This window comes from Ranitomeya variabilis, chromosome 4 (assembly GCF_051348905.1).
Source record: "Ranitomeya variabilis isolate aRanVar5 chromosome 4, aRanVar5.hap1, whole genome shotgun sequence".
NCBI classification, from domain to species: domain Eukaryota; kingdom Metazoa; phylum Chordata; class Amphibia; order Anura; family Dendrobatidae; genus Ranitomeya; species Ranitomeya variabilis.
This window is the reverse complement of record NC_135235.1, coordinates 690785582-690917983: the sequence shown is the minus strand read 5'-3', so window position 1 is coordinate 690917983 and position 132402 is coordinate 690785582. Positions and strand designations below refer to the sequence as shown.

Here is a 132402-nt window from a genome sequence, read left to right as displayed (position 1 = left end):
CTAAATGACGTGACCTGTGACTCCTACTAGCTGACGTGACGTGTGCCTCATTCCTAAATGACATGACCTGTGACTCCTACTAGCTGACATGACGTGTGCCTCATTCGTAAATGACATGACCTGTGACTCCTACTGGCTGACATGACTTGTGCCTCATTCCTAAATGACATGCATGACCTGTGACTCCTACTAGCTGACATGACGTGTGCCTCATTCCTAAATGACATGTCCTGTGACTCCTACAAGCTGATGTGACGTGTGCCTCATTCCTAAATGACATGACCTGTGACTCCTACTAGCTGACGTGACATGTGCCTCATTCCTAAATGACATGACCTGTGACTTCTACTAGCTGACGTGATGTGTGCCTCATTCCTAAATGACATAACCTGTGACTCCTACTAGCTGACGTGACGTGTGCCTCATTCCTAAATGACATGACCTGTAACTCCTACTAGCTGACATGACGCGTGCCTCATTGCTAAATGATGTGACCTGTGACTCCTACTAGCTGACATGACGTGTGCCTCATTGCTAAATGACGTGACCTGTGACTCCTACTAGCTGACATGACGTGTGCCTCATTCCTAAATGACATGACCTGTGACCCTACTAGCTGACATGACGTGTGCCTCATTCCTAAATGACATGACCTGTGACTCCTACTAGCTGACATGACGTGTGCCTCAATGCTAAATGACGTGACCTGTGACTCCTACTAGCTGACATAACGTGTGCCTCATTCGTAAATGACATGACCTGTGACTCCTACTAGCTGACATGACATGTGCCTCATTGCTAAATGACATGACCTGTGACTCCTACTAGCTGACATGACGTGTGCCTCATTCCTAAATGACATAACCTGGGACTCCTACTAGCTGACATGACGTGTGCCTCATTCGTAAATGACATGACCTGTGACTCCTACTGGCTGACATGACTTGTGCCTCATTCCTAAATGACATGCATGACCTGTGACTCCTACTAGCTGACGTGACATGTGCCTCATTCCTAAATGACATGACATGTGACTCCTACTAGCTGACATGACGTGTGCCTCATTCCTAAATGACATGACGTGTGACTCCTACTAGCTGACATGACGTGTGCCTCGTTCCTAAATGACATGACCTGTGACTCCTACTAGCTGACATGACGTGTACCTCATTCCTAAATGACATGACCTGTGACCCTACTAGCTGACATGACGTGTGCCTCATTGCTAAATGACATGACCTGTGACTCCTACTAGCTGACATGACATGTGCCTCATTGCTAAATGACATGACCTGACTCCTACTAGCTGACATGACGTGTGCCTCATTCCTAAATGACATGACCTGTGACTCCTACTAGCTGACGTGATGTGTGCCTCATTCCTAAATGACATGACATGTGACTCCTACTAGCTAACATGACGTGTGCCTCAATGCTAAATGACGTGACCTGTGACTCCTACTAGCTGACATGACATGTGCCTCATTGCTAAATGACATGACCTGACTCCTACTAGCTGACATGACGTGTGCCTCATTCCTAAATGACATAACCTGTGACTCCTACTAGCTGACGTGACGTGTGCCTCATTCCTAAATGACATGACCTGTGACTCCTACTAGCTGACATGATGTGTGCCTCATTGCTAAATGACATGACCTGTGACCCTACTAGCTGACATGACGTGTGCCTCATTGCTAAATTACGTGACCTGTGACCCTACTAGCTGACATGACGTGTGCCTCAATGCTAAATGACGTGACCTGTGACTCCTACTAGCTGACATGATGTGTGCCTAATTTGTAAATTACATGACCTGTGACTCCTACTAGCTGACGTGACATGTGCCTCATTCGTAAACGACATGACCTGTGACTCCTACTAGCTGACATGACATGTGCCTCATTCCTAAATGACATGACCTGTGACTCCTACTAGCTGATGTGACGTGCGCCTCATTCCTAAACGACATGACCTGTGACTCCTACTAGCTGACATGACATGTGCCTCATTCCTAAATGACATGACCTGTGACTCCTACTAGCTGACATGACGTGTGCCTCATTCCTAAATGACATGACCTGTGACTCCTACTAGCTGACATTACGTGTGCCTCGTTCCTAAATGACATGACCTGTGACTCCTACTAGCTGACATGATGTGTGTCTCTCTCCTAAATTACATGACCTGTAATTCCTACTAGCTGACATGACGTGTGCCTCATTCTTAGCTGACACAACGGTTGGTTCCCTCCTCTTTATTGTTGAATACACCACTGTTGTACATGTGTTTTTGGACAGACCCATCTTGAATGAGAAAGATGTATGGACAGCAAGAAAAAGGAACAGTATAATTTGTTGAGTTTTTTGTATTAGCACAGAAAAGGTGAAAAAACATCAAACAACATTTATATTTATTAACATGGCTGAACATAGAAAATTACAGAAATAAATTACAAAGGTTACTACATAGAAATGTATTGTGTTTTGATCTAAGGAATATAATTTCTGGCAATGCAAGATCAACTATGGTTTCTGTCTCTGGTACAAATTGACATCACGAGTATAAAATACTGCCTCTTGCTCCATTACATAAGATAAAGTGATTTTGCTCACAACTTGTGTGCAATTTCCTTTTTCTCCAAGCGAGCTTGTCAATTAAGGGCGTGACCTCCTGACTTTGCCTCACTGGTGATCTGGCATGTCTGACATTGGGTCAGAATGCAAACAGCTACGACAGTACGACAAGGCTCTATATAATCCGATATGTAAGGGACAGTGCTGTATATAACAATAGAAGGCACTATGTAATAAGGGACAGTAATATACATAATAATGGAAACTATGTAATACATATACATGTATGTATGTGTGGCTGTATATACCGTATTTTCCGGCGTATAAGACGACTGGGCGTATAAGACGACCCCCCAACTTTACCAGTTAAAATATAAAATCCTCTTAAAAGTCGGGGGTCTTCTTATACACCGTATGTCGTCTTATAGGGCCGGAGAATATGTGCCTTTTGGGGGGGGGGGAGTTATCCTGATGACAACGAGGGGGCGTCTCACAGGAAAGTGAGTATCCCCCATCACCTTATTGTAGCGCTGCAGCGTGGGGGTCTCTGTGCTGGGAGCGGCGGCTGCTGTGCTGTGGTGCGGCGGCTCCTCTTCTGCAGTGTGGGGTGGCGGCGGCGTATCTTTATGCAGTCGGGGCTCCTCCGGCATCTCCTTAAAGCCTGGAGGCCCCGCCGGCAACTCCATCGGTGCAATGCAGCGGCCATTTTCCCTGAGGCAGCTCAATAGGTGCGATGCGGTGGCCTCTGGGAAAATGGCCGCTGGGGGCTGCGCATGCTCAGATTCGGATCTCGTCCCGAAATCTCGGGACACGAGATCTGAATCTGAGCAGCGGCCATTTTCCCGGAGGCCACCGCATTGTACCGATGGAGTTGCCGGCGGGGCCTCCAGGCTTTAAGGAGATGCCGGAGGAGCCCCGACTGCATGAAGATACGCCGCCGCCCCACAGCACCAGAGGCCCCACACTGCAGAAGAGGAGCCGCCGCCGCCCCACAGCACAGCAGCCGCCGCTCCCAGCACAGAGACCCCACGCTGCAGCGCTACGATAAGGTAATGGGGGATACTCACTTTCCTGTGAGACGCCCCCTCGTCGTCATCAGGACCACTCCCCCCCCCCCACCATATACACCCGATTCCCGGCGTATAAGACGACCCCCGACTTTTAAGAAGATTTTCAGGGGTTAAAAAGTCGTCTTATACGCCGGAAAATACGGTATATATATATATATATATATATATATATATATATATACACACATATAAACTGTAGCTTTGTTGCCATAAAAGTAGGGGGGCACTGACACATTTCTTACACAGGGGCCCCAAGCTGTCTGTGTCCTCCCCTGCTGGCATCGATAAGGTCCTGGTTACCAATAGGGCTGGTGACTGGAAAAAGATCTGGTCACAGTCAGAAACGAATTGGATCTGGCAATGAGATACCTTACGACCAAATGGTGTAAATGAAGTTCTCAGTTTCTCCCCTTTCCTATAAGGTGTTTGGTAGAATTTGATCTCTACACTCTTTTTAAAATAAAACAGTTTTATCTGATTTCAATGTGTCTTAGGCTATGTTCACATGCTGCGGTTTTTGCTGAGGATCCGCAGCGGATTTGCAGCTGCGGATCCGCAGACGTTTTCCATGCAGGGTACAGTACAATGTTACCCTATGGAAAACAAAAACCGCTGTGCCCACGATCCTTTTTTCCGCTCGAAAATCCGCGCTGATTTTCTGCGGGAAAAAAAGAAGTAGCATGTCAATTCTTTCTGCGGATTCCGCACCGGGTTTCCACCTGCACCAATAGGAAAGTGCAGTTGGAAACCCGCAGTGGAATCCGCAGGAGAAACCGCACAAAATACCGCAGAGGAAAACCACCGCGGATTTGCACTGCGGGTTCTCCAAATCAGGACCTGAAAAATCCACAGCAAAAAAAGGATAGTGTGAACAAGCCCTTAGGCTAGTTTCACATTAGCGTTTAAATCCGCAGCGTTTAAAACGCATCCGCAAGTGGTGGAAAAAAACGCATATAAACGCGTACAAACGCGGCATTTTTTAGACGCATGCGTTGTCGTTTAGCGTAACAACACCATAAAAAGAATAGATTGTAATGTTTTTTGTGTGTGTTTTTCTTCCAGATTTCTGGCAACCGGAGAGAGTTTATCATCCCTCCACTTCCAATACCGGCTTGGAATATCCACCCTGTCCGAAATAGTTGTGGACACCTGCTGGGCTTTGTGGAATGTACTCCGGGATGAGTTTATACCCCTACCCACCTTGGACATGTGGCTTGAAATTGCGGAACAATTTTGGAGTGTGTGTGATTTCCCCAACTGTTTAGGAGCGGTGGTTGGAAAGCACATTCGCATTATCAAACCAGCCAGAACAGGATCGGAGTACTTCAATTACAAAAAATATTTTTCTGTTGTGCTCATGGCAATAGCCGATGTGAAGTGTCGCTTCATCGCTGTGGACATTGGAGCTTTTGGCCGTGGCAACGATTCCCAGACTTTCAAGAACTCGGATATGGGCCGTCGTGTGTATGGCAACAATTTCAATTTTCCCCCGCCACAACCTTTCCCCAACACTCAAGGTCCACCGATGCCATTTGTTATGACACTTATCAGTGTCTACACATGTTTTTCTCAATTGAAACACATGCGTTCAAAAACGCAACAAAACGCATGTGCTTTAAAATGCATGCGTTTACATTGACAGCAATGCGTTTTTTTGTCGCAATCCTTGCGCAATCGAACGCATGTGTTTCCTGGCGGGAAATAGATGCCTCTAGAAATTACTACATGTTGCATTTCCGCGCCAAGCCGCAAACGACGAGATGACGCATGTGTCGTCAAACCCGGCAAAACGCGAACAAAAAAAACCGCATGCGTTTTTAATGTTAAATATAGGAAAACACAACACATGCGTTTATATGTGGTACAAACGCAAATGTGAAACCAGCCTTGTTTTTTTATTTCCCTTTTTTTTTAAAGGTTTCCTCATAATACAATGGCCACTTTTCTCTCCTATGGTGAAATCCTGTAGATATCCGGATAGTCAGAACATTGGATGCCCTCTACGTTTACTCACTATTCTAACAATGGACGGTCTCTCTGCAATCATTTCCTCCTCTATACGTTTATTACAGGGAATGACACTATGATGACTTTTTTTCTGGGAGACACACAGATCAAATGTGACTAATATTGCAGTTTGAATATAAACTTATATTTTTTCTGTACTTTTTCTGACTTTACATTATGGGTTGTTAGTTGTTTGGTGCTTGTTTTTGTGTTCTGCCCTTTTTCCTTAGTTTTTATCTTTCCAGTTGGTTATAAGGGATTCTAATATAAGCCCATATATACCGAGGAGTAGATTTCATTATATTTTTTAATAACAATTTCATTCATGATTATTCACTAACTTTATTGTTCATTACATTTTCTTAATCAAATAACATATTTCTCTTTTTTACACATCCTAATACTGATTTATTTATATTTCTATATTTTAAAGAAAACATTTTTATGAGTGTATACACTTCCCAACAAACACTTTTCCATATATTTTATACTGTTTTTTAAGCTGCTTTTATCTTTATTAGTGATGAGCGAGTATGCTTGTTGCTCGGGTTTTCCAGAGCACGCTTGGGTGACCTCCGAGTATTTATGACTGCTCAGAGATTTAGTTTTCATTGCAGCAGCTAAATGATTTACAGCTACTAGCCTGCTGGATTACATGTAGGGATTCCCTAACAACCAGGCAACTCCCACATGTACTCAGCCTGGCTACTAGCTGTAAATCATTTAGCTGCCGCGATGAAAACTAAATCTCCAAGCAGTCATAAATACTCGGAGGTCACCCGAGCGTGCTCGGGAAAACCCAAGCAACGAGTATATTCGCTCATCACTAATCTTTATAACTTTAGCATATCACTTTTTATTATGCATTTCTTATCCGTTGCACTTTCACTGATCACTTGGTGGTGTCACATTTGGCACTTTTCACATGCATTGTTTTGTTTCCTGACACCCCTCACTATCACTTTACCTGACTGATCGCTACCAGATGGTTCTATGCAGCATTATTCATCTTGGTCTTACCAACAGGTTTTCATCCTGAACCTCCTGCTTGCTTGGGATGCTGAATGCTCGCGGGGTGTGGGCCCGTCCTGTCTCCATAAGTCCATCCAGCGTCATTCTGGTCACTCCCCTTCGGTAACGCCATCCAATCGGTAGTGCTCGGAGGCGGAGTTACTCAGGATGGCGTGTGACACTGTTTCCTGGATCCCGCACATGACACACCACCCGGGGGCATCACAGATGCATTTACCCATGTTGGGTACTCTCACTTCCTGGGAGCTCTGATTGACATTTGCCCCAGGTCGCTCGGTTTACACCAATAAGCCATCAGGGGTATCTCCCAACCACTATTAGGTGTCACGCCAATAACATGAACCTGAATAGGAAAGGGTGTTATAAACAATAACCACCAATGTGATTGACTTACATCGGCAGACTCATTCATGTGTTCCATAGATGTGACCGGGGGAACAGCCCCAATTCCTTTAGAAACACTCCCACTTTATCCTATAGTTACTATCCTTGCCTGGATTAGTGCAGGACCTTGGTTTGTTGGAAATACTTATCCATACCCTCTGAGGAAGCTGACATGGCGAAACACGCATAAGAGGAAATAGTGGTAAATATTTCCTCTTTATCTGTATACTACTGGCATGTCGTCTATAGGATTTGTAATCTCCATCTCTTGTTAGGATGTTTACTCCTTTACACTATATGGGCTGTACTATATTCCTGGAATATTCCATAGAGCACTTGCTGCACTTTATAACTCCTATTTTCATTCCAGGAATGTAATGCACTGTTAGCGCTTTATTTTCTTACTATATATACCCTTTGCTCTGTGTCCTCTCATTATACAGTCATGGCCAAAAGTATTCACACCCCTGCAATTCTGTCAGATAATACTCAGTTTATTCCTGAAAATGATTGCAAACACAAATTCTTTATTATTATTATCATTCAATTTGTCTTAAATGAAAAAACACAAAAGAGAATGAAGCAAAAAGCAAAACATTGATCATTTCACACAAAACTCCAAAAATGGGCCAGACAAAAGTATTGGCACCCTCAGCCTAATACTTGGTTGCACATCCTTTAGCCAAAATAACTGCGACCAACCGCTCCCGGTAACCATCAATGAGTTTCTTACAATGCTCTGCTGGAGTTTTAGACCATTCTTCTTTGGCAAACTGCTCCAGGTTCCTGTTATTTGAAGGGTGCCTTCTCCAAACTGCCATTTTTAGATCTCTCCACAGATGTTCTATGAAATTATATGGGCATATTGACAGGCTGTACTAATTGTTTGTGTATATCTAAATATGTATATCATGTATCCAGGTGGTCCGTAGTGGCATAGTGATTTTAAGTGTTTTTATTGTTTTTGCCAATAAAGTGTGTTTTTGCATTGTTGTTTACATATTGGGTGGTGTGCATTCTTGTAGCAGTGTCTCCTTTTCTTCCCCTTGTTCATGCTATTATGCTGCTACTTGCACCCCCTATCAATACATGATTATTATGGCTGTGCGACAGTGTTTTTTGGTATTCGTGGGATTCAGGTCTGGACTCATTGCTGGCCACCTTAGAAGTCTCCAGTGCTTTCTCTCAAACCATTTTCTAGTGCTTTTTTGAAGTGTGTTTTGGGTCATTGTCCTGCTGGAAGACCCATGACCTCTGAGGGAGACCAAGCTTTCTCACACTGGGCCCTACATTATGCTGCAAAATTTGTTGGTAGTCTTCAGACTTCATAATGCCATGCACACGGTCAAGCAGTCCAGTGCCAGAGGCAGCAAAGCCACCCCAAAACATCAGGGAACCTCCACCATGTTTGACTGTAGGGACTGTGTTCTTTTCTTTGAATGCCTCTTTTTTTCTCCTGTAAACTCTATGTTGATGCCTTTGCCCAAAAAGCTCTAATTTTGTCTCATCTGACCAGAGAACATTCTTCCAAAACGTTTTAGGCTTTTTCAGGTAAATTTTGGCAAACTCCAGCCTGGCTGTTTTATGTCTCGGGTAAGAAGTGGGTCTTCCTGGGTCTCCTACCATACAGTCCCTTTTCATTCAGACGCCGACGGATAGTACGGGTTGACACTGTTGTACCCTCGGACTGCAGGGCAGCTTGAACTTTTTTGGATGTTAGTCGAGGTTCTTTATCCAACATCCGCACAATCTTGCGTTGAAATCTCTTGTCAATTTTTCTTTTCCGTCCACATCTAGGAAGGTTAGCCACAGTGCCATGGGCTTTAAACGTCTGGATGACACTGCGCACGGTAGACACAGGAACATTCAGGTCTTTGGAGATGGACTTGTAGCCTTGAGATTGCTCATGCTTCCTCACAATTTGGTTTCTTAAGTCCTCAGACATTTCTTTGGTCTTCTTTCTTTTCTCCATGCTCAATGTGGTACACACAAGGACACAGGACAGAGGTTGAGTCAACTTTAATCCATGTCAACTGGCTGCAAGTGTGATTTAGTTATTGCCAACACCTGTTAGGTGCCACAGGTAAGTTACAGGTGCTGTTAATTACACAAATTAGAGAAGCATCACATGATTTTTCAAACAGTGCCAATACTTTTGTCCACCCCCTTTTTTATGTTTGGTGTGGAATTATATCCAATTTGGCTTTAGAACAATTCTTTTTGTGTTTTTTCATTTACGACAAATTAAATCAAGATAATAATAACCAAGAATTTGTGTTTGCAATCATTTTCAGGAAGAAACTGAGTATTATCTGACAGAATTGCTGGGGTGTGAATACTTTTGGTCATGACTGAATAAGCTATTCATTTATAAGTGCACAGTTTCTATTGACCTTATAAACTGTTATCAAGTGATATATCTACAATTCGTTTACATATATATGTATGTATTTGTCTTATACTCAATAAATACAGTTGTCCTTAAAGGTTTACATACCCCTGCAAAATGTTTGCTTTCTTGGCCTTTTTTTTTAGAGAATATGAATGATAACGCCAAAACTTTTTCTCCACTCATGGCTAGTGGTTGGGTGATGCCATTTATTGTCAAACTGTGTTTTCTCTTTTTAAATCATAATAACAACCCAAAACATCAAATGATCCTGATCAAAAGTTCACATACCCTGCTGATTTTGGCCTGATAACATGCACAGAGGTTGACACAAATGGGTGTGAATGGCTACTAAAGGCGACATCCTCACCTGTGACCTGTTTGCTTGTGTGTGTGCATAAAAGCTGAGTGTGTTTCTGGGATCCAGACAGACTCTTGCATCTTTCATCCAGCCACTGACTTTTCTGGATTGTGAATCATGGGGAAAGCAAAAAAATTGTCAAAGGATCTACGGGAAGAGGTAGTTGAATTGAATAAAACAGGAAAGGGATATAAAAAGATTTCCAATGAATTGATAATGTCAGTCAGCAGTGTTCAAACTGATTTACAAATGGAAAATCAGGGGCTCTGCAAAAACAAAACCATGGTCAGGTAGACCAACAAAAATGTCATCCACAACGGTCAGGAAAATTCTTTGGGATGCAAAGAAAAACTCACAAATAACATCAGCTGAAATACAGGACTCTCTGAAAACTAGCGGTGTAGCTGTTTCAAGATGCACAATAAGGAGGCACTTGAAGAAAAATGGGCTGCATGGTTAAGTCGTCAGAAGAAAGCCATTACTGCCACAAAGTATCTCACCTACAATGCACAAAACAGCACAGAGACAAGCCTCAAAACTTCTGGAACAAGGTAATTTGGAGTGATGAGACCAAAATTGAACTTTTTGGCTGCAACCAAAAATGTTACATTTGGAGGGAGGTCAACAAGGCCAATGATGAAATGAACATCATTCCTACTGTAAAGCACGGAGTTGGATCGCTGATGTTTTAGGGATGTGTGAGCTACAAAGGCACATGAAACTTGGTCAAAGTTGAAAGAAAGATGAATGCAGCCCGTTATCAGAAAATACTGGAGGCAAATGTGCAATCATCAGCACGGAAGCTGCGCATGGGACGTACTTGGATGTTCTAACATGACAACGATCCAAAACACAAGACCAAGTCACCCTGTCATTGGCTACAGCACAACAAAGTGAAGGTTCTGGAGTGGCCATCTCAGTCTCTTGACCTCAGTATCATTGAGCCACTCTGGGAAGATCTGAAGCATGCAGCTCATGCTAGACAGCCCAGGAATAAATTTACAGGAAGTGGAGGCTTTATGCCTAGAAAAGTGGGCAGCTTTACCTTCAGAGAAAATGAATAACCTCATCCACAACTGCCACAAAAGACTTCAAGCTGTCATTGATGTTACAAGTGGCAATACACGGCAATAAGAAATGGGGTATGTGAACTTTTGATCAAGGTCATTTGTACTGCAGAGCTCTCTTCCCTCCCTTTGATGTGGGCTCCGGTGCTGAGCCACTTCTTTCCTGGGACATGTCAGTTGTTTTGAACAGCTGACATGTGCCCTGAATAGTCGCAGGTGGAATTATGATCCATAGCAAGTAATTCCATAGCATCATAGCATGTAATTCTACTGCATAGAGGCGATCTGATCATCACCTCTATATATAGCAGAGCTGATCGGGCTATGGCAGCTTCTATTCTCCCATGGAGTCTATTAAAGCATGCCAAAAGTAAAAAAATGTTAAAAATATAAAAAAATATAAAAGTTTAAATCACCACCTTTCGACTCAATCAAAATAAAAAAATAAATAAAATCAAACACATATTTGGTATCACCGAATGCAGAATCGCCCGATCTATAAAAAAAGGATTAAGCTGATCGCTAAACAGCGTAGTGAGAAAAAAGTAAAAACGCGAGAATTACCTTTTTTCGTTGCCGCGACATTGCATTAAAATGCAATAACGACCGATCAACACATTGTATCTGCACCAAAATGGTATTAACAAAAACGTCATCTCGGCAGACAAAAAATAAGCCCTCATTCAACCCAAGATCATGAAAAATTGAGACATTAGAGGTCTCGGAAAATGGCGCAATTTTTATATTTTTAGCAAACTTTGGATTTTTTTTACTACTTAAATAAAAAATGAACCTAGACATGTTTGGTGTCTATGAACTCGTAATGACCTGGAGAATCATAATGGTAGCTCAGTTTTAGCATTTGGTAAACATAGTAAAAACAAAATAAAAAAAACCATTGTGGAATTGCACTTTTTTGCAATTTCACCGCACTTGGAATTTTTTCACCGTTCTAGTACATAACATGGTAAAAACCAATGATGTCATTCAAAAGTAGAAAAGGTCCCGCAAAAAAACAAGCCCTCAAATGGCCGTATTGACGGAAAAATATAAAAATTATGGCTCTGGGAAGAAGCGGAGCAAAAACAAACGCAAAACCTAAAAAGGGCAGGGTCTTGAAGGGGTTAAAAAGAGAAAACAATAGTTTGACAATAAATGGCTTCACCCATCCACTAACCAAGAGTGAAAAAAAGGATTGGTGTTATTCATATTCTCTGAAAAAAGGCCAAGAAAGCAAAAATTCTGCCGGGGTATGTAAACTTTTGAGCACAACTGTATGGTGCACTTAATCTCATTTCAACCTTGATAGTGACACTCTCATAGGATACATTTTACTCTATGGTGGCACTTTTGCGCATAGCCACTAGATGGAGTTACATTTGCAGGAATTTTTATATCTACACATGGTTTACCCAGATTATATTTTACTAGATTGTAGCCCAATTCTAACGCATCGGGTATTCTAGAATATGTATGAAGCTTATTTATGAAGATTTTAGAATAATACATTGAATACACAGAATTCGGCCAACTGCGACCAATTAGGGAAGCGTGGTTCAAATCCCGCACCAATTCGCAGCCGGACTGCGCCTGTCGCTGATTGTTCGCAGCCGGCCATGTAGTATATAACCGCCTACGTAGTAAATATCACAGCGATGTAGTATATAGCACAGCCCACGTAGTATATAGCACAGCGATGTAGTATATAACACAGCCCACGTAGTATATAGCAATGTGGGCACCATATCCCTGTTAAAAAAGAATTAAAATAAAAAATAGCTATATACTCACCTTCCGGCGGCCCCCGGATCCAAGCGAGGCGTTTAGCGATGCTCCTCGCGACGCTCCGGTCTCAAGAATGCATTGTGGTCTCGCGAGACCGCTACGTCATCATCTCACGAGACCGCAATGCATGGAGTGGTCACCGGAGTGTCGCGAGGAGTGGGATAGGCCGGTTCTGGATCCGAGGGGCCGACGGATGGTGAGTATATAACGATTTTTTTTTTTTTTTAATCATTTTTAACATTAGATCTTTTAACTATTGATGCCGCATAGGCAGCATCAATAGTAAAAAGTTGGTCACACAGGGTTAATAGCAGCAGTAATGGAGTGTGTTACGCGCGGCATAACGCGGTCCATTACTGCTGCCGTTAACCCTGTGTGAGCGCTGACTGGAGGGGAGTATGGAGTGGGCACTGACTGCGGGGAGGAAGGAGCGGCCATTTTGCTGCCGGACTGTGCCCATCGCTGATTGGTCGCGGCAAAAAGGCCACGACCAATCAGCGACTTGGATTTCCATGAGACAGAGGCCGCAACCAATGAATATCCATACATTAAGTGTGACCTATAAAGTAAATCGATCTCCACTCTGGTACTTATGTTAAAACAATCAGCTTTATTAGGACAAAAAAACACATTTAAAATGAAGTTACTACATGTTAAGGAAGGTACAAATCCACCAGAGGGACTATCTGCCTGAGGAAAATGCTTAAATATTAAGTATAGGCTATTGGCTTGTTAACAAATACCTATCACTGCTATGATACAGGAAGCCCAGTTCAAAAGGCACCCCTAGTGGGGAAAACATATATACCCAATAAATACTTCAAAATCAGACTCCCAACGTATTTAGCACTTATATATATAATGTAACAAGTAAGGTATATGAAGGTATATTACCTCAGTATCAGCCTATAGCAAAGACCATAATTGGATTCGCTTCATAGATGACATTATGTTCATCTGGGAGGGGCCAAAAGACAAACTTGAGGCCTTAATGACGAGATTAAATCAAAATAACAGAAATATCAGGCTAACGTATAAGTTAGGACGAATAATTGATTTTTTGGATCTTTGCATTACAGCATTGCCAGATGGTCAGTTATCCACTACAGTATTCCGTAAGCCTACGGCAACTAATTCTTTGCTACATGCATCATCATTGCATCCTAAATTGACAACTAACAATATACCGATTGGCCAATATCTCCGAATTAGGAGAATTTGCTCGGAGGATGAACAATTTGAAATCCAAGCAAAATTACTGAGAAATAGATTTCAAAATAGAGGATATAATCGACGAGCCATACAGAAAGGGTATTGAAGGGCAAAAAATACTCCGAGACAACAACTTCTACATAAGAACCAAGTGATTCCAGTAAAAGCTACACAGGACAATCAGGTAAGATTTATCACCAACTTCAGCAATGAATGGCATGGTCTTCGTGAAATAATACAAAAACATTGGAAGATTTTATTCACGGATCCCATCCTTAAAAAGATTTTGCCTGAACGGCCCTCCCTAGTAGCAAAAAGGGCCCCAAGCTTACGGGATATTCTGGTACATAGTACATATGACCCCAAAAGAACAACTAAGACTAACATGGTTAAAACTAGAGGGGGATTTTTTCCGTGTGGTATATGCAAGGGCTGTGCTAACATGAGAAGAAGCACCACTTTTAATAATCATGATAATTCTAGGATATTCAACATCCGGCCACACACTACTTGTTCATCTAAAGGCATTATTTACCATGCCAAATGCCCATGTGGTAAAATCTATATCGGAATGACAAGCCGCGAACTTAAAATCAGGGTACGCGAGCATTGCCTAGATATAGACAAGGCAAAAATAGCCACAGATGATACCACATTGAAAACCCTCCCCAAACATTTTAAACGTTACCATCAATGCAATTCGGGACTACTCGTAGTCACTGGCATAGATATGTTGGACTTGGGACCTAGGGGTGGAGACATGGGCAAAAGAATGGCCAAAAAAGAATGCCAGTGGATATATCGACTGGGAACTCTGGTACCCCAAGGTTTAAACGAGAGTTTTGGTTTTGGTGCATTTTTGTAGGGAACACAGGAAGTAGGGGGGCGGGGGGTTTAGTCTTTAGCAATCACATGGATGATTGCTTATTTTTATAGTTTTTATTCTTGTTGTTTGTTGGTCTTTTATTCATTTTATCTATATTTGTCTTACTACAGTTAACCATCTATATCATTTAAGTTTGGGTGAAAAATTGTTACCTTCAGTCGTGGTGGAGGAGAGATGAATAACCGTGCTTCTGAAAGGACTCTGAAAGGAGAGGAATATTGAAGAAACTATCATCATACAGTGGGATCCAGCGGAAAACTTTTAAATATATAGTTTGCATTTGTTTATAACATATAGCTTCTAAAGAGCTTACTATGTAATATTTATACTACATTATATCTATATTTGTACCAATGGTGATATATTTTAGTATGATTATCTTTATAATCAACGGTGTTGATCCCCTATTCTTTGACTAAGGTTAGGCCCTGTGCATACTGCTATCATATGGGTATATGTTTATCTCTGTGGTTTGGTTTTGTGCATGCGTAGGGCTAGTCACTTATATATGTTAATGTCAGTATGCACAGTGGAGTACTTAATATATTTAGGATAGGCCACCTTAATGTGGCAGATATCCATATATGCGGCACTTTAATTATACACTTTTGCACCTTTTTTTAGTCATGTATATTTAGGAATATTCCTATTTTGTAGTAGAGTGGTTTTAGTTTATTTAATTAGGATTGGAATTGGCCACCCTAGAGTGGCGGACACTGATATAACTGGCACTGGCACACTAAATTAGGTACTATAGCACTTATTTTATGGTTTAATGTTTTAACTATGGGAGCTATTTAAGAGTAGTAGGCACTATGGGTAGTTTCAATACAGTCACTAATTGTATTAGTATTTTAATACATTTAGGAAGGGACACTTTGATATGATAGGCTTTAGAACATTTGGCATTTTTCTAATAGGGCACAGTAGTACTTTTTATATATTCTAGTGGTCCTATTATCTTTTGAAACACTAGTATTTTTAAGCACAGTAGTCACTTTTGGTCTATTTTTAATATCATCACCGCCCACATATTAGCCAGGCTACTAGAGACATGTTAATTTGCTCTACTAATGCACATACGGCACCTTATTTAATATTAATTAGATGTTCTTTTCAGTTTCTTCTCTTTCCCCTTCTCCCTTTTCTGTAAGTCGCTCCAGGAGTGCGCATGGTTGGATTGCAGGCCGGAGGGGAGGGCAGCAAGCGGTCAATTGGGAACGGAGCATCAGAGTCGTACTTACGAACGACTTGATTCTCACAATCCCGGGACCGCGATCTGGCTCCCCATTGGATGCCGGCCTTAGTGAATCTGGGCATGCGCCAGAGGATCCTGGAGCGACATCATTCCGTACGATATGCCGGATAGGAAGTCTTCGCGTGCAGCTTCCTGGTTCCGTACGGGGGCGGTACTTACCTATCAATGTAGTATAGACAGGATATGTACGGGTATATCAGAGAGACATTTTCGGACGCATGCGCGGCTCTGCTTCCACTCGGCTGGTGGCAAATTAATAGTATAATTGTCCAATGAATGACGGGGCTTAACATATTTAAACCGGCTAATCCCCTGCCCTGACACGCCTCCAGAAGAAGTGAACGCGCGTCGGGGCAGAGGGACGCCGAGGTCTTTGCTATAGGCTGATACTGAGGTAATATACCTTCATATACCTTACTTGTTACATTATATATATAAGTGCTAAATACGTTGGGAGTCTGATTTTGAAGTATTTATTGGGTATATATGTTTTCCCCACTAGGGGTGCCTTTTGAACTGGGCTTCCTATATCATAGCAGTGATAGGTATTTGTTAACAAGCCAATAGCCTATACTTAATATTTAAGCATTTTCCTCAGGCAGATAGTCCCTCTGGTGGATTTGTACCTTCCTTAACATGTAGTAACTTCATTTTAAATGTTTTTTTGTCTTAATAAAGCTGATTGTTTTAACATAAGTACCAGAGTGGAGATCGATTTACTTTATAGGTCACACTTAATGTGTAGGTTCTAACGTAGTGGTACATATACCCCTCGTTTGTGAGGGAGTTGTTTTTTTTGAAATATTGAGCAAGTTAATGTGAATATAACAATGAATATCCATGACAGACAGAAGTGAATCTTAGACAATTCTATACATAGATTGTCTTAACTATATACTATTTATCGTTATAAGCTGTGCTTTTGTAATTATTTGTATGTATTCATGATTGATTACCACTTATGTCGCTGCTAAAACAATTCCCTGTAATACCTTTCTGATATAGGGCGTAAATGTATGCCGATGTCGCACTCCCTCCCTTTGATGTGGGGTCCGGCGCTGAGACACATCTTTTCCTGCATGGGTCAGCGATGGGCTGGTATGACAACCAGTGGTCTCCAGCAGACCTCTGTGGCTGTCACTGCTGGATTGCTATTATATTATATAGTGGTTGGAGCTCATAGAAAGTGATCAAGTCTGCTACATACAGGCAATTAGATCATCGCCTGTATGTAGCAGAGCCAATCAGGTTATGACAGCCTCTACTATTGAAGCATGCCTGTAAACACACGGGTGGTGTCGGGGGCCTAGCCGAAACTGCATGGACCAGGGATCATCCCGCCACATACCTGCTATCCTTTTAATATGGGGAAAATGCTACTCAGACAACACAGGGTGAGGGTAAAACAGTGCAGCAATGATTTATTGAACAGTCCCAGTAAAATACCTAAGATGGTGCACATTACAGAGTCCCGCCCTTCCGCTGACTCGCTGAGATAATGACAGCTGTGACTTCAGATCTTCCAGGGTCGCTACACCACCTGTGGCACACACAGAGAGGAGGTAACGACAAGTGTAGGAAGATGACAGTCCATTGAGTCCATACAAGGTACAAGGCCAGTTGACCTGAGAATCACAACCTGGCTTCTCCAAACGTATCCATGGTTCAGCGATGGTCAATGAAGCAGATCTGTATTCTTCCAACCGAGGCTGAAAACCCCTAGGTTGTTTCCTATAGAATGAAAGATTCGCGTCCCTCGTAATGGTGCCATGATGTAAAATGACTGCTGTCCTGTCTCTGGTCCTTTGGATGTATGGATGTCTTGGCAGAATCTCTCTGGCTGTTTCTCTTTCTCATTTTCTTTATATAGAGGCATGTAACCTATTTTTAGACTTAACAAGTGTCCATCATTCAGTATTTACATAAAGGGTAAGAATGGAGATTAGATCAAGTAGCATTACTTGATTTAAACTATTTGCATAGTTTTCCTCTCTGCTTTATAAGTCAACAAACTGGCTCAATAAAGCCCCCGTCTCACTTAGCGAGGTTGCTAGCGAGATCGCTGCTGAGTCACAAGTTTTGTGACGCAACAGCGACCTCAGTAGCGATCTCGCTATGTTTGACACGTAGCAGCGACCAGGCCCCTGCTGTAAGATCGCTGGTCGTGTCGGAATGGCCTGGACCTTTTTTTGATCGTTGAGGTCCCGCTGGGTAGCACACATCGCTGTGTTTGACACCTTACCAACGACCTCGTTGACGACACCGACACCGGCATTTACGTTGCTCCGATTGGTGGTCGCTTCGTTGTACAGGTCGCTACAGGTCGCCGCATCGCTGCTGCGTCATTGGGAAGATCTCACTGTTTGACATCTCACCAGCGACCACATAGCAACGCAGCAACGATCCCTGACAGGTCGTATCGTTGTCGGGATCGCTTTAGCGTTGCTAAGTGTGACGGGGCCTTAACGCAATGCATAATTAGCAGTTCAGCAAACATCATTAGTGATCAAGGATAAGCGCACAATAAAAGTCAATATTACCGGCTTACACAAACAAAAGTCTGTTTTCTTGACCATCCAGAAGGCAAATTTGGTAGCCAACATACAGGTAATATTCTATTATTCTTCACTTGCTAAAAATATTCGTCTGGATAATTAAGATACAATGCTGTATGTCTTCACAATACTAAAGGTAAAAAAAAATGTTTTTAAAAATATAAAAAAATAAAAGTTCAACTTACCCCCTTTCGCCACATTCAAAATAAACCAATAAAAAAAATCAAATATACACATATTTGGTATCGCCGCGTTCAGAATCGCTTGATGTATCAATATAAAAAAAGAATTAACACGATCGCTAAACAGCATAACGATTAAAAGTCAAAACACCGGAATTACATTTTTTTGGTCGCCGTAAGATTGCATTAAAATGCAATAACGGCCGATCATAAATGGTATTCATTAAAAATGTCAGTTTGGCACACAAAAAATAAGCCTGCTCTCAACCTGAGATCATGAAAAATGGATACGTGACAGGTAAAATGGCGCAATTCTTTTATACTTTACCTAATAAAGATGAGCTATGTTTACTGGAAAATGTTTATTTTGGGTCATTTATTTTCTGATGGTATCTGGATTATCCTATAAAACGCCCATATAATATTCCATTCTTGAACGCACGCCGTGCGCATCATGTTTTTGTACAATTTGTCAATAATATATATAGGTTCTCCCCGTCTGAGTTATTTTTGAAGGTCAACAAAATACGATTTTTCTGTAATTCATTTCTCACCCTCTAGGTATAATAATGGGTTTTCCCGGTGTGGGATTTTTGATGTTTGTAAAGCTTGACAACTAGTTGGACAAGCCCTTCTCGTTCCTCATGTTTGGTCCTGTTAAAATAAAAATCCTCATACAAACCTCCATGGTGGCGCCCTTTCAGTGGTGTTGGCGCTTGTGCCTCTTTTGAGGTTTTTACATCATGTGAGCCCTGTGCCAAATCAGCGCTGACATCACTGTCCCCACCTTCGGACAAATTGAGCATCATGAGGCAGTCAGAGAGCAGAAGCAGCCCTGGCTTCCTGTTCATGTTCAAAACATCCAAAGGAAGAAACATTGAAGCTGCCGCTGATCGGGTGCAAGGCTCGTGTGATGTAACAACCTCACATAAGCCCCAGGACAGTGAGTCTCGACACCGCTGAAGTGGAGCCGGCATGCCAACGGAGTATGAGTGTTTTTATTTTAATGAGGCCAAACATGAGGAATGAGTTCACTGAGAAAAAAATATATATATACCGTATTTTTTGGATGATAAGACGCACCTAGGTTTTAGAAAAGGAAATTAGAAAAAAAATTGAAGCACAAAATGTGGAAAATTCTGTACTTAATATCCCCTATCCTGGTATATGTGGTCCCCTCACCCCCATCCTGATACACATGGCCCCATCATCCCTACCCTGGTATGTATGACCTCCTCATCCCTATCCTGGTATGCATGGATCCCTCATCCCTATCCTGGCAGGAATGATCGCTGTCATCCCTATACTAGTATGCAGGGCCCCCATTTTATCCTGGTATGCAGTGCCCTATCTCATCCTAGTATGCAGGGCCTCATCCCTATTCTGGTATGACTGGCCCCCATCCCGGTCCTGGTATGCATGGCCCAATCCTTATAACTGCCCCCTACCCCTCCTGGTATGCATGGCCCCAATCAGAAAACATTAAAATAAAAAACCATTACCATTACCTACCCAGCGCTCCCTCACAGCGTTCTGCTCCGCTGCCAGCAGCTGCTTAATGCTTGTAAGCAGCACATGGAAGGGACGTCACAAGCAGAGCACAGCTGCCGGAGTACTTGCCGGGACTGTCACAGTTCAGTATATAGCATGGATTATTATTATTATGAGGTGACGTATACACACTCACTCAAACTAGCCACATATTGGCAGACCCCAGACTTCAAACTATATACTTTGTAAGTTTATAAACCACTCCAGTGTCAGGAATAGATAGTATGTGAAAATACAGTATATACCGCTCAGGGAACACAACTTTCACGGATAATTTCCATATTCATACTAAATAATGGCACAAATCTTCCAGACATTATGATTGCACACATCCCTAGTCTTGATAACGATATTGGGGCAGCACGATGGCTCAGTGGTTAGCACTGCAGCCTTGCAGTGCTGGAGTCCTGGGTTCAAATCCCACCAAGGACAATATCTGCAAGGAGTTTGTATGGTCTCCCCGTGATTGCGTGGGTTCCTCCCACATTCCAAAGGCACACTGATAGGGAATTTAGATTGTGAGCCATTGGGGACAGCGATAAGAATGTGTGCAAACTGTAAAGCGCTGCAGAATATGTCAGCGCTATATAAAAATAAAGATTATTATTATTATTCGTTGACAGACCGCAGCATGGCTATTCATTACAAGCTGCTATTGATCTTTGGAGCATGTAAAGGTAGCTTCACACTAAGCGACGCTGCAGCGATACAGACGATGCCGATCGCTGCAGCGTCGCTGTTTGGTCGCTGGAGAGCTGTTACACAGACCGCTCTCCAGCGACCAACGATGCTGAGGTCCCCGGGTAACCAGGGTAAACATCGGGTTGCTAAGCGCAGGGCCGCGCTTAGTAACCCGATGTTTACCTTGGTTACCATCGTAAAAGTAAAAAAAAAAAAAACAGTACATACTTACATTCGCATCCCTCGCCGTCCGCTTCCCTGCACTGACTGAGCGCCGGCCCTAACAGCAGAGCGGTGACGTCACCGCTGTGCTTTCACTTTACGGCCGGCGCTCAGTCAGTGCAGGAAGCGGACGCTGGGGGACGCGAAGGTGAGTATGTACTGTTTTTTTTTTTTTACTTTTATGATGGTAACCAGGGTAAACATCGGGTTACTAAGCACGGCCCTGTGCTTAGTAACCAGATATTTACCCTGGTTACCATTGTAAAACATCGCTGGTATCGTTGCTTTTGCTGTCAAACACAACGATACACGGCGATCTGACGACCAAATAAAGTTCTGAACTTTAACCAACGACCAGCGATATCACAGCAGGATCCTGATCGCTGCTGCCTGTCAAACTCAACGATATCGCTAGCCAGGACGCTGCAACGTCACGGATCACTAGCGATATCGTTTAGTGTGAAGGTACCTTAAGTTTTCCCTGAGTGGTATATATTGGGCCGTCTGAAAGCTGAGTTTGGTCTAGGACAATTTGTCTGCACTACTAATTAACAGCTGTTACAATACCAAATTAGGGCAGTCCCTATAGGTGGAAAAACACAAGAATGATACTGTATTTTCACCTACTATCTATTCCTGACACTGGAGTGGCTTACAAAGTATATAGTTTGAGGTCTGGGATCTGCCAATATGTGGCTAGTTTTTTGTTTCAGATAACATGATACATGATTTTAGGTTTTTTTTGTCTAGTTTCGCTTGAATATAGGTCAATATTAAATAAGTCTACTGATGAATCACCTTTGGTGAGGACGATGAAACCCGTAGAAATGGAGAGTGAGTGTATACATCACCTCACCCTATATCCTGAACTGTGGGGTACATGTTATTTCTATTAGTCACCTACTGACTAACCTTCAGGGGGTGAATTATGGGTATAGTTTTACATTTGGAATTAATAAAGTTTAGTTTTATCCTTTTGTCAGTGAATTTTATAATCAATGGATCATTTTATATATAATTATATCTTATTAGATTTTTTTTCTCAGTGAACTAATTCCTCATGTTTGGCCTCATTAAGATAAAAACACTCAAACAAATTTAAGAAGATTCAATTTTGGTTAAAACTATTCCAACATTATGAACATAAAAAAGGCGTCTCCCCTATGTGACGTCTCTGATGTTTATCAACAGGTGATTTGCAAGTAAAATATTTCCCACATTAAGAAAATGAAAAAGGCTTCTCCTCTGTGTGACTGCTCTGATGTCTAACAAGAAGCACTTTCCATTTAAAACATTTCCCACATTCTGAACAGGAAAAAGGCTTATCCCCTTTTTTGGTTCTCTGATGACTAACCAAAAGTGATTTATGGATAAAACATTTCCCACATTCTGAACAGGAAAAAGGCTTCTCCCCTGTGTGAGTTCTATGGTGATTAACCAAACCTGATTTCTCCTTAAAGGGAGGGTGCCGTGATTTTAGTTTTTATATTAATAATTATTGATTATACAATCAATTATTTTTAATACAAAAGTAAATGTACCTCTTTCATACTTTTTTATTTATTCACTTTTACATTCACCACTGGAGGCCGCCATTTTCATTAGTGTGGGTGTAAGTGTCTGGGCACGACACTTGCACACCTCACTTACGGCAGCCATGTACATAGGAGCCAACGGTCGGGCTCCGACCCCATCTCCTGCCTCTCAGCTGTGACTTGGCCACGCCCACTGAGCTGCCACGTCACAGCTGTGAGAGGAGATCGCGGCCATTTTGTTTATTTCCCTCTGCCATCGCACACACAGCTCAGTGCGTGCGATGGCAGAAGCTGCTGCCGAGGGTCCAGGGTAAATATCTGCAGCGAGGAGCTGTGATTGCAGCCTGTACTTAGTATTACAGTACAGGCTGCAATCACTGCTCACTACCGACCTGTTCAGAGCAGAGCAGGGAGATCGTCGCACTGCTCTGCCCTGAACATGACTCAGCACTTCCTGGTAGAGGAAAGAAGGTAAGTACAGCATTTTTATTTTCTTATGCATCTACCACTGCTACCAGCCCCTATATACCACCTAGCACTGCCTGCCTGCCTCTGTATACCACTGCCTGCCTGCCTCTGTATACCACTGCCTGCCTCTGTATACCACTGCCTGCCTGCCTCTGTATACCACTGCTACCTGCCTGCCTCTGTATACCACTGTCTGCCTGCCTCTGTATACCACTGCCTGCCTCTGTATACCACTGCCTGCCTGCCTCTGTATACCACTGCTACCTGCCTGCCTCTGTATACCACTGCCTGCCTCTGTATACCACTGCCTGCCTCTGTATACCACTGTCTGCCTGCCTCTGTATACCACTGCCTGCCTCTGTATACCACTGCCTGCCTCTGTATACCACTGCTACCTGCCTGCCTCTGTATACCACTGTCTGCCTGCCTCTGTATACCACTGCCTGCCTCTGTATACCACTGTCTGCCTGCCTCTGTATACCACTGCTACCTGCCTCTGTATACCACTGCCTGCCTGCCTCTGTATACCACTGCCTGCCTCTGTATACCACTGCCTGCCTGCCTCTGTATACCACTGCTACCTGCCTCTGTATACCACTGCCTGCCTGCCTCTGTATACCACTGCTACCTGCCTGCCTCTGTATACCACTGCCTGCCTCTGTACACCACTGCCTGCCTCTGTATACCACTGCCTGCCTCTGTATACCACTGTCTGCCTGCCTCTGTATACCCCTGCCTGCCTGCCTCTGTATACCACTGCCTGCCTCTGTATATCACTGCCTGCCTGCCTCTGTATACCACTGTCTGCCTGCCTCTGTATACCACTGCCTGCCTCTGTATACCACTGCCTGCCTGCCTCTGTATACCCCTGCCTGCCTGCCTCTGTATACCCCTGCCTGCCTGCCTCTGTATACCCCTGCCTGCCTGCCTCTGTATACCACTGCCTGCCTGCCTCTGTATACCACTATCTGCCTCTATATACCACTGCTACCTGCCTCTATATACACCTACCACTGCTACCTCTGTCCTGGGTAGCTAATCCTGTCCCGTGTACTGTGTCCTCAGCAGTCAGTATCACACAGGACAGGATTAGATACACGGCTCAGCAGTCGGTATCACATAGGACAGGATTAGATACACGGCTCAGCAGTCGGTATCACACATGACAGGATTAGATACACGGCTCAGCAGTCGGTATCACACAGGACAGGATTAGATACACGGCTCAGCAGTCGGTATCACACAGGACAGGATTAGATACACGGCTCAGTAGTCGGTATCACAGGACAGGATTAGATACACGGCTCAGCAGTATCTAATCCTCTCCTATGCACTCCTCTCCCCCCTGCGTGTCTTTCCTCAATGTGGTTTATTATTTTTGTTGTGGGAGATGAGGGAGTCGAGGATTATGCGTTCGGTATGGTTTAAAAAAAGATTAATAAAGGACTTTATTCTGGCCGAGTCTTTATTTACAATACAACTATAGGATTAGTAATGGATGGGTGCCTTATAGACGCCTCTCCATTACTAAGCCGTGGGCTTGATGTCACCGGACAATATGGAGGTGACATTAACCCCACAAATATGAACACCACTTGCTACCGCTACAGGGTAAGTGGAAATTGCCAGGCAAAGCACCAGAAAAGGCGCATGTAAAAGGCGGCTGAGAGCTGATGTTTTTAGCCTGGGGGGGGGGGGGACAGTATCCATGGCCCCTTCCTAGGCTATTAATGTCAGCCCGCAGCTGTCTGCATAATATTTGATGGTTATTAATTATAAGGGGGCCCCACGTCTTTTTTTGGGGGGTGTCCCCCATTTTAATAGCCAGTAAAGGCTATAAGTATACAGTTGCGAGCGTGAGTGTGAGCACACCCTCCCACCCACAGACCAGTACACTGCTCTCCTGAAATACTGTGCTCCTGTCACCCTGCTCCTTCCACCATACGTCTCTCACCTCCCTAGAGCAGCACAATACCATATGGATCACGTATAATGCCGATATATATATCACATATACTCCCATAAAGACCACACATTATGCCGGGATATTATAATATATATATATCATCACACATTATGCCGCCAAGTATTGTGTGATCTATGTGACGGTATTATATGTGATCTATATGGCAATATTATGTTTGCTCAGTGTTGTGGAATGATGTAAAAACTATATGACGGTGGTATATGAGAACTATATTGTGGGATTATGTGTGATCTATGTGGAAGTACTAGGTGAGAATTATATGGCGGTATTATGTGTGATCTATATGGTGGTATGTGAGAACTGTATGACAGTATTGTGTGATCTATTTGATAGTATTGTGTGTGATGTATATGGCGGTATTATGTGTGATCTATATGGTGGCATTATGTGAGAACACTATGGCAGTATTATCTTCAGAAAGCGGACCCATTCTATAGTGGTTCTGGCTGAGCACCTGCACACGGATCTGGGGTAATAGAGGGGGCAGCATGACCTTCAGTTAGGTGCAGTCAGGGCTAGTGAGGCAGCTGAAGAGAGGGGTCTCATTTTTATCGTTACTATATGGCTACATTTCCTTCCCAGCGTCACCCCGTACTTCGCCTGTCGTCTCACTTTCACACATCGCCAGGACAGGATGGAGAAGACAGGATCTGAGGAGAGGATTGGGGTCTTTGCATGCAGAGTCTGGATCAGAACAGGCCATTAATCCGCAGAAATGTTTCCTGGATTTCTGTGGAGCAGACGGTCCATCCATGTGTATAAAAGACAGCGTTCTATGTACAATCCCTGGCTGCTCCGCGCACTGAACATGGTGCCCCCTCCATAGACCAGCACACTGCTCTCCTGAAATACTCTGCGCTGCTGTCACCCTGCTCCCTCCACCACATATCTCCCAGAATCCTTGCTGCCTGCCATCCTCGGTGACTGTCTACTTGTCAGTACAAGGCTGCCGTCACACATTCAGTATTTGGTCAGTATTTTACCTCAGGTATTTGTAAGCCAAAACCAGGAGTGGGTGATAAATGCAGAAGTGGTGAATATGTTTCTATTATACTTTTCCTCTATTTGTTCCACTCCTGGTTTTGGCTTACAAACACTGATGTAAAATACTGACCAAATACTGCTAGTGTGACGGCAGCCTTACTCTGCAGTCACCAACAAAATGGCTGCTCACTGGGTTCCTGAATATCATCCTCTTATCCCTTAGCAAACACCTAGAAGGGAAGGAGAGGAGACATCACACACGTCAGCAGACTCCGCCCATAATTACTGCAGTGCAGTAATGTGAGCTAGTTGTACACTAGGTTTTTCTGAAATTTCAGCAGCTGCTCCCCCTAGTGTTTAAAAGTGGAAATTCCAAAACTTTTCAAATTATTTTTCATATTTTACGAAATTATAAACAAATGAAAATATTTTTTAAGAAAATTTAAACATTAATTCTTTACATTTTTACAATTGCTGTAAAAATTTTTTTTTTTATGGCACCTTCCCTTTAAAACATTTCCCACATTCTGAACAGGAAAACGGCTTCTCCCGTGTGAGTTCTCTGGTGATTAACAAGATGCCATTTGTGGTTAAAACATTTCCCACATTCTGAACAGGAAAAAAGCTTCTCCCCTGTGAGAGTTCTCTGGTGATTAACAAGATATCATTTCTGGTTAAAACATTTACCACATTCTGAACAGGAAAAAGGCATCTCCCCTGTGTGAGTTCTCTGGTGATTAACAAGATGCCATTTGTGGTTAAAACATTTCCCACATTCAGAACAGGAAAAAAGCTTCTCCCCTGTGTGAGTTCTCTGGTGATTAACAAGATATCATTTATGGTTAAAACATTTACCACATTCTGAACAGGAAAAAGGCTTCTCCCCTGTGTGGTTTCTTTGATGGCTATCAAGATTTATTTTCCATTTAAAACATTTCCCACATTCTGAACATGAAAAAGGCTTCTCCCCTTTGTGAGTTCTATGGTGTGTAACAAGCATTGATTTACGTGTAAAACATTTCCCACATTCTGAACATGAAAATGGCGTCTCTGCTGTATGAGTTCTCTCATGTGTAACAAGACGTGAATTCTGAGTAAAACATTTCCCACATTCTGAACATGAAAAAAGCTTCTCTCCTGTATGGATTCTTCGGTGTTCATCAAGATGCCCTTTCTGATTAAAAGATTTCCCACATTCTGAACAAGAAAAAGGCTTCTCCCCTTTTTTGGTTCTCTGATGACTAACCAAAAGTGATTTATGGATAAAACATTTCCCACATTCTGAACAGGAAAAAGGCTTCTCCCCTGTGTGAGTTCTATGGTGATTAACCAAATCTGATTTCTCCTTAAAACATTTCCCACATTCTGAACAGGAAAAAGGCTTCTCCCCTGTGTGAGTTCTCTGGTGATTAACAAGATGCCATTTGTGGTTAAAACATTTCCCACATTCTGAACAGGAAAAAAGCTTCTCCCCTGTGTGAGTTCTCTGGTGATTAACAAGATATCATTTCTGGTTAAAACATTTACCACATTCTGAACAGGAAAAAGGCATCTCCCCTGTGTGAGTTCTCTGGTGATTAACAAGATGCCATTTGTGGTTAAAACATTTCCCACATTCAGAACAGGAAAAAAGCTTCTCCCCTGTGTGAGTTCTCTGGTGATTAACAAGATACCATTTCTGGTTAAAACATTTACCACATTCTGAACAGGAAAAAGGCTTCTCCCCTGTGTGGGTTCTTTGATGGCTAATCAAGATTTATTTTCCATTTAAAACATTTCCCACATTCTAAACATGAAAATGGCTTCTCTGCTGTGTGAGTTCTATGGTGCCAAGCCAAATCTGATTTCTGAATAAAACATTTCCCACATTTTGAACAGGAAAAAGGCTTCTTCCCTGCGTGAGTTCTATGGTGATTACCAAATCTGATTTTTCCTTAAAACATTTCCCACATTTTGAACAGGAAAAAGGCTTCTCCCCTGTGTGAGTTCTCTGGTGATTAACAAGATACCATTTCTGGTTAAAACATTTCCCACATTTTGAACAGGAAAAAGGCTTCTCCCCTGTGTGGGATCATTGATGGCTATCAAGATTTATTTTCCATTTAAAACAATTCCCACATTCTGAAAATGAAAATGGCTTCTCTCCTGTGTGGATTTTTCGGTGTTCATTAAGATTCCCTTTCTGGTTAAAAGATTTCTGACATTCTGAACAAGAAAAAGGCTTCTCCCTTGAGTGAGTTCTTTGGTGCGTAACAAAATGTGATTTCTTGTTAAAACATTTCCCACATTCTAAACAGGAAAAAGGCTTCTCCCCCGTGTGAGTTCTATGGTGATGAATCAAATCTGATTTCTGGCTAAAACATTTCCCACATTCTGAACATGAAAAAGGCTTCTCCCCTGTGTGAGTTCTATGGTGTGTAACAAGCATTGATTTACGTGTAAAACATTTCCCACATTCTGAACATGAAAATGGCTTCTCTGCTGTATGAGTTCTCTCATGTGTAACAAGACGTGAATTCTGAGTAAAACATTTCCCACATTCTGAACAAGAAAAAAGCTTCTCTCCTGTATGGATTCTTCGGTGTTCATCAAGATGCCCTTTCTGATTAAAAGATTTCCCACATTCTGAACAAGAAAAAGGCTTCTCCCCTGTGTGAGTTCTTTGGTGTGTAACAAAATGTGATTTCTTGTTAAAACATTTCCCACATTCTAAACAGGAAAAAGGCTTCTCCCCCGTGTGAGTTCTATGGTGATGAACCAAATCTGATTTCTGGCTAAAACATTTCCCACATTCTGAACATGAAAAAGGCTTCTCCCCTGTGTGAGTTCTATGGTGTGTAACAAGCATTGATTTACGTGCAAAACATTTCCCACATTCTGAACAGGAAAAAGGCTTCTCCCCTGTGTGAGTTCTATGGTGATTAACCAAATCTGCTTTATGGTTAAAACATTTCCCACATTCTGAACATGAAAATGACTTCTTTGCTTTAGGAGCAGTTTGTTTTTTAATGCCTGTTTTGTGACTTTGATTTTCCTTAGTAGTCAGTAATGAATCAGAAGATGGGACCTGTTTCATAGGATCATATGATAGATCTTTGCTGTGAATGGATGATGATATATCTGGAGTAACAGCAATCACTTCAGTTGTATCTTGTAAGATCTCAAGATGATCAGATTTAAAAATTGAAGATGTCAGCTGTCCCTCTGATCTCCTGGTACAGTCATCTGCTAAGATAAACATTATTTTTAATAAAATGTCCTTGAGTTTTATATTATTTAACATTTCTACTTAAACTGTGCATAGAAATGGCAATCTATGTAAAAAAATATTTAAATTAATTAATTATTTACCAAGACAATGACAGTTCACAGTCTAATAGAAAACCTTGTTGGATGAACCAGTAGTGTGTGGTGTTCATCTGTTCACTCTGACTCCCAAATAGCAAATAAAAAGAAACCAATCAATGTTATATAGGCGAAAATAATACCAATTCTTATCTCAAAAAAACAAATCCCCACTCAGGTCCATCATCTGTCAATGGAAAAAGAGGTTCCCACACTATTAGTGGCTCAAAGGCTGTTGAAAAGCAACAGCGTTTCTATAAACCAATCCAGAAAAATACGCTACCACTTCAGAGTCTTGCAGTGAGTGCTCAAACAACATTTAGGATCCCTGTATTTAGCAAAATTATAGTGAGAAGAAACCACTTAATTTGCGGTGTGTGTCTCCTGGAGCACAATCTGGGCACTATGTCCTGGGTAATAAAATGGCAAATGTGTAATTTTCACTCTCTAAGGCTACGTTCACATTTGCGTTGTGCGGTGCAGCGTCGGCGACGCAACGCACAACGCAAATGTGAACGCATGCACAACGCAGCGTTTTGTGACGCATGCATCCACTTTTTCATGGTTTTTGGCGCAGAAAAAACTGCATCATGCAGCGTCCTCTGCGACCTGATGCATGCACCACAGTGACGCATGCGTCACAAAACGCAAGTGCAACGCATGTCCATGCGCCCCCCATGTTAAATATAGGGGCGCATGACGCATGCGTCGCCGCGGCTGCGCCTGACAACGCTAATGTGAACGTAGCCTAACATCCACTGCGTGTTAATTTTCAGAAAGTGGCTGTGGAGTAAAAATAATCATTCCTCCTACACACGTAGTCTAAATTGTTGTTACCCCTCGTTTAATGACAGAAAAACCCACAATGGTCACAGAAATAACTTGAATCTGACAAAAGTAATAATAAGGCCGGCGTCACACTCAGCGTATGAAAATACGGTCCGTTTTTTACGGCCGTAATACGCAGAACTGTTCCCAAAATAGTGGTCCGTATGTCAACCGTAGGCAGGGTGTGGCAGCGTATTTTACGCATGTCATCCTCCGTATGTAATCCGTATGGCATCCGTACTGCGAGATTCTCTCGCAGGCTTGCAAAACCGACATCTAATGGATTTATGGGCTCAAATGTTCGTTAAAACATATATACAGTTATATATATATATACACTGTATTTACCGTATTTTTCGCTTTGTAAGACGCTCCGGATTATAAGACGCACCCCAAATTTTGAGGAGAAAAATAGGAAAAAACTTTTTTTAATAAATTGGTGGGGCGTCTTATAATCCATGCGTCTTATTACTTACCAGGGGTTGTGGCTGCAGTGGATCAGGGTCCCAGGGTCGTTGCTGGAGGCAGGAGTGGATCATTGCTGCAGGCTGGGATGAGGAGGTCTGCAGGGGGGCTCCTATGCAGCAGGCTGGGATGAGGGGGTCTGCAGGGGGGCTCCTGTGCAGCAGGGGGGCTCCTGTGCTGCAGGCTGGGATGAGGCAGTCTGCAGGGGGGCTCCTGTGCTGCAGGCTGGGATGAGGCGGTCTGCGGGGGAGCTCCTGTGCTGCAGGGGGGCTTCGGGGCTGCAGGGCTGTTTCCGGTGCTGCGGGGGCTCTGCCGACATATTGTGAAAGGCCAGAGCCCCCTGGCAGTTCGTCCATGTATTCCTGTATGACTGACTCCGGGAAAATGGCCGCCGGAATCTCGAGAGATGAGATCTCAGCGCTGAAATCTCATCTCCCGAGATTTCGGCGGCCATTTTTTTTGAGTCAGTCATACAGGAAGGAACGCATGGACGAACTGCCGGGGGGCTCTGGTCTTTCACAAAATGTCGCCAGAGCCCCCGCAGCACCGGAGTAGCAGCGGACAACCGCGGTGGCGGGCGACAGCGGTGGCGGGCGGCAGCAGCAGCGGTGGTGGGTGGCAGCAGCAGCGGTGGTGGGCGGCAGCAGCAGCGGGCGGCAGCGGACACCCCTTCATCCCAGCCTGTAATGGTAAGCAGTATATCTGCTTTGTAAGACGCACCCCCATTTCCCCCCCAAATTTGGGGGAAATAAAGTGCGTCTTACAAAGCGGAAAATACGGTATATTTAATTGAGCGCGAGATAACAGAAAAGCCGGTAATTCAATTGCCGGCTTTGCCTATCTCCTTCACAAATCCGACAGGATATGAGACATGGTTTACATACAGTAAACCATCTCATATCCCTTTTTTTTTTACATATTCCACACTACTAATGTTAGTAGTGTGTATGTGCAAAATTTGGGCGCTCTAGCTATTAAATTAAAGGGTTAAATCGTGGAAAAAATTGGTGTGGGCTCCCGCACAATTTTCTCCGCCAGAGTGGTAAAGCCAGTGACTGAGGGCAGATATTAATAGCCTAGAGAGGGACCATGGTTATAGGACCCCTCTGGCTAAAAACAACGGCCCCCAGCAACCCCAGAAAAGGCACCTATTCTGGCACTTGGCCACTCTCTTCCCACTCCCGTGTAGCGGTGGGATATGGGGTAATGAAGGGTTAATGTCACCTTGCTATTGTAAGGTGACATTAAGCCAGATTAATAATGGAGAGGCGTCAATTATGACACCTATCCATAATTAATCCAATAGTACGAAATGGTTAATAAAACACACCCACATTATTAAAAAGTATTTTAATGAAATAAAGACACAGGGTGTTTTAATATTTTATTATACTCTTAATACACCTGAAGACCCTCGTTCTGTAAAAAAGGAAAAATAAAAAAATCAACAATATCCCATACCTTCCGTCCGTTCAGTCACGTCCCACGATGTAAATCCATCTGAAGGGGTTAAATCATTTTCCACCCAGGAGCTCTGCTAATGCAGCTTTGCTCATGGCTGTAAAAATCCGGGGAATGAATGGAATGCAGGGGAATGTACTGTAGTTACCTCGAGTCGCGGTGATGCGCCCTCTGCTGGATGTCCTCATATGAACTCGAGCCTTGGAATTTTGCATTCCATTCATTCCCCAGATTTGTGCAGCGCCGACATTTGTCTACGGTTTTGTGCTCATTGGGACCCCCACGTACCTTATAACAAGGAGATTCCGGCGCACAACACTTCCTGTGACCCATACCCTCATCGAGACCTGATTGGTTCAGGTCCTGATGACTTCAGTTTCACACCAGCCAATGAGACAAATTACTAGGAAAGATTGTTGTTGCAACGAACCTTCCCGGGCAATCTGCCTCATAAAAACGCCATTTATCCTCAGATCTCTTGTCAGTGAGAGATTAGAGGAGAAACTGTTACAAGTGCTGCTGGCAACAGCTGTCAGTCAGTGATTTTGCTATAAAGTAAAAAAACAAAAAACAGATAAGGCAGGTTAGGGTTAGTGTCATAGTTTGGGTTAACGTTGGGGCTAAAGTTAGGGTTACTGTTAAGCTAAAGTTAGGGTTACTGTTAAGCTAAAGGTAGGGTTACTGTTAAGCTAAAAAGTTAAGAATACTAGGCTAAAGTTAGAGTTAGGGTTTATTCTAAAGTTAGGGTTAGGCTAAAGAATAAGGCTTTTCTCAATTGTCTCACCAATATTTTGGTCACCTCAGACACGTCACGTCAGTTTTCTATTTCCGGAAAAAATAAAATAAAAACGAGTAAAATGGCCGGTCAGTGTTATAGTGCAGAGGAGGCTTATGCACTTTTATGTTCTGACAGCTAAGAAAGTGCAGTGCCAGATGGCGATGTGGATTTCGAGGGCTTTAGTAGCAGCGACAGTGATAGCTCAGAAATGAGCAGTGATTCTGGTCCATCCTCACACACAAGGACCAGTACAATAAGATGGACAAATAGCACTTCTGGAGAAATGTCTCCAACTCAGGGAACAATGCCCAGTTCTAGCGCTGTCCCTAGTGCTCGTGAATTGGCGCACACCAATGTCCAAGGGGCTTTTCCTCTTGATGTAGCATTTCCCAGATGGGAGGCTTCAGTTTTGGCTACTCCATTCATCCCTAATTTTGACCCCTTCATGACTTTGGGATTTTCTGTGTTTGTTTTTCGCTCCCCTCCTTCCCAGAGCCATAACTTTTTTTATTTTTCTGTCAATATGGCCATGTGAGGGCTTATTTTTTGCGAAACGAGTTGCACTTTTGAACGACATTATTGGTTTCACCATGTCATGTACTAGAAAACGGGAAAATAATTCCAAGTGCGGTGAAATTGCAAACAAAGTGCAATCCCACACTTGTTTTTTGTTTGGCTTTTTTACTAGGTTCAATAAATGCTAAAACTGACCAGTCATTATAATTCTCCAGGTCATTACGAGTGCACAGACACCAAACATGTCTAGGTTCTCTTTTATATAAGTGGTGAAAAAAATTCCAAACTTTGATGATAAAAAATTGCGCCATTTTCCGATACCCATAGGGTTTCCATTTTTCGTGATCTGGGTTTGGTTAAGGGCTTATTTTTTGCGATCCAAGCTGATGTTTTTAATTATACCATTTTGGTGCAGATACGTTCTTTTAATCGCCTGTTATTGCATTTTAATGCAATGTCACGGCGACCAAAAAACGTAATTCTGGCATTTCGAATTATTTTCTCGCTACGCCATTTAGCGATCAGGTTAAACCTTTTTTCTATTGATAGATTGCCGATACTAAATAAGTGTAGGCTTGATTTTTTTTTATTGTTTTATTTTGAATGGGGCGAAAGGGGGGTGATTTAAACTTTTATATATTTTTTTTCTCATTTTTTAAACTTTTTTTTTTTTTACTTATGCTATGCTTCAATAACCTCCATGGGAGGCTAGAAGCTGGCACAACTCGATCGGCTCAGCTACATAGCAGCGATCATCAGATCGCTGCTATGTAGCTGAATTACAGGCTTGCTACCAGCGCCGACCACAGGGTGGCGCTCACAGCAAACCGGCATCAATAACCATAGAGGTCTCAAGGACCTCTATGGTTACTATGCAGATGCATCGCTGACCCCCGATCATGTGACGGGGGTCGGCGATGCGCTCATTTCCGGCCCGATGGCCGGAAGTGCCGGTAAAATGCCGCTGTCAGCGATTGACAGCGGCATTTAAATAGTTAATAGCGGCGGGTGGATAGCGATTCCACCTGTGGCTATTGCGGGCATATGTCAGCTGTTCAAAACAGCTGACATGTCCCGGCTTTGATGCGGGCTCACCGCCGGAGCCCGCACCAAAGCGGGGGTTCTGACCTCGGACGTACTATCCCATCCGAGGTCAGAAAGGGGTTAATGCCATTCCTGGTATCAATGTGGAGGTGGAAAATTTTGGACCAGTTAATGGTTTTTAATTTGTTTCTGACAGATAGCTTACTAGAGCATATTGTCCTTCAAATTTATATGCGTCCCAATTCATCAGCCAGAATTCCTGATCCTATTATGCTAAATCAAATTTATGAACACCAACTTATGTCCTAGAAATGAAAAAACATTTAGGACTTAAATTCGCTATGGTGCTTGTTAAAAAAACGAGCATTAGTTCCTATTGGTCCAACCGCCCTGTTCAAGCCACCCCTATGTTTTCTGCCATTCTTCCTAGGACCTGTTATGAAATGCTCATGATATTTTGGTATTTTAATGACAATAGTCAATGTCTGCCCAGAAATGCCCCAGAACATGACAGACTATTCAAAATCAGACCCATCATCGAAGACTTGACAGAAAAGTACTTAAAGCTCTACACCCCAACAGAAGACATTTCCATTGATGAGTCCCTTGTAAAATTGAAAGGAAGACTGCAGCTCAAGCAATTTATTCCTTCTAAGAGGGCAAGGTTCGGAATAAAGCTCTATAAAATGTGAGACAGTTCAATTTATGAGGGGAAAGATTGCCAACTAAACTCACCAGGATGCCCTACTTATCTGGGGACATCTGGAAAAATCGTTTAGGAGCAGACAACTCCATTTTTACAAAAAGGCTACAATCTGTATGTTGACAAGTACTACACCAGCATACCCCCATTTAGAAGTTTGGTTGAACGTAACATGGGGGCTTGATACTTTCCTTGATTATCAGGAAAAGGTAATTGAAAATCTTGTTTTTGAAAATGTTGTCCCCGCCAATCCTTTAGAATCTGAAGATCTTCGAAAACTCACTGAGCAACATTTTATTGCACTCATTCAAGCAACTGAAACAAGAAAGAACCCCCAGAGAAGATGTCGTGTATGTTCCAAGAGAGGAATTAAGCATGATACCCGCTATTATTGCCCACAATGCCAAATCAATGCCTTCGTGGCTCAATGCCTCCATGGCTGATTTAAAATCTTCCATACAGAACCAAGTTTTTAAACTGTTTTGACATGCAAGCATTTGGTTTATTTAGTGACAGACACATTTGAGTAGAGCTAACGTAACAATTTCCGGGGGTACGTGGAGGGATGTCTCCAGAGATACATGCTGGGCACAATATATTGGGTACTACAATTACATTTTTGACAGTTCCAAAATGGGGTCCCTTCAGGGGGATTCTGTTGTTCTGGCACTTAGCGACTCTCCAAAGTACCATAACAGCAGTATCCCCACTGAAGTGACCCCATTTTGGAAATGACACCCCTCTGCAAATTCATCTATGGCTGTAGTGACCATTTACATATCTACCTATTTTCCAAAGTAAAATTTTGGGTTAAAGCAACATTTTAATGGTAAAAATGTAATTATTTTTTCTTCACTGCCCAATGGTATAATTTTCTATGGAACAGCTGTGGTGTCAGTATGCTTACTGCACCTCTAGAAGAATTCACTCAGGGAAGTATTTTGTAAAATGCAGTCACTTTTGGGGGCTTATGCAGTTCTGGCACCTCAGGGGCTCTGACAATGTGATATGTCACCCACAAACAATTCCAGCAAAATCTGCTCACCAATATGGCGCTCCTTCCCTTCCGAGCTCTGCCATGCGCCATAACAGTGGTTTACCCCACATATGGGATGTCAGCATACTCAGGACAAATTGCACAACGTTTGGGGTCCAATTTCTCCTGTTACCCTTTTTAAAAAAATTGAGGGCGAAAAGTTCATTTGTTGTGGAAAAAATGATTTTTCATTTTCATGGCTCTACGTAATTAACTTCTGTGAAGCACTTGGGGGTTCAAAGTACCCACCACAGATCTAGATAAGTTCCTTGGTGGGTCTAGTTTTCAAAGTGGTGTCACTTGTGGGGTGTTTCCACTCTTTAGGCACATCAGGGGCTTTCCAAACGCGACATGGCAACCGCTCATTATTCCATCATATTCTACATTCAAAAAGTCAAATGGCATGCATTTCATTCTGAGCCCTGCCGTGCACCCAAACAGTAGAGTTCCCCACATATGGGGCATCGGCATGCTCAGGAGAAATTGCAAAACAAAATTTTCTCCTGTTACCCTTGCGAAAGTAAAAAAAATTAGGACAATTTTTGTGAAAGAAAAGTAAATGTTTATTTTTTCCTTCCACATTCCATTCATTGCTGTGATGCACCTGAAGAGTTAATAAACTTCTTGAATGTGGTTTTGCGCACCTTGAGGGGTGCAGTTTTTAGAATGGTGTCACTTTTGGGCATTTTCTGTCATATTGACCCCTCAAAACTCACTTCAAATGTGATTTGGTCCCTAAAAATAATGGTTTTGTAAATTTTGTTCTAAAACTGAGGAATCACTGGGCAACTTTTAACCCTTATAACTTCCTAACAAAAAAATTTGTTTCCAAAATTGTGCTGATGTAAAGTAGACATGTGAGAAATGTTATTTAGTAACTAGTTTGTGTGATATGCCTCTCTGATTTAAAAGCATAAAAATAAAAATTGCGAAAATTGCGAAATTTTCAAAATTTTCGCCAAATTTCCATTTTTTTAACAAATAAACGCAAGTTATATAAAATACATTTTTATCACTATCATAAAGTACAATATGTCACCAGAAAACAATCTCAATCACCAGGATTCGTTGAAGCATTTTAGAGTTATACCTCATAAAGTGACAGTGGTGAGAATTGAAAAAATTAGGCCAGTCAAGATGGCAAAGACGGGCTCTGGCGCGAAAGGTTTAATATTTTGTTGCTGTCATGCTGGCCTCCACTGACATGCTGGCATCCGCTGCCGCCGCTGCTTCTGCCTCCAGGTCCTCTTCCCTGCTCCCCGCTCACCACTCCAGGCACCGCACTGGTTCCCCGACCTGTCATCCTGCCACCCAGGGGTTCCAGCGTGGTGTCCTCTCTCCTTTCTCCTTCCGGTCTATGTCAGCCCCGTGCATGCATCTTAGGTTGTGGGCGCGCGCTCCTCTTCCCTCTTAACTCTCTCTGTACCTTCCCAGAGGAGTTAGCGCTCCTATCAGTTGTCAGCACAGGGTATATCAGGTGGCTCCTCCAAATTGGAGGCGCCCGACTACCTTGTGCTTACTGTACGCTGTTTTGGCCCTTTTTTGACTACCTGTCCGGTTCTGACTACCTGCCCCCTCCTGACTACCTGACCTCCCCTGACTACCTGTTCAGTCCTACCCCTCTGTTTCTCTGTTACCTAGCCTGTACTTCCATTCTAGTATTCTGTCTTGGTGGTTCCGTCTCTCTAGCTCCGGTCCAGTCCAGAAGAGGACGTCATCGAATGAAGATAGGAGGCGCCGGACCCGGACGCCCCTCGGCCCGGACCACAGCGGGACCGCCCCTGGGTGAGTATAATATAACCTTTATTTCTCATCTTACCTTCTCTCCTTGGTCCGGTCTGTGGTCCTCCTGTCTCCTCTTGAGCTGCCCCTCTTGGTGCCAGCTGTCACGGTACTTGACTCCCTCAGGTCTGCCCCTAATGATCCCGGTATAGGGGTCGGCTCTCCCAGGTCCACTCGCTCATAAGAGCTTCAGTGCTGCGACCCAGAGGGTCCACTCACTCGTAAGAGCTTCAATGCCGCGACCCAGAGGGTCCACTCTCGTAGCACGTCCCTCCTTAGACATCACAGTGTAATCAGGCCATGCACCCCGCTGGTACCTCAGCCGCAACTCAAAAAGAATTGCTCTTTTGTATGAAAATCAGACCCGGATCATGTCCGTTTTGAAATCTATGGACACTCGGCTGACCTCCTTACAGACTTCCGATCCAGGGAATGTGCCTCTGCTGGCAGGGCTCCAGCAGGAGTTCGTGCAGTAAAGAGCATGATACTCAGTCCCATATTCTTAGTTACATGGTGTCTGTTGATGACCTCTCACTTTCTCTTCAGTCCTCTGCCGCTGCTTCTGCCCCTCTTCGTGATCCTTCACCTCATCTGCTGCCTCGTTTGGGAAAGCCTCCTAGATATAGCGGAAATCCCAAATTGTGTCGGGGTTTTCTGAACCAGTGCCGTCTACACTTGGAGCTCTTGCCCCAGCAATACCCTTCTGATCGAGCCACGGTGGCGTTTATCATGTCCCATCTCGAGAGGGAGGCTTAGGTTGCGTGAACCCCCTGCGGGAGTGGGATGACCCGGTTGTCTCTAGTATTCAGAACTTCTTGGACACTTTCCGTAAGGTCATTGATGAGCCGGGGCACCTGGGGACAATACAGGACAATACGCTATCCGCTTCCGAATACGATCGTCAGAGCTGGGGTGGAATAATGAGGCATTGGTAGGGGCCTTTTAGGTAAGATAAAGGATGAGCTCGCCTACCACTTTAGAGGACCTTATATCCCCTGGCCACACGTATTGATTTACGGTTCCAGGAACGCTCTTGTGAGGCGGTTAGGGAAAGGAGGTCCTTTAGGTTTAACCGGGTTCCTAGTCCTTGTCCGACCAGGCTTCCCAGTACTTCTGCTCCAGAGCCTATGCAAGTTGATCATATAAAGTTGTTGTAGCAGCGGCGCAGGGAAAGAATTGCGCAGGGTTTGTGTCTCTATTGCCGCCCTGGTTCCTCGACCTGTCTTCTCGCCGCCTGGGTGTTCCTGTGTGGTGTCCTCTCTCCTTCCGGTCTGTGTCAGCCCCATGCATGCACCTTTGGTCGCGGGCACGCGCTCCCCTACCCTCTTAACCCTCTCTACACATTCCCAGAGGCATAAGCGCTCCTATAAGGTGTCAGCACAGGGTACATCAGGCGGCTCCATATTGGAGGCGCCTGATTACCGTGTGCTTACTGTATGCTGTTTTGGCTCTTTTTCCTGACTACCTGTCCGGTCCTGACTACCTGCCTGCTCCTGACTACCTGTTCCGTCCTACCCCTCTGTTTCTCCCTGTTACCTAACCTGTACTTATGTCAGAGTATTTTGTCTCCGTAGCTCCGGTCCAGTCCAGTTTATCTTTTTTCCTTGGTCCGGTCAGCGGTCCTCTTGTCTCCTCTTGAGCTGCCCCTCTTGGTGCCAGCTGTCGCGGTACTTGACTCCCTCGGGTCTGCCCCTAATGATCCCGGTATAGGGGTTGGCTCTGCCAGGTCCACTCGCTCGTGGGAGCCTCAGTGCCATGACCCAGAGGGTTCACTCTCATAGCACGTCCCTCCTTAGACGTCACAGTTGCACCACCTTTCGAGGCAATCACTGAAATCAAATGATTCCTGTAAGGCCATGTGCACACGTTCAGGATTTTTCGCGTTTCTCGTTTTTTCGCTATAAAAACGCGAAAAAAACGCTTATATATACCTCCTATTATTTACAGTGTATTCTGCATTTTTTGTGCAAATGTTGCGATTTTTTCCGCAAAAAAATCGCATCGTGGAAAAGAAAGCAACATGTTCATTAAAAATGCGGAATTGCGGGGATTCCGCACACCTAGGAGTGCATTGATCTGCTTACTTCCCGCACGGGGCTGTGCACACCATGCGGGAAGTAAGCAGATTATGTGCGGTTGGTACCCAGGGTGGAGGAGAGGAGACTCTCCTCCACGGACTGGGCACCATATAATTGGTAAAAAAAAAAAAAAGAATTAAAATAAAAAATAGTCCTATACTCACCTTCGATGTCCCCCGGAGTGTTCCCGCTTCTCACCGCTGCATGCTGCCGCTTCTGTTCCTTTAGATGGTGTGGTTCAGGACCTGCGATGACGTCACTGTCTTGTGATTGGTCGCGTGACCGCTCATGTGACCGCTCGCGACCAATCACATCCCGTGACGTCATCGAAGGTCCTGAACCACACCGGCATCTATAGGAACAGAGGCTGCAGAGGGTGAGTATAACCATTTTTTTTATTTTTTTTAATTATTTTTAAACATTCTATCTTTTACTATAGATGCTGCATAAGCTGCATCTATAGTAAAAAGTTGGTCACACTTGTCAAACAGTATGTTTGACAAGTGTGACCAACCTGTCAGTCAGTTTTCCAAGCGATGCTACAGATCGCTTGGAAAACTTTAGCATTCTGCAAGCTAATTACGCTTGCAAAATGCTAAAAAGAAAACGGGAAAAAAAACGCAAAAAAAAAATGCGGATTTCTTGCAGAAAATTTCCGGATTTCTTCAGGAAATTTCTGCAAGAAATCCGGACGTGTGCACATACCCTAACTGTCAATGAGACTTCTACACCTCTCAACAGGTATTTTGGCCACTCCTCAAGAGCAAGTTACTCCAGTTGTCTCATGTCTGAAGGTTGCCTTTTCCAGACGGTATGTTTCAGCTCTTTCCAAAGATGCTCAATTGGATTTAGATAAGGGCTTATAGAAGGCCGCTTCACAATAGTTCAATGTTTTCCTCTTAGCCATTCTTGGGTGCTTTTAGCTGTGTTTTGGGGTCATTATCCTGTTGAAAGACCCATGACCTGTGACTGAGACCAAGCTTATTGACACTGGGCAGCACATTACTCTCTAGAATCCCTTAATAGTTTTGAGATTTCATTGTACCCTGTACAGATTCTAGGCATCCTGTGCCAGATGCAGCAAAGCAGCCCCAGAACATAACAGAGCCTCCCTGTCTTGATGGTGGGTGTATCCCCTCTCTCGTTGGGAGCAGTCGTGGCGATAGGAAAAAGTTCAATTTTTGTCTCATCTGTCCGTAGGACATTCTCTCAGAAGCTTTGTGGCTTGTCAACATGTAGTTTGGCAAGTTCCAGTTTGGCATTTTTATGATTTTTTTTCATCAATGGTTTCCTCCTTGATCGTCTCCCATGAAGTCCACTTTGGCTCATACAACGATGGAAGGTGCGATCTGACACTGATGTTCCTTGAGCTTGAAGTTCACCGTTAATCTGTTTAGAAGTTTTTCTGGGCTCTTTTGTTACCATTCGTATTATCCGTCTATTTGATTTGTCATCAATTTTCCTCCTGTGGCTAAGTCTAGAGAGGTTGGCTACAGTCCCATGGATCTTACATTTCTGAATAATATGTGCAACTGTAGTCACAGGAACATCAAGCTGCTTGGAGATTCTCTTATTACTTAAGCTGTAACATGTTTGTCTATAATTTTCTTTCTACTCTCCTGAGACAACTCTTTCCTTTGCTTCCTCTGGTCCATGTTGAGTGCGATACACACCATGGCACCAAACAGCACAGTGAGTATCTGTAGCCCTATATACAGGTCACTCACTGATTCCAAGATTGTAGACACCTGTGATGCTAGTTAGTGGACACACCGCGATTTAACATGTCCCTTTTGTCATATTACTTTCAGGGGTACCATCATTTCTGTTCAGTAATATTTCATGAGTTTTATTTTTTTTTTAATTTTGTGGAAGCATGGTTGAAAAGCAATGTCTGACTTTCATTTGTTCATTTTGATAGATCTTTTATTTCTTATTACATTTGTCAGATTCAAGTTATTTCTGTCACCATTGTGGGTTTTTCTGTCATTAAAAGAGGGATACCAACAATTTTGACCACATACAGTACAGACCAAAAGTTTGGACACACCTTCTCCTTTAAAGATTTTTCTGTATTTTCATGACTCTGAAAATTGCATATTCACACTGAAGGCATCAAAACTATGAATTAACACATGTGGAATTATATACTTAACAAAAAAGTGTGAAACAACTGAAATTATGTCTTATATTCTAGGTTCTTCAAAGTAGCCACCTTTTGCTTTGATGACTGCTTTGCACACTCTTGGCAGTCTCTTGATGAGCTTCAAGAAGTAGTCGCCGGGAATGGTTTTCACTTCACAGGTGTTCCCTGTCAAGTTTAATAAGTGGGATTTCTTGCCTTATAAATGGGGTTGGGACCATCAGTTGTGTTGTCCAGGAAGTCTGGTGGATACACAGCTGATAGTCCTACTGAATAGACTGTTAGCTGCTTTTTACTTGCCATAATACAAATTCTAAGTAAAGAAAAACGAGTGGACATCATTACTTTAAGAAATGAAGGTCAGTCAGTCCTAAAAATTGGTGCTGTGGCAAAAACCATCAAGCGCTACAAAGAAACTGGCTCACATGAGGACTGCCCCAGGAAAGGAAGACCAAGAGTCACCTCTGCTTCTGAGGATAAGTTTATTCAAGTCATCAGCCTCAGAAATCGCAGGTTAACAGCAGCTCAGATTAGAGACCAGGTCAATGCCACACAGAGCTCTAGCAGCAGACTTATCTCTACAACAACTGTTAAGAGGAAACTTTGTGCAGCAGGCCTTCATGGTAAAATAGCTGCTAGGAAACCACTGCTAAGGACAGGCTACAAGCAGAAGACACTTGTTTGGGCTAAAGACCACAAGGAATGGACATTAAACCAGTGGAAATCTGTACTTTGGACTGATGAGTCCAAATTTGAGATCTTTGGTTCCAACCACCATGTCTTTGTGAGACGCAGAAAAGGTGAACGGATGGACTCTATATGCCTGGATCCCACCGTGAAGCATGGAAAAGGAAGTGTGATGGTGTGGGGGTGCTTTGCTGGTGACACTGTTGGGGATTTATTCATAATTGAAGGCACACTGAACAAGCATGGCTACCAAAGCATCTTGCAGCGGCATGCTATTCCATCCAGTTTGCCTTTAGGTGGACCATCATTTCTTTTTCAACAGGACAATGACCCCAAACACACCTCCAGGCTGTGTAAGGGCTATTTGACCAAGAAGGAGAGTGATGGGATGCTACGCCAGATGACCTGGCCTCCACAGTCACCAGACCTGAACCCAATCGAGATGGTTTGGGGTGAGCTGGACCACAGAGAGAGGGCAAAAGGGCCAACAAGTGCTAAGCATCTCTGAGAACTCCTTCAAGATTGTTGGTAGACCATTCCAGGTGACTACCTCTTGAAGCTCATCAAGAGAATGCCAAGAGCGTGCAAAGCACTCATCAAAGCAAAAGGTGGCTACTTTGAAGAACCTAGAATATAAGACATAATTTCAGTTGTTTCTCACTTTTTTGGTACCCCTTAATCCCATATGACGTACTATCCCGTCGAGGTGACCTGGGACTTAATTCCCAGTGACAGGATAGTACGTCATAGTCGATTGGCCGCGCACACGGGGGGGGGGGGGGGGGGGGGCGCGGCCGATCGCCGCCGTTTGTCAGCTGAGTATTACAGCTGACATCTGGCACAATGTGCCAGGAGCGGTCACGGACCCCAGGCACATTAACCCCAGGCAGCGTTCCGGCGGCACAGGGAAGCATCACGCAGGGAGGGGGCTCCCTGCGTGCTTCCCTGAGACCCTTGGAGCAACGCGATGTGATCACGTTGCTCCGAGGGTCTCCTACCTCCTCCTCTCTGCAGGCCCAGGATCCAAAATGGCCGCGGGGGGCCTTCTGGGTCCTGGAGGGAGGTGGCTTTCAAGGGCCTGCTCAGAGTAGGTGCAGGGAAGCCTCCCTGCAGTACCTGTCAGATCGCTGATCTGACACCGTGCACTGCAAAGTGTCAGATCAGCGATCAGTCACTATACAGTGATGTCCCCCCCCGGGGCAATGTAAAGAAGTAAAAAACAAAAAATCCTAAATAAAAAAAAAATATATATATTGTTCCAATAAATACATTTCTTTATCTAAATTAAAAAAAAAACAATAAAAGTACACGTATTTAGTATCACCGTGTCCGTAACGACCCAACCTATAAAACTGTCCCACTAGTTAACCCCTTCAGTGAACACCGTAAAAAAAAGAGGCAAAAAAACAACGCTATATTATCATATCGCCAAACAAAAAGTGGAATAACGCGATCAAAAAGACGGATATAAATAACCATGGTACTGCTGAAAACGTCATCTTGTCCCGCAAAAAACGAGCTGCCAAAGAGCATCATCAGCGAAAAAATAAAAAAAGTTATAGTCCTCAGAATAAAGTGATGCAAAAATAATTATTTTTTATACAAAATAGTTTTTATCGTATAAAAGCGCCAAAACATAAAAAAATGATATAAATGAGGTATTGCTGTAATCGTACTGACCCGAAGAATAAAACTACTTTATCTATTTTACCAAACGTGGAACGGTATAAATGCCACCCCCCCAAAAGAAATTCATGAATAGCTGGTTTTTGGTCATTCTGCCTCACAAAAATCTGAATAAAAAGCTATCAAAAAATGTCACATGACCGAAAATGGTAGAAATAAAAACATCAACTCGTCCCGCAAAAAACAGGACCTCACATGACTCTGTGGACCAAAATATGGAAACATTATAGCTCTCAAAATGTGGAGACGCAAAAAATATTTTTTGCAATAAAAAGCGTTTTTAGTGTGTGACTGCTGCCAATCATAAAAATCAGCTAAAAATCCCTTTATAAAAGTAAATCAAACCCCATTCATCACCCCTAAGAGAGGGAAAAATAATAAAATTTTAAAAAAATGTATTTATTTCCATTTTCCCCATTAAGGTTAGGGTTGTGGCTAAAGTTAGGGTTAGGGCTGGGGCTACAGTTAGGGTTGGGGCTACAGTTAGGCTTGGGGCTACAGTTAGGGTTAAAGTTAGTGTTGGGGCTACAGTTAGGGTTAGGGTTGGGGCTAAAGTTAGGGTTAGGGCTAAAGTTAGGGTTGGGGCTAGGGTTAGGTTTGGGGCTAAAGTTAGGGTTTGGATTACATTTATGGTTGGAATTAGGGTTGGGATTAGGGTTAGGGGTGTGGTTAGGGTTATGGTTGGGAATAGGGTTAGGGGTGTGGTTAAGGTTGGGATTAGGGTTAGGGGTGTGTTGGGATTAGGGGTGTGTTGGGGTTAGGGGTGTGGTTGGGATTAGGGCTAAGGGCATGTTCGGGTTAGGGGTGTGGTTAGGGTTATGGTTAGGGTTGGGATTAGGGTTAGGGGTGTGTTTGGGTTAGAGTTTCAGTTAGAATTTGGGGGTTTCCACTGTTTAGGCACATCAGGGGCTCTCCAAACGCGACATGGCGCCCGATCTAAATTCCAGCCAATTCTGCATTGAAAAAGTAAAACAGTGCTCCTTCCATTTTGAGCTCTCCCGTGCAACCAAACAGGGGTTTACCCCAACATATGGGGTATCAGCGTACTCAGGACAAATTGGACAACAACTTTTGGTGTCCAATTTCTCCTGTTACCCTTGGTAAAATACAAAACTGGAGGCTAAAATATAATTTTTGTGGAAAAAAAAGATTTTTTATTTTCACGGCTCTGCGTTATAAACTGTAGGGGTTTCAAAGTTCTCACAACACATCTAGATAAGTCTAGTTTCCAATATGGGGTCACTTGTGGGGGGTTTCTACTGTTTAGGTACATCAGGGGCTCTGCAAATGCAACGTGACGCCTGCAGATCAATCCATCTAAGTCTGCATTCCAAACGGCGCTCCTTCCCTTCCGAGCTCTGCCATGCGCCCTAACTGTGGTACCCTCCCACATATGGGGTATCAGCGTACTCAGGATGAATTGGAAAACAAATTTTGGGGTCCAATTTCTTCTGGTACCCTTGGGAAAATAAAAAATTGGGGGCGAAAATTTCATTTCTGTGAAAAAATATTATTTTTCATTTTTACGGCTCTACATTATAAATTCTGTTGAATACACAAAAAAGCACAGTAAAACAAAAAACACTGTTGCAAAAAAAATCACAGTAGACAGCAAGTGCTGGTAAAAAGATTAAAAACAGGGTATTTGGTTGATACGTTTTTTTGCAAAAAATGTATATTAAGCCGCTCTACTAAACTTCAAGGTATACCCATATCAGAGCAGTCCTAGCTAATGTATGTAATCCCTATCTGATGTATTTAAAACCTGGTCATATGTACAATACCTGTATGAGCAGGATTCAGAAAAGGAATGTCCATGTGGACACGCTGGACAGAACGGCTCCTGTGCGCACAGCTCAAAAAAGAGGGGTGGAGGAATCCCCAGTCTTGTTCACCGTGCGTGCAGCTCATGTGTTCTGGTTTCACATAATTGTTTTCTTGCGTCCACAAGACTGGGGAGGCCTCCACCCCTCTTTTTTTGAGCTGTGCGCACAGGAGCCGTTCTGTCCAGCGTGTCCACATGGACATTCCTTTTCTGAATCCTGCTCATACAGGTATTGTACATATGACCAGGTTTTAAATACATCAGATAGGGATTACATACATTAGCTAGGACTGCTCTGATATGGGTATACCTTGACTTTTGGTAGAGCGGCTTAATGTACATTTTTTGCAAAAAACGTATCAACCAAATACCCTGTTTTTTCAATCTTTTTACCAGCACTTGCTGTCTACTGTTATTTTTTTGCAACAGAGTGTTTTTGGTTTTACTGTGCTTTTTTGTGTTTTCAAGTCTCTTGGTGGTGTGAACATGTCTCTACGGGCTTGTTCACCGTGCGCGCAGCTCATGTGTTCTGGTTTCACATTATAAATTCTGTGAAGCACTTGGTGGGTCAAAGTGCTCACCACACATCTAGATAAGTTCCTTAAGAGGTCTACTTTCCAAAATGGTGTCACTTTTGGGGGGTTTCAATGTTTAGGCACATCAGGGGCTCTCCAAACACAACATGGCATCCGATCTCAATTACAGTCAATTTTGCATTGAAAAGTCTCTTCCGAGCTCTGCCATGCGCCCAAACAGTGGTTTACCCCCACATATGGGGTATCGGCATACTGAGGACAAATTGTACAACAACTTTTGAGGTCCAATTTCTCCTGTTACCCTTGGTAAAATAAAACAAATTGGAGCGGAAGTAAATTTTTTGTGAAAAAAAGTTACATTTTCATTTTTTTTTTAAATATTTCAAAAATTCCTGTGAAACAACTGAAGGGTTAATAAACTTCTTGAATGTGGTTTTGAGCACCATGAGGGGTGAAGTTTTTAGAATGGTGTCACACTTGGTTATTTTCTATTATATAGACCCCTCAAAATGACTTCAAATGTGATGTGGTCCCTAAAAAAAATGGTGTTGTAAAAATGAGAAATTGCTGGTCAACTTTTAACGCTTATAACTCCCTAACAAAAAAAATGTTGGTTCCAAATTTGGGCTGATGTAAAGTAAACATGTGGAAAATGTTACTTATTAAGTATTTTGTGTGACATATCTCTATGATTTAAGGGCATAAAAATTCAAAGTTGGAAAATTGTGAAATTTTCAACATTTTCGCCAAATTTCCGTTTTTTTTTTCACAAATAAACACAAGTAATATCAAAGAACTTTTACCACTATTCTGAAGTACCATATGTCACAAGAAAACAATGTCAGAATCATCAGGATCCGTTGAAGCGTTCCAGAGTTATAACCTCATAAAGGGACAGTGGTCAGAATTGTAAAAATTCTAACAGTCTATTCAGTAAGACTATCAGCTGTGTATCCACCAGACTTCTGCACAACACAACTGATGGTCCCAACCCCATTTATAAGGCAAGAAATCCCACTTATTAAACCTGACAGGGCACACCTGTGAAGTGAAAACCATTCCCGGCGACTACCTCTTGAAGCTCATCAAGAGAATGCCAAGAGTGTGCAAAGCAGTCATCAAAGCAAAAGGTGGCTACTTTGAAGAACCTAGAATATGACATAATTTCAGTTGTTTCACACTTTTTTGTTAAGTATATAATTCCACATGTGTTAGTTCATAGTTTTGATGTCTTCAGTGTGAATGTACAATTTTCATAGTCATGAAAATACAGAAAAATCTTTAAATGAGAAGGTGTGTCCAAACTTTTGGTCTGTACTGTATGTATAGATTATAAACTTCAGTGATTTAATTTATAAAATGGAATCACTTTATGAGGATTTCGACTATTCTGGTTTTCTATCATTTAGTCATATTAGGGCTTCTGCATATGGAGTGTCCGATCTCATCTTGAATCTGTTCCTGCTGTCCAGCTGGAGTAATCTGCTCCCTACTTCAGCCAATTGGAAAATACCACACCCTACTTAAGCTCAAAGCACATGGCCGGAATCTGCCAGAAACAGCGTGGTTCAGTCCTCTGTGCTCAACTTGCGGCTTGTGTATTTGTTTACTGTTGTGACCGTGGCCCGTTTACAGACTACTTTTGTGTCTTCTGATTCAGTATTCTGTCTTTCTGCTTCTGACCCAGCTAGCTGATAATGTTTCTTGCCATCTAATACCACAGAATAGCAGGTAACACCATGGTCCAAGCCTAGGGGTCCCAGTGTAAGTCCAGATCCATGTAATGGTGTTAAAGGGCGATGAACAAGGCAATCCTTGGGAGATGGAAAGCAGAGAAGATAGTGCCAAGCATGTTCATGGTGGAGATCTTTTGAGCTGCCAGTTGACCACGAACAGTGCTCCCAATACATTGTGTCTGCAAACGATTCCAGCTAGATCTGCATTCAAACACCTAAATGGCGTTCCTTCCCTTCTGAGCACTGCCATGTGCCCAGAGAGTAGTATACAATAATATGTAGGGTATTTAGAGAAGTTGAAAAATGGTTTGTAAGATCCATTTGTTTTCTATTATCCTTTGTGAATAATTCCAAAGTTATCACCACATTAAGTGACCACACCAGATTGTAAAAATGGGGCCTGATTAATAACACAAAACTGGCTGCAGAAGAGGTTATATCAGAGTATTTTGGACACTACTGTAATCAAAAACTGTGACTATAGACAATAACATCTACTGAAATGATCAAACTGAACAGTCTCCATCAGTAATAACTGAGTAGCTAGTGGTGAAACCTCTCTGGAGTAATTAGAGCACGGGGCTCAGTGGCTTCACAATCTAAACTATCGTAAGCTCTAGTATTTTCTGTCAGATGAGTTTCAAGAAGAAATATTACACATTTAAAGAGAACTGTGTATAGTAGTGCAGAGCAGAGATGTCTTAAAGGGAACCTGTCAGCAGGATTGTGCACAGTAACCTACAGACACTGACAGGTCGATGCCATTAGACTGATTACAATGATGCCTGGTGATGAAATCCATCTTGTGGTTGTTCTTTAACCCCTTCCCGACCTTTGACGCCACGTAGGCGTCATGAAAGTCGGTGCCAATCCGACCTGTGACACCTATGTGGCGTCATGGAAAGATCGCGTCCCTGCAGATCGGGTGAAAGGGTTAACTCCAATTTCACCCGATCTGCAGGGACAGGGGGAGTGGTACTTCAGCCCAGGGGGGGTGGCTTCACCCCCCCTGTGGCTACGATCGCTCTGATTGGCTGTTGAAAGTGAAACAGCTAATCAGAGCGATTTGTAATATTTCACCTATGAAAATGGTGAAATATTACAATCCAGCCATGGCCGATGCTGCAATAGCATCTGCCATGGCTGGAGACCCCGATCTTCCCCCCCCCCCACCGCCACCGATCACCCCCCCAGTCGTCCTTTCTGCCCCGATCTCCTGTCCGCTCCCCTCATCCCTCCTGTCCGCTCCCCCGGTCCTCCTGTCCGCTCCCCTGGTCCTCCGATCCACCCCCCCCCCCGTGTTCCGATCCCACCCCCCCATACTTACCTAGCTTCGATGTCCCTCCCGGTGTCCGGCCGTCTTCTCCATGGGCGCCGCCATCTTGGAAAATGGCGGGCGCATGCGCAGTGCGCCCGCCGAATCTGCCAGCCGGCAGATTCGTTCCTGTACATTTTTACATCAATTTTTACATCAAAATAAAAAAAATAGTAAATAACCCCCCCCCCTTTATCACCCCCATAGGTAGGGACAATAATAAAATACAGAAAATATAATTATTTTTGTTTTTCCATTAGGGTTAGGGGTAGGGGTAGGGTTAGGGTTGCACTTAGGGTTAGGGTTGCACTTAGGGTTGCACTTAGGGCTAGGGTTGCACTTAGGGCTAGGGTTGCACTTAGGGCTAGGGTTGCACTTAGGGTTGCACTTAGGGCTAGGGTTGCACTTAGGGCTAGGGTTGCACTTAGGGCTAGGGTTGCACTTAGGGCTAGGGTTGCACTTAGGGCTAGGGTTGCACTTAGGGCTAGGGTTGCACTTAGGGCTAGGGTTGCACTTAGGGTTGCACTTAGGGTTAGGGTTGCACTTAGGGTTAGGGTTGCACTTAGGGTTGCACTTAGGGCTAGGGTTGCACTTAGGGTTGCACTTAGGGCTAGGGTTGCACTTAGGGCTAGGGTTGCACTTAGGGCTAGGGTTGCACTTAGGGCTAGGGTTGCACTTAGGGCTAGGGTTGCACTTAGGGCTAGGGTTGCACTTAGGGCTAGGGTTAGAATTAGGGTTAGAATTAAGGTTAGAATTAGGGTTGCAATTAGGGTTGGAATTAGGGTTAGAATTATGCTATGTGCACACGGTGCGGATTTGGCTGCAGATCCGCAGCGGATTGGTTGCTGCGGATTCGTATCAGTTTTCCATCACGTTTACAGTACCACGTAAACCTATGGAAAACCAAATCCGCTGTGCCCATGGTGCGGAAAATACAGCGCGGAAAAGCTGCATTGTATTTTCCGCAGCATGTCAATTCTTTGTGCGGATTCCGCAGCGTTTTACACCTGCTCCATAATAGGGATCCGCAAGTGAAATACACACAAAAAACACTGGAAATCCGCGGTAAATCCGCAGGTAAAGCGCAGTGCATTTTACCTGCAGATTTTTCAAAAACTGTGCGGAAAAATCCACACACAAATCCGCAACGTGAGCACATAGCCTTAGGGTTGGAATTAGGGTTAAGACTAGGGTTAGGGGTGTGTTGGGGTTAGGGTTGTGGTTGGGATTAGGGTTAGGGGTGTGTTGGCGTTAGTGTTGGAGTTAGAATTGAGGGGTTTCCACTTTTTAGGCACACCAGGGGGTCTCCAAACGCGACACAGCGCCACCATTGATTCCAGCCAATCTTGCGTTGAAAAAGTCAAATGGTGCTCTCTCCCTTCCGAGCCCCGACGTGTGCCCAAACAGTGGTTTAACCCCACATATCGGGTACCAGCGTACTCAGGAGAAACTGAACAACAACTTTTGGGGTCCAATTTCTCCTGTAACCCTTGGGAAAAAAAAAAATTGCGGGCTAAAAAATTATTTTTGAGGAAAGAAAAATTATTTTTTATTTTCACGGCTCTGCGTTATAAACTTCTGTGAAGCACTTGGGGGTTCAAAGTGCTCACCACACATCTAGATAAGTTCCCTTGGGGGTCTAGTTTCCAAAATGGGGTCACTTGTGGGGGGTTTCTACTGTTTAGGCACATCAGGGGCTCTGCAAACGCAACCTGACGCCCGCAGAGCATTCCATCAAAGTCTACATTTCAAAACATCACTACTTCACTTCCAAGCCCCGGCATGTGCCCAAACAGTGGTTTACCCCCACATATAGGGTATCAGCGTACTCAGGAGAAACTGGACAACAACTCTTTGGGTCAAATTTCTCCTGTTACCCTTGGGAAAATAAAAAATTCTGTGCTAAAAAAATATTTTTGAGGAAAGAAAACGTATTTATTATTTTCACGGCTCTGCGTTATAAACTTCTATGAAGCACTTGGGGGTTCAAAGTGCTCACCACACATCTAGATAAGTTCCTTTGGGGGTCTAGTTTCCAAAATGGGGTCACTTGTGGGGGGTTTCTACTGTTTAGGCACATCAGGGGCTCTGCAAACGCAACGTGATGCCCGCAGAGCATTCCATCAAAGTCTGCATTTCAAAACGTCACTACTTCACTTCCGAGCTCCAGCATGTGCCCAAACAGTGGTTTACCCCCACATATGGGGTATCAGCGTACTCAGGAGAAACTGGACAGCAACTCTTGGGGTCAAATATCTCCTGTTACCCTTGGGAAAATAAAAAATTCAGGGCTAAAAAAAATTTTTGAGAAAAGAAAAAATTATTTTTTATTTTCATGGCTCTGCGTTATAAACTTCTGTGAAGCACTTGGGGGTTCAAAGTGCTCACCACACATCTAGATTAGTTCATTGGGAGGTCTAGTTTCCAAAATGGGGTCACTTATGGGGAAGCTCCGATGTTTAGGCACACAGGGGCTCTCCAAACGCGACATGGTGTCCGCTAATGATTGGAGCTAATTTTCCATTCAAAAAGCCAAATGGCGTGCCTTCCCTTCCAAGTCCTGCCGTGCACCCAAACAGTGGTTTACCCCCACATATGGGGTATCATCGTACTCAGGACAAACTGGACAACAACATTTGGGGTCCAATTTCTCCTGTTACCCTTGGGAAAATAAAAAATTCTGGGCTAAAAATAATTTTTGAGGAAAGAAAAATTATTTTTTATTTTCACGGCTCTGCGTTATAAACTTCTGTGAAGCACTTGTTGGTTTAAAGTGCTCACTATGCATCTAGATAAGTTCCTTGGGGGGGTCTAGTTTCCAAAATGGGGTCACTTGTGGGGGAGCTCCAATGTTTAGGCACACAGGGGCTCTCCAAACGCGACATGGTGTCCGCTAACGATGGAGCTAATTTTCCATTCAAAAAGTCAAATGGCACGCCTTCCCTTCCGAGCCTTGCCATGCGCCCAAACAGTGGTTTACCCCCACATATGAGGTATCAGCGTACTCAGGAGAAATTGCCCAACAAATTTTAGGATCCATTTTATCCTGTTGCCCATGTGAAAATTAAAAAATTGAGGCTAAAATAATTTTTTTGTGAAAAAAAGTACTTTTTCATTTTTACGGATCAATTTGTGAAGCACCTGAGGGTTTAAAGTGCTCACTATGCATCTAGATAAGTTCCTTGGGGGGTCTAGTTTCCAAAATGGGGTCACTTGTGGGGGAGCTCCAATGTTTAGGCACACGGGGGCTCTCCAAACGCGACATGGTGTCCGCTAAAGATTGGAGCCAATTTTTCATTCAAAAAGTCAAATGGCGCTCCTTCCCTTCCGAGTTCTGCCGTGCGCCCAAACAGTGGTTTACACCCACATATAAGGTATCAGCGTACTCAGAACAAATTGGACAACAACTTTCGTGGTCCAGTTTCTTCTTTTACCCTTGGGAAAATAAAAAAAATTGTTGCTAAAAGATCATTTTTGTGACTAAAAAGTTAAATGTTCATTTTTTCCTTCCATGTTGCTTCTGCTGCTGTGAAACACCTGAAGGGTTAATAAATTTCTTGAATGTGGTTTTGAGCACCTTGAGGGGTGCAGTTTTTAGAATGGTGTCACTTTTGGGTATTTTCAGCCATATAGAACCCTCAAATTGACTTCAAATGTGAGGTGGTCCCTAAAAAAAATGGTTTTGTAAATTTTGTTGTAAAAATGAGAAATCACTGGTCAAATTTTAACCCTTATAACTTCCTAGCAAAAAAAAATACTGTTTCCAAAATTGTGCTGATGTAAAGTAGACATGTGGAAAATGTTATTTATTAACTATTTTGTGTCACATAACTCTCTGGTTTAACAGAATAAAAATTCAAAATGTGAAAATTGCTAAATTTTCAAAATTTTCGCCAAATTTCCGTTTTTTTCACAAATAAACGCAGAAATTATCGACCTAAATTTACCACTAACATGAAGCCCAATATGTCACGAAAAAACAATCTCAGAATCGCTAGGATCCGTTGAAGCGTTCCTGAGTTATTACCTCATAAAGGGACACTGGTCAGAATTGCAAAAAACGGCAAGGTCATTAAGGCCAAAATAGGCTGGGTCATGAAGGGGTTAATCTGTATTTGTAGCATTCAGTTAATGATATTCTAGTGCTCTGGGGTGGGGCTTTATGTGGTGCTCTCAGGCGGGGCTGTGGGCGGGGCTTTGTGTTGCTCTGGGGCAGGGCTGAGGGTGGGACTGTGGGCAGGGCTTTATGTGGTGCGCTGATTACATATTCATCTGTATTGCCTTATAACCTGTCGCTGATCCCTCACTGACCTGCCCCCCATTTTTACATAATGCATATAATAGTGTTGATAATGCCTATAATATTATGGCTATAGAGAGGCTTAGAAAAAAATTACATCCAGCAAAATGTCACCGGCGATGGAGGAACCTGCACAGTAGCATCTATAAGTAAGAGATAGATGCTATTGGACAGGCGCCACAGGTGTCATTTTGCTGGATGTTATTTAATTTTTTTCTAAGCCTCCCAATAGCTACAATATTATAGGCATTATCAACAATAATATCAACACTATTATATGCATTATGTAGAAATGGGGGGGGGCAGGTCAGTGAGGGATCAGCGACCTGTCAGGAGTCAATACAGATGAATATGTAATCAGCGCACCACATAAAGCCCTGCCCACAGTCCCACCCTCAGCCCTACCCCAGAGCAACACAAAGCCCCACCCACAGCCCCATTCCAGAGCACCACATAGCCACGCCCCAGAGCACCGCATAAAGCCACGCCCCAGAGCACCGCATAAAGCCACGCCCCAGAGCACGAGAATCTCATTAACTGAAAACTACAAATACAGATTAAATAACAGTTTACAGATTGTGCAGTATTCTGAATTTCTTAGGATCAAAAAACAATGTAATTTATGACGTGGAGTGAATCCATGAAACCAGGGCTCCAGCCATGCCAACACATCTCCTGCAGGCATGAATAAATGTATATTACAGCCAACATCCACGCACAGCTTAGAGATATATCATGGCACAGGTGTAATGTCTTATGTAATTTACCACAATACTCCTTGAAGTTAGTCGCTTTTAAAAGAAATTGAAGTCAGGATAAAGAGAAACTCTGTTGTTATTGGACAGAAATTCACACTTGGCCTCACTGCACATTTAATGTTGTCAATCATAAAAGTGAAGTTTGGCCAGAAAGACTGGACCTGGTCTTGTAGGGACCATATGAGCACATTCAGCAGCACAGAAGGGGGAGAAGGGAGATTCGTCCAATAAGATATCAGGGTTCTAGGAAGCCAACAGCATCATTACCCTCCACTTTCTCTTAGAGGCCCAGCATTATATTTTTCTTCAAGTGATTTTCTAACTTGTCAGCACATTCTATGTACGCTGTCATTTGGCTTTGTAGTTTACAGATCTGGGCAGATAACAGCGTCTCCTTTCAATGTCAAAAGTAATTTGTGAAGTTTGGGGTGAAGGAGAATATTGTGGTCTAGAGGCAAAATGGTGATCACACGATTGCGATACGGCCGGACTACACCACCAATAAAGCAGCCACAGCCGGTGTCTGAGAAGAATCTGTGACTTCTCTACATTTAGTGGTCACTACTCACCTGGGTAGTCATATGTAGGAATCTCCTCTTTACACCGCTCATCACCACTCACATATGTCTCTGTAGTATTAATATGGGTAAGATCTTCACTCTGAAACAAATATTGTAAAAGTCACAGACAGATGGAGAAGTCACATCTATGATCAGCTCTAATCCTGCCATCTCCACCGTTCTCATTACACAAGTATAAAACATATAATACTGGGGGATAAAACAAGACTGAGCACAAGACCTTCACAGCCATCTACACATCATAGGGGAGATCTCATGACACCTTCTCTCCATCTACCTGATCATCCTGAGGAACATTGGGTTCTTCTTGTTTACAGTCCCATGGAAGAAGAGGACGGGGACATCTCTCTGGTGTTGTCCTCTTACTGGATAGAACTGGAGGAAACACATACATGGACTGAATTCATTCTTTACACACAGATAATTATAGGCCGTGTGTATTTAGTCCTGTCTATTACCTGGTGATGTGAGGGGCTGGGGACCCTCCATCATGACGTCCTTGTACAGATCTTTGTGTCCTTCTAAATACTCCCACTCCTCCATGGAGAAATAGACAGTGACATCCTGACACCTTATAGGAACCTGACACATACAATGATACCGTCATCCCCCCGATCCCTTCATAGCGTTACTGTATAATGTCCCAGCATTCCCAGCAGTGTCACCTCTCCAGTCAGCAGCTCAATCATCTTGTAGGTGAGTTCTAGGATCTTCTGGTCATTAATGTCCTCATGTATCAGGGGGTGAGGTGGAGGCCCCGTGATTGGGCTCAGGGGTCTTCCCCATTCCTCAGACACAGGGTCCTGACAGCGCTCACTAGAGGTCTTCTTCACTACTGTGTAATCCTGGTTATGGAGAGACACATTAATAAATCTCACTACAGACATTTCCAGAGTCCTCACCTCTCCAGTTCTGTCCATGTGTTATTCCCATAGATAACAATGATGTAATGTGACGTCATCAGAATCTCTCACCTCTCCAGTAAGCCGGAAGAGGATCTCTAGGGTGAGGTGTAATATCCTCTCTGCCATCTTGTCTCTGTCCATATCCATTTTTGATGGGTAAATCAGGAAAAGTCTCTTATATAGAAGATCTTCACTGAGAGGATCCGATATTGTAGAGACCTGACTGAGAAGAAGATGAGCCGATGTAACATCACAAAATCCCGTGTAACAATATAATTACTGGAAATAATAAGGGAAACATATAAGGAGATAGAACGTGTAGATGTTGTATTCTCTAGTCTTGTATGGATTGGAACATAAGCTGAATTACTGACTAATACATTTCCTCCATGCTCCCAGTCACTGGCTATGTTACCCACTGCTTCGGGAGCTGATTAGCTGTGGGAATTACAAGGTCGTTAGGGCTGACTAGGAAATGCAAAGACTGGCGGGGACACAAGCAGCAATGGTATTTTTATTAGAACGCATGAAGAAAATGGAGTTCCATACACAAGAAAATATTTTTCAGTTTAAAAATTAATCTATTTTATTATAAATATGGTTGACATAAATGAATTACAATATAATACAAGGAATCTAACAAAGATGAAAGCCCCAGTTTAGAACTGAGTAAATCCCTGGTAAAAGCAGTGTATTGACCATGGTACTAGTAACATTCCGCTATATATAATATTGACTATCTGACACCCAATCTGTCATGAATCCCCAATGGCTAGGGATAGCACAGGATTAGCAAAGTATAATAAATATCGGACGAGCTCTAGGGTGATGGAACCTGGGCTGACCGCTGCCCTACGTCTGACAAACGCAACTAGAGATAGCCAGGGAGCGTGCCTACGTTGGTTCTAGACGCCACGCACCAGCCTAAGAGCTAACTAGTACTGCAGAGGAAACAAAGACCTCACTTGCCTCCAGAGGAATTAACCCCAAAGATATAGTTGCCCCCCACATGTATTGACGGTGAAATGAGAGGAAGGCACACACATAGAGATGATGTATATAGCTTTAGCAAATAGAGGCCCGCTGAAAACTAGAAAGCAGAATGACACAAAAGGGGACTGAGCGGTCAGCAAAAAACCCTAATCAAAAAAACCATCCTGAGATTACAAGAACCCATGTGCCAACTCATGGCACATGGGGAGAACCTCAGTCCACTAGAGCAACCAGCTAACAAAGAGACATTCTAAGCAAGCTGGACAAAAAACCAAACAACTGAAAATCAGCACTTAGCTTATCCTGAAAGATCTGGGAGCAGGTAGGCAGGAACCAAACAGAGCACATCTGAACACATTGATAGCCGGCAAGGGAAATGACAGAAAGGCCAGGTAAAATAGGAAACACCCAGCCTCTGATGGACAGATGGAAACCAAAGGCCGCAACCCACCAAAGTCACCCAGTACCAGCAGTAACCACCAGAGGGAGCCCGCAAACAGAATCCACAACACCAATCCATATAGTATACACATGTACATACTCATACTCAGTATGAATTTAAAGTATTGGATGCCCGTAACAAAGTACCCAACCTCAGGGCTTGTCAAAATGACTAATGCCCATATAAGGAAAAGGAAACAGTAGCGGTAAATCTAGCAATAGAGTATCTTAACCATGGTGAGTGTAGTCATGTACCAGGGAACCCAATCAACCCCCTTGGTAGTTTTATTGTTTTGCAGCATTCAGCTGTGTCATAATAAGTTGCCATGGTGATGTCAGAATGGTTGCCACAGCAAAGATTGTCATAATGGGTATATGGGCACGGAACTATGGGATGGAGGATGTGTGATGGGTAAATGGGCACAGGACTATGGGATGGAGGATATGTATGATGGGTACATGGGCAATAGACTATGGCATGGAGGATGTACGATGGGTATATGGGCACTGGGCTATGGGATAGAGGATATGTATGATGGGTATATGGGCACTGGACTATGGGATGTAGGATGTGTGATGATCTCACGCTTTGACTACTGCAACATCCTTTTCTCTGGCCTCCCTGCTAACACCCTTGCACCTCTCCAGTCCATCCTTAGCTCGGCTCCCCGACTAATTCATCTCTCTCCTCGCTGCTCCTCCGCTTCTCCCCTCTGCAAAAGTCTTCACTGGCTACCATTTCCTCAGAGTATGCAGTTCAAATTACTAACACTGACTTACAAGGCCATCTATAACCTGTCTCCTCCATATGTCTCTAAACTTATCTCCTGATATCTTCCCTCACGTAATCTCTGGTCCTCCCAAGACCTCCTTCTCTCCTCCACACTTATTCGCTCCTCACCCAACCGCCTCGAAGACTTCTCCCGAATATCCCCCATCCTCTGGAATTCTGTGCCCCAACACGTCCGACTATCAACCACATTCGGATCCTTCAGACGGAACCTGTAAACCCATCTCTTCAGGAAAGCTTACAGCCTGCACTGACCCCGCTGCCTCCTCACCACTACCGGAGCTACCGCCTCACCAACACCGGAGCTGCTGCAACCTCCAACCTACTGTCTCCTTCCCCATAATCCCGTAGAATGTAAGCCGGCAAGGGCAGGGTCCTCTCCCCTCTGTATCAGTCTGTCATTGTTAGTTTACTGTAAGTGATGTCTGTAATTTGTATGTAACCCCTCCTCATGTACAGCACCATGGAATCAATGGTGCTATATACATAATAATAGTATATGGGCACTGGACTATGGGATGGAGGATAATCATTATGATTTGTTATACCTAACCACAGTTAGTTACTATGCCTGGGCAATGCCGGGCTCTTCAGCTAGTATATATATATTTGGCAGTCATATCTCCCAACTCTGCATGCTGTCATTGTAGGCCCAGACCAGATGGTATGGAGATGACTGAGGGATATCAAAGTTCAAAAATAGACTTTCCTTTATTTAACAAGAACTTGATGAGAAGTATATAAATCAGATAGCAGGCACAACACTTTATGAATGCTTCTACTGCATTGTGCAGAGTCAGGAACTTTCCGGTTACATGTGGCGGTACATAACTTTTGTTATAAGCCACAGTAGTGCAGCAAACCTGAGCTAATTACTTCTTCCTGCTCTTTGTCTCCACTATGCTCCCTGTCTGGAATCCAAATTCTTACTGCCATTATATATTTGCTTACCTTCAGGACATACTATCTGATATCTCCCTCCTGACACACAACACTATATCAATTCAGGAGGACTGCAATCATATAGACCAAAGGTCTGTGTTTCTCACTTTCTATCTGACTCATCACAAAGAATTTGTTCTAAGTGTGCCCATGTAGCTCAGTATTAGGTCTCCCACACAGTATGACGGCCCCTACAGCACCTCACACTCAATGTTCTGTTCGGCTCACTATCACCGAATTCTGCAACATTCGCCGATTTGTTGATTAAATCGCCGAGTATAGCAGAACATGCACAGCACAAAAGCCGGTGTTTCCCAAGCTGTGTGACAGCGTGGTAATCACTGGCGTAGCGCTTCTGATTGGCGGTAAAATCATCCCCGCCGCTCACCTGTGATCAGAGGTATAAAGTTTACCTCCGGTCACTGGTGTCAGCTGATGGGACTACAGCTCCCATCATCACCTACAGTCGCTAATAACAGTGAGAGCCAGCACGGCTGATGGGTGTATTCATCAGGCACTACTGTGCGGTAAATAAATAATAAAAAAAGAAACTGCATGGGTTCCCCTGTATTTATGATAACCAGCCAGGCAAAACTCACAAGCTGGGGGCTGCAACCCTCAGCTGTCAGATTCCTCAAGGCTGGTTATCAACAATAAAGGGGTCCCCACACTTTTTATGACCGTATTTTCCGGCGTAGAAGACGACTTTTTAACCCCTAAAAATTGTCCCAAAAGTAGGGGGTCGTCTTATACGCCGGGTACGGCGTGTGCAGGGAGCGATCCTGGATGGTTTCCAGGGTCTGAAGGAGAGGAAACTCTCCTTCAGGCCCTGGGATCCGTATTCATGTAAAAAATAAAGAATAAAAATAAAAAATATGGATATACTCACCCCTCCGAGAAGCCTGGCTGTCATCGCTGCAAGCGTCTGCCTCTGTTCCTAAGAATTGCAGAGCGAGAAAGACCTTCGATGACGTCACGGTCAGGTGACCGGTCACATGAGCGGTCACGGACCAATCACAAGACAGTGACGTCATCGAAGGTCCTTCATGCTCTGCAATTCTTAGGAACGGAGGCAGATGCTTGCAGCAGTGACAGCCAGGCTTCTCGGAGGGGTGAGTATATCCATATTTTTTATTTTTATTCTTTATTTTTTACATGACTATGGAACTATGGGAACCACACGCTGTATAAGATGACTGGGCGTATAAGATGACACCCGTCTTAAACAGCGGGCATATCCCAAATTCCATATTTTATATGGAAAAGTTGGGGGTCGTCTTATACGCCCAGTCGTCTTATACACCAGAAAATACGGTAAATAAATAATTTTTAAAAATGGCGTGGGGTCCACCCCAATTTGTGACAAACAGCCTTTTTTAAAGCTAACAGCTGGGGGCTGGTATTCTCACACACTGTACTAATTGTATTTGTCACTGACATCTATATACAACCCCTGGCAAAAATTATGGAATCACTGGCCTCAGAGGATGTTCATTCAGTTGTTTAATTTTGTAGAAAAAAAAAGCAGATAACAGACATGGCACAAAACTAAAGTAATTTCAAATGGCAACTTTCTGGCTTTAAGAAACACAAAGAAATCTAGAACATAAAATGTGGTAGTCAGTAATGGTTACTTTTTTAAACCAAGCATAGGGGATAAATTATGGAATCACTCAATTCTGAGGAAAAAATTATGGAATCACCCTGTAAATTTTCATACCCAAAAATAACACCTGCATTAAATTAGATCTGCTCGTTAGTCTGCATCTAAAAAGGAGTGATCACACCTTGGAGAGCTGTTGCACCAAGTGGACTGACATGAATCATGGCTCCAACACGAAAGATGTCAATTGAAACAAAGGAGAGGATTATCAAACTCTTAAAAGAGGGTAAATCATCACGCAATGTTGCAAAAGATGTTGGTTGTTCACAGTCAGCTGTATATAAAATCTGGACCAAATACAAACAACATAGGAAGGTTATTAAAGGCAAACATACTGGTAGACCAAGGAAGACATCAAAGCGTCAAGACCGGAAACTTAAGGCAATAGGTCTCCAAAACAGGAAATGCACAACAAAACAAATGAGGAACGAATGGGTGGAAACTGGAGTCAATGTCGGTGACTGAACTGTAAGAAACCGCCTAAAGGAAATGGGATTTACATACAGAAAAGCTAAACGAAAACTATCATTAACCCCTTCCCGACCTTTGACGCCACGTAGGCGTCATGAAAGTCGGTGCCAATCCGACCTGTGACGCCTATGTGGCGTCATGGAGGGATCGCGTCCCTGCAGAGCGGGTGAAAGGGTTAACTCCAATTTCACCCGTCCTGCAGGGACAGGGGGAGTGGTGCTTCACCCCCCGTGGCTACGATCGCTCTGATTGGCTGTTGAAAGTGAAACAGCCAATCAGAGCAATCTGTAATATTTCACCTATGAAAATTGGTGAAATATTACAATCCAGCCATGGCCGATGCAGCAATAGCATCTGCCATGGCTGGAGACCCCGATCTGCCCCCCCCCACCGATCTCCCCCTCTCCATCCTGTCATGTCCCCTGCTCCCCTCCGCGCTTCTGTCCGCTCCCCCGGTCCTCCTGTCCGCTCCCCCCGTGCTCCGATCACCCCCCCCCCGTGTTCCGATCCCACCCCCCATACTTACCGAGCTCCGATGTCCCTCCCGGTGTCCATCCGTCTTCTCCATGGGCGCCGCCATCTTGGAAAATGGCGGGCGCATGCGCAGTGCGCCCGCCGAATCTGCCGGCCGGCAGATTCGTTCCCTGTTCATTTTGGTCGCTGTGATAGGTTCTATCACAGCAATCAAAATAAAAAAAAAAATAGTAAATAAACCCCCCCCTTTATCACCCCCATAGGTAGGGACAATAATAAAATACAGAAAATATAATTATTTTTGTTTTTCCATTAGGGTTAGGGTTAGGGTTGCACTTAGGGTTAGGGTTGCACTTAGGGCTAGGGTTGCACTTAGGGCTAGGGTTGCACTTAGGGCTAGGGTTGCACTTAGGGCTAGGGTTGCACTTAGGGCTAGGGTTGCACTTAGCGTTAGAATTAGGGTTAAGGTTGCACTTAGGGTTAGGGTTAGAATTAGGGTTAGAATTAGGGTTAGATTTAGGGTTAGAATTAGGGTTAGGGTTGCAATTAGGGTTAGGGTTGCAATTAGGGTTATAATTAGGGCTAGGGTTGGAATTCGGGTTAGAATTAGGCTATGTGCACACGGTGCGGATTTGGCTGCGGATCCGCAGCGGATTGGTCGCTGCGGATTTGTAGCAGTTCTCCATCACGTTTACAGTACCACGTAAACCTATGGAAAACCAAATCCACTGTGCCCATGGTGCAGAAAATACAGATAGGAAACGCTGCGTTGTATTTTCCGCAGCATGTCAATTCTTTATGCAGATTCCGCAGCGTTTTACACCTGCTCCATAATAGGAATCGGCAGGTGAAATCCACACAAAAAACACTGGAAATCCACGGTAAATCCGCAGGTAAAGCGCAGTGCGTTTTACCTGAAGATTTTTCAAAAACGGTGCGGAAAAATCCACACACAAATCCGCAACGTGAGCACATAGCCTTAGGGTTAGGGTTGGAATTAGAGTTAGGGTTGGAATTAGGGTTAAGACTAGGGTTAGGGGTGTGTTGGGGTTAGGATTGTGGTTTGGGTTGGGATTAGGATTTGGGGTGTGTTGGGGTTAGTGTTTGAGTTAGAATTGAGGGGTTTCCACTGTTTAGGCACATCAGGGGGTCTCCAAACGCGACATGGCGCCACCATTGATTCCAGCCAATCTTGCGTTGAAAAAGTCAAATGGTGCTCTCTCCCTTCCGAGCCCCGACGTGTGCCCAAACAGTGGTTTAACCCCACATATGGGGTATCAGCGTACTCAGGAGAAACTGGACAACAACTTCTGGGGTCCAATTTCTACTGTAAGCCTTGGAAGAATAAAAAATTGCGGGCTAAAAAATTATTTTTGAGGAAAGAAAAATGATTTTTTATTTTCACGGCTTTGCGTTATAAACTTCTGTGAAGCTCTTGGGGGTTCAAAGTGCTCACCACACATCTAGATAAGTTCCTTTGGGGGGGTCTAGTTTCCAAAATGGGGTCACTTGTGGGGGGTTTCTACTGTTTAGGCACATCAGGGGCTCTGCAAACGCAACGTGACGCCCGCAGAGCATTCCATCAAAGTCTGCATTTCAAAACGTTACTACTTTACTTCCGAGCCCCGACGTGTGCCCAAACAGTGGTTCACCCCCACATATGGGGTATCAGCGTACTCGGGAGAAACTGGGCAACAACTTTTGGGGTCAAATTTCTCCTGTTACCCTTGGGAAAATAAAAAATTGTGGGCTAAAAAAATCATTTTTGAGAAAAGAAAAATTATTTTTATTTTCATGGCTCTGCGTTATAAACTTCTGTGAAGCATTTGGGGGTTCAAAGTGCTCACCACACACCTAGATTAGTTCCTTGGGAGGTCTAGTTTCCAAAATGGGGTCAATTATGGGGGAGCTCCAATGTTTAGGCACACAGGGGCTCTCCAAACGCGACATGGTGTCCGCTAATGATTGGAGCTAATTTTCCATTCAAAAAGCCAAATGGCGTGCCTTCCCTTCCGAGCCCTGCCGTGCGCCCAAACAGTGGTTTACCCCCACATATAGGGTATCAGCGTACTCAGGAGAAATTGGACCCCAAATGTTGTTTTCCAGTTTGTCCTGTCACCCTTGGGAAAATAAAAAATTCTGGGCTAAAAATCATTTTTGAGGAAAGAAATTTTTTTTTTTAATTTTCACGCCTCTGCGTTATAAACTTCTGTGAAGCACTTGTTGGTTTAAAGTGCTCACTATGCATCTAGATAAGTTCCTTGGGAGGTCTAGTTTCCAAAATGGGGTCATTTGTGGGGGAGCTCCAATGTTTAGGCACACAGTGGCTCTCCAAACGCGACATGGTGTCCGCTATCGATGGAGATAATTTTTCATTCAAAAAGTCAAATGGCGCTCCTTCCCTTCCGAGCCTTACCATGTGCCCAAACAGTGGTTTACTCCCACATGTGAGGTATCAGTGTACTCAGGAGAAATTGCCCAACAAATTTTAGGATCCATTTTATCCTGTTGCCCATGTGAAAATTAAAAAATTGAAGCTAAAATAATTTTTTTGTGAAAAAAAAAGTACTTTTTCATTTTTACGGATCAATTTGTAAAGCACCTGGGGGTTTAAAGTGCTCACTATGCATCTAGATAAGTTCCTTGGGGCGTCTAGTTTCCAAAATGGGGTCACTTGTGGGGGAGCTCCAATGTTTAGGCACACGGAGGCTCTCCAAACGCGACATGGTGTCCGCTAAATATTGGAGCCAATTTTTCATTCAAAAAGTCAAATGGCGCTCCTTCCCTTCCGAGTTCTGCCGTGAGCCCAAACAGTGGTTTACCCCCACTTGAGGTAGCAGCGTACTCAGAACAAATTGGAAAACAACTTTCGTGGTCCAGTTTCTCCTTTTACCCTTGGGAAAATAAAAAAATTGTTGCTAAAAGATCATTTTTGTGACTAAAAAGTTAAATGTTTATTTTTTCCTTCCATGTTGCTTCTGCTGCTGTGAAGCACCTGAAGGGTTAACAAACTTCTTGAATGTGGTTTTGAGCACCTTGAGGGGTGCAGTTTTTAGAATGGTGTCACTTTTGGGTATTTTCAGCCATATAGAACCCTCAAATTGACTTCAAATGTGAAGTGGTCCCTAAAAAAAATGGTTTTGTAAATTTTGTTGCAAAAATGAGAAATCACTGGTCAAATTTTAACCCTTATAACTTCCTAGCAAAAAAAAATGATGCTTCCAAAATTGTGATGATGTAAATTAGACATGGGGGAAATGTTATTTATTATTATTTTGTGTCACATAACTCTCTGGTTTAACAGAATAAAAATTAAAAATGTGAAAATTGCAAAATTTTCAAAATTTTCGCCAAATTTCTGTTTTTTTCACAAATAATCGCAGAAATTATCGACCTAAATTTACCACTAACATGAAGCCCAATATGTCACGAAAAAAACAGTCTCAGAATCGCTAGGATCCGTTGAAGCGTTCCTGAGTTATTACCTCATAAAGGGACACTGGTCAGAATTGCAAAAAATGGCCAGGTCATTAAGGTCAAAATAGGCTGGGTCATGAAGGGGTTAACACCTAAACAGAAAAAAACAAGGTTACAATGGGCTAAGGAAAAGCAATCGTGGACTGTGGATGACTGGATGAAAGCCATATTCAGTGATGAATCACGAATCTGCATTGGGCAAGGTGATGATGCTGGAACTTTTGTTTGGTGCCGTTCCAATGAGATTTATACAGATGACTGCCTGAAGAGAACATGCAAATTTCCACAGTCATTGATGATATGGGGCTGCATGTCAGGCTAAGGCACTGGGGAGATGGATGTCATTACATCTTCAATAAATGCACAAGTTTATGTTGATATTTTGAACACTTTTCTTATCCCATCAATTGAAAGGATGTTTGGGGATGATGAAACCATTTTTCAAGATGATAATGCATCCCGCCATAGAGCAAAAATTATGAAAACATTCCCTGAAAAAAAGACACATAAGGTCAATGTCATGGCCTGCAAATAGTCCGGATCTCAATCCAATTGAAAATCTTTGGTGGAAGTTGAAGAAAATGGTCCATGACAAGGCTCCAACCTGCAAAGCTGATCTGGCAACAGCAATCAGAGAAAGTTGGAGCCAGATTGATGAAGAGTACTGTTTGTCACTCATTAAGTCCATGCCTTAGAGACTGCAAGCTGTAATAAGAGCCAGAGATGGTGCAACAAAATACTAGCGATGTGTGTTTTTTTGTTTGTTTGTTTTTCATGATTCCATAATTTTTTCCTCAGAATTGAGTAATTCCATAATTTATCCCCTATGCTTGGTTAAAAAAAGTATCCATTACTACTACCACATTTTTTATTCTTGATATCTTTTAGTGTTTTTTTAAAGCCAGAAAGTTGCCATTTGAAATGACTTTAGTTTTGTGCCATGTCTGTGATCTGCATTTTTCTACAAAATTAAACAACTGAATGAACATCCTCCAAGGCCGGTGAATCCATAATCTTTGCCAGGGGTTGTATCTACCTATTCTAAATACTGTATGTAATCCATGTCTTCTATCCTGTTGGCTCCTGCAGTGATTTTACACTACCGCAGCTGCTGAATTACCGGCTTTTATTCTATCTATGTAATATATATACATTGTATCACTGACATCTATAAAAAAACTTCATTCTCACCCCCAATGGAGGTGGTCTTTATTGTCCTTTCTCATTCTCAGGTCCTCTACCAGAGGCTTGGGAGTTTGAGGGTTCTGCGCAGGATCTTAGTTGTTCTCAGCATTGCGCTTTTCTGGACAGAGTTCAGATGTTGCTCCTGGGATCTTTCTTCCCACTTAGGGGTCACTGCTCCAAGTGCTCCTATCACCACTGGAATCGAATTACTGTTGCCTTCACCATCCACATCTTTTTGAGTTCTCCTTTGAGGCCCTGGAATTTCTCCAGCTTCTCATATTCCTTCTTTCTGATGTTGCTGTCACTTGGCGCTGCCACATCTATTATCACTGCTGTCTTCGGATCCTTGTCTACTTTCACAATGTCTGGTTGGTTAGCCAACACCTGCTTATCCATCTGGATCTTGAAGTCCTACAGGATTTTAGCCCTTTCTTTCTCCACCACTTTTTCTGGGGTCTCCCACCTGGACTTAGGGGGAATTAGCTCATATGCTGTGCAGATGTTCCTGTATACAATTCCCGCTACTTGGTTGTGGCGTTCAGTATACGCTATTCCTGCTTGCATTTTGCACCCTACCACTATGCGCTGGACGGTTTCTGAGGGTTTTTTTTTTTTTGCATAGTCTGCACCTTGGGTCTTGTCTTGTGTGGTAGATTCCTGCTTCTATGGATCTGGTACTTCGCGCTTGCTCTTGTGCCGCTATGATTAGTGCCTCTGTGCTGTCTCAGAATCCCGCTTTCTCCAGCCATTGGTAGGATTTCTCCATGTCAGCCACCTCCATTATCTGTCGATGGAGGCTTGTCTTGCCATGACACTTCATGTTCCTGTTCTTCCTTCCAGTTCTGTTGTTGTTGCTACCTTAGGCTTTCTCTCAGCATCTCATCTTTTGGTGCCATCTTTTTGATGTATTCCTGGATACTCCTTGTTTCATCCGTGATGGTGGCTTGGATGATTATCAAGCCTCGACCACCCTCCTTTCTCTTAGTATACAATCTTTGGGTGTTAGCCTTAGGGTGGAGACCTCCATGCATTGTGAGGAGCTTTCATGTTTTCACATCTGCAGCTTCCATCTCTTCTTTTGGCCAGCACACTATGCCAGCCGGGTATCTGATACAGTTGTGGCCAAAAGTATTGACACCCCTGCAATTATGTCAGATAATACTCAGTTTCTTCCTGAAAATGATTGCAAACAAATTCTTTGGTATTATTATATTCATTTAATTTGTCTTAAATGAAAAAACACAAAAGAGAATAAAGCAAAAAGCAAAACATTGATCATTTCACACAAAACTCCAAAAATGGGCCAGACAAAAGTATTGGCACCCTCAGCCTAATACTTGGCTGCACAACCTTTAGCCAAAATAACTGCGACCAACCGCTTCCGGTAACCATCAATGAGTTTCTTACAATGCTCTGCTGGAATTTTAGACCATTCTTCTTTGGCAAACTGCTCCAGGTCCCTGATATTTGAAGGGTGCCTTCTCAAAACTGCCATTTTTAGATCTCTCCACAGGTGTTCTATGGGAATCAGGTCTGGATTCATTGCTGGCCACCTTAGAAGTCTCCAGTGCTTTCTCTCAAACCATTTTCTAGTGCTTTTTGAAGTGTGTTTTGGGTCATTGTCCTGCTGGAAGACCCATGACCTCTGAGGGAGACCAAGCTTTCTCACACTGGGCCCTTCATTATGCTGCAAAATTTGTTTGTAGTCTTCAGACTTCATAATGCCATGCACACGGTCAAGCAGTCCAGTGCCAGATGCAGCAAAGCAACCCCAAAACATCAGGGAACTTCCGCCATGTTTGACTGTAGGGACCGTGTTCTTTTCTTTGAATGCCTCTTTTTTTCTCCTGTAAACTCTATGTTGATGCCTTTGCCCAAAAAGCTCAACTTTTGTCTCATCTGACCAGAGAACATTCTTCCAAAACGTTTTAGGCTTTTTCAGTTAAGTTTTGACAAACTCCAGCCTGGCTTTTTTATGTCTCGAGGTAAGAAGTGGGGTCTTCCTGTGTCTCCTACCATACAGTCCCTTTTCATTCAGACACCGACGGATAGTAAGGGTTGACACTGTTGTACCCTCGGACTGCAGGGGCAGCTTGAACTTGTTTGGATGTTAGTCGAGGTTCTTTATCCAACATCGGCACAATCTTGCGTTGAAATCTCTTGTCAATTTTTCTTTTCCGTCCACATCTAGGGAGGTTAGCCACAGTGCCATGGGCTTTAAACTTCTTGATGACACTGCGCACGGTAGACACAGGAACATTCAGGTCTTTGGAGATGGACTTGTAGCCTTGAGATTGCTCATGCTTCCTCACAATTTGGTTTCTTAAGTCCTCAGACAGTTCTTTGGTCTTCTTTCTTTTCTCTATGCTCAATGTGGTACACACAAGGACACAGGACAGAGGTTGAGTCAACTTTAATCCATGTCAACTGGCTGCAAGTGTGATTTAGTTATTGCCAACACCTGTTAGGTGCCACAGGTAAGTTACAGGTGCGGTTATTTACACAAATTAGAGAAGCATCACATGATTTTTCGAACAGTGCCAATACTTTTGTCCACCCCCTTTCTTATGTTTGGTGTGGAATTAAATCCAATTTGGCTTTAGGACAATTCTTTTTGTGTTTTTTCATTTAAGACAAATTAAATGAAGATAATAATACCAAAGAATTTGTGTTTGCAATCATTTTCAGGAAGAAACTGAGTATTATCTGAAAGAATTGCAGGGGCATCAATGTTGTGAATTCCGTTCTGGAGCTCCCTCCTGTGGTTGCTAATGGTATTTTTGTGAGTTCTGCCCTTGGGCTCCCTCTGGTGGTTTCAAGTGGAACTGCTGCTCCTTTAGGTAGCTGTAGCAGCTGCCTTCACTGATCACCTTGCCTGGGTTTGTTATTTAAACCTGCTCTGGGCTTTAGTTCATGCCAGCTGTCAATGTACTTGGTTGGATTTGGTTCTCTCCTTGGATTTCTCATATGGCCGTCCTTGTCAGCAAAAGATAAGCTTTTGCTAGTTCTTTTTGTCCATTTGCTTAGGACTCTATTGCTCTGCAAATATGTCTCTTTTTGTCCAGCTTGTCACTATGTCATATTCAGGCTAGCTGGAAGCTCTGGGGAAGCAGATTTGCCCCTCCACACCGTGAGTCGGTGTGGAGTTCATTTTTGTAAACTCTGCGTGGATTTTGTAGTTTTTAATACTGACCGCACAGTATCCTTTTCTCTCTGTCTATCAAGTTTAGTATTGGCCTCCTTTGCTGAAATCTGATTTCATTTCTGTGTATGTCATTTCCCTCTCCACTCACAGTCAATATTTGTGGGGGGCTGTTGTGAATTTGCTTTTTGCTCCCTCTAGTGGTTACTAGTTTTTTGACTCTGGTTTTTCTGTCATTCCTTTTATCCGCACCTGGGTCGTTAGTTAGGGGTGTTGCTATATAAGCTCCCTGGACCTTCAGTTCTATGCCTGGCAACGTAGTTATCAGAGCTAGTCTGCTGTGCTCTTGTCTACTGATCCTGGTTCCAGTTATATCAGCTAAGTCTGCCTTTTGCTTTTTGCTATTTGTTTTGGTTTTGTATTTTTGTCCAGCTTGTTCCAAATCTATATCCTGACCTTTGCTGGAAGCTCTAGGGGGCTGGTGTTCTCCCCCCGGACCGTTAGACGGTTCGGGGGTTCTTGAATTTCCAGTGTGGATTTTGATAGGGTTTTTGTTGACCATATAAGTTACCTTTCTTTATTCTGCTATCAGTAAGCGGGCCTCTCTGTGCTAAACCTGGTTCATTTCTGTGTTTGTCATTTCCTCTTACCTCACCGTCATTATTTGTGGGGGTCTTCTATCCAGCTTTGGGGTCCCCTTCTCTGGAGGCAAGAAAGGTCTTTGTTTTCCTCTACTAGGGGTAGCTAGATTCTCCGGCTGGCGCGTGTCATCTAGAATCAACGTAGGAATGATCCCCGGCTACTTCTAGTGTTGGCGTTAGGAGTAGATATATGGTCAACCCAGTTACCACTGCCCTATGAGCTGGATTTTTGTATTCTGCAGACTTCCACGTTCCTCTGAGACCCTCGCCATTGGGGTCATAACAGTTTGCCAGGACAGTATTAAATGTTTAATGCATTGCAGAAGAGGGATTATAAGAAAGAAGATTCTGAGTTTTTTTTTTTTTTTTTCTTCCCCTTTACCTCAGAGTGGCTATGCTTGCTGCAGACATGAATGTCCAGACCTTGATTACAAGTGTGGACCAGCTGGCTACTCGTGTGCAGGGCATACAAGATTATGTTATCAGAAATCCTAGGTCAGAACCTAAAATACCGATTCCTGAACTGTTTTCCGGAGACAGGTTTAAGTTTAGGAATTTTGTGAATAATTGTAAATTGTTTTTGTCCCTGAGACCCTGTTCATCTGGAGATTCTGCTCAGCAAGTAAAAATTGTTATTTCGTTCTTACGGGGCGACCCTCAGGATTGGGCTTTTTCGCTGGCGCCAGGAGATCCGGCATTGGCTGATCTTGATGCGTTTTTTCTGGCGCTCGGTTTACTTTATGAGGAACCCAATCTTGAGATTCAGGCAGAAAAGGCCTTGCTGGCTATGTCTCAGGGGCAGGACGAGGCTGAAGTGTATTGCCAAAAATTTCGGAAATGGTCCGTGCTGACACATTGGAACGAGTGTGCACTGGCCGCTAATTTTAGAAATGGCCTTTCTGAAGCCATTAAGAGTGTTATGGTGGGTTTTCCCATTCCCACAGGTCTGAATGATACTATGGCACTGGCTATTCAAATTGACCGGCGGTTGCGGGAGCGCAAAACCGCAAATTCCCTCATGGTGTTGTCTGAACAGACACCTAATTCGGTGCAATGTGATAGAAAAACCGCAAATTCCCTCATGGTGTTGTCTGAACAGACACCTGATTTAATGCAATGTGATAGAATCCTGACTAGAAATGAGCGGAAAATTCATAGACGCCGGAATGGCTTGTGCTACTACTGTGGTGATTCTACACATGTTATCTCAGCATGCTCTAAACGTATAGCTAAGGTTGTTAGTCCTGTCACCGTTGGTAATTTGCAACCTAAATTTATTCTGTCTGTAACTTTGATTTGCTCACTGTCATCTTATCCTGTCATGGCGTTTGTAGATTCAGGTGCTGCCCTGAGTCTCATGGATCTCTCATTTGCTAAGCGCTGTGGTTTTACTCTTGAACCATTAGAAAATCCTATTCCTCTTAGGGGTATTGATGCTACACCATTGGCAGCAAATAAACCGCAGTATTGGACACAGGTTACCATGTGCATGACTCCTGAACACCGCGAGGTGATACGTTTCCTGGTTTTACATAAAATGCATGATTTGGTTGTTTTAGGGCTGCCATGGTTACAGACCCATAATCCAGTCCTGGACTGGAAGGCTATGTCAGTCTCAAGTTGGGGCTGTCGTGGTATTCATGGGGATTCCCTGCCTGTGTCTATTGCTTCTTCTACGCCTTCGGAAGTTCCGGAGTATTTGTCTGATTATCAGGATGTCTTCAGTGAGTCTGAGTCCAGTGCACTGCCTCCTCATAGGGACTGTGACTGTGCTATAGATTTGATCCCAGGCAGTAAATTTCCTAAGGGAAGACTGTTTAATCTGTCGGTACCTGAACATACCGCTATGCGTTCATATATCAAGGAGTCTCTGGAGAAAGGACATATTCGTCCGTCTTCTTCCCCTCTTGGTGCGGGATTCTTTTTTGTGGCAAAAAAAAGACGGATCTTTGAGACCTTGTATTGATTATCGGCTTTTAAATAAGATCACTGTCAAGTTTCAGTATCCTTTACCGCTGTTGTCTGACTTGTTTGCCCGGATTAAGGGTGCCAAGTGGTTCACCAAGATAGACCTTCGTGGTGCGTACAACCTTGTGCGCATTAAGCAAGGTGATGAATGGAAAACCGCATTCAATACGCCCGAAGGTCATTTTGAGTACTTGGTGATGCCTTTTGGGCTCTCCAATGCGCCTTCAGTTTTTCAGTCCTTTATGCATGACATTTTCCGGAAGTATCTGGATAAATTTTTGATTGTTTATCTGGATGATATTTTGTTTTTTTCTGATAATTGGGATTCGCATGTGGAGCAGGTCAGGTTGGTCTTTAAAATTTTGCGTGAAAATTCTTTGTTTGTCAAGGGCTCAAAGTGTCTCTTTGGTGTACAGAAGGTTCCCTTTTTGGGGTTCATTTTTTCCCCTTCTGCTGTGGAGATGGACCCAGTCAAGGTCCGAGCTATTCTTGATTGGACTCAGCCCTCGTCAGTTAAGAGTCTTCAGAAGTTCTTGGGCTTCGCTAACTTTTACCGTCGTTTTATCGCTAATTTTTCTAGCATTGTGAAACCTTTGACGGATATGACCAAGAAGGGCTCCGATGTAGCTAACTGGGCTCCTGCTGCCGTGGAGGCTTTCCAGGAGTTGAAACGCCGGTTTACTTCGGCGCCTGTTTTGTGCCAGCCTGACGTCTCACTTCCCTTTCAGGTTGAGGTGGATGCTTCGGAGATTGGGGCAGGGGCCGTTTTGTCGCAGAGAGGCCCTGGTTGCTCTGTTATGAAACCTTGTGCCTTTTTCTCTAGGAAGTTTTCGCCTGCCGAGCGAAATTATGATGTGGGCAATCGGGAGTTGTTGGCCATGAAATGGGCATTTGAGGAGTGGCGTCATTGGCTCGAGGGTGCTAAGCATCGTGTGGTGGTCTTGACTGATCACAAAAATCTGATGTATCTCGAGTCTGTTAAACGCCTTAATCCTAGACAGGCCCGCTGGTCATTGTTTTTCTCCCGCTTTGATTTTGTTGTCTCGTATTTACCAGGTTCAAAGAATGTGAAGGCCGATGCTCTTTCTAGGAGCTTTGTGCCTGATGCTCCTGGAGTCGCTGATCCTGTTGGTATTCTTAAAGATGGAGTTATCTTGTCAGCTATTTCTCCGGATCTGCGACGTGTGTTGCAGAGATTTCAGGCTGATAGGCCTGAGTCTTGTCCACCTGACAGACTGTTTGTCCCGGATAAGTGGACCAGCAGAGTCATTTCCGAGGTTCATTCCTCGGTGTTGGCAGGTCACCCGGGAATTTTTGGCACCAGAGATCTGGTGGCCAGGTCCTTTTGGTGGCCTTCCTTGTCAAGGGATGTGCGGTCATTTGTGCAGTCCTGTGGGACTTGTGCTCGAGCTAAGCCTTGCTGTTCTCGTGCCAGCGGTTTGCTCTTGCCCTTGCCTGTCCCGAAGAGACCTTGGACACATATCTCCATGGATTTCATTTCTGATCTTCCGCTATCTCAGGGCATGTCCGTTATCTGGGTGATATGTGATCGCTTTTCCAAGATGGTCCATTTGGTTCCTTTGCCTAAGCTGCCTTCCTCTTCCGATCTGGTTCCTGTGTTTTTCCAGAACGTGGTTCGTTTGCACGGCATCCCTGAGAATATTGTGTCAGACAGAGGATCCCAGTTCGTTTCCAGGTTCTGGCGATCCTTTTGTAGTAGGATGGGCATTGATTTGTCGTTTTCGTCTGCTTTCCATCCTCAGACTAATGGACAGACGGAGCGAACTAATCAGACTTTGGAGGCTTATTTGAGGTGTTTTGTCTCTGCTGATCAGGACGATTGGGTGACATTCTTGCCGTTGGCTGAGTTTGCCCTTAATAATCGGGCTAGTTCCGCCACCTTGGTTTCGCCTTTTTTCTGCAACTCTGGTTTCCATCCTCGCTTTTCTTCGGGTCATGTGGAGCCTTCTGACTGTCCTGGGGTGGATTCTGTGGTGGATAGGTTGCAGCAGATCTGGAATCATGTGGTGGACAACTTGAAGTTGTCACAGGAGAAGGCTCAGCGCTTTGCCAACCGCCGCCGCGGTGTGGGTCCCCGACTACGCGTTGGGGATTTGGTATGGCTTTCTTCCCGCTTTGTTCCTATGAAGGTCTCCTCTCCCAAATTTAAACCTCGTTTTATTGGGCCTTACAAGATATTGGAAATCCTTAATCCTGTATCTTTTCGTCTGGATCTTCCTGTGTCGTTTGCTATTCACAATGTATTTCATAGGTCCTTGTTGCGGCGGTACATTGTGCCTGTAGTTCCTTCTGCTGAGCCTCCTGCTCCGGTGTTGGTTGAGGGCGAGTTGGAGTACGTGGTGGAGAAGATCTTGGATTCTCGCCTCTCCAGGCGGAGGCTTCAGTACCTGGTCAAATGGAAGGGCTATGGTCAGGAGGATAATTCCTGGGTGGTCGCCTCTGATGTTCATGCGGCCGATTTAGTTCGTGCCTTTCATGCCGCTCATCCTGATCGCCCTGGTGGTCGTGGTGAGGGTTCGGTGACCCCTCACTAAGGGGGGGGGTACTGTTGTGAATTTGCTTTTTGCTCCCTCTAGTGGTTACTAGTTTTTTGACTCTGGTTTTTCTGTCATTCCTTTTATCCGCACCTGGGTCGTTAGTTAGGGGTGTTGCTATATAAGCTCCCTGGACCTTCAGTTCTATGCCTGGCACCGTAGTTATCAGAGCTAGTCTGCTGTGCTCTTGTCTACTGATCCTGGTTCCAGTTATATCAGCTAAGTCTGCCTTTTGCTATTTGTTTTGGTTTTGTATTTTTGTCCAGCTTGTTCCAAATCTATATCCTGACCTTTGCTGGAAGCTCTAGGGGGCTGGTGTTCTCCCCCCGGACCGTTAGACGGTTCGGGGGTTCTTGAATTTCCAGTGTGGATTTTGATAGGGTTTTTGTTGACCATATAAGTTACCTTTCTTTATTCTGCTATCAGTAAGCGGGCCTCTCTGTGCTAAACCTGGTTCATTTCTGTGTTTGTCATTTCCTCTTACCTCACCGTCATTATTTGTGGGGGGCTTCTATCCAGCTTTGGGGTCCCCTTCTCTGGAGGCAAGAAAGGTCTATGTTTTCCTCTACTAGGGGTAGCTAGATTCTCCGGCTGGCGCGTGTCATCTAGAATCAACGTAGGAATGATCCCCGGCTACTTCTAGTGTTGGCGTTAGGAGTAGATATATGGTCAACCCAGTTACCACTGCCCTATGAGCTGGATTTTTGTATTCTGCAGACTTCCACGTTCCTCTGAGACCCTCGCCATTGGGGTCATAACAGGGGGCTATCTTTCCTTTTGGGGTTTTCTCTGAGGCAAGATAGCTTTAGGGGTAGTTAATTCTTAGGCTGTGAAGAGGTGTCTAGGGAGAGTCAGGAACATCCCACGGCTATTACTAGTGTTGTTAGGATTAGGGACTGCGGTCAGTAGAGATACCACCTCCTCAGAGCTCGTTCCATGTTGTGTTTTAGCCACCAGGTCATATCAGTGTGGCCTCTTAACCACCAGGTCATAACACATCAATACTTTTGGCCACAACTGTAACTGGCAGGGCATATATATTGATGGCACAGATTTTATTCTTCCTATTGAGCTGGCTCTTCAGGACCTGTCTTACCCTTTGATGGTATTTGGATGTTGCTGCTTTCCTTGCCTCCTCATCATGGTTACTGTATTCCTGTGGGATGCCGAGGTACTTGAAACATGTCTGTACATCTGCTATGTGCCCTGCTGGTAATTCCACTCCATCAGTCTTTGTCACGAATCACAGGGGAATAACTTTATCATCCCACCTGCTCACACCAATATGTCCTGAACCGGGGTTGTTTGGTTGCCCTGATTTTTTTCCGAAGGGGATTTATCTATATGCCACTTCCCAGATATGGTTTGGAACTTGCAGCTGTCTGGCGCCCCCCCCCCCCCCTTCCCCTCAGGTCAGACAGGGTACTGCACCTAGGATAAGTAGCTGCCAGAAAGGCTGCCTTACTATGTACTGACTAGCGGGCAAACTGCAGCGAGGGCGATATAACTACTTCCACTCAGGTGGGAACAATAATTATCAACGCCGTTCATCGCTACCAGGTTTCCCAAAGGCGCAGGACAAATCTGCTGCCTCCAGCTCCGATTTCTTAATTAATAACGGGTCTGGAGCCAACCCACTTAGTAGCGTAATTCACTTCAGAGGACGTGACAGTACATTATAAAGCAAGGAGAAAAGAAGCTAGTAATTTTATATATTTTACTCTAAAAGATAGGCAGTGTTTACAAAAGGGTAAAAAGATATTATAAAAGAAGACAAGTATCGCATGTACAGACAATTACAAATGAAAAGGGATTAACAATGAAAATCAACTTACAGTTCTTTCATATCATTCAATGGTACGCCATGTGATGGCTGGGCAAGGGGACCTTCCCCAAAATCTTCAGGTCAGATTGCTTCTGCCACATGTACCTCATGGTCAATAAGCTATAAGCAATGTTCCGATAATTAATACTTTCCATCTGAGGCACTTGTGATGAGACCCTTCTTACTTCGTCAACCATGGTATCATGCCCCTTGGGCTAATTTTTGGAGACACTATGGCTATGCCTGGACACTGCAACTACTGTGCTAGTAACATAATTGTTTGGCCCTCCAGGCCTGCCTTGCTTCCTTCATCAACTATGATACAGCCCCTTGGGCTAATTTTTGAAGACATTATGTCTATGCCTGCACATTGGGCACTGGAACTACCGTGCTAGTAGTCTAATTTCATAATTGTTTGGCTCTTGAGGCCTCCTTCCTGCGTCAACCATGATAGAGCCCCTAGGGCTAATGTTATAAAGACACTATGTCTATGCCTACACATTGGACAGTGGAATAACAAGAACAGTAGCCCAAGCTTTATAATTGTGAATCCCTTGTAATGATGTTGATGGGTGGCTTCTTCCTGCATTAACCATCACACAGCCCCTAGGGCAGATCGCTCTCCTTACATCACTTAACCACTTAGCTGTCCATCATCACTCGCTCTTACGGCACTTCTGATATATCACTGGCACTGCGTAAGTGGCGTATGAGTCCCGCTCTGCCGGCAAGTAATGACAGGACTTCAAATAGTGTTTGTACATTCTAGTGAAGCAGTGGTGTAAAACAACTTGTGTAGCCCCTGACCAGGTGCCCCCATGTTATATACATTTGTTTACAGCATACTTTTTCTTTTAACATTTACACGTTTTCTAGCCTTTGCCTCAGCCCCCAGACCGCTTTGTAGGGTCCAGCAGACAATTACTCACATTTTCCATTGACTAACATTGGACTCGCTACTCGTACCAAATTCCCGAGTATTACGGTATACTCGGTACGAGTATAGCAAGTCTGAATACTTCACTACTCGTTCATCCCTAGAGATGAGCGAATATGTTCGGAAAACGATTGCTAAACATAAATTCGGCACGAATATGGTACATTCAGATTCATGATCGGTAACATGAGCATTTTTCTAAAGATCGGAAAAAGTCGGTAACATTCGGTAAAATATATAATAGTAGTCGGCAATACATGTGCCGCGTTTAGTAAAATCACAGCCACCAATGTGGGAGACTGGGGTTCTAATCCTGGCTCTGCCCTGTTGGACATAATATACCAGTAGTGGTCCATAACACTATGGTGCCTACCTCAATAAACATGAGAGTGTCACGAACAAAGAGTCATGCTGGCTCAGACGTCGTCTGGATTAACAAGGTCCCCGTTAGATGTCGAGGAACCAGGACAATCTGATGATAAATGGACTACTGGACCAAACCATACATGGACAAGGCAAGAGAACCCGAATCTGATGAAATGCTATTATAACAGCAGACCAAATGAGAGAGGATATATGAAGCATATGAGGAAACTGGATGGATACAAGACTTGCATGTCCTCTAACTGAGAAACAACTAGTCACCCAACGTTTCAATATCCTAAAGAGAAAGCTATTATCACAACTTGAGATGGATCAACTGCACTGCAGATCCACCTCACATGAAGACCTGGAAGAACAACATGTGCAACTCCCTGAAGATCCTGATCCAACCATGCAACTAGTGAGCACTCCAGCTGGTTAGAAAAACAGAAGATCTTGGATAAACTAAATACCATCAATACCAGAGATTGGCTGCCAAGGCTCAGCAAAGAAAGACCACCAAACAGTATGCTAGAGGAAGCCAATAGAGCAGCACTTGCATCAATACCTACTACCACCATAACTCAAACTAATAACCTGTTCTATGCTAGTGCCTCAGCAATCACGGAAATGCTTGGCTATACAACCAGCAAGAACAACAGAAGTACGTGCCCCCCTTGGAAAAGAAAACTTAACAAAGATGAAGGTGCCACGAAGGGAAATCAGCTATCAGAAATACAGAAGTGTGTAAAGATCAAAAATAAGACCAAGCTGGACAAGTACAAAGGCCTGACCCCAACTGAAGAGACTGTGAAACAAAGGCTCACAGAACTCGCTGCAAGACTAGGGAGATACATTAGATAAGCTGAGGCCAAGAAAATAAATGCCCTGTTCTCCAAAGAACCATCCAAAGTGTACTCCCAACTACAGAGGAACAGCACAAAGGCAGCAACTCCACCAATAGCAGAGACTGAACAATACTGGAGGAACATATGGGAGAAGGAAAAAAACACAACACCAGTGCAATGTGGCTGCAATATTTGAGAATGATACACCGCAACCACCTAGAGCAAGAACCAGTCACCATTACAGAAGCAGACATCCAACAGCAGGTCATGAAAATGAAGAGCTGGACAGCACCTGGCCCAGACATGATCCTCTCCTACTGGCTAAAGAAATTCACAGCGGTACATGAACGCATGACAAAGCAGATGAACCAACTGCTAAAAGCAGGCCACCACCCAGCTTGGCTAACACAAGGAAAAACAGTGCTGATCATGAAGGATCCTCACAAAGGAACAGTTAAATCCAACTACCGCCCAATAACCTGCCTTACAACAACATGGAAACTTCTGTCAGGCATCATAGCCACCAAACCACAGAACCATATGAACCAGTACATGAATCCAGCTCAGAAAGGTATCAGGACTGACACCAGAGGCTCTCAGCACCAGCTCCTAGTAGATAGAGCAGTCCTTCAAGACTCAAGATCCAGACAGACCAATCTCAGCACTGCCTGGATTGACTACAGGAAAGCCTATGACTCAATGCCACACACATGGACCTGTTGTGCTTGGCTCTGTAGAATGTCAACAGGAAATTAAGAACCTTCCTCAGAAACTTACTGGGGCTATGGAGAACAACATTGGAAGTCAACTCAAGACAACTAGCACAAGTTACCATCAAATGCGGCACATGCCAAGGTGATGCACTGTCCCCATTGCTGTTCGGCATAGGCTTGAACCCCCTCAGTCAGATAATTACAGAGTCTGGCTATGGATACAAGTTCAAGAGTGGAAGCACCATCAGCCACCTACTCTACATGGATGACATCAAGCTGTATGCGAAAAATGAACAAGACATCAATTACTGATCCACCTGACAAGGATCTACAGTGAAGACATCGGCATGTCCTTCGGACTGGAGAATTGCGGCCGGTTGGTAATAAAGAGAGGCAAGATAGCCAAGACTGTCACGATAATGTAAATATGCCATGGTCTGAGTAATTTTCTAGAAGGTCCATGATTCCAGGCACTCCCCCTCCCTCCCCCCTGCTATACAGCTGTAATGTGAGACCAGCGTGCCAGCAACCCTCACTGAGGAGTTTTATGGCCTTAGGCTAGGTTCTCATTTCGTTTTTGTGTGAGCGCTAACGGACAGCGTTGCACGGTGAAATTAACGCCGTGCAACGCGTCAGTTAGCGCTCCCATTGCCAGCAATGTTAAAGCGCATTGCTAGCGCGTGCCATTTTCGGCACGCGCTAGCGATGTGCCGTTCTTCTGTGGCGCGCCGCGGACGCTACAAGCAGCGGTCCGTTCCCCGCTCTGGCAGATCGGGGATCTGCGCTAGCGGGGACGTTTAACGCGACCCCTAAAAAGACATTGGGTTAGCGCAATCCACTAGCGCTTAGCGCTAAACGGATTGCCCTAATGCAATCTGAACCTAGCCTTAAACTGAAAGTACAAGTAGAAGCACATGGAAAAAAACAAGGTTTCTTTGTCCTTGCAAAAGTAAGTATCAGCACCGGTTAACGATAGATGTGGGACATATACATTTTTGGCATGTGCCTCGGTAGAACTACCAGCCAGTGAGTTTTCTAGGTTCCAGAACCAGCACAATTGAGAAACAGATTACTACATAACTGGGTCACCCAGCTACCCCATGTCTATACTTAAATGAAGCTCCATGTCACACTGAGCATAATGACATGGGTTGTCTTTCTACGAGGTTCATACGCCGAGATATGTGGGATGATGGTTTTTCATATATTCAAGAAAGAGGAGTGCATTCCATAGCTCTGCCCACCCCATGAGGTCATCCAGGGGGGAGACCCTTAGTTTTGGGCAAAGGTAAAAAACACAGAGGCCCAGAAAAGGGGGGTATTTTGCCAGGGGACTCAGCTACGACAGGCTGTCTGCATTCTCTGTAGTCAACCGTGTGCGTGTATCTGTGATGATTGCCCCAGCGGCACTGAAAACACGCTCTGACATCCCACTAGCAGCAGGGCAGGCCAGCACCTCCAAGGCATATAAGGAGAGGTCTGGCCAACTATGCAGCTTGGATACCCAGTAATTAAACAGAACAGAAGCGTCAGGAAGGATGCAGGTATGGTCACTTAGATAGTGGTTGGCCATCTTTTCAACTTCTCCCTCCTTGACATTGTTACTGTTCGAGCTAGTCCTTGGTCATGAGCTGGTTTGTTGAAGATGGCCCAGTTTGTGGACATTTTACCTCCACCTCTTTTGGACCTGCTTGGCGTGTCTCTCCCCATTAATGCATGCTGTTGGTACTCCTGCTAGCAGCAGTGTCTGAGGGTGCTGTTGCCATCAAATGATCGACAACGGCCCTCTTGAAGGATTCAATTGTGAAACCCTTTGGTGACTGCAACAGTAGCGAAGCAAATTTGTCCTTGTACCGTGGGTCTAGAAAGGTGGCCAACCAGTTTAGGTTGCTATTGAAAATGTGGATTATGCGAGGGTCTTTGCACAGTCAGAAATGTGTGCCAAGTTGCAAACAGGCAAATCTTCTGTGAACCCAGAAGGAGGAACAATACCCATCCTCTCCTCACATTGACTCTCCTCCTCCTCTCCAGCCCACCCATGCTGGACAGACATGAAGCTGGGGTTGGGATTCCCCTCTGTAGCATGAGGTGTCCCCTCGGTACCACTCAAAAAGAAGTCCTCTCCCTACTCGTTTTCATCTTCATCTTCATCCCCCAATCTTGCCTGATGATATTGGCTGGGCTGGGTAGGATCACCCATTGTGAAATCTTGCTCCATATCCAGCTGCTAGGCACGCAAAGATTCCATTTTTAGATTCTGCAGCGATTTTTCTCAGCAGACATAGCATAGGGATGGATACACTGATAATAGCCTGATCACCGCTCACAAGCTTGGTGCAGTACTCAAAGTTATCAACCACCTCACAAATATCAGCGATCCACACACACTCGACAGTTATTATGTGTCTTGGCTGAGTCTCAGTGTGATAGGCATGCATATTTAAGTTGGTATTCAGCAAGTGCCCTCTGCTGCTCACTAATCCTTGCCAACATATGATATGTTGAGTTCCACCGTGTTGGCAGGTAACAAATGAGTCAGTGGGTTGGCAAATTAAATTGCTTTTGAAGTGCTGCAAGACCGGCAACAGCGGTTGAGGAATGGCGGAAATGGGCGCAAATACGGCGCACCTTCTCAGGTACGGCAAGTCAGGGTATGTTTTTATAAATTTCTGCACCACTAGGTTCAGTATGTGAGCCATGCATGGCATGTGTACCAGCTTCAACGAGCTTTAAAGCCACCACCAGTTTACGCCCATTGTCGCGGACAACCAGACCGGGTTGGAGTTCCAGTGGGGAGAGCTACTGATCGGTCTGTTCTTTTATTCCTTGCCACAGCTCCGCTGCAGTGTATGGTGTTTCACCTAAGCAGATCAGCTTCAGCAGAGCATGTTGCCGCTTTGCCGATGCGCTGCTGCACAGCTCCCAACTTGGGAGTGATGTGGAGGGTAATTCAGTATAGGATGATGAGGCAGAGGAGGAGGAGGAAGAGGGAGACAGGACGTATATGATGAGGCGGAAACTCTGATTGAGGTTGGGCCCGCTATTCGTGGCGTGGGTAGGATATGTGATGGTCCAGTTTCAGACTTTGTCCCACCCTCCACCAGGTTGAGCCAGTGAGCCGTGACAGAGATGTATCATCCCTGGCCACAAGTATTTGTCCATGTGTCAGTTGTAAGGTGGACCTTCCCGATTACGGCGTTGGCGAGTGCATGCTTTAGATTGTTTAAGATGTGCTGGTGTAACGCGGGGACTGCACACCGGGAAAAATAGTGCCGGCTGGGAACCGAGTATCGTGGGGCAGCCACAGCCAACAGATCATGGAAAGATTGTGTCCCCACAAGTTTAAAACGGCAACATCTCCATCGCTAGCAACTTGGCAATGTGCGCGTTCAGTATTTGTGCTTGTGGGTGCGTGGCTTGGTATTTACACGGGAGCGTGGCTTGGTATTTATGCCTCCTTCCATACATCTGGGGCACGCACAATTGGACGCTTGGCTGGGACAAACAAGTGGATAAGCTTGTTGTGTCCTGTGTCTGTGCAACCGCAGCTTGTGAGCAAGAGGTATGATTTTCTCCTGCTTCCTGCCCAGCAGATTGGGAAGGACAGATCACAGATGACATAGCAGTGGTTTGACCAGCAGACACCGATTTTGTACTCTGTTGTTCCACCAACTGACTAGGGTGCTTGGCTGCCACGTGTTTCCGCATACTGGTGGTGTTTTGGTTGCCTTCGCCCTGGCCTCTCCTCAGCTTCATATGGCAGATGCTACAAATGACAACATTTGGTTCAGAAGGACCATCGAAAACATTTTTACAGACAGCGGCTGAACGCACCCTTGCCTTGACTTGGGGCACAGAGGGATTGCTCTTGGCAACAGTTGACACACTTCGCACTCTGCTCAAACCAGTAGCCCTTGCTGCTTTTCTTGGTGCTACATATCCACTTTCTTCCTCTGTGCTGGCTATGCATGCCAATGGTCCAGGTCGGATCGGTGGTCTCATCATCGACCACCTCATCGTCCATGTCATCCTCCTTCCGTCTTGAGATTGTCGACTGGTCAGATGGCAACTGTGTGTCACAACCATCAGACTCCACCTCTTCACCCGGTATATCACGTGGATGAAAGTGGCTTTCTTCTGGCCGTGGGGTTTCAAATATTTGGCCATCATCAACAGACGATATCTCCTCACGTTCCTCTTCAATGTCGCGAGGTGAGAGGCCAGAGGCAATGAAAGGAAATGGACCAAACAGATCCTCGGAGTGGCCAAGGTTGGGGGTCAAATGTTTCCTGTGACTCCTGACACGGTGATGAACTAGGAACAGGTTGAGAATAGGATGAGCCAGTGTTCTCTGTATGAACAAGAGACTGTTTGGTCATGGATGATTGGGTGCTGCTAGAAAATTTAGTTGAGACCTTATCAGTCATCCAAAACAGTATCTGCTCTTGTTCTTCTGGCTCCCAGACCCGTTTACGTTCCAGACTGGGAAATTTCACCAGGAACCTAGATGCACCAACCTTCTTCGGTCTCCCTGACTCAGCGCCTTGTTGGGCACCAATGACAACCCCATATCCACGTCCCTGTCCTTTCATCTCAGCCTTTTAAGGAACTTTGGATTTTTCTGCCATAGTTGCAGATGTTTAGATGCAGATATTGGGGAACAAGGAGCAGTTTGTGCTTTGTGGAAGGTAGAACTACAGCCTAGAACTGCTTTGTGTTTTACAAACAGCACCGCAACGGCACTAAAAAAAATTGCCCTGAGGTTTAAGGCGAAATTACGCACCCCAGTCACCACACAAGACAGCGGTGCTGCCACTAAAAAATTGCCCTGAGGTTTAAGGCAAGATCACGCACCCCAGTCACCACACAAGACAGCGGTGCTGCCACTAAAAAATCGCCGAGGTTTAAGGCAAGATTACGCACCCCAGTCACCACACAAGACAGCGGTGCTGCCACTATAAAATTGCCCTGAGGTTTAAGGTGAGATTACACACCCCAGTCAGCACACAAGACAGCAGCGCTGCCACAAAAAAATTCCCCTGAGGTTTAAGGCAAGGTTATGCACCCCAGTCACCACACAAGACAGCGGTGCTGGCTGCGTGTCAGTTGTGCAGTACCGTGTGTCCTATTCGCTGTGAACACAGTACTGCAACAGCACAAAATAAGTGCCCTGCAGGGGTCAATGTGACCAAGAAGGCTGCGGCATTACTGTGATTGGCAAATACTGGGCGGGAGATCCGAATAGAGCAAGGCGAGTAGTGAAATACTCGCTATGTTCCGAGTACTGTGAGTACTTCATTACTCGCCGAGTAACGAATACCCACGATTAGGCCGGCGTCACACTAGGCGTACGAAAATACGGTCTGCTTTTTACGGCCATAATACGCAGTAGTTGTCCCAAAACACTGTTCCATATTCAATGCAAGGATGCGACTTTTACGCACAAATTTATCCGAGTGTCATCTGTATGGCGATTTTTTTTGCGCAGGCTTGGAAAATGGACATATCATGGATCCATCGGCTCAAATATTCTTAAAAACATATATACAGTCATTATATATATATATATATCAGTGAGACACATATATATATATATATATATATATATATATATATACATATACACTCACTGGCCACTTTATTAGGTACACCTGTCCAACTTCTTGTTAACACTTAATTTCTAATCAGCCAATCACATGGCGGCAACTCAGTGCATTTAGGCATGTAGACATGGTCAAAACAATCTCCTGCAGTTCAAACCGAGCATCAGTATGGGGAAGAAAGGTGATTTGAGTGCCTTTGAATGTGGCATGGTTGTTGGTGCCAGAAGGGCTGGTCTGAGTATTTCAGAAACTGCTGATCTACTGGGATTTTCACGCACAACCATCTCTAGGGTTTACAGAGAATGGTCCGAAAAAGAAAAAAAATCCAGTGAGTGGCAGTTCTGTGGGCGGAAATGTCTTGTTGATGCCAGAGGTCAGAGGAGAATGGGCAGACTGGTTCGAGCTGATAGAAAGGCAACAGTGACTCAAATCGCCACCCGTTACAACCAAGGTAGGCCTAAGAGCATCTCTGAACGCACAGTGCGTCGAACTTTGAGGCAGATGGGCTACAGCAGCAGAAGACCACACCGGGTACCACTCCTTTCAGCTAAGAACAGGAAACTGAGGCTACAATTTGCACAAGCTCATCGAAATTGGACAGTAGAAGATTGGAAAAACGTTGCTTGGTCTGATGAGTCTCGATTTCTGCTGCGACATTCGGATGGTAGGGTCAGAATTTGACGTAAACAACATGAAAGCATGGATCCATCCTGCCTTGTATGGAGCATCTTTGGGATGTGCAGCCGACAAATCTGCGGCAACTGTGTGATGCCATCATGTCAATATGGACCAAAATCTCTGAGGAATGCTTCCAGCACCTTGTTGAATCTATGCCACGAAGAATTGAGGCAGTTCTGAAGGCAAAAGGGGTCCAACCCGTTACTAGCATGGTGTACCTAATAAAGTGGCCGGTGAGTATATATATATATATATATATATATATATATATATATATATATATATATATATATATATATATTTATATTTATATTTATATTTATTTATTTAATACAGCGCTTGACTGAGGGCAGATATTAACCCCTTCATGACCCAGCCTATTTTGGCCTTAATGACCTTGCCGTTTTTTGCAATTCTGACCAGTGTCCCTTTATGAGGTAATAACTCAGGAACGCTTCAACGGATCCTAGCGATTCTGAGATTGTTTTTTCGTGACATATTGGGCTTCATGTTAGTGGTAAATTTAGGTCGATAATATCTGAGTTTATTTGTGAAAAAAACGGAAATTTGGCGAAAATTTTGAAAATTTCGCAATTTTCACATTTTGAATTTTTATTCTGTTAAACCAGAGAGTTATGTGACACAAGATAATTAATAAATAACGTTTCCCACATGTCTACTTTACATCAGCACAATTTTGGAAACAAATTTTTTTTTTGCTAGGAAGTTATAAGGGTTAAAATTTGACCAGTGATTTCTCATTTTTACAACAAAATTTACAAAACCATTTTTTTTAGGGACCACCTCACATTTGAAGTCATTTTGAGGGTTCTATATGGCTGAAAATACCCAAAAGTGACACCATTCTAAAAACTGCACCCCTCAAGGTGCTCAAAACCACATTCTAGAAGTTTATTAACCCTTCAGGTGTTTCACAGCAGCAGAAGCAACATGGAAGTAAAAAATGAACATTTAACTTTTTAGTCACAAAAATGATCTTTTAGCAACAATTTTTTTATTTTCCCAAGGGTAAAAGGAGAAACTGGACCACGGACGTTGTTGTCCAATTTGTCCTGAGTACGCTGATACCTCATATGTGGGGGTAAACCACTGTTTGGGCGCACGGCAGGGCTCGGAAGGGAAGGAGCGCCATTTGACTTTTTCAATGAAAAATTGGCTCCAATCTTTAGCGGACACCATGTCGCGTTTGGAGAGCCCCCGTGTGCCTAAACATTGGAGCTCCCCCACAAGTGACCCCATTTTGGAAACTAGACCCCCCAAGAAACTTATCTAGATGCATAGTGAGCACTTATAACCCCCAGGTGCTTCACAGAAGTTTATAACGCAGAGCCGTGAAAATAAAAAAATAATTTTTCTTTCCTCAAAAATGATTTTTAGCCCAGAATTTTTTATTTTCCCAAGGGTAATAGGAGAAATTGGACCCCAAATGTTGTTGTCCAGTTTGTCCTGAGTACGATGATACCCCATATGTGGGGGTAAACCACTGTTTGGGCGCACGGCAGGGCTCGGAAGGGAAGGCACGCCATTTGGCTTTTTGAATGGAAAATTAGCTCCAATCATTAGCGGACACCATGTCGCGTTTGGAGAGCCCCTGTGTGCCTAAACATTGGAGCTCCCCTACAAGTGACCCCATTTTGGAAACTAGACCTCCCAAGGAACTAATCTAGATGTGTGGTGAGCACTTTGAACCCCCAAGTGCTTCACAGAAGTTTATAACGCAGAGCCATGAAAATAAAAAATAATTTTTCTTTTCTCAAAAATGATTTTTTAGCCCACAATTTTTTATTTTCCCAAGGGTAACAGGAGAAATTGGACCCCAAAAGTTGTTGTCCAGTTTCTCCTGAGTACGCTGATACCCCATATGTGGGGGTAAACCACTGTTTTGGCACAAGTCGGGGTTCGGAAGGGAAGTAGTGACGTTTTGAAATGCAGACTTTGATGGAATGCTCTGCGGGCGTCAGGTTGCGTTTGCAGAGCCCCTGATGTGCCTAAACAGTAGGAACTCCCCACAAGTGACTCCATTTTGGAAACTAGACCCCCAAGGGAACTTATCTAGATGTGTGGTGAGCACTTTGAACCCCCAAGTGCTTCACAGAAGTTTATAACGCAGAGCCGTGAAAATAATAAGTGTTTCCTTTCCTCAAAAATATTTTTTTAGCCCAGAATTTTTTATTTTTGCAAGAGTAACAGGAGAAATTGGACCCCAAAAGTTGTTGTCCAGTTTCTCCTGAGTACGCTGATACCCCATATGTGGGGGTAAACCACTGTTTGGGCACATGCCGGGGCTCGGAAGGGAAGTAGTGACGTTTTGGAATGCAGACTTTGATGGAATGGTCTGCGGGCGTCACATCGCATTTGCAGAGCCCCTGATGTGCCTAAACAGTAGAAACACCCCACAAGTGACCCCATTTTGGAAACTAGACCCCCGAAGGAACTTATCTAGATGTGTGGTGAGCACTTTCAACCCCCAAGTGCTTCACAGAAGTTTATAACGCAGAGCCGTGAAAATAAAAAATAATTGTTCTTTCCTCAAAAATTATGTTTTAGCAAGTAATTTTTTATTTTTGCAAGGGTAACAGGAGAAATTGGACCCCAACAGTTGTTGCCCAGTTTGTCCTGAGTACGCTGGTACCCCAAATGTGGGGGTAAACCACTGTTTGGGCGCACCATTTAACTTTTTGAACGCAAGATTGGCTAGAATCAATGGTGGCGCCATGTTGCGTTTGGAGACCCCTGATGTGCCTAAACAGTGGAAACCCCTCAATTCTAACTTCAACACTAACCCCAACACACCCCTAATCCTAATCCCAACTGTAGCCATAACCCTAATCACAACCCTAACCCCAACAAACCCCTAACCACAACCCTAACCGCAACACACCCGTAACCCTAATTCCAACCCTAATCCTAACCCTAATCCCAACCGTAACCCTAATCCCAACCCTAACCACAACTGTAACCCCAACACACCCCTAACCCTATCCGTAACCCTAACCACAAGCCTAATCTTAACCCTATTTCAAACCCTAGCCCTAATTCCAACCCTAACTCTAATTCCAACCCTAACCCTAAGGCTATGTGCCCACGTTGCGGATTCGTGTGAGATTTTTCCGCACGATTTTTGAAAAATCTGCAGGTAAAAGGCACTGCGTTTTACCTGCGGATTTACAGCAGATTTCCAGTGTTTTTTTGTGCGGATTTCACCTGCGGATTCCTATTGAGGAACAGGTGTAAAACGCTGCGGAATCCGCACAAAGAATTGACATGCTGCGGAAAATACAACGCAGCGTTTCTGCACGGAATTTTCCGCACCATGGGCACAGCGGATTTGGTTTTCCTTAGGTGTACATGGTACTGTAAACCTGATGGAAAACTGCTTCGAATTCGCAGCGGCCAATCCGCTGCGGATCCACGGCCAATCCGCTGCGGATCCGCGGCCAATCCGCTGCGGATCCGCTGCGGATCCGCGGCCGATCCGCTGCCGATCCGCTGCGGATCCGCGGCCGATCCGCTGCCGATCCGCGGCCGATCCGCTCTGTGTGCACATGCCATAACCCTACCCCTAACCCTACCCCTAACCCTACCCCTAGTTCTAACCCTAGTTCTAACCCTAACCCTAGTGGAAAAAGAAAAAAAAATATTTTCTTTATTTTATTATTGTCCCTACCTATGGGGGTGATAAAGGGGGGGGGTTTATTTATTATTTTTTTATTTTGATCGCTGTGATAGAACCTACCACAGCGATCAAAATGTACTTTGCCGGCCGGCAGATGCGGCGGGCGCACTGATCATGCGCCCGCCATTTTGGAAGATGGCGGCGCCCAGCGAGGAGGCGTACGGACACCGGGAGGATCGGTAAGTATGAAGGGGTGGTGGGGGGGTGGATTGGAGCACAGGGGGGGTGATCGGAGCACAGGGGGGAGCGGACAGCAGGACGGGGGAGCCGGCAGGCGGACGGAGGGGACCGGAGGACTAACGGAGGACTGGGGGGGCGATCGGTGGGTGTGGGGGGGGTGACTTCAGGTTTTCCAGCCATGGCCGATGATATTGCAGCATCGGCCATGGCTGGATTGTAATATTTCACCAGTTTTTTAGGTGAAATATTACAAATCGCTCTGATTGGCAGTTTCACTTTCAACAGCCAATCAGAGCGATCGTAGCCACGGGTGGGTGAAGCCACCCCCCCTGGGCTGAAGCACCACTCCCCCTCTCCCTGCAGATCGGGTAAAATAGGAGTTAACCCTTTCACCCGATCTGCAGGGACGCGATCATTCCATGACGCCACATAGGCGTCATGGGTCGGATTGGCACGGGTTTTCATGACGCCTACGTGGCGTCATGGGTCGGGAAGGGGTTAATAGCCTAGAGAGGGACCATGGTTATAGGACCCCCCTGGCTAAAAACATCTGCCCCCAGCCACCCTGGAAAAGGCACATCTGGAAGATGCGCCTATTCTGGCACTTAGCCTCTCTCTTCCCACTCCCGTGTAGCGGTGGGATATGGGGTAATGAAGGGTTAATGTCACCCTGCTATTGTAAGGTGACATTAAGCCAGGTTAATAATGGAGAGGCGTCAATTATGACACCTATCCATTATTAATCCAATAGTACAAAATGGTTAATAAAACACACAAACATTATTAAAAAGTATTTTAATGAAATAAAGACACATGGTGTTGTAATGTTTTATTATACTGGTAATCCACCTGAAGACCCTTGTCACCTGAAATAAAGTTTAAAAAAAACAAACAACAATATTCCATACCTTCCGTTCAGTCTTGTCCCACGCTGTAAATCCATCTGAAGGGGTTAAATCATTTTACACCCAGGAGCTCTGCTAATGCAGCTGTGCTCCTGCCTGTAAAACTTGGTGAATGAATGGAATGCAGGGGAAATTTTACACAGACACTTGTTACATTACTAAAGAGGAATATGCAAAAAAGGAAGGGATATGAGATGGTTCACTGTATGTAAACCATGTCTCATATCCTGTCGGGTTTGTGAAGGAGAGAGCAAAAGCCGGCAATTGAATTACCGGCTTTTCTGCCATCTAGCGCTGAATTAAATAAATATATATATATATATATATATATATATATATATATATATATATATATATATATATATATATACACATATATATATACATACACACACACACACTTGTCTCACTGACATATATATACCTATTCTATGTGTACACATGTATTCTACCTATTCTGTTCTGTCAGTGTGATTTTACTGTACACCGCACTGAATTGCCGGCTTTTCTATAGAACACCGGTGCGTATTTCTCACAAGTCACACACATGGTCCATGTGTAATCCGTAATTTTCTCGCCCCCATAGACTTTCATTGGCAGATTTTTTGCGCAATACGCTGACAAACACAGTATGCTGCGATTTTCTACGGCCGTAACATACCGTATATTACGGATGCGTAATATACGGCAGATAGGAGCTGCCCCATAGCGAATCATTGGGCCGTGTGCAATGCTTATTTTCTGGGCGTATTTTCTGCGCTCATACGTCCGTAAAACTCGCTAGTGTGACGCCGGCCTTATACTCGCTCATCCCTACTTATCTCTAATTATGGCCACCACAACCTGCTCCACAAAATAAAACCCCTCACTCAGTATGGAGGCATTTACAGTCCACAACAACCCCAGTATATTGGCCCCTAACAGCCACACATTCAGTATGAGAGTCACAACAGCTCTTTTCTTAATATGATGCCCCCACAATTTCTGCTTTTTGATAAAAAAAAAAATTTAAAAAAAAACCACACACTACTCACCCAACCCAGTTCCTGAGGTGCGCTGCTCTGGTCTGTGCGGTGTGAGTACTGAGGCTCCATACTATAGGTGTGATGTTGTGACATCATTGTGCCTGCAGTGCACGGAGTCTCAGAAGCGAAGGCTGAATGGTGGATCAGGAGCTTTCAACTCAGATTCACTAATCTACTCAATGGTATTGTGAAGGAACAAATTATGAAAGGTTCTCCATTTTGTGCTAGATTCTCCATTTTGTGTTTTTGACTCCATTTTCTTGTTGCTTAAAGATAAATTCTGTTATTTAATTAGGTAAAAGGTTACAGCTGCCATGAAGTAACTTTATCTTTTTGTTCACAAGCCTGGTATGCAACTAGGCTATTGTTCATAATTGGTATAAAGACCTTGAGTCTTCTGTCTCGAGCCAGATAAGAGATTCGGGGGTGTATCACTATACAAGACTGAGGCATCTGTTAGAAAAACACATACTGTGCCAAAAAGACATGACCATATCTGTAGTTTCCATTTTTCCTGTATCCTCATGGGTTAAGTTTTTCCTGCATTCTTATAGGTTAAGAACTGTGAGCGTGTTCTTATGCTGATTGGTTGAAGTATAATTTCTGTGACAATGAAAACTGATATACAAAATAAACGGGGGCCAGAGATCAGCTCGATCCCCCATACAGAGACACACGTCTCCATCTGGTCATTTTCAGTTGCCGGCAACACCTTGTATATTAATTTGGAAATCACTGGGTTAACCGTGAAGGATAAATTTAAATCCTCCCTCAACAGTTGGCGCTTAACGTGGGGCTCCAAGCAGGAACGCCTCTGCCGCCCGGAGGACAACAAGACAAAGGACCCTCAGACCGGACACAGGCACTGGAAAATTGGGACTGATCATCCCCCACAACAACCACGGTAAGTTGGCAGTTATACTGTCCAGACTGACCGTTTGGTGTGGTTTTCCTGTGTTTGTTGCTGCAAAGAGGATCTGAGGTTTGTCCCCGGAGGTGGGATGATTTTTGGGTGGAATCATATAGAGGTGTAGTTCCGTTGGAAGCCCAGTGCTCGAACCGTACCTCATAAGGGACGGACACCCCGGATTGACCAGTGATGTAATTCTCTTTATAGTCAAAATATCCTGAATTCCTGATCACTGTTAGAATCAGGCGCGGTGAGGTGATCGAAGATTGGGTAGGATGCGTAACTCAGGAATCATATATTTATGTATTTCCAGGGGTGTCCGGAGGGTTAAGTCTAAGACGCCCTCCTCCTTTCACTGAGTACCGCGTTTTTGGGTTGTCCCAGCGGGGGACAGAGAGAGACCCAGTGGAATAAAACCGTAAGGCCGTCGGTATTATGCACAACTAAGAAGGATATTTAGCTCTAAAGGAGAATCCGTTTTTGTGGAAGGAAAAGAAGTCTTTGAAGTTGTATTATGAATCTGATATTGTTAGCCCAAAAAATGGGGAAAATATTCTCAATTATAGGTTTTTCTAAGGTGTTCTGGTATGTGAATTGTGTGATGAAGGTTTCGTAGAAATTAATTAAGTCTAAGAACTGCTATATTTTGTGTCTGTGTTTGTCTTTGGAATATCCGATGGGAGGGGTCGCGTAGCTGCGCTATTGCTTGTCTCTTTTCTCTGTGTAGAGGAATGCTGTGATCTCTCTTATCTCTGTGTCCTTGGAATGGAGAGAGCACATACTGTAACGGTGTTCTCTGTATTTTCTCTGGTAGATCTGTGTCTTGTTTAAAGCGACAACATTGTTTTTAAGTATAAAGAAATATTATAATCTGGAATTTGAAAGTGAAATATAGTGCCTGGTTTTATAAGGAAATTTGTATCAGTGATTGAAAGATTGGTAAAAGCAAGTTGAGTGGTTGATATATAGCAAATTGAGGATCCACAGAGGAAGTGAATTCTGATGAATAATGTGTCAGAAAGACAAACAATTAAAAATGATGATCTGGAACAGGGGGTCTCCCTGCTTGATGATAAGGTCCCTCCCCAGGAAATCAAGCCTCTTCTCCCGACTGTAAGCTCTGTGCCCCTCAATCCCAAAGCACCAATATATACTGGGGGCAGATTTATTATCACAGTTCCGCTCCAGAATACAATTCCAAGATAATGGTCAGATGGTCCTTACGTTATATAACCCCTATGCAGATGAATATAATGAGATCTGTATCCTACATGCCCTTCCCACAGTTATGATGGTCCTGATAGACCCAGATTCTCCCCCAATAATGCCTGTAGAACCAGTAAAAGTGTTTCTCAAACCTGGTGCCCCTTTGCCCAAAGTCCATCAGTACCCTTTGAAAAATGATCAGGAGCAGTGCCTCAAGGGGCAAATACAAACGTTACTCGATAATGGTGTCCTGATACCCTGTGTTTCCCCATGGAACACGCCCTTGTTTCCCATTAAGAAAAAGACCCCACCCGGCCAACCCCCTGTGTACCGGCTGGTACAAGGTCTACGGGCAGTTAATGCAGTTACTGTTCCAGAAACTCCGGTGGTGCCTAATCCACATACTCTTTTGTCCCAGATATCTCAGGATGCTGCTTGGTTCACAGTTATTGACCTTGCCAATGCCTTCTTCAGCATTCCATTACACCCAGATTGCCAGTTTCTGTTTGCATTCACTTATCAGGGATGACAATTGACGCGGACAGCTATGCCACAGGGGGCCCAAAAAGAAGTCCCAATCAGTTTGCAAAAAATATGGGAGAGTGTCTTTTGCCCTGGCAATTAGAACACCCCTATGTCACGCTGCTTCAGTATGTGGATGATCTTTTGTTGTGTGAACGGACAGAGCAGGAAACCATTGTTGCCACTGTTAGTTTTCTCAAGTATCTGGCAGATCTGAACTGTCGGGTTTCGGCCTCGAAATTTCGGTTCTGCCTTGGTCAAGTGATATTTTTGGGTCACTGTCTCCTTCAGGGTGCCAGACACCTCACAAAAGAAAGAAAAATAGCCGTCAGCTCCCTTCCTTTACCAAAAGATGAGACTGAACTTCAGCGTTTTCTTGGACTATGTACTTATTGTTGTCAGTGGATACCGGACGCATCCCGTATAATGCAACCTTTCTACAATGCCCTGAAAGACGGTTCAAGATATGCTGATGATTTGGCAGATTCCACACCAGATACGCTGTTACTACGGAAGATACTGTAGTGCACGGAGCTGCACTCCCTCCCTCACTGTCAGCACAAGAAGTAGAACTTCAGGCTCTGCCTACTGCATGTGTTCTGGCCAAAGACAGGCGGGCTAATATATACACGGACTCACAGTATGCATTTGGTATTGCTCATGATTTAGGAGCCCTATGGGCCAATCGAGGGTTTATTACCACCGCCGGGACTCCAGTGAAGAATGCTGAAGCTGTTAAAACCCTCATGGACTCAATCAAATTACCCACTGATGGTCCATACCCCACACGATGTATATAGTATCCCTAACCAAGTATAATCTAGCCACATGTCCATGACCAGACAGCTGCGACTTCGGTGTGCTATTCTCATGCCTACTAATGTGACTTTGAAAAGGTGCACTGTCCTAAACCCCGCTACTCTTCTCCTAGTTCCTATGGATCCAAAGGGGGGAGGAGTAGGTGACATGAAAAAGGACACTCTTTTTCTTTCTAGTATGGATCCAGAGGAACAAGATTAGGTTTCCAAACCATATGATTGTCTAGAATTGATGTTTCAGGAAACGGCTAGTCTCTAGTGTGCCCATTCTAATGCTGATTTTGAGCTTTTTGTAGATGGATCCCGTCACCAAGATGACCGAGGACGCTACTGTACCAGATATGCTGTGGTCTCAGAACATGAGGTAATCAAGGCAGAGTCAATGCCAGCTCATATGTCTGCACAAGAAGCAGAAGCTCAAGGCGCTTACAGAAGCGTGCAAACTAGCAGAAGGTAAAACTGTAAATATCTACACTGATTCCAGGTATGCTTTTGGCATTGCACACGGTTATGGGCCTATCTGGAGAGCCAGGGCTTTCCTGACAGCAAATGGCCACCCCTTTAAACATGCTGAGGCAGTCCAGCAACTTATGAATGCACTACAGTTTCCCACCTAAGCAGGCATCATAAAGGTAAAGGTACATAGCAAAGGCACTGATGGACGGACAAAAGGGTAACGCACTGGCAGACCAGGCTGCCAAGAAAGCAGCAAGCACTCCTGTGGCTTCTAGAGTACATCACCTAGACACCCCACCATCTCCACTTGTGTTGAAAGACATCTTAGCCCGGTTACAAGAACAGGCAAGTAAGGAGGAGAAAAATAGGTGGCAAAGGATAGGGGCTTGCTCTGATACCGTCACTGGGCTATGGGGGAGGGGTGAAAAGGTCTGCCTACCACAGGTACTGTACCCAATGATGGCACAGGTTCTGCACGGGAATGTGCACCACTCGAAGACGGCCATGTGTGACACCCTACAGAAACAATGGATTGCCCCCGGGTTTTCCACCTGCGCAGAAAGGCAGGTACAGAGCTGCATGATATGTGCCACACATAATCAGGGTAGGACAGTGAAAACCCCATCCAAACACACTCCCCGGCCCTTTAACCAATTCCAGAGACTGCAGATTGATTATATTCAGTTACCCAGGGTAGGGACGTATGAGTATGTGTTGGTCTGCATTGATTTATTTTCAGGTTGGCCAGAAGCCTACCCAGTTGCCAAAGCTACGGCTAAGACAACGGCGAAGAAACTGATGGCTGAGATCATATGCAGGTATGGAGTTCCTGAAGTCATTGAAAGCGATCAGGGTTCCCATTTTACTGGAGAGATCATGTCAGAGGTAATGGCAGCACTGGGGGTAAGTCAAGCATTGCATACTCCATCCGCAGAGTAGTGGAAGAGTGGAGAGACTAAATGGAACTCTTAAGCTTAAAATCCAGAAGGCAATGACAGAGACTGGTAAACCATGGACAGAATGCCTTCCTCTAGCTTTGTTTTCAGTAAGATATACCCCAAATAGGAAGACAGGACTGTCACCGTATGAGATTCTGTTTGGCAGGAGCCCCAATCTTGAATGTTTCTTTCCACAACAGTTGCAGCTCAAGTACCAGGACTTGACTAGCTATGTGCAGGCCTTACATGGACACTTTGCCAAAGTGCATTTAACTGTCTTCAGTTCTCTTCCAGACCCAGACAAGGTTCCTGGACACCATCCCTTTGTGCCAGGAGACCTGGTGTATGTGAAAAAGTTTGTGTGCAGAGATTGTCTCCAGACAAGATTTGAAGGACTCCACACGGTGATCCTGGTCACCCCCCACTGCAGTAAAACTTGAAGGAAAGAGCACCTGGATTCACGCTTCACACTGTAAAAGAGACCGAACCAGTGTTTAGTCACAGTAGTGACTGAAGGGAAATGTTGCTGTTGTTTTTGATCCTGGGACCAGGGGCTATCCTCGCCCCTACCTCTTCGGCCCCTATTGTAAATAAGAATGCTGGCCCCACTATTCTCTGGGTAAACCTGACAGCCCCGGTGAATATCTGGCGATTTGATTTCTGTGATGTAGTCAAGTGCCTCGAGACTGAACGGGTGGTAGAGGGGATCATCCAGTTTTATATATGTGTTACCAGAAATGACAACAATAACTGTTATTATTAGACAGATGCTGCCTGGAATACGGGAGATGATTGGGGATATAAATCTAGTGAAGCCATGTTCCCAAGGATGGGACGGGTAGGAGTCTTCGTGAGAGAATGCATCTAACAGCCCTTCTGCAACCACTTAGGGGCTGTAAATGGGGTAAAAGTTGTCACCTCCTTCTCCTAAATCTCGAAAGCCCCCAATCTGCTGACCTGCAGACATTTGTACTGGGAAGGCATTATAATTATGTATTTAGTAGTGGATACCATGGGAATTTAGGCCATATACAGCTCCAGGATATTAGCTTCAGACCAACCATGACCCCTGTTACCAGTACAGCTAAAGCAGGCCTAGATGAGCGTTTGCGAAATGTAGTTAATGAAGTAATCCCCATGCCAGGTCTCAGTTGGCAAGAAGTTTTCTCCATAGAAACACAAACAGCCCCAAGGAAAAACCTATGGTTAGAATGGGTGAGATACAATGTAAGAGTCCAGAATATCTCTGTAGGATGTATTGCTTGTGCTGCTGCGAATACACACCTATACACACATGCATTGCTTTTCCCTGATGACAACACCACTGCCTGTGTCATGAATCATTTGAAAGGTCTGAAGTCCACTGATTGCCCAGATTATGTCCCACTAATTCATGAGAAACCCAAACTAAAGGTTCCAGGAGAAGTAACCGTATTAGCTGACAATTACACCTGCTATAATTCCCACGACACCACAGGTATACCAGTAGGGATCTTCAAGACAAGTTTCTGCAAAGAGAACAGTTCTCTAGATACTGATTTGCTAATTAAATATACACAATATATGTACACCAAAGATACCTGATGAACCTACCAGAAAAGAGGAGAAGTTTTGATCAGCTCCACATGAGTTATGAAGAAGATCCACTAGTATATATTGATGCCATTGGAGTGCCAAGGGGGGTGCCTGACCAGTTTAAAGCCCAGAACCAGATTTATGCCGGCATTGCTTCTATAATCCCACAGGTGCAGATTAATAAAAATGTTGAATGGATCAAATATATATATATTACAGTGAACAAAGATTTGTCAATTATAGCTGTGATGCCTTCCAGGGTATAGTTGAGGATTTGGGCCCTAACACTTGTATGACCCGTGCTGCAACCCGACCTAAGAGAATTACACTGAATCCTGTCCAGACAAGATCACATGCAGTGATATAAGAAGCTGACACAGGATTGTGGTTGGTGGATAGTGGGGACATTAACTTTTGGGAGTAGGCTGACAGTAATCCTTTTGGGAAGGAGCTGTAGACCAGTATGTCATGTCGCTCCCACCACCAGGGAACCAACCACATCAGGTAGGGTAAGACAGATACAAGAATATTATCCCTGGAGGCCCTCTGACTAGCTAGCTATGCAAAAACAATTGGCTGACCCTGAGAACCAACCTTTCTCATTTTACAAACAAATAATGACAATATGATAGATGTATAAGTACACCTGGGCAGGCCTAGGTAGTTAGTGAAAGCAATCTCGACTGGCACCTTCCTCAATCAAGAAGTAGACCCACCAGAGTACGATGGTACTGATCCAAGGGAGATCCCTAAGTATGTCCCCCTCAAGAGAGTAGACAAAACCCCCCATTCTCAGATGATGCTAAGAGATTTAGTTTAGGGACAGTGGGAGAACTCCATGTGAGGTTAGTGAAGGGTTCAGCTGCCTGGAGGCCTCTCGCTAGGGGAGAGTTTCTGAGGTGTCTGGATGAAGAAATCCACCTCCCCTTTTCCCATCACATGGACAGTCTCGAAGGATCTTTCTTTAAGGGAAAAAACTTAGTGTTTAGGGGGGATTGTCAAGGTGAAAATATATTTTCTTATATATTTTTTGTACTGCTATATCTTAGACTGTGAAATAATAAGATTTTTCCCTCGCTTGCAGATATTAATGAAACTGTATTTAAAATGGCTGGTAACATGGCACCAGTCATGTGAAGACCAGTACCCCTCGAGCTTAGAGCTCGGGATAGTATCTCTGATGCTGGACATTAATTAACAAAATTTATCTAGGGGGGAATGTGAAGGAACAAATTATGAAAGGTTCTCCATTTTGTGCTAGATTCTCCATTTTGTGTTTTTGACTCCATTTTCTTGTTGCTTAAAGATAAATTCTGTTATTTAATTAGGTAAAAGGTTACAGCTGCCATGAAGTAACTTTATCTTTTTGTTCACAAGCCTGGTATGCAACTAGGCTATTGTTCATAATTGGTATAAAGACCTTGAGTCTTCTGTCTCGAGCCAGATAAGAGATTCGGGGGTGTATCACTATACAAGACTGAGGCATCTGTTAGAAAAACACATACTGTGCCAAAAAGACATGACCATATCTGTAGTTTCCATTTTTCCTGTATCCTCATGGGTTAAGTTTTTCCTGCATTCTTATAGGTTAAGAACTGTGAGCGTGTTCTTATGCTGATTGGTTGAAGTATAATTTCTGTGACAATGAAAACTGATATACAAAATAAACGGGGGCCAGAGATCAGCTCGATCCCCCATACAGAGACACACGTCTCCATCTGGTCATTTTCAGTTGCCGGCAACACCTTGTATATTAATTTGGAAATCACTGGGTTAACCGTGAAGGATAAATTTAAATCCTCCCTCAACAGTATCACCGTCACGGGAATGTGGATATCGCTGAAATTGTGATGATGGGAAGGAGAGGGTGAACAATACCACACCCCACGAGCCCTGTCTATTCATAGGCCTCATACTGTAGCAACCGAGTGGGCTACTGTTTTGGATGATACACTCCTGCCTATCCAACTATCGTATGGTAAATATCTCATAGATCCTGGGTTCATTAGCATCTGCACCAAGAATGAGGCTAAGAGAGTATTTATTAATTAACTGCTGGTGGTCGGAGGTAGTCAGTGAGGTGGATGGTACCACATTTTACATGTAGGGCGCTGTACTGTGGGAACATTAAAAAGTGGGGGGAAGGCAGTACTGTGGGGACATTATACTGTGTGTGAGGGGGATGCCAGTCCTGTGTAAACATTGTCCTGTGTCTGTGGGAACCAACTACTGTGGGAACAAAATACTGTGTGTAGTGGGATGATGGTACTGTGGGAACTGTATAATGTGTGTGGAGATATGGCGGTACTATAATAAGATTATACTGTGTGTGGTGGGATGGAGGTACTGTAGGAACGTTATACTGTGTGTGGGGGTATGGCAGTACTGTGAGAAGATTATACTGTGTGTGGGGGTATGGCGGTACTATGAGATTATACTGTGTGTGGTGGGATGGAGGTACTGTAGGAACATTATATTGTGTGTGGGGGTATGGCGGTACTATGAGAAGATTATACTGTGTGTGGTGGGATGGAGGTACTGTAGGAACATTATACTGTGTGTGGGGGTATGGCGGTAGTGTGAAAATACCTTCAATACCAGAGATGCGAGTACTGTAGAAACATTATACTGTGTGAGCGGCATGTTGCATAAGGGGTGTAAAAAGGAGTGTCATAAAAAAGAATCCTCAGGGCTGTGCTGCATTTGTACAAAAAAACTGCTATCTGCCGTCCAGACGGGACCATGTAACATTAATGGGAAGAGCAGGGCTGTATTTGCCACTAGGCACTTGAGGGCACGTGCCTAGGGCGGCAGGATGCGGGGGGGGGGGGCACACCTGGGCTAGGTTTTTCTTTTTTTTAAATAAAAGTCCGGGGTCAAGTGCCCGCCCCCCTCTCCTCCCTCCTTCCCGCCCCCTTACCTGAAGACGTCATACTCACCTTCCTCCAGCGGTGGCTGCAACTCAGTCTCAGCGCAGGCAGCACGTCCTGTCTTCAGCGATCAAGTGGTACCGCTCATTAAGGTTATGAATATGCGCATATTCATCACCTTAATGAGCGGTACCACGTGACCGCTCATACAGGAAGGAAGACGCTGCAGAGATGCCGGGAAGTTCTGCACCGCGCGGTGAGAGGTGAGTATGGCAGGGGAGAAGGATGGGGGAGCCATGCACGCAGGGGAGAAGGATGGGGGAGCCATGCACGCAGGGGAGAAGGATGGGGGAGCTATGCACGCAGGGGAGAAGGATGGGGGAGCCATGCACGCAGGGGAGAAGGATGGGGGAGCCATGCACGCAGGGGAGAAGGATGGGGGAGCCATGCACGCAGGGGAGAAGGATGGGGGAGCCATGCACGCAGGGGAGAAGGATGGGGGAGCCATGCACGCAGGGGAGAAGGATGGGGGAGCCATGCACGCAGGGGGGGGGGGGGGAGGATGGGGGAGCCATGCACGCAGGGGGGGGGGGAGCCATGCACGCAGGGGGGGGGGAGCCATGCACGCAGGGGGGGGGGGGAGGATGGGGGAGCCATGCACGCAGGGGGGAGGATGGGGGAGCCATGCACGCAGGGGGGGGGGAGGATGGGGGAGCCATGAACGCAGGGGGGGAAGATGGGGGAGCCATGCACGCAGGGGGGAGGATGGGGGAGCCATGCACGCAGGGGGGAGGATGGGGGAGCCATGCACGCAGGGTGGGGGGATGGGGGAGCCATGCACGCAGGGTGGGGGGATTGTTATGACCCCAATGGCGAGGGTCTCAGAGGAACAAGTAAGTCTGCGAAGTACAAAAATCCAGCTCATAGGGCAGTGGTAACTGGGTTGACCATATATCTACTCCTAACGCCAACACTAGAAGTAGCCGGGGAACATGCCTACGTTGGTCGCTAGATGTCTCGCGCCAGCCGGAGGACTAACTACCCCTAGAAGAGGAAAACAAAGACCTCTCTTGCCTCCAGATAATAGACCCCAAAAGTTGGATACAAGCCCCCCACAAATAATAACGGTGAGGTAAGAGGAAATGACAAACACAGAGATTAACTAGGTTTAGCAAAGAGAGGCCCACTTACTAATAGTAGAATGTAGTAAGATAACTTATATGGTCAATGAAAACCCTATCAAAATTCCACACTGGAAATTCAAGAACCCCCGAACTGTCTAACGGCCCGGGGGGAGAACTCCAGCCTCCCTAGAGCTTCCAGCAAGGTTAGGATACAGATTATGTACAAGCTGGACAAAAATGCAAACAAAAACAAATAGCAAAAAGCAAGAAAGCAGACTTAGCTTAATCTAGCAGGAACCAGGATCAGTAGACAAGAGCACAACAGATTAGCTCTGATTACAACGTTGCCAGGCATTGAACTGAAGGTCCAGGGAGCTTATATAGCAACACCCCTGAACTAACGGCCCAGGTGAGCATACAAGGGATGACTGACATACCCAGAGTCAAATCACTAGTAACCACTAGAGGGAGCCAAAAAGCAAATTCACAACAGTACCCCCCCCTTAGTGAGGGGTCACCGAACCCTCACCAAGACCACCAGGGCGATCAGGATGAGCGGCATGAAAGGCACGAACCAAATCGGCCGCATGCACATCAGAGGCGACCACCCAGGAATTATCCTCCTGACCATAGCCCTTCCACTTGACCAGGTACTGAAGCCTCCGCCTGGAGAGACGAGAATCTAAGATCTTCTCCACCACGTACTCCAACTCGCCCTCAACCAACACCGGAGCAGGAGGCTCCGCAGAAGGGACCACAGGCACAACGTACCGCCGCAACAAGGACCTATGAAACACGTTGTGAATGGCAAACGACACCGGAAGATCCAGGCGAAAGGATACAGGATTAAGGATTTCCAATATCTTGTAAGGACCAATGAAGCGAGGCTTAAATTTGGGAGAGGAGACCTTCATAGGAACAAATCGAGAAGACAGCCATACCAAATCCCCAACGCGAAGTCGGGGACCCACACCGCGGCGGCGGTTGGCAAAACGCTGAGCCTTCTCCTGTGACAACTTCAAGTTGTCCACCACATGACTCCAGATCCGCTGCAACCTATCCACCACAGAATCCACCCCAGGACAGTCAGAAGGCTCCACATGTCCCGAGGAAAAACGAGGATGGAAACCAGAGTTGCAGAAAAATGGCGAAACCAAGGTGGCGGAACTAGCCCGATTATTAAGGGCAAATTCAGCCAACGGCAAGAAGGTCACCCAATCATCCTGATCAGAAGAGACAACACACCTCAAATAAGCCTCCAGAGTCTGATTAGTTCGCTCCGTTTGTCCGTTAGTCTGGGGATGAAAAGCGGACGAAAACGACAAATCAATGCCCATCCTACCACAAAAGGATCGCCAGAACCTGGAAACAAACTGGGATCCTCTGTCCGACACAATATTCTCAGGAATGCCGTGCAAACGAACCACGTTCTGGAAGAACACAGGAACCAGATCAGAAGAGGAGGGCAGCTTAGGTAAAGGAACCAAATGGACCATCTTGGAGAAACGATCACATATCACCCAGATGACAGACATGCCCTGAGACACCGGAAGATCAGAAATGAAATCCATAGAGATGTGTGTCCAAGGTCTCTTCGGGACAGGCAAGGGCAAGAGCAACCCGCTGGCACGAGAACAGCAAGGCTTAGCTCGAGCACAAGTTCCACAGGACTGCACAAATGACCGCACATCCTTTGACAAGGAAGGCCACCAAAAGGACCTGGCCACCAGATCCCTGGTGCCAAAAATTCCCGGGTGCCCTGCCAACACTGAGGAATGAACCTCGGAAATGACTCTGCTGGTCCATTTAGCAGGCACAAACAATCTGTCAGATGGACAAGAGTCAGGCCTACCAGCCTGAAATCTCTGCAACACACGCCGCAGATCAGGAGAAATAGCTGACACGATAACTCCTTCCTTAAGAATACCCACAGGTTCAGTGACTCCAGGAGCATCAGGCACAAAGCTCCTAGACAGAGCATCGGCCTTCACATTCTTAGAACCTGGTAAATACGAGACCACAAAGTCAAAACGGGAGAAAAACAATGACCAGCGGGCCTGTCTAGGATTCAGGCGTTTAGCAGACTCGAGATACATCAGATTTTTGTGATCAGTCAAGACCACCACACGATGCTTAGCACCCTCGAGCCAATGACGCCACTCCTCAAATGCCCACTTCATGGCCAACAACTCCCGATTGCCCACATCATAATTTCGCTCTGCCGGCGAAAACTTCCTGGAGAAAAAGGCACAAGGTCTCATAGTAGAGCAACCAGGGCCTCTCTGCGACAAAACGGCCCCTGCCCCAATCTCCGAAGCATCCACCTCCACCTGAAAGGGAAGTGAGGTGTCAGGTTGGCACAAAACAGGCGCCGAAGTAAACCGGCGTTTCAACTCCTGGAAAGCCTCCACGGCAGCAGGAGCCCAGTTAGCTACATCAGAGCCTTTCTTGGTCATATCCGTCAATGGTTTAACAACGCTAGAAAAATTTGCGATAAAACGACGGTAGAAGTTAGCAAAACCCAAGAACTTCTGAAGACTCTTAACTGACGAGGGTTGAGTCCAATCATGAATAGCTCGGACCTTGACTGGGTCCATCTCCACAGCAGAAGGGGAAAAAATGAACCCCAAAAAGGGAACCCTCTGTACACCAAAGAGACACTTTGAGCCTTTAACAAATAAAGAATTTTCACGCAAAATCTTAAAAACCATCCTGACCTGCTCCACATGCGAGTCCCAATCATCAGAAAAAAACAGAATATCATCCAGATAAACAATCAAAAATTTATCCAGATACTTCCGGAAAATGTCATGCATGAAGGACTGAAAAACTGAAGGTGCATTAGAGAGCCCAAATGGCATCACCAAGTACTCAAAATGACCTTCGGGCGTATTGAATGCGGTTTTCCATTCATCGCCTTGCTTAATGCGCACAAGGTTGTACGCACCACGAAGGTCTATCTTGGTGAACCACTTGGCACCTTTAATCCGGGCAAACAAGTCTGACAACAGCGGCAAAGGATACTGAAATTTGACAGTGATCTTGTTTAAAAGCCGATAGTCAATACAAGGCCTCAAAGATCCGTCCTTTTTGGCCACAAAAAAGAATCCCGCACCAAGAGGGGAAGAAGAAGGACGGATATGCCCCTTCTCAAGAGACTCCTTGATATATGAACGCATCGCGGCATGTTCAGGTACCGACAAATTAAACAGTCTCCCCTTAGGAAACTTACTGCCAGGAATCAAATCTATTGCACAGTCACATTCCCTATGAGGAGGCAGTGCACTGGACTTAGACTCGCTGAAGACATCCTGATAATCAGACAAATACGCCGGAACTTCCGAAGGCGTAGAAGAAGCAATAGACAAGGGCAGGGAATCTCCATGAATTCCATGGCAGCCCCAACTTGACACCGACATTGCCTTCCAGTCTAAGACTGGATTATGGGTCTGTAACCATGGCAAACCCAAAACAACCAAATCATGCATCTTATGCAGAACAAGAAAACGTATCACCTCCCGATGTTCGGGAGTCATGCACATGGTAACCTGTGTCCAAAACTGCGGTTTATTTTTTGCCAAAGGCGTAGCATCAATACCCCTAAGAGGGATAGGATTTTCTAATGGCTCCAGAACAAAACCGCAGCGCTTGGCAAATGACAGATCCATCAGACTCAGGGCAGCACCTGAGTCTACAAACGCCATGACAGGATACGATGACAGTGAGCAAATCAAAGTTACAGATAGAATAAATTTAGGTTGCAAATTACCAATGGCGACAGGACTAACAACCCTAGTAAGACGTTTAGAGCATGCTGAGATAACATGTGTAGAATCACCACAGTAGTAACACAAGCCATTCTGGCGTCTATGAATTTTCCGCTCATTTCTAGTCAGGATTCTATCACATTGCATTAAATCAGGTGCCTGTTCAGACAACACCATGAGGGAATTTGCGGTTTTGCGCTCCCGCAACCGCCGGTCGATTTGAATTGCCAGGGCCATGGAATCATTCAGACCTGTGGGAATGGGAAAACCCACCATCACATTCTTAATGGCTTCAGAAAGGCCATTTCTGAAATTTGCAGCCAATGCACACTCGTTCCACTGGGTCAGCACGGACCATTTCCGAAATTTTTGGCAATACACTTCAATCTCGTCTTGGCCCTGAGACATAGCCAGCAAGGCTTTTTCTGCCTGAATCTCAAGATTGGGTTCCTCATAAAGCAATCCGAGCGCCAGAAAAAACGCATCAATATCAGCCAATGCCGGATCTCCTGGCGCCAGCGAGAAGGCCCAATCCTGAGGGTCGCCCCGTAAAAAAGAAATAACAATTTTCACTTGCTGAGCGGAGTCTCCAGATGAACAGGGTCTCAGGGACAAAAACAATTTACAATTATTCCTGAAATTTCTAAATTTAAATCGGTCTCCGGAAAACAGTTCAGGAATCGGTATCTTAGGTTCTGACATAGGATTTCTGATAACATAATCTTGTATGCCCTGCACACGAGCAGTAAGCTGGTCCACACCTGTAATCAAGGTCTGGACATTCATGTCTGCAGCAAACACAAGCCACTCAGAGGTAAAGGGGAAAAGAAAAAAAAAAATGAGAAAAAGAAAAAAAAACCTCAGAATTTTCTTTCTTATAATCCCGCTTCTGCAATGCATTTAACATTTAATACTGGCCTGGCAAACTGTTATGACCTCAATGGCGAGGGTCTCAGAGGAACAAGTAAGTCTGCGAAGTACAAAAATCCAGCTCATAGGGCAGTGGTAACTGGGTTGACCATATATCTACTCCTAACGCCAACACTAGAAGTAGCCGGGGAACATGCCTACGTTGGTCGCTAGATGTCTCGCGCCAGCCGGAGGACTAACTACCCCTAGAAGAGGAAAACAAAGACCTCTCTTGCCTCCAGATAATAGACCCCAAAAGTTGGATACAAGCCCCCCACAAATAATAACGGTGAGGTAAGAGGAAATGACAAACACAGAGATTAACTAGGTTTAGCAAAGAGAGGCCCACTTACTAATAGTAGAATGTAGTAAGATAACTTATATGGTCAACGAAAACCCTATCAAAATTCCACACTGGAAATTCAAGAACCCCCGAACCGTCTAACGGCCCGGGGGGAGAACTCCAGCCTCCCTAGAGCTTCCAGCAAGGTTAGGATACAGATTATGTACAAGCTGGACAAAAATGCAAACAAAAACAAATAGCAAAAAGCAAGAAAGCAGACTTAGCTTAATCTAGCAGGAACCAGGATCAGTAGACAAGAGCACAACAGATTAGCTCTGATTACACCGTTGCCAGGCATTGAACTGAAGGTCCAGGGAGCTTATATAGCAACACCCCTGAACTAACGGCCCAGGTGAGCATACAAGGGATGACTGACATACCCAGAGTCAAATCACTAGTAACCACTAGAGGGAGCCAAAAAGCAAATTCACAACAGGGGATGGGGGGAGCCATGCACGCAGGGTGGGGGGATGGGGGGAGCCATGCACGCAGGGTGGGGGGAGCCATGCACGCAGGGTGGGGGGATGGGGGGAGCCATGCACGCAGGGTGGGGGGATGGGGGGAGCCATGCACGCAGGGTGGGGGGATGGGAAGAGCCATGCACGCAGGGTGGGGGGATGGGGGGAGCCATGCACGCAGGGTGGGGGGATGGGGGGAGCCATGCACGCAGGGTGGGAGGATGGGGGAGCCATGCACGCAGGGTGGGAGAGCCATGCACGCAGGGTGGGAGAGCCATGCAAACAGGGTGGATGGGGGAGCCATGCACACAGGGCGGGAGGATGGGGGAGCCATGCACACAGGGCGGGAGGATGGGGGAGCCATGCACACAGGGTGGGAGGATGGAGTATAAATACTGGGCCCTATAGGGGGGACACAGTGTAAGAGGACAGTGTGAAGAGGGGGCCGGTATAGAAAGGAGAGGTCAGTGTGAAGAGTATGTACCATAAGAGGGACAGTGTGGGGGTCATATTTTGTGCAGACAATATAGTGAGGGGCAATTTTTTATTCAGGAGCATTATTATGACACTTTTATCTTTAAGGGCGTCATGTGGAGATTTTCTGCAAAAGAGCGGAGAAGATGGAAGTCTGCAGAGACGGCTGTGGATGAGAAAACTCACCATGGGGTCTGGACAAGATGAAGAAAAGAAGGAGAACGGCTCCAGAGACGACGTCATCTATAAGGTACCTGGGTGTAAATGTTATTTGTGATACTAACTCTCACGTTTTTATTTATGTTAGGAGCATTAAAGGGGATGTCCAGGTTTGTAATCAGTCTGCAGTCATTCTTTGTGACTGCAGACTTCTGAATTCTCACAGTGCGCACTGCACGCTGTCAGAATTCTCTCATGCTGGGGATTTACATTAATGCGGTCACGGAATGTGGTCAGAAGTATACAAATCACATGGTTGTGCTGACATGACCGTCCACCGGCAAGCTAGAATCCTAAACGAGTGCAGTCAATTCGTTGTGAGAATTCATAAGCTGCGATGTCAAGATTTAGCTCTGCAGGTTCCAGCAGTCATCACATGGACACTTCACTCACATGCGACTTTTACACTTATGGTCCTGTGACACCGAGCTTCTCTTCTGGGTACATGACTGAGTGTGCAAATCGCATATGTCCTTGGCAGAGGGGGGGGGGGCACCAAAATGAATTCTTGCCCCTGGTGCCAGAAACCCTAGATATACCTCTGCCGGTATGCTACTGCGAGCGGCGATTACCGGGTCTGGTGGAGGGAGGTCTGTGCACAGGGAGTCAGGCAGGGGCTGAGGGTGTGCACAGAGAGAATGGAGACCCGGAGACTGCCCGTCCCAGTCTACGCCGTATCCTGGAGCCCTCATTATATGTCAATGGAATATGTCAGTTAATAAACTGTTTTTCTAAAGCTTTATAGTGTAGTTTTAGGTCAGAGGGATGGTTAGGGATGAGCTAGCAAGGTGCAGGGACAGGTAGTGATGGCTACTTGCGGACATGTGCGGCAATTGCGGTTTTGCACTTGCGGTGAGACAAAAAAAAACACTGCTAGCAGTGTTTTTTCCATTGCTACAAATACCGCATTTGCCAGATCGCCGCAAAACCGCAAGTGCCGCACATGTCCGCAAGTCCCATAGGGAATGAATGAGGCCGAACGCAGTGTTGCCGTAAGTGATCCTTTACACGGCAGATGCGGAAAAACTGCTGGATCTGCGGCAAAAGGCGACTTTCACATCAGCGATTTATGGCAAAGTCACTGCCGATAGACTCTTTCTCACCAAAGGGGGAGGCAGCACTATAAGTGCCTAGGGCAGCAGAAACTCTAAATACGGCCCTGGGGAAGAGGGAGGGTTTCAGGAAGAGTCTAGATGGTACCTGGTCAGGAGACCCTGATGACCGCAGATTACTAATATTATAAAGGCCGGAGCCCCAAAGGCAGAACAGATTTGGCGCCAAGCAAAGGAAAGGGGTGCGGGGAAGAATCTGAGGTACCAGCTCATGGTAAAGTGCCCGAGGCAGCTGGTTGTGGGGCAGAACCCTGCTTACAGGGGCATAATGGGGGCATTACGCTGTGTGGGGAGCAAGAAAGGGGCCCTGTACTAGGAGAACAATCCGTTCCCTCACTTCCTGTCCTCCATAGTTGGGTCCTATGTATCTATTACAGGAAACAGAACAAAAACGTTATGATTCTTATAAAGTGCCAACAAAAACACCAAAAGAGCCTTAGTGCAGAAGGGGTTAATGCCCCCGCGCTCAGTAATGGGGAATCTCCAGCACCTACCTCCACCTGCAGAGCCGCACTCCACATATATGGCTGCTCTGTGCACAGGACCTGTGATGAGGTCACTGGAGGGGAGGAGTCAGGGGTCACATGATCAGGGGCCTCAGGGAATGATATCTGGAGTGTAGACCCTACATGGAAACTTCTCCTCAGTCAGTGACATTCCCGCCATTATTCCCCCTCACTACTGGCACAATTACCCCGCGCCGCCTTTTCTACACAGTGTAAGGGTATGTTTCCACGTTCAGGAATCGCTGCGTTGAGCCGCAGCGTCAAAAACGCAGCGTCCAGATGTTACAGTATAGTGGAGGGGATTTCATGAAATCCCGTCTCCACTATGCAGTAAGGCTACGTTCACATTAGCGGCGGGCGCCGCAGCGGCGCCGCATGCGTCATGCGCCCCTATATTTAACATGGGGGCGCATGGACATGCGTCGCACTTGCGTTTTGCGCCGCATGCGTCGCTGTGGCGCCCGCGTCTGGGCGCAGAGGACGCAGCAAGTTGCATTTTTGCTGCGTCCAAAATCAATTAAAAAAAGGACGCATGCGGCGCAAAACGCAGCGTTGTGCATGCGTTTTGCTGCGTTTTTGTTTGCGTTGTGCGCTGCGGCGCCGACGCTGCGGCGCACAACGCAAATGTGAACGTAGCCTAAAAGACGCATGCGGCACACCCGCGAAAACGCACATGCGTTTAAGAACGCAGCATGTCCTTGCATTGCTGAAACCACGCATGTGACCTGCCAGTGACCTCAGGTGCAGATTTGGTCAGGATTTTACCTGCATAAAATCCTGACCAAATCCTGAGGCAATCCTGAACGTGGACACATACCCTTATGTGTGAAATGTAACGTGTGATTTCTCTGGAGACAAATAGACCCCACACATGAGGGAATTATTACCAGTTACCGGACGTCTAGTATATGGCGACATATGATTGTGCTATCGACTCCATACCAGGAGCTAAAATGCCAAAATCTCGTTTATTTAACCCCTTCCAGTGTCCGTCTAAGGGTCATATACGGCCATGCACCTCTCCAGTCGCTGTGGGGTTTTTGTTAATAGGATGGAGGGTTTCGTCCATGCTTGGACTTCAGAGAGATTAATAAAATCACAGTTCACCTTCCCTATCCTTTACCCCTTACACCTGACCTGTTTAGCCAATTACCTGGACATAAATGGTTTTACAAACTGAACATGAGAGGGGCATATAACCTTATACATGTACGCCATGGTGACGAATGGAAGACCGCCTTTAATACACCTGAGGGGCAGATTGAACATTTGATGCTGCCATTCGGGTTAACCAATGCGTCGGCAGTCAATGAAAATGTCATTAATTATATTTTTTCTCACTGATTGGTAGATTTGTGGTAATATTCCTGGATGATATATTGAGTTACTCAAGTACTCTGGAGGAGCATTGTGTGTTTGCTAACCTGGAGAAATGTCAATTTGTGGTACAGCAGGTCCAGTTCTCAGGACATTTGGCTTCTGCATTGGGGTTTCAGATGGACCCCGTTAACGTCCAAGCTGTCTTTGATTGCTTTTAACCAAGTAACCGGAAAGCGTTACAGAGATTTCTTGTAGTCGAGATACTGAGGAACAAAAAAGCGAAAAATAGGGTCTTAACTGATAACAAGATCTAATGAAAATATAGGAGTATTACACTCACCTGATAGAGTGGCACCTTAGCAACATGTTCAATGCATAAATCAGCTGCTGCAGGACACGGTTCCAAAGACCGAGCAGAATAGTTGATCCAGGTATAATGTGTCTATACCTGCACTGCTGATGAAGACTATCAGCAGGGCCATATTTGCCACTAGGCACTTGAGAGCACGTGCCTAGGGAGGGACAATGTGGGGGGCGGCACCTGAACAAGGTTGGTTTTTTTTTTTTTTTTTTTACTAAAGTCGTGGGTCACCTCCCGACCGACCGCCGCCCGCCCGCCTCCCACCCACCCTTCTTGAAGACGTCATACTCAACCTGCTCCAGTGATGCCTTGTCTCAGCGTCTGCAGCTCGTCCTGAGTGAGCGGTCACGTGGTACCGCTCATTAAGGTCATGAGTATGCTCATATTCATGACCTTAATGAGCGGTATCACATGACCACTCAAGCAGGAAGAAGGTGCTGTGCCGGGAGTCGGGACAGAGCCAGAGGGATGTCGGCGCGGCCGCGCGGTGTGGGAAAGAAAGGTGAGTATGAGGGACGGGGGACAAGGGACAGGGGGGATGAAGGAGGACGGTAAGTGGCGCCATGCAAGATGGGAGCGGGGGGGGGGTGTTGGTTGAGAGATGAGCCATGCATACAGGAGGGGAAATATGAGCCATGCATACAAGAGGGGGAATTTGAGCCATGCATACAGGAGGGGGGAATATGAGCCATGCATACAGGAGGGGAAATATGAGCCATGCATACAGGAGGGGGGGAATATGAGCCATGCATACAAGAGGGGGGAATATGAGCCATGCATACAGGAGGGGGAATATGAGCCATGCATACAGGAGGAGGGGAATATGAGCCATGCATACAGTGGGGGGAATATGAGCCATGCCTACAGGGGGGAATATGAGCTATGCATGCAGGAGGGGGAATATGAGCCATGCATACAGGAGGGGGGGAATATGAGCCATGCATACAGGAGGAGGGATATGAGCCATGCATACAGGAGGGGGGTCATTATACAGTATGGAGCATCATGTGTGGCCATTTTACAGTATTAAGCATCATGTGGGATCATTATACAGTATAGAGAACTGTGTGGCCATTATACAGTATTGAGCATCATGTGGGATCATTATACAGTATGGAGAACTGTGTGTGGCCATTATACAGTATTGAGCATCATGTGTGGCCGTTATACAGTATGGAGCATCATGTGTGGCAATTATACAGTATTGAGCATCATGTGTGGCCGTTATACAGTATGGAGCATCATGTGTGGCCATTATACAGTATGGAGCATCATGTGTGGCCATTATACGGTATGGAGCATCATGTGGGGCCATTATACAGTATGGAGCATCATGTGTGGCCATTATACAGTATGGAGCACTGTGTGGCCATATTTTTTTTTTGTTTATAATTATTGCATATGAAACAGCGTGATTAGCAGTGCTAAATGGCTGTGGTTGGGATGTGGATATGGGTGTGACTAGTTGTGAAATGGGTGTGGTCAGAGGCGTGGCCTAAAATTTGCCACGGCGCACTTTGTGCGCCGCAAATTTTATGCCTCCTTAACTTCATCAAAAGTTGGGGGGTATGGTACCGCATTTGCCAGATCACGGCAAGTGCCGCAAATCCCATAGGGAATGAATGAGGCCGAACGCAGTGTTGCTGTAAGTGATCCGTTACGCGGCAGATGCAGAAAAACTGCCCGATCTGCTGCAAAAGGCGACTTTCATATCAGCGATTCTTGCCAAAGTCACTGCTGATAGTGTCATACTCACCAAAGGGGGAGGCAGCACTAAAAGTGCCTAGGGCAGCAGAAACTCTAAATACGGCCCTGACTATCAGATATGGAGATTTTCCTAAAAACGTTTATTCAAATAGGTTTTCAATGTCAACGCATTTCAAAGTCACGCAGGACCTCTACCTCAGGACAAAACCTGATAGCGGATGAACATGTCAAGCTTGGAACGTTTTATATGCAGTCTTTTTGAAAAAAAAAAAAGCCAAACAAAGCACGATATGTCAAAGTTCATGAGAAAGTCCGTCCAACAAAGATAAATTATGGTTCAAGAAAAAAAAACAAAAACATTTACATACATTAATTATACTAAAAAGTTCTTATTAATTAAGTGAGGTCACCTAAAAGAATGAATAAACATGTATGTGATATGAATGAGAAAGTTCTTGCCAGTAAATAAATCATTTATAAATGGTGTTATTGAGTTGTGTCAGTAGTTTCCTATATGAGATGTGACCTGGTGTTCTGTAAGTTTCTGAAGTCACAGGTATAGTGGTGTAAAGCTGTGCGCCACTAGTGAACTTGATAGATCAGCATTGGACTGAAAAAAGAGGATTATTGGAAAAGAATCCATTGAACCAGAAGACAAATATGTATCCCAATAGTTAATAAGTAATAAGAATGAATGTCAGCCTGGGGTGTTACATAGTGAGAAATGGAAGTGCTGACAAAACAAGAATGTGATTAAATCTTGTATGTGACAGCTGTCTATTCGAAGAGCGCGTCTTGGTTCCTGATCGCGGCTGTTCTGGTTACAGGAGGAAAGCTAATGAGCATGTATCGGGGTCAAACTACTATGGTGGAAGCTCATAGAATATGTAGTGAATGGGAGTAAGGGAAAATGAGGAGGTGTTGTAGATGAGGTGAATAATGCAATACAAAGAGCGTCGGCTGATAACTCGGGCTACAGAATGAAGGATCCATTGGAGGAGCACTCTGGATGCCAGAGACAACGAAAAAACTGGGGGAGCGAACTACATTAGTGATGAGCGAGCATACTCGGTAATGCTCGTTACTCGCCCGAGCATCGCTGTACTTAGTGAGCACCGAGCATTTCTGGGTTTGCTCGGTGGGAGTTCGGGTCCCCGCCCTGCATGTTTAGCGCTCTTTAGAGAGCCAATAAACATGCAGGGATTGTCTGCCATGCACTGTAATGCCATAGCCATCTTGGTTGTGGTATTACAGTGATTGGCTGGCCGCACAGCACCAACAGGTCTATAAGAGACCTGGCGCTGCCCTGCTCATCGCATTCAGCTCCGGATAAAGACAGTGTAGGGAGAGCTTCAGCCGAGATAGGGTCAGATGTGGGGGTTTTCAGTTAGTGTGGGTCTACCATCATAGAATCCACAAATCTAGCTAAACCAACAGTCCTTCTAAGGATTAATTACAGAGAATTTTTTTTGTTGTGCCATTGCCTACTTATTGACACAATTTAGTTGGCCGAAAAAAAAAAATACAGGCCTGGTATTTGAAAGTGGGCTATCTATGTCACACACCTCATCTATCTGTGGGCTACAAATTGTGGCATTTGAGGCTTCCATTCACATTTTTGCTGTGTGTTGCCCTAATTCCAAAATATTTAGAATTGAGAGTCCTCAGTGGTTGATACCTTTTAATGGCTAACTGAAAAGATGGTAACAAATTGCAAGCTTTCGAGACTACTCAGGTCTCTTCATCAGGCTTAGACTAAAAGAAATTCTGGAGAATCAAATATTTATGCACAACACATCACAGAAAAAAAAAACATGGATAAGACAGGTGACATGAAGCAGAATTACCATGAGTGATAGACAGTTATGTCCATAAATATTGGACCAGTTCTTAGATAAGGAATGTTTTATTGTCCTCTGATTGGGGTCTGGTTCTGTTGTGATGACCCCACATGATCTGAGAGGCAAATTCCTTAGTTTCTTAGCTGATGTAAAAAGACATAAATCCATGCGACACATTCATTCCTGCACTGAGTGTGTCAAAGGTCATCATCAGTTTATATTCCCATATTCTTCTGTCTCTCTGAGATTTGAAATTACCCATTAATACAAGTAATTTCATGTCCATAATGTTATGATTGGGGAGACAAAAATGTATTGCCACAGGTAGATCCATTCTTTTTTCTCTTATTGCATGGCGATGAGAGTTCATTCTTGTTCTCAGTTTTTGCCCTGTCTCCCCCACATACAGACCCCCAGTTGGACATTTAGTACAAATAATTAAGTACACCACATTAGATGTGATGCAGCTGAATGTACCTGGTATCTTGTAGTCCTGATGTGAATTGGGGATCTTTATCTTGTCTGTGGTCATTATACACTCACCGGCCACTTTATTAGGTACACCATGCTAGTAACGGGTTGGACCCCCTTTTGCCTTCAGAACTGCCTCAATTCTTCGTGGCATAGATTCAACAAGGTGCTGGAAGCATTCCTCAGAGATTTTGGTCCATATTGACATGATGGCATCACACAGTTGCCGCAGATTTGTCGGCTGCACATCCCAAAGATGCTCCATACAAGGCAGGATGGATCCATGCTTTCATGTTGTTTACGCCAAATTTTGACCCTACCATCCGAATGTCGCAGCAGAAATCGAGACTCATCAGACCAAGCAACGTTTTTCCAATCTTCTACTGTCCAATTTCGATGAGCTTGTACAAATTGTAGCCTCAGTTTCCTGTTCTTAGCTGAAAGGAGTGGTACCCGGTGTGGTCTTCTGCTGCTGTAGCCCATCTGCCTCAAAGTTTGACGCACTGTGCGTTCAGAGATGCTCTTAGGCCTACCTTGGTTGTAACGGGTGGCGATTTGAGTCACTGTTGCCTTTCTATCAGCTCGAACCAGTCTGCCCATTCTCCTCTGACCTCTGGCATCAACAAGGCATTTCCGCCCACAGAACTGCCGCTCACTGGATTTTTTTTCTTTTTCGGACCATTCTCTGTAAACCCTAGAGATGGTTGTGCGTGAGAATCCCAGTAGATCAGCAGTTTCTGAAATACTCAGACCAGCCCTTCTGGCACCAACAACCATGCCACGTTCAAAGGCACTCAAATCACCTTTCTTCCCCATACTGATGCTCGGTTTGAACTGCAGGAGATTGTCTTGACCATGTCTACATGCCTAAATGCACTGAGTTGCTGCCATGTGATTGGCTGATTAGAAACTAAGTGTTAACAAGAAGTTGGACAGGTGTACCTAATAAAGTGGCCGGTGAGTGTATATGGACAGGTTTTAAATTTTTCTGATTGCAAGGAATGGTACCTGCAGCTGTTGGAGATGCCAGGGAGCTTTTGACAATGATGCTTCTTAGATTTGGAGGCTGCCTAAAACACAGTAGTGGGGGGTCTGGAAAAATGGATTGTAAGCGGGCATCTTTTTGTAGTAAAGGTTGTAATTTCTGTGCAGCTCCCCTTAGCACATCCAGATTTGGATTGTAGGTAACTACTAGAGGCACCCGGTTATTTTCTTCTTTAGCTTTGTAATGTAGCAGTTGATTCCTTGATATTCTGTGGCTCTTGTATTCTGGTTTTCAATTGTTCTTGGATGGCAGCCCTGATGTTGTGCAGTCTCGAAAGCTTGCAATTTGTTACAGTTGTGGCCAAAAGTATTGACACCCCTGCAATTCTGTCAGATAATACTCAGTTTCTTCCTGAAAATGATTGCAATCACAAATTCTTTGGTATTATTATCTTCATTTAATTTGTCTTAAATTAAAAGACACAAAAAGAATTGTCCTAAAGCCAAATTGGATATAATTCCACACCAAACATAAAAAAGGGGATGGACAAAAGTATTGGCACTGTTCGAAAAATCATGTGATGCTTCTCTAATTTCTAACCATCTTTTCAGTTAGCCATTAAAAGGTATCAACCACTGAGGACTCTCAATTCTAAATATTTTTCTATCTACTGGCTAACACGGTACCAATATGTATATCTTTCCTGTACCCTAATTCCATACACTATTTTGCTGTAAAAAATAAAAATACAGGCCACATATTTTACAGTGTGTTATCTCCGTCACACGCCTCATCTATCTGTGGGCTACAAATTGTGACATTTGAGGCCTCCGTTGAACTGTTTTTGCTGTGTGTTACCCTAGTTATTGACACAAGATATTTTAAATTGTGGTTTTGACGGACACGGATCACATATAAGTTCGTTCTAAATTCAGCCATTTGTAGTGAGCGTGGAAAATATTGTAGTCCATTTAAAATGGGCAAGGCGCGTGGCAAGGATGGGGAAGTGGAAGTGATGGTGATGGTGCATGCAGAGGTCGAGGCTGTGGACAAACTGAAAGTGGGCCACAACAAACACCCACATTTGCTGGCTCGACCTTCCTGTCCCAATTACTAGGGGACCGCAGCAGGACAGCAGTATTGAAGCCAGAGCAGTGTGAAAAGGTTGTTGGTTGGATAGTGGATAATAGAAAATAGCAAAAAATGGGAACCGAAAACATAACATTTAATAAGACTAAAGAAGATTTAATAAGATTAAAATGAGATGACACAACAACAGAGATCAAACCTATTTGATTTTTTTTTTTTTTTTGGGGGGGGGGGGGGCGGTACATGAATAATTGGAACAATCTCACCAAACGATGGGGATGCCTTATGGACAATGAACCCCCCTATTACAGTTGAACAGGAATCCGTAAGTTTGATACAGGATTTCTCAAACCATTCCTATATAAGACCACATCCCTACCCGTTTCATCCCGGGGGGGACTCATCAGAGACTAGGGCAGTCAAGTGGTAGTCTAAATGATGGAGCGCTCCTCCGTCGCTGGCCTCTATATGGAGCCTCTCACAAGAAGGATTCCATAAGAACGTCTCTTCAATAAAGAACTCATATCAAAGAAAATGCCCGCACATCAACTTACTGTTTGTCCGCATCCAGTCATATTTGCGCGTCAAACAGGTGCCCAGTAGTCAAACTAACCTCATTGGTAGCTCAGAGGATTGAGTCCATGAACCGCATGTCATTCAGCGTGGACCGCACGCCAAGACAGTTAAAAATAGCGCGCTTGGGGAGTATAGACACGTCCGGTCCATGAGACGCAAGGCAGTGGAATGCATAACAGGATGCATAGATCATGTGTTTCCTGTTTGCTTATCACTCAGTGTGCATGCGTGAACCGCAAAGCGGTTAGGCATCAATTAACTAGTGAAACTGCAAGGTATTATAGGAATCTCAACGCGCCAACTATGTCATCAAACTAAATTTCGTCCCAGCATGTAAATAAATTATATATATAGAAAAGCATTATATTAGTGTTGTATGTTACCATAATCTATCTATATAATCGTCTAAGGGTCACTGCCATCTGTTTGTCTGTCTGTCTGTAACGGAAATCCCGCATCGCACATTGGTCGCGGCTGGAAGGCCGCGACCAATCTGTGACGGGCACAGTCCGGCCGCGAATTCACCGCTTCCTACTCTCCTCCAGTCATTGCCCCCTCCCTACTCCCCTCCAGTCAGCGCTCACACAGGGTTAATGGCTGCATTACACCGCGTTATGCCGCTGTGTAACGCAGTCCGTTAACACTGCTATTAACCCTTTGTGACCAACTTTTTACTATTGATGCTGCCTATGCAGCATCAATAGTAAAAAGATCTAATATTAAAAATAGTAAAAAAAAAAAATCATTATATACTCACCTTCCGGCACCATGCATTGCGGTCTCACAAGATGATGACGTAGTGGTCTCGTGAGACCGCTACATCATCTCGCGAGAACGCAATGCATTCTTGGGACCGGAGCGTCGCGAGGAGCATCGCTAAATGCCTCGCCTGGATCCAGGGGCCACCGGAAGGTGAGTATATAACTATTTTTTATTTTAATTCTTTTTTTTAACAGGGATACGGTGCCGACATTGCTATATACTACTTGGGCTGTGCTATATACTACATGGGCTGTGTTATATACTGCATGGGCTGTGTTATATACTACATCGCTGTGCTATATACTACGTGGGCTGTGCTATATACTACATCGCTGGGCTATATACTACATCGCTGGGCTATATACTACTTGGGCTGTGCTATATACTACGTGGGCTGTGTTATATACTGCGTGACCTGTGTTATATACTGCGTCTCTGCTATATACTACGTGGGTTGTGCTATATACTATGTAGCTGTGCAATATATTAAGTGGCTGGGCAATATACTACTTGGCTGTGTTATATACCATGTGAGCTGTGCTATATACTATGTGGGCTGTGCTATATAGTACGTGACTGTGTTATATACTACATGGGCTGTGCTATATACTACGTAGCTGTGCAATATACATGGCTGGGCAATATACTACGTGGGCTGTGCTATATACTACATGGGCTGTGTTATACACTGCATGGGCTGTGCTATATACTACGTGTGCTGTGTTATACACTGCGTGGGCTGTGTTATGTACTGCGTGGGCTGTGCTATATACGTGAGCTGTGTTATACACTGCGTGGTCTGTGCTATATACTGCGTGGCTGTGTTATATACTATGTGGCTGTGTTATATACTGCATGAGCTGTGCTATATACTACGTGGCTGTGCTATATACTACGTAGGTGTGTAATATACATGGCTGGGCAATATACTATGTGGCTGTGTTATATACTACGTGGCATGTGCTATATACTACGTGACCTGTGCTATATGCTACATGGCTGTGCTATATGCTACGTGGGCTGTTATATGCTACATGGGCTGTGTTATATGCTACTTGGCTGTGGTATATTTCTCTGCTGTATCTGTGCATCATGAATTGTGGTATGTGTTAAAGAGGGGGGCCCACTGAGACTCTTTCACCCAGGGCCCTCAAAAACCTGGAGCCAGCCCTGGCTTCACTGATTGGTCATGCCCGGCACCTCCTCTTCTGAGGCTTAGGGAGCTCACTATTTGCTAAACCAGAGAAGTGTTCATTTTTTGTTCAGGAACTGTCCTTTCTAGGGGTCATTTTGTCCGCTAAGGGGTTTCGTATGGACCATAGGAAGGTACAGGCTATTGCGGATTGGGTGCAACCCAGAGATCTCAAGGGTCTTCAGCGTTTTCTGGGTTTCGCAATTATTATAGAAAATTCATTAAGGGGTTTTCTCAGGTGGTCAAACCCCTCACGGATTTAACTTGTAAGAGGGCTGATCTCAAAAACTGGTCAGCTCCAGCTTTGGTGGCGTTTTCTTCTTTAAAGAATTGTTTCATGACTGCTCCTGTACTGGTTCAACCTAATTTGTCTAAACCATTTATCGTAGAGGTGGACGCCTCGGAGGTGGGAGTGGGGGCTGTGTTGACCCAAGGGCCTACCATGTTGACTAAGTTAAGACCTTGTGCCTTCTTTTCGAGAAAATTTTTACTCTGCTGAGAGGAATTATGACGTGGGTAACCGGGAGTTGTTGGCCATTAAATTGGCATTTGAAGAATGGAGGCATTTTTTGGAGGGAGCTGCCCATAATATCACTCTCATTACGGATCACAAGAATCTGTCTTACATCGAATCTGCCACACGTTTGACCCCGAGACAGGCTAGGTGGTCACTTTTTTTCCCCGATTTCAGTTTTCTATTACTTTCAGACCAGGGTCCAAGAATGTTAAGGCTGATGCTTTATCTCGTAGCCTGGATCCAGTTTCACCTCCTGAACCTCCTTCCTCCATTCTTCAGCGCGGAGTGGTGGTGGCTGCGGTGTTCACGGCATTGGAACGAGAGATTCATGAGGCCCAATCTCTTGCTCCTTCGTCCGTACCCGATAATAAGCTCTTTGTACCTGTCCAGTATCGGTTAAGGGTGCTTCAGGAGTCCCATGACTCGGCTCTTAGTAGGCATCCTGGAATCTCGGCCATGCATAAAGCCATCACTAGGTGGTTTTGGTGGCCTTCATTGGCTTCTGACGTCATTGGGTTTGTGTCTACCTGTGAAACTTATGCTTGCGCTAAAACCTCCCGTAACCGGCCGGCCGGGGAATTGGTGCCACTGCCAATTCCAGATAGACCATAGACTCATCTGTCCATGGATTTTATCACTGATCTCCCCCCCTCTAATGGCAAAACCGTGATCTGGGTAGTTGTTGATAGGTTCAGTAAGCAGGTGCATTTTGTACCTTTGGTGGGCCTCCCTAATGCTGAGACTTTATCAAAACTATTCATTGAGCATGTGGTCCGATTGCATGGTGTGCCTGTCATTGTGGTGTCTGATAGAGGGGTGCAATTTGTGGCAAAATTCTGGAGGGTATTTTGTAAAAGGCTGGGTATCAGTCTGTCCTTTTCATCGGCCTACCATCCTGAGACCAACGGTCAGACTGAAAGGACTAATCAGTCTTTGGAGCAGATATTGCGATGTCTTGCTATATCCAGACAGGATGATTGGTGTTCTGCAGTACCCATGGCATTTGCTTTGAATAATCATGTCAATCAGTCCACTGGTACTTCCCCGTTCTTCTGCAACTATGGGTTTCACCCTCACTTTGGTGAGTTTTCCCAGCTGGTTTCGGGGTGTCCAGGGGCTGATTCGGCCTTTCTGCAGTTGGGGGAAATCTGGAGGGAGGTTCGGAGAAACATTGGGGAGGCTCAGGGCAAGTATACATTTTTTGCCGATAAACGACTTTCTGTGGGGCCGGCTTACCAGCTGGGGGATAAGGTATGGTTATCCACTAAGAATATTAGATTCAGGATTCCCTCTGCTAAGTTGGGTCCCACGTTTATTGGCCATTATGAAATTTTGGAGGTGGTTAATCCTGTGGCCTTTCGTCTGTGCTTGCCTCAGTCATTGCGGATCCCCAATGTATTCTATAAGGCACTTCTTAAGCCGTCAGTGCATTCCTCAGGTGAGTCTCCAATGCACCTGCCGCCTGTTGTGGTAGAATTCCAGACCGAGTATGAGTTGGAACGGGTGGTGGATTCTCGTATGCTCTGCTGTTCACTGCAGTACTTGGTCCATGGATAGGTTACGGTACTGAGGACCGGTCGTGGGTGCCGGTGCCTTCGGTCCATGCAGATAGGCTGGTCCGGGCCTTTCACGCTAATTATCCAGGGAAGCCTGAGGGTCCAGTGGCCCCTCATTGAGAGGGGGGTACTGTCATGATCCACTCCTGAGTTTGTTTTCAGCTGCCTTGTCTCTGGACTGGTCATGCGGGAGTTAATCCCCTCTGCCTCGCTTTGAAGCTGGCTGGGCTATTTCAGTCCTGTGCAGCCTGTGGCCAGTGTCAACTATAGTTCATGCTCCACATGGCTTGAGCCCCTGACCTGCAGTAAGTGATCCTTGTGCCTCTGACTGCCTGAACCCATGTATGACTCGATCTGATCTCTGGACTTCGCCCTCTGTTTTTCGTCTCTGATACCACACTCCCCGACTGACTTTGACTCAGGCTTAATCCCCGACTTCATCTAACGTCTCACGTTTTGGTTACCACATTCCCGGTAGGCTCTGATTTCTTGCTTGTCCCTGACTATTCTTCTGACTGCCCCTGTGTACTGCGCTGACCTCTCTGTATATGAGCTTGGCTTGTCTGACTTCTCTTTCATTACCTGTGGCACCTGTGCTGCTGTTCAGGATTGCTACAATGTGTGTACAACCTCTCTTCCTTCACCAGTACCCCCTGGTGGAGGTTGCAATATACTGCACTGCAGCAGCACATTACACTGTATATAGTATATACCCATGTGTCCTCTCCTCCTGTATATAGTATATACCTGTGTGTCATCTTCCCTGTATATAGTATATACCTGTATGTCATCTACTCCTGTATATAGTATATACCTGTGTATCATCTCCCCTGTATATAGTATATAACTGTGTGTCATCTCTCCTTTATATAGTATATACCTGTGTGTCATCTTACCTGTATATAGTATATACCTGTGTATCATCTCCTCCTGTAGATAGTATATACCTGTGTGTCATCTCCTCCTGTATATAGTATATACCTGTATGTCATCTCCCCTGTATATAGTATATACCTGTGTGTCATGTCCTCCTGTATATAGTGTATACCTGTGTCATCTCCCCTGTATATACACTGCTCAAAAAAATAAAGTGAACACTAAAATACCACATCCTAGATATCTCTGAATGAAATAGTCCAGAAGTAAATCTTTATTCAATACAAAGTGGAATGTGTTCATAATCATAAAACATAACAATTATCAATGTAAATCAAAATTAATATCCCATGGAGGTCTTGATTTGGAATGATACTCAAAATCAAAGTGGCAAATCAAATTACAGGCTGATCCAACTTCAGTGTAAATGCCTCATGACAAGGAAAAGATGCTCAGTATTGTGTATGACCTCCACGTGCCTGTATGACCTCCCTACAATGCTTGGGCATGTCCCTGTTGAGGTGGCAGATTGTCTCCTGAGGGATCTCCTCCCAGATCTGGGCTAAAGCATCCGCCAACTCCTGGACAGTCTGTGGTGCAATGTGACATTGGTGGATGGAGCGAGACATGATGTCCCAGATGTGCTCAATCGGATTCAGGTCTGGGGAACGAGCGGGCCAGTCCATAGCTTCAATGCCTTCATCTTGCAGGAACTGCTGACACTCTAGCCACATGAGGTCTGGAATTGTCCTGCATTAGGAGGAACCCAGGGACAACCACACCAGCATATGGTCTCACAAGTGGTCTGAGGATCTCATTTTGGTACCTAATGGCAGTAAGACTACCTCTGGCGAGCACATGGAGGGCTGTGGGGCCCTCCAAAGAAATGCCACCCCATACCATTACTGACCCACTGCCAAACCGGTCATGCTGAAGGATGTTGCAGGCAGCAGATCACTCTCCACGGCATCTCCAGACTCTGTCACGTCTGTCACATGTGATCAGTGTGAACCTGCTTTCATCTGTGAAGAGCACAGGGCGCCAGTGGCGAATTTGCCAATCCTGGTGTTCTGTGGCAAATGCCAAGTTCCTGCATGGTATTGGACTGTGGGGACAACCCCAATCTGTGGACGTCGGGCCATCAGACCATCCACATGGAGTCGGTTTCTAACTGTTTGTGCAGACACATGCACATTTGTGGCCTGCTGGAGGTCATTTTGCAGGGCTCTGGCAGTGCTCTTCCTGTTCCTCCTTGCACAAAGATGGAGGTTGCGGTCCAGTTGCTGGGTTCTATAGTATATACCTGTGTGTCATCTCCTCCTGCATATAGTATATACCTGTATGTCATCTCCCCTTGTACAGTATATGGTATATACCTGTATGTCATCTCCCCCTGTATATGCTATATACCTGTATGTCATCTCCCCTGTATATAGTATATATCTGTATGTCATCGCCTCCTGTATATAGTATATACCTGTTGCCATGACAATACCAAAAATGTCAGATTATGAGTTTAGAGTCAGAAGGTTACATGGCTTTCTACACACACACTGCAGCTTCGACCCCCATGCACTAGCTCATACCACAAACAAAGCCCTATGGCAGAGACACTGTGCAACATGATACTAATGTGTGAGCAGGGTGTGGCTTTTAAACTGCAGTGACCAATCCTGTAAAGCTACTCGTTTCCCCCTCCCCATGACCAAGGAATGCCTTTGTCTGGGGGCTTCCAAAAACGTAAATAACTGGGAAAAGAGTGCATATAATTACTCAGCCCACTCAGTGATGTCATGACAGAGGGTATATCTTCACCCCTGCTGAGTTGGGAGAGTTAGTTTTTAAGTCTTGATCCAGGAAGCAAGCTAACAACAGCTCGGCAAAGCTGTGCTCATGCATCTGGATATATGGAAACTTTTTCTTCTCCATAGCACCCGGCCAGCCACAAGCTAAAATGATCTAAATGACCTGTAAGTGTTCTCTTTCCAATGTTAATCCTATTTTTTCTATTCGCCACGACAGCACCCACTGAGAGAGGGGATCCGCCCCTGGGAACAGGAAACCTACAGAGAGATAAAAGGGGCGGTCCCCCCTCGCTCCTCAGTTGGTTTCCTGTTCCTAGACGGGAACCCACAGAGAAGATTCTATGGAGTTGCTATCAAGAGGAAAACCCGCCTGGACTGCCGCCTGTATGACTCTGCTGAGCGGCAGGGGCTCCAGAGCGGGTAAACAGAGACGGGGGGATGATCCTGTGGACCCCTCATCTGCTGGTGCTGTCAACAGTCTCCCTGCTGGGACACTGTTGTATGAGGCCACCGATGATGCGGAGCGGCACCTACCTCGTCCAGCCCGGAGGTCCTGGGCAGGTAAGGCGATATACTCCCGGTGGAGCCGCTGTGTGCTGGCGTCTCCCCGATGTCCTGGTCCCTCCGGAATGGAGGTATTGAGTTGCAGCATGGCTGCAGGTGCAGCGCTTACCGGCGCGTCTTCCAGTGTGTAGCAGAGACGCCGGCGCATGCGCAGTAGCATCGGCGTCCCGGAAATGCTTGATTGAACTTCCGGGGTCGCGAGGTCGGCCTGGGCTCATCTATAGGCGCCATTGCGGTTGCCGGTAATTACTACAAGCATCTGCGGCTGGAGAAGGAGACTGCGGGCCACACACCTAGGCTAATCGCTAATCTCCTCTATTGATCAGGTATAAAAAAAAAAAAAAAAAAGGGGGGAGTGTTTTCTCAGCTGTGAGGCACAGGCGGTGCTATATAAGGCAGTTTAGAGCTCTCCTGGTTGCGCAACATGTCGTCCCAGGAGGATATCGAGCGCCCACTGGAGGATTTAATCCTGCCTAGTGGTGATGCCCAAAAAGGCAGTGGACACTCAAAGAGAAGTGACTCCGCTGAAAAATCGGTGAAAAAGTCAGGCCGCTCTGCACCGAAAGCTGATCGTACAACCCGGCAGACGGTATTTAACCTTACTCCTGGGTGATTGCGTAGCTGGCTTTATGGGGGCTAATGGTAGTTTCCCTACAGACAGTGTAAATAATCTAATTAAGTCAGTGAGAGGTACTATGGGGGTATCAGAGTCTAAAGAACCTCAGACACCTCAGGACGCTATGTTTGCGGGTCTTTCACAGAAGAAGGGCCATGTATTTCCGGTGAATCAGGCCATCAAGGACCTGGTTAAACGGGAATGGAGTAAAGGACAAAAGGGGTTTGTGCCAGTCTCGTGTAAAAGGCGGTACCCCTTTGATGATGAGGACTTGACCACTTAGTCCAAAGTACCTAAAGTAGATGCGGCTGTGGCATCCACCTCCCGCCGTTCCTCCCTGCCAGTGGAAGATGCAGGTTCCTTATCAGATCCTATGGACAGGAAATCTGACACAATACTTAAAAAGTCATGGGAGGCCTGTGTAACTGCCTTTAAACCTGCAATTGCAGCCACATCTACTAGCAGGTCTATGCTAGTTTGGCTCGACCAGCTGGACCAAAACATCAAAACTGGGGTATCCAGGGAAAAATTGCGCTCTGCTATTCCTTTAATTAAGGGGGCTGCGGCATTTATTTCTGATGCCTCTATTGACTCACTCCGTCTAGCGGCCAGAACGGCCAGTCTTACTAATACGGCTCGTCGAGCCTTATGGCTAAAAAACTGGAAAGGAGATGCCCAGTCCAGGTCCAAATTGTGTGCCATACCCTGTCAGGGTGAGTACCTCTTCGGAACAGTATTAGATGAAATACTCACTAAGGCGGGTGAAAGGAAGAAGGGGTTCCCTAATCCCTTTATTCCTTCTTACAGAAGGGCGTTCAGGAAGCCACCATTCGGGAAGAAGGGAGGCTTTAAAGACCGGTGGAATAATAATAAAGAATTTAAACAAAAAGGGAATTTGTTCAATAAACGCCCCTTTAAGCCAGCGGATAAATTCCGTTGACCCAGTTCTGCCAGTGGGAGCTAGACTTCTAGAGTTTGCAGAGCAATGGAAGGAAATAACGGTCAATCCATGGGCCATCAATTTAGTATCTTCAGGCCTCGTTTTAGACTTCATCCAAACACCTCTGGATTCCTTCCTTCTTACATCCTTAAAATCTAGGCCTCAACAGGAGGCCCTTGAAACGGAAATTAAATCCCTCATATCCAAACACGTATTAATAAGAGTCCCACCATCCCAGATAGGGAAGGGCTTCTACTCCCCCCTGTTTCTAATTTCTAAGCCCGACGGCTCTTTCAGAACCATAATTAATTTGAGAAAATTAAATTCCTTTATAAAACCCAGAACATTTAAAATGGAAACTATTCGTTCGGCTATTAAAAATTTGTTTCCAAATTGTTACATGGTAGTATTGGATCTTAAGGATGCTTACTACCATCTCCCCATACACCAGTTACACCAACAGTTTCTCCGGGTAGCAGTGGTTATAGATGGGCAGGTCTGTCACCTACAATACCGGGCTATGCCATTTGGTTTATCCATGGCTCCAAGGGTTTTTACCAAGTTACTATCGGAAGTAATGTCCTTCCTACGAGTAAAGGACACACTGGTAATTCCGTATCTAGATGACCTGTTGATTGTAGGTAAAGATTCCCTACAGTGTGAGAAGAGGTTGGGGGAAGTAGTATTTTCTTTGCAAAAACTGGGCTGGATTATAAACTGGGAAAAATCCAGGCTCCAGCCAGTGACATGTCAGAAATTTCTGGGGCTCCTATTGGACTCAGTTGACCAGATATGTAGGCTTCCTGATGAGAAAAAGACCACCATAATACATAAAGTGAGTATAGCCATCAGTAAGCGTAGTATGTCATTAAGGAATGCCATGTCTTTACTAGGTTCCCTGACTTCTTGTCTTCCCGCAGTCCAATGGGCGCAATTCCACACTAGACAGCTACAGAAATTTATATTACAAGAACACATTAGGAAGGAAGGGGAGCTGGATGACACAGTCGTTCTAACGTCAGATGTAATACACTCCCTTGCATGGTGGTTAGATTGGGGCAATCTATCTAAGGGAGTTTTATGGGTTATCACTTCATCCACTAATGTTACCACGGATGCTAGTCCCGATGGCTGGGGGGCACACTTTCAGGATCAGGTAGCCCAGGGTCTCTGGTCTTATGCAGAGCTTGAGAATTCCTCTAATGTAAAAGAACTGAAAGCTATATTTTATTCCCTGCTCCACTTTCTCCCTCAGCTGAGAGGCTCTCACACAAGGGTCTTCTCCGACAACACAACCGCAGTGGCCTATCTGAACCGTCAAGGAGGTACTCGGTCAGAAAATCTTATGGGAGTTGCTTCGGACATCATGGAGCTAGCCGAAGGTCACCTACTATCCTTGTCGGCAGTACATATCAGAGGCATAGACAACCTTCGTGCAGACTTCCTCAGCCGCCACATTCTGCATCAGGGGGAATGGATGCTCAACAGGGCAGTGTTCAGGTTGATAACAGCCAAATGGGGTGTACCCCAGATAGACTTGTTCTCCACACGAGCAAACCGTCAGGTGAGGATGTTCGCCTCTCTATGCAGAGAGGACAATCCGGACATATTCGATGCCCTCCATATAACATGGGCATTCGACCTAGCCTATGCATTCCCCCCATGGAATCTACTGCCTGTGGTCATAAGAAAGATAAGGGAAGAAGGGGCAAGAGTTCTACTGATAGCCCCATTCTGGCCCAAGAGGCCATGGTTTTCGTGGCTCAGAGCGATGTCAATTTCAGACCCCTGGATTCTGCCTCAGACCAAAGACCTTCTATCTCAGGGGCCGTTCCTACATCCTCAAGTAAAAGGAATGAACTTGACTGTCTGGAATTTGAGAGGCAGTTACTAGAGCTTAGAGGATTTTCTAGAGGATTAATAAATACCCTCATGAGGAGTAGAAAGCCTTCCACTACCAGAATTTATGTTAGGATTTGGAAGAAATTTCTTGAATTCCATACTGCACATCTCTCTTCGGAAGTTCCTATGTTCTCAATATTGGAATTTCTACAGAGGGGTCTGGACTTGGGACTCTCGGTTAGCACATTAAAGGTCCAAATTTCGGCTCTAGGAGCTCTGTTCAATTCGGATGTTGCAGGCAATAGATGGATATCTAGGTTTATTTCCGCTTGCGAGAGATCGAAACCTATTAAGGTACCACAGATTCCTCAATGGGATCTGACGTTAGTCCTGGATGCATTGACACAAAGCCCTTTTGAGCCTCTTCAAACAGCCTCTCTGAAGCATGTCTCATTAAAAACGATATTACTAGTGGCATTAGTATCTGCCAGAAGGGTGAGTGATCTCCATGCCTTATCAGTAGATCCTCCATTCCTATCAGTGACTTCTGACAGAATAGTTTTAAAAACAGATCCATGTTATCTCCCTAAGGTAGCCACTAGTTTTCATAGGTCTCAGGAGATCTTGTTACCTACCTTTTATGAGAACCACTCGACTCCAGAAGAAGCTAGGCTTCATACCCTAGACGCTAAAAGAGCTATTCTAACCTATATAGAAAGAACTAGGGACTGGAGGGAGAGTAGGGCTCTCTTTGTGTCTTTCCAGGGGAAGAACAAGGGATCCAGAGTCACAAAGTGCACACTGTCGTGCTGGATCCGGGATGCTATAATCTTGGCGTACAGATCTAAGGGAAGAGATCCTCCTCTGCATATCGGAGCACATTCCACTAGGGCCGTATCGACTTCCTGGGCAGAAAGAGCGAACGTGCCAATACACCTTATATGTAAGGCTGCAACTTGGTCTTCGCCTAATACCTTCTATAAGCACTATAGACTAGACCTATCTGCTGCTTCTGATCTAACCTTTGGGGTATCGGTTCTCGGCTCAGTTAACCCACCCAATCTATAATCTCTGTAAATCTCTCAGTGGGTGCTGTCGTGGCGAATAGAAAATACCGGATTACTCACCGGTAATGCTCTTTTATAGAGCCCACGACAGCACCCATTCGATTCCCTCCCTTTTCTTTATTTAGTTGCACGTGGTGTCTTGTAGGGAGATGTATATAATAGAGTAAGATGATATGAAGTTGTAAATATGTATATATAACTAAACCTGTTAAACTAAAAAACCTGGCGGCGGTTCCTCCTTATTCTCTGTAAAACAACTGAGGAGCGAGGGGGGACCGCCCCTTTTATCTCTCTGTAGGTTTCCTGTTCCCAGGGGCGGATCCCCTCTCTCAGTGGGTGCTGTCGTGGGCTCTATAAAAGAGCATTACCGGTGAGTAATCCGGTATTTTTTTCGTAACCTGCAATGCACACATGATTTTGTCTTCTTTGTAATATCTTTTATACTTTGTAAACACTGCCTAACTATTTATGGAGTAAAATATATAATTTACTACCTGTCTCTTCCTGCTCTATGAACGAAAAGTGAATTATGCTATTGATTTGGTTTGGCTCCGGACCCGTTAACCCTTTGGTGGAATCAGAGCTGGTGGCAGCATACTTTGTTCTGTGCGATTGGGAATTGTAGTGACGGCGGCATTTATAATTATTATTCCCGCCTGTGTGGGAGTAGTTATATTACCCTCGCTGCAGTGTGCCCAATAGCCAGTACATAGCAGGCAGCCTTTCTGGCGACTAATTACCCTAGGTGCAGTACCTAATCTGACCTGAGGGTAAAGAGCGCCAGAGAGCTGCAAGTTTCAAAACGGAACTGGGAAGTGGGATATAGATAAATCCCCTTCAGAAGAAACCAGGGGCAATCAAACAACCCCGATTTGTGACAAATTGGTGTGAATATTGGGGACGATAAAGATATCCTCCCTGGGATCCTTGATATATCGTTGGGATCCGTGACATATGGTTGGCAGCACAGTGTGAGCCGTAACATATTGGTAGCAGCCGTGGGATAGAGTATTAGTGATCTGGTTTGAGCAATCATTTCTCTCAATAAAAACTTGCACAGTTCTTGAGAGGACTCTGTTTGGTGAGCAAGCTCAGTATTTACTAGTCCTGAGATGATACCATGTGTACTTCCGATTACTCCCTTCTCTTCGTTTTTCTATCCTATCTTTTATTTGGCAATGATGGTCGCAAAATGAGAAGCCTGGTACACCAAGCAGAAGAAGGAAACTCTTGTTGGAGTATGCATGTACCACGGCCTGGACCTTCATAGCAAAACCAGGCTGGTCCTCTTTGCCCAGTGGACGCAGAAGCCAGCACCAGTGCAGGTAGTGCTGCTGCAGAGGTCCAACCACGTAATGCCGGCCTCACTTGCAACCAGGGGAGAGCAGACCTCCGCCCGCAGCTAGCTCTGCAACAATGCTCCGCAGATGACACAGCGAGATGTCTGACGCTGGTCCTGCAATTCGAAGAGGCCCAGCGGGAGGCATAGAGAGCCGAGTGGCAAGCGGAACGGGAGAACCAGCTGGAGATAGCCCGACTCCAGATGCAGAGGTCATCCCAGTCCAGCGGCGAGCCCAGCAGTGCTAAGATCCCTAAACCCCGGCCAAAGCACTTTCCTGTGATGGGACTTGGACACTTTTCTGTGGGCATTTGAGAAAGCCTGCAGACAGTACCGGCTGCCTGGGAACCAATCGGCCCGATACTTGACCCTGGGGCTAAAAGTCAAAGCTCTGGAGGCGTTTGCTTCTCACCTGCAAGACCAAGATGAAGATTATGAGGCCATCAAGCAGGCCCTGATAAAGAAGTACCAGCTTACGTCTGAGGTTTACCATAAAAAGTTCCGGAACCTCCAATGTGTCCCACAGTCATAGCGATGTGGTGCATGGACTCAG

General features: G+C 44.8%; 1 protein-coding gene and 1 pseudogene across 2 annotated transcripts; both read right to left on the bottom strand.

The window, feature by feature from the left end:
• Positions 1–27013: 27013 nt before the first annotated feature.
• On the bottom strand, positions 27014–110436 carry LOC143767686 (uncharacterized). 2 transcript variants are annotated; one of them, XM_077256170.1, is made up of 7 exons: positions 110412–110436; positions 56770–56923; positions 56461–56640; positions 56254–56377; positions 56073–56170; positions 55784–55874; positions 27014–29420 (listed from the first exon to the last, which is right to left on the bottom strand). In XM_077256170.1, the coding sequence occupies exons 2-7, from the start codon at positions 56845–56847 to the stop codon at positions 28264–28266; spliced, it is 1728 nt and encodes a 575-aa protein (XP_077112285.1). In that variant the 5' UTR covers positions 56848–56923; positions 110412–110436; the 3' UTR covers positions 27014–28263. The 2 variants fall into 2 exon arrangements, with proteins under 2 accessions (XP_077112285.1, XP_077112286.1); XM_077256171.1 differs by having other exon boundaries at positions 27014–29417.
• Positions 27025–28144, bottom strand: LOC143768216 (uncharacterized; annotated as a pseudogene).
• Positions 110437–132402: the final 21966 nt, after the last annotated feature.

Excerpts from the sequence above, each read along its gene's own strand:
- LOC143767686 (XM_077256170.1), bottom strand. The coding sequence starts at position 56,847 with ATGGATATGGACAGAGACAAGATGGCAGAGAGGATATTACACCTCACC. Across the intron at positions 56,378-56,460 it reads TTGAGCTGCTGACTGGAGAG|GTTCCTATAAGGTGTCAGGA; the intron begins GTGACACTGCTG and ends TGTATGTGTCAG. Across the intron at positions 29,421-55,783 it reads TCCTACATATGACTACCCAG|CAGATGACTGTACCAGGAGA; the intron begins GTGAGTAGTGAC and ends TGTTTATCTTAG.